The following is a 143,144-nucleotide window of genomic DNA, read 5'->3' as shown; positions in this document are numbered from 1 at the left end:
TTTATAAGAGGTTTATCTTGCAATGCAAAAAAGACTATTTGTCCCCAGATCGGTGTTATAACTATTACTAATGACGACTTAGCTCTATTGCGGGGCAGAAGTGCAGAGACGCAGATTACCACCGGCAGGCTCTTTCACAATCCGTTTCTAAGGTTGCAGCTGGCACTGCCTGCAGCCCTATAACAGACGTTACACTCTCTTTCCTAACTAGTAATCATGTGTCTCATCCATTTGTGGTGAATGGTCAGTGGCAAAAAGAAAAGAGGGAGAGTAAGGGGCGACAAAGACAGAAATGGTACCAGGAGGATGCCACTGACACTAACAGCATGGGTAATAGGAGTAGTATAAGTGACACAGGTGCGGGTCAGCGGCGGGCGCTGCCGTGCTGCGGGGCGCTCTGCCTGCTGCTCGCCCTCGCCAGCCTGTGCACTGCTGCCGACGGTGCTAGAGCAAAATGTGAAGACTGCTTAGATGGCAGTGATGAGAGTGCTTGTGTGAAGAAGACGTGTGCTGAATCTGACTTTGTGTGCAACAGTGGTCAGTGTGTGCCAAACAGATGGCAGTGTGATGGGGATCCGGACTGTGAAAATGGGTCTGATGAGAGTGCTGAGCTGTGTCATATGAGAACATGCCGGGTAAATGAAATCAGCTGTGGTCCTCAGTCAACCCAGTGTATCCCAGTGTCCTGGAAATGTGATGGTGAAAAAGACTGTGACAGTGGAGAAGATGAAGAGAATTGTGGCAATGTGACTTGTAGTGCAGCAGAGTTCACATGCAGTAGTGGGCAATGTATTTCCAAAAGCTTTGTCTGCAATGGTCAAGGTGACTGCTCCGACCACTTGGATGAATCTTTGGAGCAGTGTGGCCGCCAGCCTGCACCTCTGGTGAAGTGTTCTGTGAGTGAGGTGCAGTGCGGCTCAGGTGAATGTATCTACAAGAAGTGGCGATGTGACAGAGATCCTTATTGCAAGGATGGAAGAGATGAAATTAACTGCCCTTCTCGGACCTGCAGGCCAGACCAGTTCAGATGTGAAGATGGGAACTGTGTCCATGGGAGTAGGCAGTGCAGTGGTGTGAGAGACTGTCTGGATGGCACTGATGAAGCAAACCGTAACAATGTTATTCAGTGCTCTGGACCTGGCAAATTCAAGTGCAGAAGTGGAGAATGCATAGATATCAATAAAGTGTGTAACCAGCAGAGAGACTGCAAGGACTGGGGTGATGAGCCCCTGAAGGAATGCATCGTAAATGAATGTGACTGTCCAGCTGGGTTTGAGTTTGTAGACAAGAGAAACTGTGGAGATATTGATGAATGCCAAAACCCTGGTATCTGTAGTCAAATCTGTATCAACCTGAAAGGTGGCTGCAAATGTGAATGTAGCTGTGGCTATCAGATGAATCCTGCTACAGGAACCTGGAAAGGGCCATATGGCAAAGCAAATTACATAACCGTTGCTTAACTTGTCAGAAGATAAAAAAGAAAGTGTTTCAACAAGCAGCCACGGGAGGGAAGAATCTCTGAACCCCCGATGTGAGGGACTGTACCTTGTTTCACTGACTACTGAAACAAAATTATTTAATCCTATTTTGAAGACTGAGCCATTTCTAACAGGGTCCGTCCCTCAGGAGCTACCTGCTCCAACCTGGGTCCCCTACGGGCAGCAGCTCCTGCCAGGGCACCTGCTCCTGCGTGGGCTCCTCTCCAAGGGCTACAGGTCCGGCCAGGAATCTGCTCCGGCTGGGGTCTTCCACAGGCAGCAGCCTCTGTCGGTGCAGGGCCACCTGCTCCACCGTGGTCTCCTCCACGGGCTGCAGCGTGGAACCCTGCTCCACCGTGGTACTCCATGGGCTGCAGGGGGACATCCTGCTTCACCATGGTCCTCACCACAGGCCACAGGGGACTTCTGCTCCGGCACCTGGAGCACCTCTCCCCCTCCTTCTCCACTGACCTTGGCGCCTGCAAGGCTGTTCCTCACTCCTCTCACTCTCCCAGCTGCTGTGTGGCGCAGCGTTTTTTTTTTCCCTGTCTTAAATATGCTCTCACAGAGGCGCAAAACAACATCACTTATTGGCTTGGCTCTGGTCAGCAGCGGGGCCCTTCCCAAACATGGGGCAGCTTCTAGATCCTTCTCACAGAAACCACCCCTATGGCCCCCTGCTACCAAAACCTTGCCACGTAAACCCACAACATTCCACCCCTCACCTCTGTGAAAAGCATATTTAAGAATAATCACAATATACTCTTACTTTACAATCATCACAATCTTCACAAACTTCACTTACATCAAAAAGAAAAAGGATTCCCCACACCGAAATAAACGTAACATCATCACAACACTGACGAGGTGGACAGCTCCCCATGGGGCGTTTCAGCATCCGTCCACACCGTCAGACAATGTCCTTTCATTGCACCTCCTCCCCAGCTCCTGGCACTGGTCCCCATCAGCTTTTCCCCTTTATCACAGTAATGAAAGTGGCTCAGAGCAAATAAACATCAAGTCATAGCCATGAGGCATGCAGCCAGCATCCACGGCTTTTTAACCTAGTTCGGGTTCATCACCACCTGGCTGCTTACAAGGGACAAAGGAGGTGACGTGTCCCTACTGGGCACTGTCCAGAAGCTTCTGCTTGGGGCTCCCTGGCCACCAAGGGCAGAGGGAGAGTCAGCACCTGCTGTCCCCATCCCTGTCCCCATCTCCAGGACCACAACAGGGTGAATGTTGGGGGCAGAAGCTGCAGAGCAATTTGTAATGGTAGCTTGGAGGGGGGGGGGTATCAGCTCTGCAGCCCCACACACACTTAGGGGGCAGTAACTGGTGGGAACACCAGCAGATAGATGCACCTATGGCTACAGGTGCGACTCGTGGTGTCAACAAGGCCACCTCCATGGTGGGAACACGACAGACAACCATCAGCACGATGAGAGAGCAAGGTGGTTGGGGGTGTGATGGACAGCTGTCAGCGGAGGATGGACAGGTGGATGTGATGGACAGACAGCTGCAGCCCTGATGGACAGCTCTCAGTGGACACAAAGGATGGCCATCAGCAGGTGGCCTTGGGAGGTGTCCGGAGATGTCACATCTAGGTGCCGGTGGAGGATGGGATCAGGTCTGAAGCTGGGATCAGTTCTGTGGTAGGGGATTGTGTCCACGGGGGCGATTGTGTCTGGGATCCAGGGCCCCGTCCCCTGCGAGGAGCCCACGCACACGGAGGGAGCCAGACACCACGCACAGATGCTCTGCCTCCCTCCCCAGCTCATTTCTGCTCTGCCTGTATGCAGTGATGGGTGATGCTCTGCCCTTCCCTGCTGCAGCCTTGCACAGCAGTTGCTTTTTATCCCATTTCATGCTGATTTTGGCATCACCCTCACCTCCTGCACCAGTGCTGAAGCAAACCCTCCACGTGGCGCCTCAATGCTATTATCTCCATCAGCCAAACTTGCAATCTCCTGAAAAAAAGATCTCTCACTATTTTGACAAGTTCCCTTTTCCATCACCTCCTGCCGACTGGCAGGAACGCCAGCTCATGCAGATGTCTTCTCTGCAGCAGGCTCATCCTCCAAAAGCTCATCTCCCCCTATTCCACAAGCGAAGCCTTCGCCCTGCGACCCTGCTGGGTGCTGCTGGCTGTGGGATCAGGTGCTGGGAGGAGCAGCGGCTGCACAGGGTGGCGTTCCCAGGCTGTGGGCTCCAGAAGCAGTCGCAGATGGTGAGCCCACGTGTTGCATCACTGTGGGAGCCAGTGACCTACACGCAGGTGTCATGTGAGATTTGGGGAGGGGTAAGGGGGGGGAGATGATGAAAATGCACATTCCCATGGCAGCTCAGCTCTCACCTCCACCCCTGCAGCCCTCCCCCAGCAGCCTGATGCTGCCTGCAATGCCAAGAGTTTTCCCAGCCTGTTGCCATTGTACCTGCTCTGATGCACTGTGGGTTTTCAGAGAGGGACAGGGGACCCTGGGGATGCAAGAGCATCCTGCATCCTGCATCCCATATCCTTCATCCCACATCCTGAACCTCGCACGCGGTGGAGCCTGCTGGGTGCCCCAAGCAGGCTCTGAACCTTGCTGCAAGTGGGCATCTGTCTGTGCTACAGAAGGGACCAAATCCACCAGGCCACGCTGGCACTGAGGCAGGGGGTGGTAGGACCTCGCTGGCAGCTTGAGCAGGGCTCCTCCTCGCCTTTGCTTTTTTGGGAATCATTGCTGTCATCCAAGGGCCTGATCCAATCATTGCTCTCATCCAGGGCTCTCCCCGAAGAGGCACTTAATGCTCTTGCAACCTCCCAGCAGTCTTCCACTACCTCCCCTTTCCCCAGTCCTCTGGGGCCAGGGCTTGGCTGCAGAGATGTTTTCCTCTGGCCCCATTTATGGTTTGCCTACACTTTATCTGTCCCTCTCCACACCATGTGCATCCCAGCACCCTTCCACTCTGCTCACCAAGTAATGCAAGGTCACCCTAAAGGCAAGCATCCTCGGGAGGGATTCATCAAAGGGAGGCACCCAGGGCCAGGGCAGGACCACAGGACTCTTCACGAAGCTCTGCAGCTGATGGAGCGAGGCACAACAGGACCTGACAGCACAAGCAGCAGGCAGGATGAATCCCGTCTGGGGCACGACTCCATGCATCTGCAGCTGCTGCGGAAGGCAGCCATGATGCAGCTCAGGTGCCGGTGCAGCAGCCAGGTGCTGCCATGGATGCCACGAGCTGCAGCCTGTCTCAGCTCACTCCTGGTCAGGTGTGGGAGGATGCAAAAGGTCTTTATGGAGGCGCTGTGGAAAACTGCAGCTGGTGCAGCAGAAGTGGGAACACTGTCAGCTCCCACAGGGCTGGTGCATGGCGAGGAGCTGCAGGGCCACCAGCTCCAGGGCTGCTGGAAGTCAGCCCAGCCCAGGCGGTGGCCCAGACAGGACCAGAATGGAAGGAGTGTGTGTGGGGGGGGGTCTCCAGAGCCCCTCCCCCCCCCAGATTCACCAACTCAGAGTGGTTGAGGTGGGAAGACACCCCTGGAGGTCAGCTGGTCCAACCCCCAGCTCAAGCAGGGACACCCAGAGCACTGCTGGAAGCTGCTCCCCAGAAGGCTCCATGTGGTGTAATTGCCTGAGGTAACTAGGGAAATAAAACTAACATTCTCATTTTAAAGAAAATGTACAGCATTGAAGAGGCTTTCAGGGTAGGGCATAGCTGCATTACCTGAGCGTTCCCTGGGCTTCCAACCTTAGATGCTATTGTGCTGGGGAAACTTGGTGTGCTAGCCCTAAGGAACAGTAGGGAGCGTAGAGTGGAGTGGAGACACCACGGCTAGGCTCTGTGACCAGGTGGGGACTCGATTGTTCTTGTGCACACTGAGACCGATAAGCTGCACTTTTGCCACCCTGAGCCAAGGACCTGTCATGTTTTGACAAATGCTGTACCCTAGTGTACTTTTTGCTCATTATAATATCATTATAATACCAAAACACACCTCCATCCCAAAAGCTATGCGCCTCCAAGGTGTGACCACCCCTCACCGAGCATGCGCTCTGAATTTCTCGGAGCCTACTACTTTAAATGGAGACGGGAGAACTTTTCACCAATCATAAGTAAGATATGCTTGACTAGAGTCACTCAAGCTCCACCTAAAAGATAGAAAATAATATAAATTGGCCCAAGAGAGAGGGGATGTGAGGGAAGATACCACCATCAGGGGAGATACCATCCCAAGGGAATACAACATCCTCAGGACCTCCTGACTCCTGGGATCAGTCGACAGGCTAAGCCTCTCTTTCCCCCCCCATTGGGATGCCTTTGGGTGAGATCTGAATACTTGCTTATAAATCTCTCTAGAGTCTTTGATCCTTTTAACGCGTTTATTTCTAAGCTGCACACCTGTAACACCTGTGTATTTCATGCATGCTAGCTTGCTTTTGCAGACAGTCGCTATCACCGGCAATCCAAAGAACCTGGTTATCTGTTGCTGTAATAAACCATACTTGATTGCATTGTTATAGCTCTCATTAAGTGCAACTAGGGTAAGGGTGGTTATTTGTGACTGTGATAGTTCAGTGTTCTGAATCCAACCAGACCCCCAGACAGTTAATGCGTTGTTGGTGAATGTCTGAACGGACCCCCAGACGGTTAACGCGTTGTTGGTGAATGTCCGACTGGTTCAGTACCCTGAATCCGACTGGGCCCATAACCGTTAATCAGCTACACCCCTTAATGCGACACTCCGAGACCCTGGCACTCTAAATCACCCCCAGGTACAGCGGGCACCTCTAGAACAGGACAGCAGACCCCCAGGCAGCAGCACCCGTCCCAGGAGGGCACTGGGGGCTGAGTGACCATGGGGGGTGCACATGGAGCAAATATCCCACCCTCAGAAGTGGTGCTTTGGGGCTGCACCTTCCTTACCAGCCCAGCGTCCTCGCTCCTTCCCCACAATCTCCATGAGCCCCCAGCCCTGCTGCAGCCCTGGAGCATGCACCCACCCAGCCCTGGGGACCAGGAGAGCCAAAACCCCTCACACTGCATTGCACCAGGCACATGGGGCTGGATGGAGCTGGGAGCCAGCACATCCCCTCTCCACAGGGTGAGGAGCAGGCAATGGGTTAAAGTGGCCACAGGCAGATTGTGGCTGGGGCTTGGTGCAGGGAAGACCCCAACTGCGGGCAGGGGAGCCCTCTGATCCTCCACACCCATGCAACCCCAGCTCCAGAGCCAGAGGAGATGCAGGGAAAGCTTTTATTGGTATCTCCCAGCCAACATCAGCCCAGTTAAAAAAATGCTTCATCTCTCAGAGAGCTGTTTAACACAGCTCAGGCAGCAATTGGTACAGGGACAGCAAACCAGGCTGCATCTGCTCAGCCCCAGTCACAAGCTTCCTGCTTCCTCCATGTGTGTGAGTGAGCGTTAGTGTGTGTGCGCGCTAGACACAGACATCCGCTCCCAGCATCTCACTGTCTCCTGCATCCTCCAGCAGTGAGCGCGCGGCTCTGGCTCCCTGCATCCCAGCTTCACTGTTGTATCCCCCAGCAGGGATTTGCACATGGGGCGCAGGATGTGGTGAGCACCCATGGATGGAGAGGAGGTGGTGGCTGGGAGCAGCTGCCATTGGCATCATGTGGGAAGCTCTCTAGGGCTCCCGCTCCCAAGCAGGACTCTGACCCTGGGTAAGTGGCTTTTTTTTGCTGCCGCTGGCACTTCACCTGGTGCATGGAGCGGGCTGGCTGTGCATCACAACACCCATGGGTGGGTCACCCTGGGGTCCTGGTGCCGGGGAGGTTGACGGTCCTGGGATGGGGTGCCTGGGAGCAGGGGTGCAGATGGTGTGGGAGGGTCCTGCACAGGCATCAGGGTCCTGATGTGGGTGCTGAGGAGGGAGACGAGAAGGAAAAGTGGGGAGCTAGGCGGGAGCTGTGTCTGCTGCAGGGGAAGGGACTCTGCTGTCATGGCATTTTCATCCCCCTCTGGGAGATGGAAACGTGTGACACACCTATAAAATCAGCCATGGTGTGGCAGGATGGGCAGCTGGATCCCACAGGGAGCGCAGCTGCTAGCTGGGTGTCCCCTGGAGGGGGGCACAGCACAGATGGGGCTTTGCCCACCGCCCCCAGACTGCTCCACCAGGCTCCTGCACCCCTGCAGAGTGTGGGGAGGGTGCCACCAACTTTGGATGTCACCAACCCCTCTGTTCTGCTGCAACAGGGTCACCTCCCAGCAGCAGCCCCAGCAGCACCCTGGTCCCAGCATGTGCCATCTAACAAGGAGAGGGGACAAGGGAGTTCTTCTGGAACCCTCTGGGGACCCCCCTGTCTGCCCCAGTCGGGGGGGTGGGATGCAGGGTGCCCTGGCAGGCAGCAGCAGGCAGGGCTGTGCCAGAACTGTGTTAGCTCCTCGGAGCTCTGCTCGGTGCCCTTCAGACCAAGCTGCTGATTCAAAGATCGAAGCCGAAATTCCTTTAAGTGGTATATTCTTTATTGCAGCGCTGGATGCACGGGGGATCTCTCCACCTATCGTGCATACCCAAAGCGGAAAGCAGTCTTGAATTTATACAATCAATCTATCAATATTTTACAAGCACCTATACACATGCATTACCCATCCCCGCCTTCCCTCGCTTCTCATGCTAATTAGCCTTTTGGCACCTTGCGCCTGCGCAGAGCCTTCCAAGAATTGTGGGCAGGGGTCTTTGGGACGTGGGCAGGGGTCTCTGGGAGGAAGACCCCGAGTCTTCCTCACAGTGTACTTTTCACCTTTGGTCAGGAATCTGCTGAATTGGCAGGTTTCTTAATTGCAAGAGCTGGCTGTTGCTAATTCTTCCGTTTGTTGTATCTTTATACTGAATTCCAATGTCCAGTTTTGAGATTTATAGTCCTTACATTTGTTTCTCCATCCGTCTGCCGCTTCCTTATCATGAGTTCCAGTGTCTTGTTTCGAGATATACAGTCCATGTCTGGGGATTGCCCTTGCCTCCCCAATACCTCCCCAGTACCTCCTTAATCACTGCCATGGGTCTTGGGGTCCCCAGGGTGTCACCACCCCATTGACACCCCATCCCTAATTCTGCCCCCCCACAGGGCAGCGGCCCCAGCACTCTCACAGGCACAGTGCTGGGGGTAAAATCACAAAGAGCCTTATGAGGGCAAGGAGCTGGCCTGGCCCAAGGGAGCCAGCATGGGGTAGGGGGGGCAGGTGCATCTTTCCTCAACAACCGGGAGCTGGGGGGAGGAGGGGTGTCCTGCTCCTGATAAACCCCTGCTGCATCCCCTTGAGGATGGGTACAAGGTGTACCAAGGACCCTGCTTGTGGCTGTACCAAGCACCCACTGGCCCTTGTTTTGCCCAGAGATTTGCTGCAACATCCCACCCCCCACCCAAAGCCTGCACCCATGCCATACCCACAGCCCCTGCAGCAGTCCTGTGAGAAAAATCTCAATAATTTTCTTCAGACAGGACTTTCTGTGAAGCTATTTTATTTGTTATTGCAGTGGTGGGCGTCCTGCAAGCAGGAGCACACAGTAAAAGTTTATCATAACCCTATATTCCCTATTACCTGACACCTGATTTCTCCCCTGTTAACTCATTGGCTGAGTACTACAGGTTCACAAGCTACTCGACACACTTCTATACCATATGTACAATTTGATTTGACCAACCATTAATTTCTCCTTTTCCTTTCTTTTTCCTTCTTTTTTTTACTGATTTTATACTGCTCATCCTGTTTTTCTTAGCTATCCTCCTTATTTCGGGACAGTGGGACCTTCCCCTTATCTGCTTAACATACTCCCCACTGCTATGCTGCACAATCACTTTTCAATATGCAAGGTTAGTGGAATTTTTCACTGCAAAAACACCTTCTATTGCAAAAACACAGCTTTGTTTCTCACAGCCCCCCAGCACCCACAACCACCACTGTTCCCCCCACCAGGCCTTAACACCTGCCCCATGCTCCCAGCCGGGCCATAACACATCTGTTGCGAATCACGGCCGAAAGCACAACAGACACCAGCAGAGTCAGATCATGCTTCTCCATTTTATTGCCCGAATAGCCTAACTTTTATAGTGAACTTTACAGGGGCGGACAGTGTCTCACACAAGATCATTGGTCAAAAGCACTCAGACAAACAGTTACAAGAAAACAACCCCACCTGCAAGAAAAGAACCCCTTGTGATTAGCAGTCACGTAAACCTTGTCCTTGAGGCCAGCTGCTGGTAACAATATATTTCTGAGTTCCTTAATTGGGCAATGTGGGAGTCATAGCCGTGGGAGCTTCTCACAGTTAATCTGGCAGCTTGTTTTGCTCAGCTACAGCAGGCCCTGAGATTTTCTAAGGCCTACCCCTGGTTGCTTAAAGCAAGCTCAAATTGAACAATTGTTCCACGGGCACATGTCCACGTCCTGTATGCCAATTCCCAACACACATCCACCTGCAGTCATTCCCTGGAGCTCCTGTGCTCCCAGCCACCACAACACCCACAATGCACTGTGCCACACCCACCTGTGCTGTCACCCACCCACTGCCACCCTTACCTCTGCATATAGCTGATGCTGGCACCCCCAGCACAAGGCACGGGTGCCTTCATGCTGGCCAGCAGCTCCATCACAACTGTGCCTCAGTTTCCCCACTCAGAGAGCCCTGTGGGGCTGGGAAGAATGAGTCATTGATTCTAGGAGGATGAAGTGCTTCCTAGCTGTGTTTTGATACAGGGATGAAGCAGCAAGGAGCATTTCCCATCAGAAGAACACGGAGAAGCGGTGCAGCCCAGGGGAATGAGGCAGGATGTAGATGACCAGGGTAAGGCAAGGGAAGAGGGGAAGATGCCCACAACCACTGTGATAGCCCCCGGTAGACCTTGATGAAGCCAAGTGTTTGCAGCCAGCTCTGTCCCAGATTTATCTCGTTGATGAGGGTGACCTAAAAATAGTCCCCATATTTGTGCCAAGGCGAGCAGGATGGTGACACTGGATCCCAGACCACTGGGCACCTTGAAGGGCAGCTGTTAATAGCAAATGGAGCTGGATTCCCTCGGGGACACATGGGGACACAGGATGTGGTGGGCAGGATGCAGCCATTGTGGGGGCAGCAGGAAGCTGGGCTGCTATGGGCAGGGGTGCCTCTAATCCCCCTGCATCCAGAGGGCACCGGGAGAGGAGGGGACACCCAGAGCCTCACAGCCAGACCAGCAGCTAGACCATGGAGCCCCAAGCTGGGGCGAGGCTCCGTGTGGGGGTGATGTCCCCCCCGGCACATCCTGGGGGGTTCTGGGGAGAGCAATGCAGCACTGAGGTATCTGGGGAGCTTTGGGCCTGGGTCTAGCTGGATGATGGAGATAGGGGTAAAGCCGTTCAACCCCTCGATGTGCAGACAGCCTGTGCCAGGATGAGGGAGAGGGGCAAAAACCCCAGAGAGGGGCAAAAGCAGGTTGCAAGGGGTCCAGCCTCTAGACTCAATGCGAGCCACACAGCAGCTGGTGACAGGGGCACGCAAGGTGGCCTTGGGAGAGGGCTATCACCAGGGGCTGAAGGCAGGGAGGTGGGCTGGGACTCTCCATGTCTACTGCCATGCTGTGAGCCCATGCTGGGGATCAGGAGCACCAGTGCAGCTACTGAGGACACTGGTGCACGGTGAGCTGAGGCTCTCCTCTCTTTTGTCTCTTCTCCATGAGCCCAGCCCCTCTGCAGCCTCTCCTCCCCGCTTCCTTGGGCAGGGTGAGGCCAGGATCAGGCCAAGATCTGGGGACACTCAGAGACCTGCAAAGGCAGCTCTTGAGGTTGGGGGGTTCTACCTGCTGTGCCCCCCACCTCAGCAGCTTACAGGCAGAGCTGCAATGCTGCCCAGAAAAATGCTGAACCTACCCATGGCTAATGGGCTCCTGAGCCACCCAGGCGGGGGGTGGCCATGCTGCAAGGAGGCAGAAACACCCAGTTCCCTCCCGATGGCACAGCCGCAGCAATGCTGCTGCGGTGGCCTGGACACATGCCTCCAGCTCATCCCCGCTCCCACCTTTGCAAAGCGTGGGCAGCTGCGCCAGGTGCCAGCCCACTCCAAGCTGGGTGCGGGGACCCGGAGTGCAAAAAAAAAAACCTGCGTACTGCCAAAATGAGTGTCAAACCCGCAGCATGGCTCCCAGGGGGGCATATACATGTACCCCCGCACATTTGATGGGGCCCACGTGTTGGGCACCCAGCGCCACGTGTGGGCATGTGCGCGCAGATGGTCCCACAGGTTGGGGGGCCGGGAAGCCGCATGCGTGCAAGTGTACACAGTGGTGTTTGGGTTTGCACGCCCATGTATGTGTGCATGCACATGAACAGGGCTGGTGCGGCAGGGGCTGGCTAGGTATGAGCGTGGGGTTGTGCATCTACTGCATGGCTGCTCTGGCACAGAGCAGCCACCACCCACAGCTGCCGCCTGCCCACACACCCTGCTCCGATGTGGGGCAGCTGTAATTACTGTGCCAAGGCTCCCTGCTGCAGCAGTGCCCACAGCACTGGGGCCTCCTGCAGCTACAAAATCCCTGTGAGCTCATTTGTGGTGCTAATTAATCCCACTCCCCCCAGGGACTTCCCTGCCTCCTGTCACACCATGAGGCTAGAGGGGCTGGGAGATGGCTGCATCGATGCCCCCCCACCTCGCAGTCACCAAGTGCCACCAGCTTGTCCCTGGGTGCAAGCTGGGAGCTCCTCTTTGCTGCAGCATCTTCCACAATGCAACTCCAGCCAGGCATGGAGCAGTGTTGGGACCCACGTTGGGTGATGCTGTGCCCCACGCTGCTGGAGAGGAAATCCTCCTTCTCCCTGGTCTCAGCCCACCCCATCTTCAGCCCTTCTGCAGACTGGGATCATGTCTACCCGCACTGAGACAGAGCCCAACCTGTTTGCTGTTGCTCTCCCCATTTTACCCCAAGCCCATCTTCCCTTGGCCCTGTACCCAAAGTCCCTTCTTGGCTTCTGTGCATCCCAAGTCCATGCACTGCTCCCCTTCCCTCCTGCACCCTCACAGCTCTCCCACAGCCCAGCCATGTTGAGGGATTTCTTGAAACAGCAAAAATCCTATGGCTTGCTGTAGCTGAGCAAACCAAGCTACCAGGGCAACTATGAGAAGTTCCCATGACAGTGTTCCCACATCGCCCAATTGAGGAATTCAGAAAAATATTGTTACCAGTAGCTGGCTTCAAGGACAAGGTCTACGTGACTGCTAATCACAAGGGGGTTGTTTTCTTGCAGGTGGGGCTGTTTTCTTGTAGTTGTTTGTCTGAGTGCTTTTGACCAATAATCTTGTGTGAAATACTGTCCACCCCTGTTAAGTTCACTATAAAAGTTAGGCTATTCTGGCAATAAGATGGAGCATGATCTGACTCTACTGGTGTCTGTCGTGCTTTCGGCCGTGCTTCCTGCAACACAGCCACAGCAGCACACACATACACGAGCTTGTGAGCTAGACAGACCTGGGTGTGAAGAGAAATTGAGGGAAGGTAGGAGAACCAGCACCAGCTCTGCCATGCCCTAGCCCTGAGCATAACTGCTGGGAGGACACATCTCACCCTTGGCTGATCAAAGAGGTTTTCTCATGTGGGTGCAAGAAAGGAGCAGGGTCACAGCTGGTCCCAGCCCTCTGGGGTCCACTGACCTGGTGTGGGAAGGGCCTGGAAGCATTTCTTGTTAATCTGGAGCCTGCAGAGTGGGGATGGGTGAGGCAACATGCCTTCAACACTTAGACCCTCCATAGCCAGGTCTCCACATGGGTTTGGGTCCATCTCTCCACAGCCACCACTGCACCACTGCTCTCTGCATGGCTGGCACACAGCCATCAGGACACATTTTTGGAGCCAGGGACTTGGCTCGATGGTGCAGCAGTTGCATGCAGCTCCCCCCCCCTTGCAGAGCCATGGGGTTGCTGATGTCAAAGCGGCAGACAGTGGAGAAGGTGCAGAAAGTCAGCTTGGCCGTATCAGCCTTCAAAGATGGGCTGCAGGAGCAGCCGGCGGCGCAGTGGCGGACAGAGGCTGGGGGCACGTGCCGAGGGACACTGGAGCAGACGGTTCAAGAGGGAGAGGAGGAAGTACCCACAGGGCCCTCGCAGCCGGAGGAGGGCAGTGCCATCAAGGCCGCATGGGAGCGGCTGTGGGATGGCCGGGCTGTGGCGCCAAAGGAGTTTGACCGAGCCAACAGGTTCACACCACCCGCCTTCATCCGGCCGCAGCAAGAGCTGCATGATGATGAGCCACTGGACATCAGCTTGGAGCAGCGGGAGCAGGAGAGCAGCTGAGCATGGAGCAGGGGTAGGAGGGAGGAGGCCAGGGCTGGAGACACGCAGGGGGTCTGCAAGCATCCATGGTGCCCACCGGGCAGTGACAGCCTCCTCAGTGTTGGCTGTGTGCCTCCAGAGGCTGGAGGCAGAAGCACTGCTCTGCGTGTTTGCCCATGCAAGCCCTATGGACCAGCCTGACCACCCACACCTACAACACTCACAGTCCAGCTATCTGCAACCCCGTAGCTTATCCATGCACACCTGTCATCCTACAGCCCAACCACACCTGCAACCCTACCCAACCATCCACCCACAACTACAAGCGCACATCCCAGCCAACCTACAACTTTACAGCTTTTCTGTCCATGCCTACAATCAGCCAACCCACAGATCAAAACTTCCATCCACCCACACCCACAGCCCTATAGTCCAGCCAGCAGTGGATGGACTATATGCATGGACACAGTCCATCCATACATATGGCTCTACAGCCATATACTTTCTTCCTATGGACCCATACCCACTCCTCTAACCCTACCTGGCCAGCAAGCCAGCCATGACCCCACCACACACCTGTTGACTGTGCCACCACCTCAAAAACCTGCCCTCCCATCCCCTTGACACCCCTACACCCATCCCCACCTGTGATGTGGTACCCCCATGTTGGGGAGCACCCACACTGCCTCTCTGAGCAGGGTGCTGAGCCGCAGCCAACCATCGCTCCGCAGATACTCAACGATGAGATATGTGAGATCTGCGAGGTGTGGACAGCCAAGAGCCTCTTCCCCTGCCGCATCTGCAGCCGGGTGTACCACAATGGCTGCCTGCACCACATGGGCTACCTGCAGAATGACAATACCATGGAGGTGATGGAGACTGCACACACCGAGACTGGATGGAGCTGCTACTACTGCGTGAGTGCCCATAATGGACACCAGCAGAGTCCCATGTCATGGCCTGCTTCAGGGTGCTGGGGCTCTTGCTGCTCCTCGGCTCCTGCCATCCACCCTGACAGGGAGCCACCAGGGGACTAGAATGTCTTCCAGTACCTAAAGGGGGCCACAGGAAAGCTGGGGAGGGAGTCTTTGTCAGGGGTTGGAGTGATAGGACAAGGGGGAATGGCTTTAAACTAAAAGAGGGGAGATTTAGATTAGATATAAGGAAGAAATTCTTTATTCTGAGGGTGGTGAGGCACTGGCACAAGCTGCCCAGAGAAGCTGTGGATGCCCCATCCCTGGCAGTGCTCAAGGCCAGGCTGGATGGGGCTTTGGGCAACCTGGGCTGGTGGGAGGTGTCCCTGCCCATGGCAGGGGGGTTGGAGCTAGATGATCTTTAAGGTCCCTTCCAACCCAAACTGTTCTGTGATTCTATGACACCAACCCCTCCCACCGTGGTCATATGCTAACGCCCACGCCCGTCTTCACCCTCTAGGACAACCTCAATCTCCTGTTGACGAAGGAGGCGCTGTACAACCTGATGGAGACTTTGCGGCAGTGCAAGATCATTCCAGGTGCGGACGCTCCCCATGGCAGGATGGGCTGAGCCCTCACTCACCCATCATGCAGCCCTTGGGCTGAGGGTGTCACCACTACCCTGACCAGCAGAAGGTAAAAGTTCTGCTAAGGCTGGCAGCCTTGGGTCCCCCATAGCAGTCAAGGAAGCAGGGGAGGTGGGAGGGATGCATGGCACTCCCAGATGCCCGGGGAAAGGCTGGTGGAAGGGATGCCCCAAATCTGCCTCCACAGAGACCTGCCTGACGCTGGACGACTTCCTGCACTATAAGCACCTGGTGCATAAGCAGCAGTTTGAGCAGCCCATGGGGGAGGCACAGGAAGAGTGGGCCACCCTGCAGTTCTCTGCCCTGGACCCCAACAAGAAGGGGCAAATCGAGTGGCCAGATTTCCTCTCCCACGAGTCTATCCAGCTGCTGCAGAAAGTCCGGCCGCAGGTATGGCCACGGTGCCAGGGCTGGGGCGTCCATTGCAACTCGCTCATGACCCCACAGCTTTTCCCAGATCTTCCCCGGCCAGTGAAGGGGGTCCCCAAACCTGGCATGAGTGCTCCTTGTTTCACTCTCCGACCCCAGAACTCCCTGCTGCAGCTGCTGACGGCCAAGGAGCATGAGTGAGCATGTGTGGCCTTCCTGGCGCTGGACCAGGACAGCAATGGCTTCATTGGGGAGAATGAGTGCCACAAGGCCCAGCATGCCTGGTTCCGCAAACACCAGAAGGAGACGCTATCCTGCAGCATCAGGTACAGAGATGCCCACGGAGGGGCAACCTTGGTGTGGAAAGAGGCTGCAGCCCTTCCCTCATACCGTACACCCGCTCCCTGCTGGCCATGGGGATGAACAGTGCCCTGCTTTCCTGCAGTATCAGCCATGTTGGGCCCATGTCAGAGAGCAGCCCCACCAGGAGCAGCAGCGGCAAAAGCCAGGAGAAGATCCTGCTGGCCGTGGAGCAGGAGGAGGCCAGGTGAGGGGGCCGCTCTGGAGGGTGGCGTGCACCCCGTCTTGGAGGAAGGAGAGGAGGGGCAGTGGGGTGGGTGTCCCAAAGCCCTCCCCATTGGGGGCTCCAGGGGATGACGGTGTGACAGCATCATCCCTGCAGGTGCGTCGACTGGCCCAGCTTCCTGCGGGAGAACGTTGCCTACATCCTGGCTGCCCGCCCCAACAGCACTGCCATTCACCTGTAGCCGCCAGCCTAGCCCCCTCTTGCCCGCCCGCCCGTCCCGGCACCATCTTGGTTGGCGATGCCTTCCCCATGGGGGGAGCCCTGTTGTCATGGCGACCTGCCCCACATATCCCATTGGCTGAGAGAAGCCCTGCCCCCTTCGCCCTGCCTGCCACTCCCGCGTGGCTCCCCACTGCCTGCTGGTGGGGAGCCAGATGCTGATTGGCTGGCAGGGAAAATGCCGCTCTGCTTTTCCCCCTGCCTCCATGTCAGATTGGCTGGGAGGTGCCCGAAAAGGATGGGTGGTGGGCTGTGACTGGCTGAGGGAGGCCTGAGCAGGTGCAGCCCTGGAGAGCTCTGATTGGCTGAGGGAGAAGCAGGATGGTACCTTGGTGCCCCAGAGGCCCCCTCAGCAGGAGGCCTCTGTCCCTGGAGGCCCTGGGGTGCAGAGGCTCCCCACTGCGGGGAGGCCATCCCCACCCCACCATGCTCATATCCCTGGGGCCCCCAGGGCAGCCACCAGCAGCCTGGGAGCTGCCGTCCACCTCCTGCAACCACAACTTGGGAGTGCACAAGGGGATGGGTTGCTCCATCCTCCATCCGCAAGGAGGAGGCTTCGTAGGGCAGGGGCAAAGAAAGAGGCCAGGAAGCAGGAGGGAAGGCACAGAGGAGCAGGATTCCCTGCAAACTTCACCCCATGGGCACCAGGGATGGAGGCCAGGCCCCTCCAACCCACACCCACAGCCGTGTGGTGGCTCCCACCTGGCGAGGATGTGCCGCCACCATGGCCTCACCGCCACCTCCACAGCTCAGGCAATGAAGGCACCATCCCACTCAGCTCCCCCTGCCCAAGCCAGTGCACTGCTCCCCACTTCAGGGACTCCCTCCCTTTCAAGCTGTGAGACAATCTGAGTTTCAGGCTATATGTGAGGCCAGGAGATGCGCCAGTGCCATGGGGGCATTTCAGGTGCCAGGTCTGAGGTGGGGCGCGGGCGGGCTGGAGCCATGGCTGGAATGAGCAAGCAGCCAGGGATGGGACAGCCTCCATGCTGTACTGGGAAGTGTCCATTAAACATCTGTGTCCAACCACCCTCTGGCTGCCGATCATATGAGGCACACACCACAGCCACAGATGCCAAGTGGTGCCCACCTGCCTTCTCCCTGGGAGTTTTTTGGGGACCCCACTGCTGCCCAATGTGTTGAACATCCTGCCTTGGGCTCAGGTCCCTGTCCCATCAGGCAGACTGGGCCTCGTGTCCCCAAGAATCCCACAGTAGTGATGGATGGAGGAGCTTGTGCCTGGAGAGAGACATCAGCCCTGGCCCCACTCTTCCATCTCTCATGAGTGCATTCCCAGCCCTGCCACGGGAGGAAAGCCTGTGAATTGGGATGAGGATGCTCTTTGTCCACAGAGGTGCTGGATGCTGTGCGCAGGCAAAGGGAGAGCCCTGAGCAGCGGTGAAGGTTGGGTGCTGAGAACAGGCTGTTTGCAGCAATGCTGGGAAACCCAAAATAACCCCACAGAGACACAAAGGGCACCCCAGAGGTGTTTTAAGAATGGTGCCAATGACTGGAGGCTCTTCTAGTGCTAGCCATATCCCTGGAGCACCCAGGGAAAGCTGCTGGTGGCACTTGGTCTGCAAGAACCAGGCTGCTAGCAAAGGAGGCTTGCCTGCCCATGTGGACTTTCCTGCAGCCTGTCCCCATGGCTGAAGTTCCCCAGCTGAAGGAGCTGCTGTTGAGTCCAGACCACGGCAGTGCTGTCCAGTCGATCCCATGGAGAAAATCCAGGCACCCATCGCCTGGAGGAAGAGGATGGTGGAAGGAGGAGCTAGTGGGTGGTTTGGGCACCTGAAGTCAGGATGCTGCGGGAGGGTGATTCTGCACTCACCTGAGGAGATGCTGGCAACTGCTGTTGGAGCTGCAGAGAGCTGGGGCAGAGAACAGATCCTGGGGGTCCTCAGGGTGCAGCTCCTGCTGCCAGCACCCTAAATCCACACTGAGCACTCCGCAGGATCCAAGCAGGGGAGCAGATCATGAGCCAGGTTTGGTCTCTGAAACAACCTGTGAAATGTGCATGGGGGGGTCCCTTTCCTGCTTGCCCCCCCCCCCCCCCTTGCTCTCCAACCCCTGGGACACCCCAGGACATGTGGGTCTGTCCCCAAACCACCCTGCCACTGCAGCTGTGCAGTGCCACAACAGAGCCAGCCCCACTCTGCTCCCAGCCCTTCCCCATGCCTGAGGACAGGGCACAGAGGCATTCCCAGTCCTATCGTCCCCTGCCATCCCACTGCTGTAGCCTGGCACCCCTGCCAGGCCACATGGCCTGCTCCTGTCCCCAGGGAGCTTGCTAGTGAGGGATGCCCGCTGGCCGGCTAATGAGGCTGGCCCGCATCCTGCAGGGCTGTGCTGTCACCACTGTGCCAGCTGCCCAGTGTGCACGTGGTGCCACAGCTTCAGGTCCCCAGCCAGCACCAGCCAGGGAGCTGAGCACATCCCCAGCCAGCCAGCACAGGGTGGGCAGTGCACAGGGTGCTGCCATGGCATCTGTCACCTTCTTCTCAGCTGAGACTGGTGACCTCATCCTGGCCATGGTGGGGAATGTGCTCCTGTCCACAGAAAGCCTCAGTAGTGGGCAGCCTGCCTCCAAAATGAGGCTGCAAACCTCTCCCAGACGCTGGTGTGAAGCATCACAGGTCCCAAACCCCAGATCAAATCTCTGCTTGTGGGGAAGCTTGTGCTTGGCTTTGCACCCCGGGGTGCAGGAGAGCACCCTCATCCAAGCTTGGGCACCTGCAGACTTGGCATGGCCCCAGGGCTCCCCTGGTTATGGCCAGGTGCCATCAGGTCTGATGCAATGGGAAGGTGACCACAGTGTGCCCCACACCAGAGCCAGCCACACACTGGGGACATGTGTGGCAAGTTGTCCAGACATGGGCAGACAGAGGTGACCCAGCAGGCTGAGACTGCCAAAGGGATGGTCAGCAGCCACCAGGAGGAAAAATGGGGTGTCTCTGGGCGTGTGCCAGAGACAGCAGTGGTGACAGCTCCTGGAGGCACTGCCACCCTGGCAGCCCCACCATCCATCCCTCCAAGTCCAGAGCAGGAGTGACAAAGCCAAGCGAGGACAAGTTTCTCAGCTCCACTGTCCCCCCAGCAGCACCCTGAGAAGGGACCAGGACCCTCCGGGGACAGAAGGAGCTGGGGTGGGATGCGAAGGGCCATAGGAAGCCCTCCCAACCCCAAGCAGAGAGCTGGCCACACGGTGTCGCCCCTGCTCCACGCCGCGAGCACACGGTGGCACTCGTGGACCTGCGCGCATCCCTGCCTGTCCCACCGGGGACGGGGACACGGCCTGGCGTGGCGGCGGGGGACGAGAGGTTCCTGCTGTGCCTTGTGCCAGGGCTAGGGCCCGGGGACAGCAGGGACAGCCCAGCCCTGAGCCCCCCCACTGATGCCATGGCTGTCAGAGCACGCAGGGATGAGGGATGCGGGGGCTCCTTTCCATCCTCATCTTGTAGGGGTGTTTGCAACCCCCCTTCTCCTCCTGCCCCAAACATGGCTCAGACCCCTGTCTACTCTGCCCCATTGCATCCTCCTGCAGGTCTCCTAGTGGGGCCCATGCTCCTTCTCCCCATACACACCGTGCCCGGGTCCCATCCTGTACCCATGCAGGGCCAATCCTGCAGCATCCCGCTGGTCAGGAGCAGCACCCGGTGAGGACGCTGCCCTCTGCTCCCAGAGGTCGGGGAGCCACCCTTTGGGTGGGGAGGAAGGGGGCTGCTGGAGTGATGGAGTCAGTGGGCAGGAGAAGGAGAAGGAAAGAGGGAGATGGGTTGGGAACCACCACGGCCACCAAACATGGGCACTGCAAGAGTTGTGCCCATGGTGGGTGACTGCCAGGTCATGCACTTTGCATCAGGAGCAAGGACTCAACCCAGACAGCCCCAGCCTCCCGCAGCCTGCGGCAGGCTCCCCCTTCCCCACAAGATGCATGGGGAGTGAAGCCACCTTCTCTCCTGTCAGCCCTGAGAACCCCTCCTCAGATGGCTCTGACATGGCAGGAGGCTGCCAGCCGCCTCCTTCTGTCCACAGCATGCTCACTCTCATGGCACAGTCACACATGAGGACACAGGGGGGCTGCATGGTGCAAGGATAAGGGGAGCACTGTGCGTCAGTGGGCTCGGCCAGCATCCTGTGCTCTGCTGGAGGCTGTGACTCATGCTGGCAGCCCACACAGAACCCCGACATGGTGTCCAGGTCCTTTCCTGCGTCACTGTAGGGAGCAGCATGGGAACAACAAAAGTGCTGGGTACCTCTCTCCGTGCCTGCTGTGCCTTCCTGCCCCCATCACCCTGGCCCTGCAGGGGGACCAGGAGGTGGCACAGGGGATGACGGCCAAAACAGAGGGGAGGGAAATGGTTTGGGGTACAGAAAATGGCAGGTCCTACCTTCCCATTTCAGCTGCGCAGATCCAAGCCCTGCTGCTGGTGTCAGAGCAGATGTTGATGGTCCCTCTGGAGAGCAAAGGCAGGCAGTTGTATGATGCCATGACTGTCCCCCCACATCCCTAACATCCATACTGCATCTGGGATGCACCCTTGGGCCTGACAGCCAGTACATGTGGTCCCTTCTGTTCCTCAAGCCCCCACACTGGGGCAGCTCAGCAGGGACACCGGTGACAAGACATCATTACACAATTAATCTGGGAGCCCTATGGGGCTGAAGAAAACCCTGTCTGGCCAGGGAGGGAAGAAGGCAGACAGGGTACCTGGAATGCACAGATCTGGCTCAGACTCACCCCAGCAAGCCAGCCCAGCGCTTGGCACTGGGCTGGAAATCAGCCAGCCAGGGATTCAGAGCCTGGTTTGGGTTACATGCACCACACACAGGAGGCAGGGCAGCAGAGTGGCCCCCAGCCTGCCCCAGTGTCCTGGTTTCAGTTAGAACAGTTAATTTTCTTCCTAGTAGCTGGTAGAATGCTATGTTTTGGCTTAGGATGAGAATAGTGCTGATAACACCCCGACGTTTTAATTGTTGCAGAGCAGTGCTTACACAAAAACAAGGACGTCTCAGCTTCTTGCTCTGTCCTGCCAACGGGCAGGCTGGGGGTGCAGCAGGCGCTGGGAGGGGACAGACCCAGGACAGCTGACCCAAACTGCCCAAAGGGGTATTCCATACCATCTGACGTCATGCTGAACAATATATAGGGGTGGCTAGCTGGGGGAGGAGGGACGGACTGCTCAGGGTTAGGCTGGGCATCGGTCAGCAGGTGGTGAGCATTTGCATTGTGCATCACTTGTTTGTACACATTATTATTAGTAGCACTATTATCATCATTATTGCTATTATTATTATTGTTATTTTTATTTTCCTGTCTTAATAAACTGTCTTTATCTCAACTCACGGGCTTCACTTTCCTGTTTCTCTCCCCCATCCCAGAGAGGGAGGGGGGAGGGTGAGCGAACGGCTGTGTGGTGTTTAGCTGACGGCTGGTTAAACCACAACACCCAGCGCACCATGGCATCCTGCTATATAGGGCTGCCACAGCCCCTCTCTGCCAGCAAAGCAATGACAAGGGCAGCAAACGGGGGTCACCTCCTGTTCAGCACAGGGCACCCCGATACCCAGAAGACAGCCAGGGACCAGCAGCGAAGTGATCTGGGGGCTGGAGCGAGCAATCTGCAAGGAGCCGCACCCAACTATATCTGTCTTGCTTGGCTGAATGATGACTAAGGAAGGGACATGAGAGCAGACTGCAAACCGCCAGGCAGAGGAGGAATTATTTAGGTTGGAGTGTGGGGGTGAAGCGCGGGGGGACTGGAAGGAGCTGGGTGGAGGGAGGAGGCTGGTGGGATGCTTTGGCAGCATCCCCCTCCCCGGTCCTGGGTACTAGGCCGGAGAGAAGCTGCACAAGGCTTGGGGGATGGCATCCTGAAAGCTTCCCACATTTGGGGAGAAAACCCCTCCAGCCAAAATGGGGGTCCTGCCCTTCCCCAGCCGCACAGCCACCACCTCCCATGTGCTGGTGCGGAGACTTGGCATACTGCAGAGCCAGCAACGCTGTGCAAATTCCCTGCCAAAGGGACTTGTATGTGGTGAAACACCTGACAGCTGCCTGCACAGGGCAGCAGCGAGCATGCACAGCCCCATCCTTGCCCAGCCGAGGCATGCAGGCTGTTTGCAGGAGCTATTTCTGCTCACCTCTGTTATAAATGAAGTCTCAACTCAATCTGAATTTAGTAATATTTATACTTTTAAAAGCTATAAAAGGTATAAAAGGCAAGTAAACAGCGCTGGGTGTGCGGGGAGTCTACGCTCCACCAACAAGCACACACGAAAATCAAACATTCTAAATATACAGAACATTGCTTTACATAGTAAACCTGAGTATGCCTATACAATCAGAAAAGGTAACAAACAATCCTTTAAGTTCCATGACTTAACAGTCTCCATTTTCCATTCCTTTTCTTGATTACTAACAAGTATCCATTTTCCATTCATTTTGAACAGTATGTTTTGAACAATATTGATTAAGGAGGCATTGGGGAGGCAAGGACAATCCCCAGACATGGACTGTATTTCTCGAAACAAGACACTGGAACTCATGATAAGGAAGTGGCAGACGGACAGAGAAACAAATGTAAGGACTATAAATCTCAAAACTGGACATTGGAATTCATTATAAAGATACAACAAACGAAAGAATTAGCAACAGCCAGCTCTTGCAATTAAGAAACATGCCAATTCAGCTGATTCCTGACCAAAGGTGAAAAGTACACTGTGAGGAAGACTCGGGGTCTTCCTCCCAAAGACCCCTGCCCACAGTTCTTGGGAGGCTCTACACAGGCGCAAGGTGCCAAAAGGCTAATTAGCATGAGAAGCGAGGGAAGGCGGGGATAGGTAATGCATATGTATAGGCGCTTGTAGAATATTGATAGATTGATTGTATAAATTCAAGACTGCTTTCCGCTTTGGGTATGCACGATAGGTGGAGAGATCCCCCATGCATCCAGCGCTGCAATAAAGAATATACCACTTAAAGGAATTTCGGCTTCGATCTTTGAATCAGTCTTGCTTTAAGCTGTCAAGCAACTCGGCCTTCAGGCCTTATGTATCCCGTTCTTCCCAGATCGAAGAAAAGCATATCCATCTCCTTTTCAAGGCCAATAGGGCCTGGGTCAAAAGGCACGTCCAGGTCACCAGGGGGCGTAACAGCAAAAGCCTTCGATGGCTGTAGCAACAGAGGGGCCCATGGCGTAGCAGTCAGATCAGTAAAGCTCCCTCACTCCCTCAGTCAGCCCGCAGCTCCCTCACTGTCTGGCAAACCACACGTTTGTGATTGTGGTCCCACGTGGCTCTTTAAAGCCTCAAAAATTGCTCTCCAGGTGCTGAGCAATCCCACTGCTACCTTGTCATTTTTAGTTGCAGAGTCCCGCACCTTGACATCAGTTTGGTCCCATGTTTCAGGCTCATAAACTGTCTGATTGTTAAAAAGGAGAATAAGCTGTAAGGTTACCAGGACAGTCTTTGTTCCTAAGGACGTATGATTCCCCATAATGCGCAACTGCTTACCAGCGAGGGGCAGCTGTGTGCGCGGGTCCGCTTCTCTCAGCTTGAGCTTCTCTCCAGCTCCAGTGCGCCTATTTCCAGCGACTTTCTGTACGAGCTTCTCTGAGCAGTTTGCTGAGTTTGGCCGAACCTATCTTCATGAGGCGATCAAAATGCCTGTTCCCGTCCTGGTCTCCGTTCTGCCAGCCTGTTCCTTTCCATTCCTTCTTTCTGCTTCTTTATTGATGACATAACTTCATCACATCGTGTTGCTTTTTTTTTTTTTTTTTTTTTTTTTTGAGGGCAGGCTCCCCTCTTATACCCTTCTCCCCACAGCAGTTCTTTTCAAAACAACTTTTCATTGGTCAAACAACTTTGCATATAACAACAACGGCAAACACCCAGCAACTTCCATGCCTTAATGGCTGGAGAACAAGAAACCGGAGACTGCATGGAGTCTCCTGAATCACCCTTCTTTGTTCCCTCTAAACTCTTTTATATTCCTGATGGCCTCATCGTTAAGTCTAATGTTATCTCAACCATGGGGCTTGCCAACCCCCATGGCCACATTCCCAAACCTCCCCCTTCTTTATTACTATCAACCATTTTCTCGACACGAATTACCACTCCATATGTAACACCTCCTATGCTGTCTGTGGGCACCGCACTGTCGCAGACCAGCAGTGGGGACAGCTGCTGGGAGACAGCTGGGTGCTGGCCTTGCAAGAATTCACCCTGGTACATATTGTTATAAGTTAGACCACACAATTTACTGGTCTATTGAAATTATTTTATTAATCAAGTAAGCAGACACAAGCAAAACAGCGCTGGGCGGCTGGGGAGTCTCCGCTCCACCACGGCACGCAACTTCCCCTTTCCAGTGTTGCTGTTTTATAGCATTGAAGTTCCAGCTTGTCGAGACTTATCGAGACCTGTCAAGACCTGTCGACTTGTCGAGACCTGTCCACTTGTCGACTTGTCGAGACCTGTCCTGAGACTGCGCAGTCTGCTGTTGGGGGTCGTTATTCTTCCTCCGGTGATCATGCGTTGTGCTTGTGTTCAGGTGGGGGCAAAACAGGATAGAATCATAGAATCATAGAATATCCTGAGTTGGAAGGGACCCTTAAGGGATCATCAAGGGACCCTTAAGGATCATCAAGTCCAACTCTTGACACCGCACAGGTCTACCCAAAAGTTCAGACCATGTGACTAAGTGCACGTGATTAAGGAGGTATTGGGGAGGCATTGGGGAGGCAAGGACAATCCCCAGACATGGACTGTATATCTCGAAACAAGACACTGAAACTCATGATAAGGAAGCGGCAGACGGACAGAGAAACAAACGTAAGGACTATAAATCTCAAAACTGGACATTGGAATTCATTATAAAGATACAACAAACGGAAGAATTGGCAACAACCAGCTCTCGCAATTAAGAAACATGCCAATTCAGCAGATTCCTGACCAAAGGTGAAAAGTACACTGTGAGGAAGACTCGGGGTCTTCCTCCCAAAGACCCCTGCCCACGTCTCAAAGACCCCTGCCCACAATTCTTGGAAGGCTCTACGCAGGCGCAAGGTGCCAAAAGGCTAATTAGCATAAGAAGCGAGGGAAGGCGGGGATAGGTAATGCATATGTATAGGTGCTTGTAGAATATTGATAGATTGATTGTATAAATTCAAGACTGCTTTCCGCTTTAGGTATGCACGATAGGTGGAGAGATCCCCCGTGCATCCAGCGCTGCAATAAAGAATATACCACTTAAAGGAATTTCGGCTTCGATCTTTGAATCAATCTGGCACCCCAGATGGGACAACCTCTCTGCCGGACCGCAGGACCCGCTGGGAACAGGACTCCCTAGGGTACCCCCGGGATTTCCCGGAGGGACTCCTCGACTCACCGGATCACTGCGGAGGCAGACAAGGACCCCATCATTGTAAGTGAGTATATTCTTTATTCTGGTTTGGTTTTCTGGTAGACCGGTCATCTGGGACTGTCCAGTAAGTCGGAAGGTGACTTCTGCAGGACAGTATTTGGTATATACTTTGTGGTTAGTACCACAAGTATATCTGGGGACCTTGGGGTCCATCTGTATCTGGAACTGTCTGTAAGTCAGAAGGTGATCTTCTGCGAGGCAGTGTTTGGTATATACTTTGTGGTAAGCACCATAAGTATATTTGGGGACCTTAAGGAAAGAGCTCGCTTTAAGGTCCATCTGGAATTGTGTTGTCTATATCGGTTTTCTGACTCATGGAGTATGGTATTTAACTCTGGTTATTGTTACTGCGATTTTGGCTATTTTCCTGGTGGTAATAGTAGGTTCGTGGCATTGTTATAAGAGAGATATCGTTACGGTGTTACACAGTTCGGTTTTCTGACTTATCGCATGTGGAATTTGACTCTGACTATTGTTATTGTGATTTTGGCAATATTGCTGGTAATAGTAGTTTTGTGACATCGCTACTTAAAGATAATGCGTGCCCGTATTTTTGTGAGTGATACGTTTTGTGATACGCTTTTGTAAGTAACATGTGTATTCTGGAAGTGTAAACTGGAAACTGGGGGGGCAAACAAGCAGTGAAATTTTAAAGAAAAGTGTGTTAGGATGTGTTTTAAGTCACTGGAAGGATATTGGAGGATCTGCCGGTGGAAGTGTGAACAGGAAAACATTGATAAAATATCGTAATCAGTGGTGGCCGCTTTATAAGCTGGAATGTGGAGAAAAGTGGCCCCTAAATGGAACTTTAAACTATAATATTTTGCTACAGTTAATGTTGTTTTTTTAGAAGGAGAACAGGATGAAATGTTGTATACTGATGTTGTTTCAGCATCTTGGTGGGAAAAGGTAGGGAATTAAGTTGGCCCCTGACTGAGCCTTTGATGATGGCATTAGAGAAGTACAGGCTGGAGAAAGATAAAGGAAGTGTTAAAAGGGTTGTTGAAAGTGTTAAAGGTGTTTGAAGTTGAATGAGCAGGGAAAGAGGATGTAGGAATGTTAATAGTTCTGCCTCTGCCCGAGGCAGAGATCTTAAAATCACGGGTGTTAGCCCTTTAGGGCAAAGGGACCACGATGGGTCCGAGAGTGTTGTCACAGTAACAGAAAAGCAGTTAACTCTTAAAACAACCTGAGTTCATGTGCGAGCTCAGATTGCCGATGGGACCGTTCAGGGAACTGTGGACAATTGCATTCCCCTGACCGACCCCCACTAAGACCCGAATCATCCTGAAAATTATGAACGGTTAAGTAAATACTAAAACCTGGATGAATTGGGAATTGAGAATATGCTTCCAACAAGGTCTAAAAGAAACCCCTATGGAATTTTTGGACCAACTCTGAAATGTAATGAAAATAAATAAATAAATAAATAAAACAAAACGGTTTGGACCTGGCTTCGGAGGACAAATTGACTAGCCTTTTCCTAGGGTAATCGACCCCTGATTTCAACAGGAATAACGGGGACCTGGGGAATCTACCCTAGCGGATCCTCCACTGGTTATAATGAAGCTAGCGGAGGAATGGAAGTGAAATTTTTTATTGATATGGGGCAACGTATTCAGTTCTAAATCAAGCATTAATGCCTTCACAGAATTATTATGTTAGGGTAAAAGGTGTGTTGTGGTTTTACCCGGCCGGCAGCTAAACACCACGCAGCTGTTCGCTCACCCTCCCCCTCCCTCTCTGGGACGGGGGAGAGAAATGGAAACTGAAGCCCGTGAGTTGAGATAAAGACAGTTTAATAAGACAAAATAATAATAATAATAATAATAATAATACAATGATGATAATAGTACCACTACTAATAATGTGTACAAACAAGTGATGCACAATGCAATTGCTCACCACCCGCTGACCGATGCCCAGCCTAACCCTGAGCAGTCCGGCCCCCTCCCCCTGGCTAGCCACCCCTATGTATTGTTTAGCCTGACATCAGATGGTATTAGCCTGACATCAGATGGTATGGAATACCCCTTTGACTAGTTTGGGTCACCTGTCCTGGGTCTGTCCCCTCCCAGCTCTTACTGCACCCCAGCCTGCCTGTTGGCAGGACAGAGCAAGAAGCTGAGATGTCCTTGGCTTGGTATAAGCACTGCTCTGCAGCAATTAAAACATCGGGGTGTTATCAGCACTCTTCTCATCCTAAGCCAAAACATAGCATTCTACCAGCTACTAGGAAGAAAATTAACTCTGTTCTAACTGAAACCAGGACAAGGTGTAACCGAAAAGGCTTATTTTTGTGAACCTTTGAAGTACAAGTTAGGGAAACAATGGGGCATACACAGATTTTTATATATGCCTAGCTCCTCATGGGCACTCTTAGGTAGAGATTTATTAGAGCAAGTAGGAGCAGAAATTGTCTTTGAAAAAGGGAAAATGGAATTAAGAATAGGAGAAGAACAACTAACAAATGTGTTAAGCTTGGCACTAATACAAACTGACCCTAAAAGTGAAATACCTTTAGAGATCACAGATCAAGTATGTCCAGGAGTTTGGGCTACTGAAACCCCTGAAAGAGCTAAAAATGTGACCTTAATAATTATTAAATTAAAGCCAGGACAGAAACCCGTTAAGGTTAAGTAATATCCTTTGAGGATAGAAGATAGGAAAGGAATTAAAGAGATAATTAATAATTTTTTACAGTATGGATTATTGATTGAATGCGAATCAGAATACAATACACCCATATTGCCAATTAAAAAGGCAGATGAAAAAGCTATAGGCTAGTTCAGGATTTGAGGGCCATAAATAAAATCACTGAGGATATACATCCAGTAGTGGCAAACCCTTATACTTTGCTGACTAAATTAAAGAATAGTCAAGTCTGGTTTACCGTGCTGGATTTAAAAGACGCCTTCTTCTGCCTAGGCTTAGCCACAGAAAGCCAAAACCTATTCGCCTTTGAATGGGAAAATCCCGATTCAGGCAGAAAGACGCAGCTTACGTAGACATTACTACCTCAAGGATTCAAGAATAGCCCCACTATTTTTGGAAACCAATTAGCAAGGAAACTCGAAACATGGATGCCTCCGGACACTGAAGGTGCTTTGTTACAATATGTACATGATCTCTTAATAGCTACTGAGACTAAAGGGAGTTGTATTCAATGGACTATAAGTCGTCTTAATTTTCTGGGTTTAAATGGATATCAAGTCTCTTGACAGAAAGTCCAGCTGGCTCAACAAAGTGTGACCTATCTGGGATTTGAAATTTCGGAAGGACAAGGAGAACTAGGAACTGAACATAAGGAAGTCATTTGCCGGACTCCAGAACCTCAAATGGTAAAGGAGCTACAAACCTTTTTAGGAATGACAGGTTGGTGTCGCCTTTGGATTTATAATTATGGACTATTGGTAAAGCCTCTATGTGAATTGATAAAGATTAACCAGTCAAAGTTAGTCTGGACTGGAGAAGCACAAAAAGTCTTTAAACAACTCAAACAAGAATTGATGATTTTGAAATATCAAGCAATATTGGTAGAACAGGACGACGTGGAAATTGTGATAACTAATATTGTGAATCTAGCCTCTTTTCTTAGTGATGCTCCGGCACAACCTGTGATTCACGATTGTTTAGAAACTATAGAGACTGTGTATTCCAGCCGACCAGACCTTAAGGAGGAGCCCATGGAAGATGCGGAAGAAACTTGGTTCACGGATGGGAGCAGTTTTGTTACGCAAAGACAACGTAAAGCTGGATATGCTATAACAACTACTCAGCAGGTAATCGAGTCTAAGCCTTTACCCCCTGGAACATCAGCTCAAAAGGCGGAGATAGTTGCTCTCACGAGAGCATTGGAACTAGCAGCAGGAAAAAGGGTAAATATTTGGACAGATTCTAAATATACATTCAGCATGGTACATGCTCATGGAGCAATTTGGAAAGAACATGGATTGCTGACCGCTCAGTGAAAACACATAAAGTATGCTGAAGAAATTTTAAAATTGTTAGAGGCTGTAAAACAACCAGAAAAAGTAGCTATCATGCATTGTCAGGGACACCAAAAGGGGAACACCGATTTTGAAATTGGAAAATCGATTGGCAGAGGCTAAGCAGGCAGCTGAAATAACTGAGGTGAAGGCATTGTCTTTGATACCAGACGGTAAAATCCAAACTATATCCAAATTATACAAAAGAAGACTTAAAATTAATTGAAGATTTGAAAGGTAAAATGAAACCAGATGGATGAGTATATTTAAAAGATAACCACATAGTAATACCCTCTAGTTTGACATGGCCCATAGTTCTTACAGAACACAATAAAACGCATTGGGGAGCTGGCACACTGCATAAGAGCCTGAGTCAGACATTAGTGGGACGATATGATAAAACAAGTAACTCAACAATTTAGCATTTGCTTACACAATAACCCCAATACCAAGAATAGAATAAAATTTGGAATAATCGGTAAAGGAAATTATTCGGGGCAACAGTGGCAAATTGATTTTTCAGAACTCCCTAGAAAAGGGGGGTATCATTATTTACTGGTTCTGACTGACACGTTTTCAGATGCTTTGGGATTCTAGTAGCAATGTCTTCTGATAGAGTTTTCACATTTTGTGCACAAGTGGTAGAACAGATAAGTAAGATTCTAAAGATAGATTGGCAACTGCATACTCCTTATAGACCACAGGCAAGTGGACAGGTAGAAAAATGAACCATTTAATTGAACAATAAATAGCTAAAATTGGATAAGAAGCTAATTTGTCATGGCCTCAATCCCTCCCTTTAGCATTACTTGGAATTAGAGTTAAACCTAGAATAAAAGGGAATTTGAGTCCCTTCAAAATCTTATATGGAAGGCCATAGCAATTTCTATTTAGTGGAGAGGACCTAACGCAGTTAGGATCAGAATATTTATATGCTTATATAACTGAACTTCAGAAACAATTAAATAAAGTACATAAATTTGTTTTAGGGACCAGGGCTAGAGGGTTGGATCAACCAATCCACCCCTTTAAGCTCGGGAATTATATATATATATATAAAGACTTTTTCAGGACAACCCCTACAGGAAAAATGGAAGGAAAGTGGATGGCACCATACCAAGTATTACTGACAACACACACCGCCATTAAGATTAAGAAGCAAGCAGCTTGGATCCACAATTCAAGGGTGAAGAAGGTCCCGGCGAGGATATAGACCACCACTCCAATTGGACCAACAAAATTACAGTTTTCCAGATCCTAATGATTGCAGGGGTGCGGTTCTCGGATTCGGGGTGGGCAACTTGGGATGAGAATTTACACCTGACCTTAATACAAACAATTTCTCAAGTAACTAATAAGACGAACTGTTGGGTATGCACCCATCTGCCACAGCACGGGAATAAGGGTGTATCGTTAATCGGGATTCCCTTGCCTGCAAACTTATCTTGGACTAATTTGTGGGAAAACACATCTTGGGGTCGAAAATATTAAGACGTTTTGGAACTAGAAGTGAGTAGCTTCATGCCGTTAGAATCCTATTATGTATGTGTACAAAGGTGTAACCCGCCTAAGGGTATAGGAAAACAGCATTGTATAAATACGGATACTACTTCTGTGGGAAATCAGACATCTTGTAATTGAACAATTGATATTAGTACGACTAGCGACTGGGCAAATTCAACCAGCTGGACGGTTCCAGAAGGAAAAGGGTGGTATTGGCTATGCAATGATACAGCCCGTAAGGTCTTGCCTGAGAATTGGAAGGGAACTTGCACTCTTGGAGCGGTAGTCCCCAATATGACAGTACATGATGTAGTGCCTCGAGGTTACTTGAGAAATCATATCCGGAGAATCAGATGAAAAATTAACAATACATTGGTAGAGAGACACACCCCTTTTCATAGTTTTGTGTGATGGTTTATCACATGGTTAGGAGTGAGTGAATTGGAAAAAGGCAATAGTTAATATTTCTGCAATTATAGAGAAGTTAGAAAACAAAATTCTGTATGCTATAAAGGCTCAACAAGAAGAGATATCTAGTTTATCACAGGTAGTATTACAAAATCGGATGACCCTAGACTTGTTACTGGCCACTCAAGGGAGAGTCTGTACAGTAATAAACACAAGTTGTTGTATGTATGTAGATCAGAGTGGAAGGATCTCTACCGACCTGGAAGAAATATGGAAGCAGACAAGGATCCTACATGAGATCAGTAAAGATGATCTTTCATGGAGTTTTAGTGAAATATGGAATAAGTTAACCTCCTGGTTGCCCAATTTCCAATGGTTGAAACAAGTATTCATTGCTCTAATCGTATTAGTAGTATTAGGAATATTTGTGTGCATGTTGTTTAGATGCCTGCTTTGTTGTGTTACTGTAAATAATGAAAGTATCTGATGCAAAAGAATTTGCATGGGAAAAGAAAAGGGGGGATTGATTAAGGAGGTATTGGGGAGGCATTGGGGAGGCAAGGACAATCCCCAGACATGGACTGTATATCTCGAAACAAGACACTGAAACTCATGATAAGGAAGCGGCAGACGGACAGAGAAACAAACGTAAGGACTATAAATCTCAAAACTGGACATTGGAATTCATTATAAAGATACAACAAACGGAAGAATTGGCAACAACCAGCTCTCGCAATTAAGAAACATGCCAATTCAGCAGATTCCTGACCAAAGGTGAAAAGTACACTGTGAGGAAGACTCGGGGTCTTCCTCCCAAAGACCCCTGCCCACGTCTCAAAGACCCCTGCCCACAATTCTTGGAAGGCTCTACGCAGGCGCAAGGTGCCAAAAGGCTAATTAGCATAAGAAGCGAGGGAAGGCGGGGATAGGTAATGCATATGTATAGGTGCTTGTAGAATATTGATAGATTGATTGTATAAATTCAAGACTGCTTTCCGCTTTAGGTATGCACGATAGGTGGAGAGATCCCCCGTGCATCCAGCGCTGCAATAAAGAATATACCACTTAAAGGAATTTCGGCTTCGATCTTTGAATCACACGGTCCAATCTATTCTTAAATTCAGACAGGCTCGATGCAGTGACCACTTCCCTGGGGAGCCTGTTCCAGTGTGCAACCACCCTCTCTGTGAAGAACCCCCTCCTGACGTCAAGCCTAAATGCCTGACGTCAAGCCTAGGATGTCTTGCTTTGTCCCCATGTTACAATGCTGTGAGTTATGAAACCTTATCTCCTCAGTAGATTCTTTAAATTCTCAAGGACAATGAACAAACCCCTACTAATTTATCACAATCCCTCCTTTTTCTTTTTCTAACATATTTTGTTCATTGAATTTTTGCAATATCTGCTTGCTGAGCATCAAAGTTTCTGCGTTGTCCTCCTCTTGCTCAAGAGATTCATACTTAGCACGCACAAGCATAAGATGAGCAGCTTCTAATCAACTTTTCACAATTGCGATTACTTGATTGAATATACATGGTCCAAAAGTCAGTGTTAATATAAGTAACAACAAGGGGGCCCTGCTATGGTTGATAGCAGGGTAGTAAGCCAAGGTGAGTAAATTAAACCAGGATTCATACCAATTCTGACGAGCCTCATGTTCCCTTTTGCATTTTTCTAATCCTTCCCGCAATTTAGTCATTGTATCCCATACCACCCCAGTATGATCTGCATATACACAACATTCTTCACGTAGGGCTGCACACAGTCCTCCTTGTTGTAAGAAAATCAAATCCAACCCTCTACGGTTTTGGAGTACCACTTCGGATAATGACCTAACCGATTTTTCCAGAGCTGTTATTGACTGCTCTATACGGGCCAGATCCTCATCTACGGCAATGTGTAGAGAAGTAAATTCCTGGCTTTGTTTTATCAGGGAAGCAATTCCAGTTCCTGCACCTGCAGCCCCGAGAGCCATTAAAGTGGCTAAGGTGACGGCCGTAATAGGCTCCCTCTTTACCAGATGGTATTCAGCCACTGTGTGATGGGTATACATATACTCTTCAGTGTGGTATAGAATCCTTGGTATAATGACCACCTGTACACAAAAATCATGAGATGTGCTAAACAATTTTAAAGATAGGCAAGGAGTGACTCCTAACGATGAACATACCCACCTAGTGTTATTTGCAGGAATTAACCATTTGTGTGTTTGGTCCATTTTTTCAGTGACATGGCACAGATCATTTTTATCTCTTGGAACTGTGCCGATACATCTACCTTTTCCCGTAACTTGAGTCAAAGTTATCCCGATTTCCTGACCCCAACTGCACTTGGAAGGATTTGACTCATTTGAATATTCAGACCTCCCCATATCTCCTATAGCTTCATAATATGGGGGCTTAACACTTACACATAGCCAGCACCCTTCAGTTATCTCAGGATTAGTTTGATTTAGTACCTGGAAACTAGCATTTATAACTTTCCACATACTACTCTCGGGTACAACCCCTTTCTTTTTTCACAATGCTTAGAAGCAGTGTGGGAAAGGATAACTCTGTCGACTTATTAGTAAACACTGTAGTAGGTTGGGCAGTCCCAGGTATATTTACAGTCTGGACAACCAAACCTTCCCCTATTAACTCCTTATTAGGCCCGACTACCTTGGAAGTCTCGGGTATTTCCTTCTTTATTAGTATGAGTCCTCCCCTATCTGTTCCGTGTTTGTAAAATCTGACATTTTTCCTAGTACCCAGCTAGTATCGTCCGAGTTTGTTATATTTATATATAGAACCTTGCAAATTTCTTTATTTCCATGGAAGGTTCCTGTATACCCTATACCATGCCCTCGCCACCTGTAACGGGGATCCAATTGTCAGTTACAACCTTGCAACCCATATTCCACTTGTAAGAATTTATCCCGACCAGCCCCGAGTGTCCAGTCTGTAGCAATGGTTTCACACCCCCGGTATGCACAATAATACACGTTCAGGCATTTACAGTACCCCCTTCCCAGGTTAGAACTTGGGCAGAAATAAAATCCCATATATTCCCAGCATTGGGGCCTCGAGATCAGCTGACATAGTGTAGAAGTAAAGCTTGGCCCCCCCGATGTTATCTGGGTTGCAATAACCTGTTGATCTTCAAATCGACTTAAAGTCCATTTAAAAGGTTGGTGGGGGTGGTGTTGAGTCGCTATGCAGGATGAAATTACTGCGAGAACCCCCAAATACCGATAGGAATGGCTGAGGCCCATTTCTTTCCCCACTTATTCACTCCTCTGCCTCACTCGTCAGTTGGGTTGCAGCCAAATACGAGGTTTTAGTTCTTCTCGGCAGCAGTAGTGTTCTTCAGGGGAGAGCCTCTACCTTAACCCACGGTACCTATCGAGTTCGTCGCAATGTGAGCTTCAGGTCTTTGTTTCCTGGAGCAATCTCCCACATCTTGTCACAGGTGGGTCCTTTAACATGGCTGGCATGTGTCCATCCTTTCTCCGCAGTCCGGACGGCTGTTTCTGTAGTAAGCAAAACAACATAGGGGCCTTCCCCATCGTGGTGTTAAAAAAAAGTCTCTTTCCAAGTCTTAATTAGAATTGAGGGTGATCAAGTGGCAATTCCAAGTCATAGGGCACACCATATAGCATTTCAAAAGGAGAAATTCCTATATCAGTTCTGGGCTGCGTCCATATGTTTAACAGTGCAAGGGGTAAGCATTTTACCCAAGAAGCCTTTGTTTCCAGCATAAGTTTTGTTAGTTGTTTCTTAATTTCACCATTCATTCGCTCTACCTTTCCAGAAGAGGAGGGGTGCCAGGGGCTGTGAAAATCCCACTCAATCTCTAAGGCCTGCTTTAATCCTTGCAGTAAAGCTTTACACCCATTCAGTCACGTGGTCAATTCGGACAAACAAGTAACTCAGTAAAGTCTACCTGTATACTTTGGAAAGGTCAAAGCCCTGGCTCCCATCCCCCTCTAGATAGGTTACAGAAGACCTTTTTATTTACCCTTTGACATATAGTACATCCTCTGCATGTGTGCTTCCCTAAAGTATATATTCCTACGCAGACATGCTTTCTTAGAACAACATCACACATTGCTTGCACCTCCCAACGACTCTTCTGATGTAAAACAGTTAATATTTGCCTCATTATCACTTTATTCAGCATTTCTCTCCCATTGGGGAGTATCCATTTTCCTTAAAATGATCCACATATTTGTAACATTAATACCTCCTTGGGAGGTTGTAATTGCTCCAAAACCTTTTTAGAATTTACCCAAATAGATAGGTGGCCCCTGTAAACCCCTGAGGTAAAATTGTCCACCTATATTGTTGCTTCCACCCCCATTTCAGAGTCTTTCCAGTCAGAGGTGAATATACGTTTGCTCTCAGGGCCAGAGAGCACTCCATTAATAACACTGTTATTCCAGTCTAACAATTTACTATTTGAATGCCCAATTTAATCATCAAATCCCTTCCCAACAAGTTAGTTTCCGCCTTGGATACATACAATAATTGCCCAGTGATCATTTTATCCCCTGGTCTCAGCTTAGTATTCCCCAAAAGTGGCACTGTTATCCCAGTACCTTCTACCCCCATCACATTTAGGGTTTCATTAGTTAATTTAATCCCTGAAGCTTTACAAGTCAGTAATGCCTTAGCTGCCCCAGTGTATTGGGTTTGCTGGCAAGGTTTGGGGGGGGGTGTGAGGGGTGTGAGAGTGGGAAACTGCAGTGGCAGCCCCCGTGAGAAAAACCCAGAAACCTCCCCGTGGTAGATAAGGGACAATTTCATCTGGCCCCAAAGAGGCCCACTGCTGCCCAGAGCCAAGCCATGAGCAACACAGTCCGTGCCTCTGTGAGAGCACATCCACGAAAACAAACAGACAAAGAAACGAACAGAACCCTGCGGCTCAACAGCAGTTGGGAGAGCGAGAAACCCCCCCGCAGACACCAAAGTCAGTGCAGAAGGAGGGGGAGGAGGCGCTCCAGGCGCTGGAGCTGAAGCCCCCCTGCGGCTGCTGGAGAGGCCCCTGGTGGAGCAGGCTGTTCCCCCCCTCCCCGATGCTTGGGAAACTGAACAAACATCACAGCAAATATGCAAATATACCAAAACTTCTAGACTGTTACTTAGATAATGCCTACATCACCTTTCCCTGCTCATTCAATTTCAAACAGCTCTGTTAAATACTACATACCACACCTTTTAACACCTTCAGCAACCCTTTTAACACTTCCTTTATCTTTCTCCAGCACATACTTTTCTAATACCAGCACCAAAGGCTCAGTCAGAGTCCAACTTAATTCCATACCTTTTCCCTCCAAGATACTGAAACAACATATCAATCAATATACCATATTTCATCCCATTTTTCTTCTTTCCACAAAAACAACATTGACTGTAATATGGTGTTATAATTAATAGTTCCATTTAGGGGCCACTCTGCTCCATCCTCTAGTTTATAAAGTGGCCACCATTGATTACAATATTTGATAAGAGTTCTTTACTTTCTGTACCCTCTCACCCCACTATATCCCTCCAATGTGTTAGTATACATCCTAGGGGGCTTTTCCTCGGGATTTCTTTGCTTTGAACTTTTCCTATTGTAATCTACAGTGGTTAATATTCCACTGTTTTCCTAGAAGCTCTTTACTAGTCAATCCCAATCCCTCCAAAATTCACAACATATAGATACACAAGTAAAATCAGACCACTGTAAATTAACTACCTGTTGACAGTTACACTGAGGACATTTAAACCTGATGAGCCGATGATATGCCTGGGCAAATTTTGTTCCCTTAGACATACACCTCAATGGCAGTTCTTATATTTACATATTTACATATTAACATATGTATAAAAGAATACTTTAACAAAAAATGCCCGGGCTTTTATATATACAATATACAATGTACAGTTATTATTCCAGTTAGAATTATTCTTCAGCAGCTGCAAACATTATGCCAGAAACCATTAAAGCTCGCTTACCCTCCTCCTGTCCTTTTCTTAAAATCTCGGACATCCCCGGAGTTAATGGGGATGGCCACATATTCCATTCCTGGCTGGGGTCCCCCCATCTCTATTTCTCGTAGGGGATATAATCCCTCCCTTAAAGCAGATTTCTGATTTCTTGCCCTGCTTCTGGTTACCGGCCCCTGTGTTTCATGATCCGATTCCGATTCTCCTGGATTAGCTGATTCGGGGAGTCCATTAAGGACGGGAGCCGTTGGTGCAGGCGGTGGAATATAGGGCGGGGGCGGTGTCGGGACTTCTAAGTCCTTTCTCTTTTTATCCCGCCCTCCTTTTTCTTTTAGAGGATATAGATGCGTCCTCGTATCTGAATTTATCCAGAGGTGCGCATACTCACTTTCTTCCAGGCTAAAGGGTTCCTTTGAGTTTACATAAATATTTAGACCTGACAAACCCAATCTTCAAAAGACCCAAATACAGGTCAGTAAAGGTGGTCTCCTCGAATCTGTTTACCACCCCAAACTTCAACACAATAATGTATCATTTTTACTTTATTCCTTCCCCGCCTAAAAGGGGAATCCTCCCAATTTTTAATCATTAATCCCGGGGTAACCTAACATCAGATGTTACCCCACCCATGGGACCAGAAGGCTTACTCTTCTTCTGTCCCATCTTCCGGAACACCTTCACACACACACGCATGGATCGCTTCCCCCTTTTCGTGGCCCAGTCCCTCACGGGATGTGGGAACCGCACTACCGAGGGGTCCACACTCGCTTCGTCCGCAATTGGACGTCTCGTTTGTTGTGTTCCGGGATACCCAACCCCAACCGAACAGAACACCAGCCTATACTTACCCACCCCGTGGGTCTTCGTTCAGGCTTCGTGCACAAAGGTTGCCTGGGGTTTACCGGTTTTATTTGCTTGTGTCTAATTTTGGGTTCGTCGGTGAAGGATTTGAATGAAAATAGTCCTAGCGAAGGCCGCTGAAATCAGCGGGGCGCCCCCTCCGAAGGTCTTTCAATCAGATTGCCTTCATCCGAGTCACGGCACCAAATTGTTATAAGTTAGACCACACAATTTACTGGTCTGTTGCAGGAAGCACAGCCGAAAGCACGACAGACACCAGTAGAGTCAGATCATGCTCCATCTTATTGCCCGAATAGCCTAACTTTTATAGAGAACTTAACAGGGGTGGACAGTGTTTCACACAAGATTATTGGTCAAAAGCACTCAGACAAACAACTATAAGAAAACAACCCCACCTGCAAGAAAACAACCCCTTGTGATTAGCAGTCACATAGACCTTGTCCTTGAAGCCAGCTACTGGTAACAATATTTTTCTGAATTCCTCAATTGGGCGATGTGGGAACACTGTCATGGGAACTTCTCATAGTTGCCCTGGTAGCTTGGTTTGCTCAGCTACAGCAAGCCATGGGATGTTTGCTGTTTCAAGAAATCCCTCAACAATTCCCCCTTCTTCTTTTGAGCAAACCAAGCCCAACACAGCAGTTTTACAAGTAACTCTTTAGCTATACTTTCAACACACAAGGATGATTACCACCACCATAAACCAAATCCTTAATCCCCTTGTGACTAAACCCAGCAATCATCTATACCTTGTTTCAAACAAGTCAGTGAACCATTGATTGAAAGGATTGATACCATATTGAATCTTTCTCATGTGCTCTTTCAGGAAAGTAATGGATTTGTGAATTGACTCATTATGATCAGAAAGGTTTAAACAGTACATTCCCTTAAAGTCCTCACACCCATTCCTTTGGGCCAAAAGCAAGATGTCAATAGCAGCTTGATCCTGTAAAAGCAGATGTCGCAGACTATTTTGATCTGGTAACATCTCCTCAAGTATCTCTGTCGTGGCATAGGCTTGCCTCTCTGCCCAGCATACCAATTTTTCTAAGTTGTTACGTGCGGCCGCAGATGCCACTCCAGGCACTGAAATTGCCAATGCCGCTCTAGCTGCAACCCCACACAATTCAACATTATCATTGCAATTCAATGCAAGCAATGCCCATTTATGTCTGGTGATCTCACGCAACTGTAACAAGCTAGGAGCAAATACAATGAGTTTATCTAAGTAACATGGACATCTGATAGCATTTGCAGGGATACCTTGCTAGGCCCTATCCCCACAAATCAGAAGCACTTCAGGAGGTAAGGCCAAAGCTGTACAATTGTTCCAAACACTGTAGTTGTTACCCCTTGTCTCCGTGCCATAAACCCCTAAACCCTGCTTAGCAGCGTCATTGTAATCACAGGTGTTATTTGTGTTTTTGTACCGGTATGGCCTTTTCCAGGTTCCTGTAGCAGGAATCATCTGATATCCACGGCTACATTCACATTCGTAGCCACCTTTCAGGTTGATACAGATTTGACTACAGATACCAGGGTTTTGACATTCATCAATGTCTCCACAGTTTCTCTTGTCTATAAACTCAAACCCAGCTGGACAGTCACATTCATTTATGATGAATTCCTCCAGGGGCTCATCACCCCAATCCTTGCAGTCTCTCTGCTGGTTACACACTTTATTGATATCTATGCATTCTCCACTTCTGCGCTTGAATTTGCCAGGTCCAGAGCACTGAATAACATTGTTACAGTTTGCTTCATCAGTGCTATCCAGACAGTCTCTCACACCACTGCACTGCCTACTCCCATGGACACAGATCCCATCTTCACATCTGAACTGGTCTGGCCTGCAGGTCCGAGAAGGGCAGTTAATTTCATCACTTCCATCCTTGCAATAAGGATCTCCATCACATCGCCACTTCGTGTGGATACATTCACCTGAGCCGCACTGCACCTCACTCACAGAACACTTCACTGGAGGTGCAGGCTGGCGGCCACACTGCTCCAAAGATTCATCCAAGTGGTCGGAGCAGTCAGCATCATCATCACACACCCAGCTGATAGGGATGCAGGTAGAACTCTTGCACTGAAACTCATGAACACCACAGGTAGGAGGTGCACACTCCAGCTCATCGCTACCATCACTGCAGTCATCTTGAACATTGCAGACAAAGCTTTTGGAAATACATTGCCCACTACTGCATGTGAATTCTGCTGCACTACAAGTCACAATGCCACAATTCTCTTCATCTTCTCCACTGTCGCAGTCCTTTTCACCATCACATTTCCAGGACACTGGGATACGCTGGGTTGACTGAGGACCACAGCTGATTTCATTTACCTGGCATGTTCTCATATGACACAGCTCAGCACTCTCATCAGACCCATTTTCACAGTCCGGATCCCCATCACACTGCCATCTGTTTGGCACACACTGACCACTGTTGCACACAAAGTCAGATTCAGCACACGTCTTCTTCACACAAGCACTCTCATCACTGCCATCTGAGCAGTCTTCACATTTTGCTCTAGCACCGTCGGCAGCAGTGCACAGGCCGGCGAGGGCGAGCAGCAGGCAGAGTGCCCCTCAGCGTGGCAGCACTCACCGCCGCCCTGCACCTGTGTCACTTATACTACTCCTATTACCCGTGCTGTTAGTGTCAGTGGCATCCTCCTGGTACCGTTTCTGTCTTTGTCGCCCCTTACTCTCCCCCTTTTCTTTTTGCCACTGACCATTCACCACAAATGGATGAGACACATGATTACTAGTTAGGAAAGAGAGTGTAACGTCTGTTATAGGGCTGCAGGCCGTGCCAGCTGCAACCTAGAAGCTGTTTGTGAACGAGCCTGCCGGTGGTCATTTGGCAGTGTAATCAGCGTCTCTGCACTCCTGCCCCGCAATAGAGCTAAATTGTCACTAGTAATCTGTAGAATGTGGCAACCCCACGGAATCTTATCCAGAAACATAGTTATAACACCGATCTGGGGACGAATAGTCTTTTTTGCATTGCAAGATAAACTTCTTATAAAAAGAATGCCAGAGAGAAGCAGCACAGCCGCTGCTGCCGCTGCCGCCGCTGCCTCCATGGTCACGTCAGACAGGCTGCAGGGTCCTGATGTCCGTCCCTCTGCTCTGTGCCGACTCGCCACACGGTGAGGGTCGGCTGCCGTTGTCCACTGACGCCTCTGGTCTCCCGTAGCAACTCGATCTCGGATGTCCCATATCGCACCGCGATTACTTCAATTTCATGCGATTACTTCAAATTTCCCGCGTCCCCCCACGATTCCGCGTCTCTCCGCAATTCCTTTTTCCGCGTCTCTCCGCGATTCCGCGTCTCTCCGCGATTCCCTTTTCCGCGTCTCTCCGCGATTCCGTGTCTCACCGCGATTCCTTTTTCCGTGTCTCTCCGCGATTCCGCGTCCCACCGCGATTCCTTTTTCCGCGTCCCACCGCGATTCCGCGTCCCACTGCGATTCCGTTTCCCGCGTCCCCCCTCGATTCCGTGTCCCGTTTCTCACCCCGAGGCCGTTGCCCAGGTCGGTTAGTAGGGTGTTTCAATGCTTCTCTCTGTGCGGTGGTCGGCTTGCCGTGTGCCTCGGATCTCACGGCGCCGCTCCGATGTCCTGGCGCCGCTCCGGTGTCTCGGCACTGCTCCGGTGTCCCGGCGCCGCTCCGATGTCCCGGCCTCAGCCTGTTCGGGTCTCAGCCTGTTCGGGCGCCATATGTTGAAGGAAGCACAGCCGAAAGCACGACAGACACCAGTAGAGTCAGATCATGCTCCATCTTATTGCCCGAATAGCCTAACTTTTATAGAGAACTTAACAGGGGTGGACAGTGTTTCACACAAGATTATTGGTCAAAAGCACTCAGACAAACAACTATAAGAAAACAACCCCACCTGCAAGAAAACAACCCCTTGTGATTAGCAGTCACGTAGACCTTGTCCTTGAAGCCAGCTACTGGTAACAATATTTTTCTGAATTCCTCAATTGGGCGATGTGGGAACACTGTCATGGGAACTTCTCATAGTTGCCCTGGTAGCTTGGTTTGCTTAGCTACAGCAAGCCATGGGATTTTTGCTGTTTCAAGAAATCCCTCAACACTGGTCTATTGAAATTATTTTATTAATCAAGTAAGCAGACACAAGCAAAACAGCGCTGGGCGGCTGGGGAGTCTCCGCTCCACCACGGCACGCAACTTCCCCTTTCCAGTGTCGCTGTTTTATAGCATTGAAGTTCCAGCTTGTCGAGACTTATCGAGACCTGTCGAGACCTGTCCACTTGTCGAGACCTGTCCACTTGTCGACTTGTCGAGACCTGTCCTGAGACTGTGCAGTCTGCTGTTGGGGGTCGTTATTCTTCCTCTGGTGATCATGCGTTGTGCTTGTGTTCAGGTGGGGGCAAAACAGGATGTCTTGCTTTGTCCCCATGTTACAATGCTGTGAGTTATGAAACCTTATCTCCTCAGTAGATTCTTTAAATTCTCAAGGACAATGAACAAACCCCTACTAATTTATCACACATATGAGGTGAATTTTTATCAGTGGGGAGAGGAAAGAGGAAAAACAACCCAGCTTTGTGGCATCTCTCTTGTGCACAGGGAATGTAGCCGAGGCACACACATGCCCTTCAGCCCAGGAGGATGCTTACAAGGGGAGAATCATTTCTAACCCCAAAACCCCAATGACTTGCAGCCAGAAGTACCTCAAGGAGTTAACAAGATCTCCGGCTCCTTTTAATGGTGCAGATGAGTGGCAGAGTTAAAAAGAGCATAAGATGGTCAGGGAGGGCAGATGAGGTTGGGTATGGGCTCCGTTGGTTGATAATCTACAGGCTACAAGAACAGGACCATGGTCCAGGAAAGGAAATTAAGGAAGGGGATATAACTCAGTGCCTGCCAGCATGATTTCATGCCTGTGTGTTCAACAACAATGTCAAATAATCTTGGCTTCTTTATCTGATGACTTTATAATTCCAGTTAATAAAACACTGCTGCAAATGAACCAGGCTGCTGTCAGGCCATCCATCTCTTCAGCACCCTAACCCTGCTATGGAGAAGAATTGAGCAATGCTGGGGAAGTGCCACAAGGCCAGCGGCTGGCCAGAACCCAGCCTGGGGACTGCCAAGCATCACCCCAGCTCCCAGGACCAGCGACACCTCCATCACCTCTGGGTCCCCTCTGGCCCAGCGCGGGTGGTGTGCCATGTCTGGCAGGTCCCTGGGCTGGCAGCAAGGGGGGACTCAGAGACCAGGGCATCACCTTGGCTTCATCTCCAGTCTCCTCATTCTCAAAGCATCTTGACATCCTCTTCTGACAGCCTCGGCGTAGCCTGGAAACAGCAGTACCGGCATGGCAACAGCGGTACCGGCATGGCAACGTGGGTGCTGGAGGAGAGACAAAATGCCAGAGGATCCCTCTCACCTTGGTTGGCTTCTGCTTCCAGGCCGCTCTGTGCACCCAGGGACCTCCAACGGGGGACAGCTGCTGTAGGCGCCACCTCCTTTGCTCCCTATTGCCTGGCATTGCATGAGATCAGTTGTGGGGTCTCAGCACGGATCTGGCAAGTCCTGGCATCTTGGCAGGGAGCTGCGGCGGCACATGATGTCGGGGGATCATGGGGACTGATAGCAGGTGGGGGGCTCTGGAAATGCAGTGCTGAGGGGGCTCTGGGGCATGCACCCCCTGTTTAGCAGCTGGGCAGGATCAAGCCTGGAAATGCAAACCCAGTTGATGGGGTGCAGTGAGACAGCGCAGCACAGCCCCCACATAGTGCTCCCCCATCACCCAGTTCTGTCCTTCCTCCAGCACCCCCAAGAGGTTTCAGAAGTCAGGTGGTGTCAGGGCCCCAAATTCATCCCCTACACCTCCCTGAGCAAACACTTTGAGGATTGTACATGAGAGAACAAGGAAAGCAGACAAATGTTTTTAATTAGTATTTTTGGGCTGCCAAAGGCTTTTTCTGGCTGCAAACCCCTCCATCCACCAGAGCAAGGGAGACACCAGAAGGATATCATTGGGCTGCAGGTAGGGTCTGCAGCCAGACCATCCCCTCCACATGGCTGGAGACTCGGCATGGGGAGCAGCACGGTTATACAATGTGGTGCCAGGCAGGAGAGGCAGCAGGGCCAGCAGGGGTACGCCAGCCCCCGGCATGAATTCCCTGACGTGGCAAAACCTCTCCCAAAGCCCCCTTGCCACCCACCCCTGCACGCAGGCACAAGCCCATGCACATACGCAGGCAGGCGCCCACACACGCCTGCCTCTAAAGGAGAAGCCTCGCTAGAGGCAGCACTGAAATAGCAACTTGCCTCATTCATGCGGCCTCCCCGGAAGCCAAGCCGGTGCAGGCAGCACAGGCACAGGCAGTCATCTGTGCCAGACGCGCTCACCCCCCAGGAAACTTCCCTGCAGCCACTGCCTGGGGCACCCAGCTCCTAAACACAACGGGGTTTGCACACGCACACGCCTGTGCTTGCATGTGGCCCTGCAGACCCATCCCAGGGCAGGGGGATTTGGGGATGGAGCAAATTTCACCCACCACCCCTTTGCGATGTGGCTGAACGCTCACACCTGTGCTTCCCAAGGGATGGAGGTCTCCTGCCGTGTTTTGGTCCCAAATACCCGCAGCAGGGAGATGCCCCCTTAGCACGCATGGCGAGCAAACCCTCACCCTGTGGTCAGAGGAGACCCTCCAAGCATGAGCATATGAGCATGTCCCCAGGAAAGCTGACCCCCATCTCCTGCCACGGTGACACAGGGCTTTCCTTCCCTGAGCAAGGGGCTCACAAAGCACACGGCCATCCTCTTCCTCATGCCATTGGACTCCCCCAGGGTCACCCCCTGCAATGGGGTGACACTCGCTGTTGCCATCCCAAAAAGAGCAGAGGCTGTCTCTCCTGTCACCACTGCAGACAGGTGTCCCAGGGCTCCTGGGGTCTCACACTGTGACATGCATGTGACTTGTGCAATGTGTGCCGGTATGGCATGTAAATGTGACCGGGCACATGTAGCACGTGTGGCATGTTGGCAAGGCACATGCATGGCATGTGGCACATGCATGGCATATGTATGTGCATGATGTGCAATGTGTGAATGCCATGGGGCATGTGATGTGTGCATATACACACATGTGGCACAAGCTGTGCTTTTCCTCCTGGAGGGATCCAGAGCAGAGCATGCTCAGACCCTGTCCTGCCAGGACATCCCCACAAGGTACTGTGACCTAAAACCTGAAAACTCCATGTCTAAGCTGGAAGGTCTGGCCTAAGGTTATCGCATTAGCAAGCACACTCCTGTGAAATGTGTTCATCTGATTTGTGTCAATATGGAACAATGCTAGGGCCGCATGATGAAATGTGACCTTCTGTCTTACATACCCTTATATAATCACAAGTCTAAGAGAAACAGAGTGGTTAATGTATATAGTTCTTGTATCTTGCAAAGGAATGGTCCAGCAATTTGTGTCAATAGAGGGTTTGAAGGGTAAACCTTGAGACTCAGGTCTAGGGGATAAAAGAACAAAGGAGTTTCCAAAAACTGATGACTTTTGCATGTGACGCTGCGCAAGTCTCTGATATCCGGCTAAGAGATGACCAAATAAGGAGAAAGGGGAAGCTGAAGAACGACCAAAGGACAAAGCCTGGGAGGAAGACTACAAGCCTTCAGTACGAGCGACCCCCCAGAGGGACCACTGGAGACCGATATGCATGCGTCCGTGGGATGGTTCAGGTCCCGGGAAACTAATTATAATAACCCTGCCTTTTCTAGAAGTAGTGATGATTATGTATCAGCCTGGGAGCATAAAAAACAGCCGCCTGATGTAACTTGTGTGCATCTTGGTGGAGTGGAGACTCCCAGTGCACCCAGCGCTGTTTGCTTGCCTCTATTCGTTTAATAATTTGTAAACTTTAATTGCAATCCTATTCGGGACTCAGTCATTTATTACACTCCTTTGGGATGTGCTGGCTCATGGCATGCTCTTTCACACAACCCGGGGCAAGTGCAACATGTGCACATATGTGAACACGTGGGGCACAGCCCTGAACTGGGTTCAGCACGCCCAAGGCACACATTTGGGGCAGAGAGATGCCTGCTCCTTGTCTGAACCCTGCCTGCCCCCTGGTGTGACCCCACTCTGCCTGCGTCCTTACGTAACTCCATCTGGGAGCGGGACAAGCCACCGCACTGCATGAGGAGAGGGAGCACGTTCAGCTCATTTCTTTTCCTAGAATAACTTCCCTTTTTTTTTTTTTTTTTTCTTCTTTTTTTTTTTTTTTTTCCTTAAGCCTGGGGAAGTGCCCAAGAAAACATCCCATCTCCACCACCCACCCCTTCACCAGCAGGCTCCCAGCAGCACCCAGCACCACAGTGCAGCGCCAGCATGGCATGCAGCACCTGGCACCATAGGCACTGAGGGGTGCACCTGGAGGGAGCAAAAGTACCCAAAGCCTGCAACCTATACCCTCTGGGTGCATTTCCTTCCAATTTATCACCCTCATTTTTCTTGAGCTTATCTAGAATTTGAGACCAGCCCTGAGGATTTACATTCTTCCAGATCACTTTCCCCCTATGCCAGCGCGGGATGAGCACATGTTGTTCCCTGGTCATGCAGCACTGCCAGGGGTTGCGTGCTGTTTGAAGGACGGCACTTTTCTGAGGAGCAGACCTGCAATTGTCCCAGCATGCAGCAGCTCCCCAGGGCCATGGGCAGTGCAGCCAACCTGCTTTGGGCACACTGAATGAGTTTTTGTTCCCCTTCAGCAGCAACAATTTCTCCTCCCCACCTCCCTCCCACTCTTCCCCCCTGCTTTGGGCTGTGCATTCAGTGCCGCTTCCCTTATTGAAGGCTGAGGCACAGGGGGAATTAGCCTGAGGCTGGTATTGCTCCAGCATTAATTTTCCCAGCCCTTTGTCAGGCAGAGATGCTGCTGTTTGTTTGCTCCCTGACCATACCATGCTGTAACTTTGGATTCTTTGCTTTCTGTCTTTCAACAAATTGAAGAGCGGTGTTTGCCAAGGCCCTCTTTAACCTTAACCCACTGCAGGCTGCTGGGCTTTGCCTTGTCCCCAGCTCAGCACAGGCACTGCACTCAGGAACCCCGCAGCCAGGCAGGCAATGTCCAGCCAGAGACAACCATGGGCAGCTTTATTGGGGTGCCTTTAGCTGCATCCTCCCAGCCCACCACCTTGAGTAACGGACATGGCTTTGGGAATTAACCCCCCCCATGCTCCAGATGTGGCCCCACAGCTGTACGGATCTGTAAAGCCTCCACACAGCAGGTTGTTGGATGCCTTTGAGGCAGCCTAGGCAAGATCCAAGTCCTTTTCCCTGAGGAGCAGGCAACACATCCAGCAAAAACCCATGTGCCAAGCACCCGCTAGAGCTAGAGGCATCTGTCAGGAAGGACAGGGAGAACATGCCCAGATACCATGGTGGTGATCACTCAGGGAGACCAGATTAAGCAGAAAGCTCCAAAGGCACCCTGAAAACTCCAAGGACTGCTGAGTCTCTGTCCCCAGCACATCACCTGCATCCCACAATGATCTCTGAGCAGCCACCTGCCATCGGGCTGGGGCAGTCACAGGGAAGGTGGTTTGGGAAGCAATGAAGACAAGAATAAAATAAAAGCAAGCCAACCTGTTCTTTCAGAAAACTGCCATTGGCAGCCAACCCCCAGGTCATTTTTTTTTTAAGAGGTAACACTTTGGTAACACCACGGAGGTATTAAGCTTCCTACAGCAGTCAACTGGGCACCACTTTGTGCCCTGATGAACTAATAGGATCTTGGCACAATCAGCTCCTTTTGGAAATTACTGATTAGATCCACAGATCCACAAGAGGAAGAGCATGAGAGGGACACACTCCCAATAGATGCAGAGAGTTTGTCTAGCTCTGACACTAACCACCTCCAGCCATAACCCATCCCTGCTGGGAACATCCGTGGTTACAAACTAACTTGGAACCATCCGCAGGAGAAAACACCAGATGCCACAGCACTCTTCTGCTGAGGAAAGCAGAGCAAGCACCAAATCAAAAGCTGGCAGGTGAAATGGAAACAAGCCAAATATCAGCACATGCTTCCCATGTGCAGATGGGTCTTCAGGGGTGTACAATGCCATTCTGGCTCCTCAGTAAGGCTGGCCTCCCTGCTAGGGGTCCCCCAAAAACACTGCAGCATTACCCTTGTTGCCCTCCCGTCCCACTCCCATGTGCTCTGCCCTCTGGTTTTGGCTGCTCCACCAGAGTCTGGGCACAGGTGTGGGCACTAAGTCCTCCCATGCAGAGCCACTTGCATCTTCTCCATGTGTCTGACATGGGAGCCTGAGGGGCTCACCATGGGGGGCTTGCTGCAGTCAGCCTGGGAAGAGAGGTCTGGCAGGGGCCAGATGCCAGCACCAGCTGGGAACCACTCGAGAATAGAGGCAGGAAGGGGGAAAAATGAAATGAAATGAAAAAATAAAATAAAGTAAAATAAAATAAAATAAAATAAAATAAAATAAAATAAAATAAAATAAAATAAAATAACCCATCTGGCAGCACAGACACTGCCGGGAGAGGAAGCAGCAGGTTGAGCCGAGGACACGGCTCATTATGCCACCCCCGTGGGTGCACAGCGTGGAGCAGCCGACTCCACCACCGGCAGTGCTGGCAGGGGGAGGCAGCAGCCGGCATCCTCAGCACCGATGCACGAGGACAGATTAAACATCATCATTAGCACTAATAGCGGCTTTCAGCCCCTTCCTCCTGTGTGCCCTCAGGAGACTGGGGAGGCTCTGATGAGATGCAGTGCCACAAGGACATGGGAGAGGCTGCTGGAACAGGATCTTCTAGCACTGTCGCCATCCTCAGAGGTTTTCAAGACCAGGCTGGATAAAGCCCTGAGCAATCCTCTCTGATCCCAAGGCTTTGAGCAGGGGTTTGGGCTACAGACCTCCTGGGGACCCTTGCTACATGAATTGCCCCAGTGCTCAGAGCCAAGCAGGCACAAGCCTGCCTCATGCTGAGACTCCTGACACAGCTGGGGTTACAGGGGCTGGCAGAGCCACCCCTGCTGGGTGGCTTCCTCTGGGGATAGGCAGGGGGCTGGCTGAGTCCAGAGGAACAAGGTCCCCATGCCCTCAGGACCATGGTCAGTTTGCAGGCAGGAGCTGCCCCCAAGCCCGACCTGGAAGGCTGAGCCCCACCAGCGCCACCTTGGAGATGCAACCACCTCAGACCACAGCAAGGACACCAGAAAGTGAGGAAGGGGGCAGTAATAATGTTAATGTTAATGTTAATGTTAATGTTAATGTTAATAATAATAATAATAATAATAATAATTGTTATTATTATTATTATTCGGGTATGGATTTTTCTTGCAGCCCTTTCTTCATCCTGCAGCACAGGGTGCTAGAAAAGGAGGGCAGCATCTCCAAGGATGGGAGCAGGCAGGAAGAAGAGACAGCACCGAATACGTGGGCGCTGCTCTCGCTGCAGAGAACAGAGTACAAACCCTGATGCTGCTGCCAAGCCCGGTATCCTCAGATGCATCTCTGGAGCTCACCCAGACGGAGACTTCCCTGTGCTGCGTGGAGCGGGGGAGCCCGAGCAGGACTGGGGTCATGGCAATGGCAAGCACCTTGCTCCTGCCCACCTGCTGAACCATGCTGGGATCCCTGTGCCCTGGGCAGGCTGAGCTGTGCCCCACAAACACCTCCAGCTCAAGGGGGCTATGGTGGGGCCAGGGGAGAGGTCTCCTTCACAGCAGTATGACAGCAGCTGGGGACTTGGCAGTCACAATGTGGGTCAGGAGTTAGCAGAGCTCAGTGGCCTCATCTGCTGCTCTGACCTTCAAACACCAAGTAATGATGTAATATGTGTTTTAACAGAAAAGCAGCCCTACACAGTCCCCTGCCTCCCAGTCATGAATACCAAGAGCCAATGCCTTGGGAAGAGCTGAAGACTGAGGTGAGCACAATATCCCTGAAACATGCTCCCCCACTCCAGCTGCCCAGAGTCTGGGGATTTCCTGAGCCAGAAGCATCATCACTGTGCTTGCCAGTCCACAGTGGATTTTCTCTTCAGGAATTTGCTTAATCACTTTTTGATCCCAGACAAGCTTTTCACACCTTCCCAGCATCCACTCCCCCAAGGCCAGCAGCTCCAAAATGTTAATCCCAAATTGCACCAAGAAGCATGTTCATGCCCTGAGGTGCCACTGCCTATTTCAGCACATGACACCTGCAAGCCCTTTAAGGGAAGAAAGCTTAAGCAGCCATTCCCAGCTCACATTCCCCCAGCCACACATGATTTTATTATTCTCTGTCATCCCTCCCTCAGTCATCTCTTCCCCCAGACGGAAGAGAGCTAGTTTATGTAATTGTTCCTTGTATGGAAACTGCTTCATACCTTTAATTATTCCTGTCACCCTTCCCTGCACTTTTCTAGCGTTTCTTTAAAAGGGTGCCGGATGTGCTGGCAGACAGGCTGTGGAGGAAGAGCCGTTTTGCTTAAGACAGCCACTGTCGGGCACAGCACCCAGGGAGGGAAGCAGGAGCTCTGCTGACCCTTCCCTTGCCTAGTTTTTGGTGGCCTACAGGCTGCATCCAGCCCCCACACTGCGGGCTCCTGAGCCAAAGCACTTGCTCTTGCAGCCCTTGTTTCAGCCCACGCAGCTGCATGCCAAACCAGTCATTCATGGACACAGATACGGTCAGTGCCAGCTCTGCCCCAGGGCCTCCAATGCCTTTGCTGATGAAAGGCTAGGAAAGGGAACAGAAAGAGTTTGCAAGCCCGGGACATTGACAGTGCACTGGATGAGTGGCACGAGCCCTTTGTAGCAAGAGCAGCAATCCCTCTGGGTACACAGATAGCAGAACAAATAGACAGCAAGATAGACAGATAACAGATAACAGTAAGTGCTGGTTTAATATCGTGATGACTCAGATGCTGTGCAGAGAGCACAATGAAAACACTGACTCTTCCAGTTCAGAGATGCTCCACAAACACCTCATGGGAGGAAAGGATCCTGTGCAGCCACTGGCATCCTGCCAGGAGACAGCAGAGCATGCCGGAGACCCCAGCCCTAAAACAGGAACGGAGAGACCAATGATGTGACGAACCCCCAAGGGAAGGGCTGGTTGTCACCCCAAAAATTATTCCGGAATGTCCATTTAAATACTTCCTCAGTTAAGGTGCAAAAGCGCAGCACTTTAACCATGACAGATGCCATGCTAACAGCCTCAGTGTCTCACACCAGCTCTCAACTTCAGCATCTGAGGCTTTGTAGATCAAAATTGGGTTCATTGTGCTTGGAGGTGGACGTGGTTTGGTGGGTGATGTTAGTATTGTTGCGATGGTTGGACCAGATGATTTTGGAGATCTTTTCCAACCCTAATGATTCTATGACATGAGCAGCAGCCACCTCTTGGTCCCCACACACAGGCATTCAGCAGCCGAGAAGGGGGGACACAGAGGTACCCTACGCCCCAGCCCCAACGTGGCCCCGCCAGCGCCAACACAGCTGCCGCCCGCTGAGGGGAGAGGGGCGCCGCGGCGCCCCACTGACGTCACGCCTTCCAGAAGCTTCCCGAGGGGATCCCACCGCACCCTACCGCTATAAAAAGCCACCCGGGCCCGGCGGCGAGGGGCGGGGCTTCGCGTCAAGCCCTTCACCCCATGACAGCGCTCCGACAGGGCAGTGCCGGCTTGAACCGCCCAATGAGCGGCGGAAGATGGAAGGCGGGGCGCTCCGCCTCCACCTTCCCTCCACGCCCCTCCTCCTCCCCGGGGGAGAACCAATGAGCGTGGCGTCTCGCCTCGACGGGCATCGTACCGGCCCAACGGGGGGGCGCGGCGGGGCGGGCGCTCCCCCCTCTCCCCATCGCCCCCTCCCTCTCCGCCGGGGCAGCGTGGGCGGGACTCCCCTGACGTCACGAGGGCGGGGGGGCAGGGGGGGCAGTGCGTGCGCGGCGCCGGCGGGAGCGGTGAGTGCGGAGTGGGGGCTGTGGCGGTGACCCCTGGGATGGCGAGGCTGGGACCTCGTATCCACACCGCCGGGACACCGCCCCCCCACCCCCCCCTTTCTGCCCCCACGCCCCGCGGGGGGGGGGCGGGGGGGGTGACAGCCCCGTGGCGGGGGGGGTATTCCCCGGGGTCGTGGGATGTCCCCCGTTTGGAGGGGGGGAAAGGGTCAGCCCGCCTCCCCATTTTGCATCGCATCGCAGTCAGGTGGGCGGGAGGGAAAAGGTAACCCCCCCTCCCCCCCCGGTGGCTGGAGAGGGCAGCGAGGCAAGGGTTAATACGAACTGTTAACCTGCACGGCGAGGAAGGGGTTAATTCGACCCCGTGTGACCCTCACCCCCCGTGGGGCCGGACAGGGTGGTGAGGAAAGGGTTAACTCCCTCCATGTGGTGTCAGAGTGGGGTGGCAAGGAAAGGGTTAACCATTGTCCCCAATGAAGTGACAGCCGGCTGGGCAGGAAGGGGTTAAATCCCCCCCGGTCCCACGAGGTTGACAGCACCCCATAGGGGGTTTGGGGGACAAGGTCCTCACAGGGGTCACAGCACCCCATGGGGAGTTTGGGGGACATGGTCCCCATGCAGGTGACAGCATCCCATAGGGGGCTTGGGGGGCACATGATCCCCACACGGGTCACAGCACCCCATGGGGGGTTTGGGGAATGGTCTGCAGGTGACAGCTCCCCGCAGGGGCTGTAAGCGGGTCACTGTGCGGGGAGGGGGCTGGACCCCGTCCCCGTGTGGGTTGGAGTGGGGCTGGAGGTGGGGACCCCACACAAGGAACCAGCAAAGGGGCTTAACCCCGTCCCTGTACAAGTGCATACACCCCTATGGGGCTAGGAATCAGGGACCCTGTGTGGGGGGGGAGTCAGGGGGGTTAACCCCATTTTCACGTAGGTGATGGTGCCCCAGTGGGGCTGGAAATGGGGGCTCAGTGAGGGGGGCTTACCCCATCCCCATGCAGTCTTGTGCATTCCAATGGGGCTAAAAGTGGGGGACCCTACTCTGGGGGGGTACAGAAGTCTAACCCCATCCTCATGCAGCCCCCGGCGGTGGGGTTGGTGGTGGAGTTTCTGCGGGGCAGCCAAGAGCTACAGGTTAACCCTGTCCCCAAACAGGTGCCGGCACCCAAGTGGGGAGGGTTTCGGGGGGAGGGGCTGGCAGTGGAGAAGGGGGATGCGGGCGGTGCGTGTGGGGGCCCAGGGATGGGATGATTCATTGCGTGTACTCATGACATTGCTGGCTGCTTCCCTGTGGCTGCCAGCCGGCACGGGTAGCACTGCCTGCCCCAACACGCTGCATTCCCCTCAAGCTGCCTGAGCAAAACTTGGGGTTCGCCCACCCTGGCACTGCTATGCCGGCCATCCTGCTCTTCTGGAGCCGCGCGGAGAGGTATGCACCCAGCACAGCTCCAACACGGTACCCCCTTGGCACCTCCATTTACAGACCCTGCATCCCTTGGGGTTTTCTCCCCAAGGGTCATTTTTCGGGTGGGATGCTCTGCGCCGTGCGTCCAGACGGAGGATGCTCAGCCCTGAAGTTTCTCTGTGCTGGGGCTGGTGGTTGAGCTGGGGGACCGGGGGGACATGTAGTGGCTTTGAATTCCCTTGGCACATCCTGGGGTACCACACAGCAGGAGGCATAAAGGAGGCACAGTTGGCATAAAGGTGACTTCTCCAGAAGTAGGTTTTGTGCCGATGGGAGAACTGGGAGGGGAGGTCGGAGCTGCAATGGCTGGACCGTGGCTACCGGACCCCTCCTGCTCCAGCACAGGGAGTAGTGTCAGCACCCAGGGAAGGGGGGGACATGCATGGGGACCCCCAGAGGGCCGGTGCAAAGCAGTCTGTTACTTTTTTCTGCCTCATGGTGCATCAGTGCTGTCCTATTTTTCCCCCTCTCTCATGTGCTATGTGGCCCCACTGTGACTGACATCGGGAGTGAGCGATTAATTGCCGGGGACACTGGGTCCCTTGTTCTCGCCGCTTCTGGGGGGGTGGGAGGCAGCTGTGTTGGGGCTGTTAAGGTAATAGGGGACTGAGGGTGGGTGCCCCACTGCAGCAGTAGTCTGGGGAGTGGGGAGGATGCCTGAGCCAGCTGTGGAAATAAATGCTTTAATTTGGAAGCCGGGAATCTGAGTATGCCACACGGGTCCATGCACCCACCCCGTGCCTCTTAGCTCAGGAAAGCAGCAAGAAACCACCTAGAGGAAAGTTGCTGCCTGTCAAGCAACTTCATGGATGGGCTCCTGTGCTGGCAGGGAGGGAGCCCAAAGCCTCCAAAGGACAGCTCACTGGCACCCACATCCCCTCAGCTGGGGCTGATTTCAGAGCCGCTGCCTTTGTCCCTGCCAGGCTGAGGAGCTGGCACAATGTTTAAAATAAAGGTAGAGCCTTTAAAGATGACCATTTGGACTCGGAATGTCTTTGTAAAGTTTCAGTAAGTGTGTCCCTCCCCATGTCTTGTGCTTGTGTTCTCACGGCCGAGGAATAATTAATGGCCTGAGGTGCCTGGCTCGTCACTGTGCCGCGACCATACAGTGCAGGGTGGAAAATCTTAGTGGGGCTGCTGGCCGTGTGGGTTTGTTCCCTTACATGACTGCAGAGCAGAGGGATTATGTCAAGTGATTGCTATTCAGCCGACTCACCGATCCAGAAGTTGCATGGTCTGATGTCATGTGCAGGGCTGGAAATTTTTTTTTTTTTTAATTATTTATTATTTTTTATGGGGAGAATGGGGGCTGGGCTATTGGCATTGCAGCCACCAGCTGGGAGATGCCCGCACCTTGCTCTGCAGCTGGGCATCTGTGGTTTTTCTGAACCACGGACTCTTTTTCCTAAGGTGTTTGGGGAAGCGAATGCAGGTGCCGATACCACTTACCCATCTTGAAGCCCCCTGCTCAGCAGCACCTTTCCCCTGCTCCCAAGCAGGTTAAATGGGAAGGCAGAGCAGGATGATTGAGCGGCAGGGGGGAGAGGAGCCTGTGGTGAGGTGCAGCTGATCCCGGGGAGGTGGGAGGGAGGCTGTGCAGGGACAGTTGTTTTACCACCGCACATGTGAGTGTTGCCTCCGGAGTGTGGCTTAACCCGACGGGTCACCCACCAGGGCATGGGGACAGTAGTGCCAGGTGATGGGGCTGGGAGATGTAGGTCTTGGGGCAGGAACAGGACACGGCTGGTCCAGTCCGCGGTGCCACGGCATGAGCATCCCCCAGCAGGCATCCCCTGCACTCCCCCAAAGACCTCTCGAGGGTAAAGACCGGAGACCTTGGGTGGGTGTGGTGGGGAGAGTGACGGTTTGGGTACTTTTATAGGAATTGCTTCAGGGTTTCGGGGGGGGTCTCTGGTAGCATCAGTTTGGGGTGAAATCTGTTTGCGACCTCTGTGCTTTGGTCTGTGGTGTGATCGGGGTGTGAAAAGGGGTTGAATTTAGTGCTGTCTTGTTTGACCTTGTTGGAGGAGGCTTTTTTTTTTTTTATTTTTTTTCCCCTGGGATTGTGTAGAAAAGGGGCTGTCGTCTGTGAGGAAGCCAGGTCCTGGACTGGTCTGTGCTGTGGTGCCCATCAGGTTGCCACCTGTCAGCACACACGGAGCAGCTGACCTTGGCTGTGCTGCTCCAAGCGAAGCTGGTTCCCTCACATTGCCTTCCCGTGGGAGGCTGTGGAAATGGCTTGTTTTTACAGTGGTGTAAAAAGACATTTCAGGTCACCTCCCGTGCCGGCTGGGGACCTGCTGCATTTCCCCTTTCCCTCTGTCACGGGCTCCTGCTGGGAGTTATCAGAGCAGATGCAGATGGTGGTGGGCATGGAGTAGAGCATCTTTTAATGGCTGTGTGGGTTCGGCAAAGACGGCTGCTCCTTGCACAGAAGCTGGAGGGCTCCTGCTGGAGGCTGTGTTGGTACAGAAATGTGCTGGCATTTAGAAGCTGGGAGTTGGAGATGCTGTAGGATGCTCTTTATGCCCCCAGAGGCCTTCCTGTGCTTCTAACAAGTGTGGCAGCACTGCCTCTTGCTTCTGCCCCTAAAGCCTGTGGGGTGGATGGTTCCGGCAGCGCCTGGCCCCCTCCTCCAGACCTCCAAGTGACTGTTATGGGGCTGGGGCAGAAAGGGCAAAGCTGGTGGTTGGGAGCAAAGGGTCCCTCCAAGACCTCCACCAGGAGCAAATGGTTATGGACAGGGGGAACACCTGGTATGACTGACGGAAAGGGTCTGATGCAGAAACCCATTTGCTGGAGGGGCTCAAAGGGCTGGAGCTGCCCAGGTTGGTTTGTCCAGGGCAATTCAGGGCTGTCTGGAGCAAGGGGCAAGGGTGGGTTTGGAGCAAGCTCAGGGAAAACAAACAAACAAACACAACAAAAAAACAGGGCTGGAGAGGGGAGTAGGATGTGAGCACAAAGGCTTAGCAGAGAGCACTGAAGATCAGAGGGTCAGCTGGGGGCAAGGTCTGGAGAAGAGCATGGCAAGGAGCAAGCACCGAGCTGTGCTCTGCCAGGTGGGACAGAGCAGGTTAGGCTCAGCAGGGACAGGAGCTCACAGTTGGAAAACTGAAGGGTAAGGAGCAGTGGGAAGTGTGTTTTAAGGAGTGTAAGTCTTGCTCAGCTTTTGCCCCGAGCAGTTGGTCTCATGTCTCCTCAAGCTGCTCTCTGAATTTCCATGACTCTGTTGGGTTTGCTGCTCCAGCAGCATGCCTATGGAGTGAATTAATTACCCACCCTTCCCCTTTGGGTTTTGGCCACTGGGTTTTCAATGCCTTAGTATAGGCATGGCTTTGTCCTAAGCCTCCCACATGATGGGGAAAGTGAATGCACAGAGCTGGTTGCCTGTGCTGACCTCACTGCGTTGTGTCAGGCTGCGATGACATTTTACCACCTCTTAATATTTCTGGCTTACTGCAACATTTAGTTGAAGACTCTAAGGGAGTGCAAGTCAGGCTAGAAAGTGTTCCCCCCCCCCCCCCCCCAAAAAAAAAGAAAACCTCCCACCATCACAAGATGTTTCTGTCTAATGGCTTCATTCTTTCTCTGCTAAATACAAATTACAGCTCTGACATGCTGGAAGCACTTATCTCCAGCTGAATGCCAATTGCTTTCAGGAACAAAATGTTTGAAGTTCCTTTGAGGTGAGCACAGTGGCACAGTCCCTGCTGGTTCTTCATCTGCGCTGCCACTCCCCCAGCCCCTCGAGTCTCTCCTCTCCTTGCTCTGGGCTGGCAAAGCCCCAGGAGGCGGCCAGTAGGAGGTTGTGGGGGGGACGGGACAGCTGAATTTAGACCATCACGCCTCCAAGCGGCCTCACCTGATGTCGGCCTTGCCCCTATAATAACCCAGCGCAATGCCTCGGTGGTCCCCGTCCAGGATGACTCTCCACACCCTGGAGCTCGGGGAGGCAAAGGCAGAGCCCAGGGACATGCAGGTCCTGCCACGCTAATGTGTCCCCCCACTGCCGCTTCATGTCCTCGTGCTTGGCTTGGGCCCCTTGGAGGAAAACATGGACTTGAGCTGGCTGTGTTGCTGCTGGCCGGTGTGATGCAGGGAGAGGCAGCTCTGCGATAAGTGTGTGCTGCTCTGATCTCCGGCTGCCCGAGTGCCATGTTCTCCTTGCAGCCAGCTGTCTTTCTGCTTTCAGGAATAAGTACTCAGCACCAGGCAGCGTCGCCATCATGGGGAAAGACTATTACAAGATTTTGGGCATCCAATCTGGAGCCAATGAGGATGAAATCAAGAAAGCCTACCGGAAAATGGCCCTGAAGTACCACCCTGATAAGAATAAAGACCCCAATGCCGAGGAGAAGTTCAAGGAGATCGCAGAGGCTTATGATGTCCTGAGTGACCCCAAGAAGCGAGCCGTGTATGACCAGTACGGGGAGGAAGGTAAGGGGACCTGTGCTCCTGCTCCGAGGCAGGGCTGGCCAGGGCACAGAGGCATCCTGGTGGCTGTCTGTGTGGGTCCAAGGAGGTTCATATGGGGTGAGGGGGTGTTTTTGCACCCCCAGGGCTCATGCCTGCCTCCGAATCAAGGTTACTAGGAGCAAAAGTGGGGAGAGCAAACACTCCACTGACCCCACTTCGCCTCGCTGCCAGAAATAATGTCCCAACCCATTTCTCCGCCAGCTGTGCCACAGTGGAGCCACTTTTGCTTCTCTTCCCAGCTGGGGAGATGGCACTTGAGAGCTCCACAGTGCTGCCTCCAAAGGGCGAGCACTGAGGTGATGGAAGTGAAAAGAAGCTCGCCTCCTGGGTCGTGCCTGCACACTGCGATAATGCTTTAGCAACCCTTTACTTGGCCTAAATTTCCCAGCCCAGTAACGTCCCTTTTTCCTGGATGTCCCCCCGCAGGATCCCCGGTAGTGTGCTGGTTAGAGTGCTAGTTCCACTTTTCTCCCCGGTACAGGCTGACCTACATGAATCAAAGCTTTTCCCAATTTAAGTAATAGGTTTTTGTTTTGAAACTAAGTGGCTGCTGTTGTCTCCTGGTTGGCATGGAGGAGGAGAGCAGCTCCACCGCACACAGCCTTATTATTTGAATATGGAAGACTGCAACCCTATTTGCTTAAGGTGAGGAGAGCACTGAATAGCATCTGCATTAATCAGCCAGGTACTTGGGTGCTTGAAAGAGCAGCAGGTCAGCTATGGACAGGCTGCTCGGTGGAAGATGCAGCTCCTCCTGTGTGCCCAGCAAGCTGGGTGCTTTCACACCCAGAAGCTGACAGACCCCTCCCGGTTTATCTGAGCAAAACTACAGAGCTGGGCAAAGCTTTGGAAAATCTCTGCCTGGCAGCGCATGCTCTGCCTATATGAGTTCCTTAACCCATTATTTATGTCACCGCCACAAGGGACGCACCGAGTCACAGTGATTTGGTGCTGTTTAAAATTAGAAGCGGCTATCTCAAGTGAGAAACTAGCATTTCCTTGGAGGCATTGCCGAAATTGGACCCTGCCTTTGCGTTGGCCTCTGACTGGCATAATGGGATTAAGGCAACTGTGTAAAGGTGAAACCTCCTGGCTGCAGCCTGTTGGGGATGGGGGCTCTCCAGGGATGACGACAGCTAAAATAAGAGTGAGTTAAGTAGTAAGGAAAAAATAAATGCAGAGGAGCAGCCCCCTCGTTGCAGCGGGATGGGGAGGCTGGGCTTGAAGCAGGCCTTGCCTCTCCATCCCTGGTTCCGGGGCCACAGACAGGACCAGAGTTTGGGTTGAATTACCCAAAACAGGAAAAACATCAAGTTTGGCCCTTCTTAAGGGGCATGGGGTTGTCTGGAGAAATTGCAGCACTTGCCCCATGGGGCTCATGCACCAGCAACACCAAACCCCTTCGATGTTTTTGGCAAGCAGTGCTGGTTGTCTTAGCCTCGGTCCTCTCCCCTTCCACTCCATGCTTTTGGGAGTCTCTGGGCTTTTGCCCCCCAAGCAAGAGCAGGGCCTGGATTTCCTTGTGACTTGTAGCCACTCTTGAGTTATCCTGGAGCTCCCCAGTAAATAGCTCTTTCCCTGCTGGCCCATAATCATGCACCTGGCCTCTTCCTTTTGTGATCCATCCTCTTGTGCAGAGCGTGCCCCATCCCTCAGGCCAGGGGAGGCCACCTTCCCCTGCCCAGGTTTCTCCATAATTCCAGCTGCGTGAGCAGCCAGACACGGTGGCAGAGCCAGTGGTGTCCAGAGAGCTTGTGCAGAAAGTCAGGGTGCTGAGAAATGTGAAAGATGTGGAAAAGTTTCATAGCGGAGAGAGGGTGCTGGACGTGCTGATGAGGTGTCCGGACCCATGGCAGGACAGGGACTGCCACATGTCCTATCTCGAGCAGTGACTTCCACACCAGTCCAGCATTCCTGCAATGGGAAACCTTTCATTTTCCAGCAAATGCTTGGTTTTCTGGAATACGTGGCCTGGGGGTGGAGGGGTCAGTGTTTTGAGGGTCTTTGGGGTCCCATGCACTGGGGTGGGCTCATGGGATTTGTTCCTCCTGCCCTACAGCCCAGTCCCCACATGCAGCACAGACTCTGCAAGGGTACAGACGTTTGTACAGCAGGGCAGGGGCCAAAGGATGAGAGCCATGGACCACATGAGGAGGCTGAGAACATCAGAACAGACCCCCACATTTGTCCACTCTGTTTGTCCCCCTTGTATCTCCCTGCTGCCAGCAGGGAGGATGGTGGCACAAGTGACAGCCCATAAGGACTGTGGTGGTTTTACCGTGCTGGGCAGCTAGACCCCACAACCGCTCTCTCACTCCCCCTTTTAGGTCACTGAGGGTGTTCTGCAGGTGTGACCTCTTCTGGGGGGCTACCTGGGGCATGCCTTGGCTGCTTGGGATTTTGCAGGGCTCACAGTGGTGTGAGGCTTTGCCCAGCACCTGGCAGGGCAGTTCTGCCTGGAAGTGGCTGTTGGAAGGTGCAAGCCTCAAACTCTTCTGTTGGTTTGTGAATTGGGCTGCTAGAACCCTGGCTGCTAGAACAGATAACTCACCCAAAGTGGGTTTTGTGCAGCACAACTGGATACCACAGACCCAGTGCATTGACCGTGGCAGATCAGCACATGCAGCTTGGAGTGGCCGATAAAAGTCTGGCGGGATGCTTGCTCTCCTGTAATGCACAGGGCTTCTCTGAACAGGTGTGAGTCCTCATCAGCAGGCATCTGCAGCAGCAAAGGCCTGCAGAAGGACCTGCTCCAGTTCTTGCACTCGCCTTCCAGCCCCAGCTACTGGTGGCTTTCTCTGCCACGCGCCATCCCATCGCAGGGATGCATTAGGAAATGAGTTAGATGAAAAGGCCATGGCTTGAGAGGAGGTAACCAAACAAAACCTGAACAGCTTTTGAGCTGGAGCTTGCTGGGCATACAGGCAGGGCTGTGTGCTGTGAGTTGAGGTGGTGCCTTCTTGGCCCACAGGTGGGTGACCAGAACCTCTGGTTGCTGCTGAAAGGGCTGCCTGGAGCCAGTAGAGCCCGTGCTGCTGCATGGAAAGCAAGGGTGCTGTGGGTCCCAGCACAGTACCACTGTGCAGAGCCAGCAGCTTTCTTCTGGTAAGGAGTGTTAATGTTTCATCTTCCCCCTTCTCTTCTAGGTCTCAAGACTGGAGGTGGCTCTTCAGGTGGCTCAGGGAACGCTTTCCACTACACCTTCCACGGAGACCCCCATGCCACCTTCGCATCTTTCTTTGGAGGCTCCAACCCTTTTGATATCTTCTTTGCTAGCAGCCGCTCCCGGGTGTTCAATGGCTTTGACCAAGAAGACATGGATATCGATGATGATGATGATCCTTTCAGTGCCTTCGGCCGGTTTGGCTTCAACGGCATTAATGGGGTTCACCGGCGGCACCAGGAGTCCCTGCACACGCGGAGGAAGGTCCAAGACCCGCCCATCATCCACGAGCTGAAGGTGTCCCTGGAAGAGATCTACCATGGCTCCACCAAGAGAATGAAGATCACCCGCAGAAGGCTCAACGCTGATGGCCGGACCATGCGGACTGAGGATAAGATCCTAAACGTTGTCATCAAACGGGGTTGGAAGGAGGGAACCAAAATCACATTCCCCAAAGAAGGGGATGCCACGCCGGACAACATCCCTGCTGACATCGTCTTCATCCTCAAGGACAAACCTCACTCGCACTTCAAGAGAGATGGGACGAACATGGTCTACACTGCAAACATCAGTCTTAAAGAGGTGGGTGTCAGTGGAAATGCCCTGGGTGAGAAGTGGCGCTGGGTTGTGGCCAGGACAGGACTCAGTCCTTGTCCTGTGCCGTAAAGGAAGGACCAGGTAGGGTGTGAGAGACATGAGCAAAGTCCTCTGCAGAGAGGAGCCACAGAGAGCAGCTCGTGCTCAGTTTTGGAGAGTCACTCAGCCTCTATGCTGCAGGTAGGACACGGGTACTACAGTCCTGACTGAACACACCGGGCTGCCTGAGCAAATACAGGTGGTATTTACCCATTTTCTCCCTTCCCCATATGTCTTGCCCTTCTATTGTAGCATAGGGTATTCACGTGTGGAGGAGAGCTCAGATGCACTGTAGGAGCAAGGGAAACCCCAAGTTTGCTGACACAAGTCTGGTCCCTGCTTGTTCATGTTTCTGTCCTGGATGATGCCAGGCACCACCCCACATGAGAGCAGGGTCACACAGAGAAAGGTGATACCTTGACCTTGCTGAGCACTGCTTTAGCCCCGAATGGCTGCTTTCTTTGGTTCTGGCTTCCCTGAACAAAGGGCAAAATCTTCAGGCTGTGAACAAAACCCAGCACATCCAGGCTGTCAGTCCTGGAGGTCATGGTGACACTCGCTGCACCAGAGCAGCAAACCGTGTGAAGGTGGGAGAGGAAGGGGAGCTTACCCAAGAACAAGATGTGCTGTTTGCTGCTGCTGCTGTCTAACTACCTTTTAATAAATCTCAGCTGGCAGCTGCATTTAACATTGATGTTTTTGGCAGCTGCCATTTGCTGTTCCTTTCAGACTGTAGACACTGTCTATCTTATTAATGAGCTGATTTTTTTTTTTTTTTTTTTTGAAGACAGATTTATGTTCTCAAATACATTTAATAGAAATAAGCTCAATGGGCCAGACCTGAGGTAGGGAAATGTGAGCTCCTGAGTGTGCCAGCAAGTCAGAAGAGCTTTGCAAGGGCTCCACATCCCCGCCAGGGCTGTGACCATCTACGGTAGGGGCAAGGGCAACCCCATGGGGCAGGCAGAGCTGGGTGCTCCTGAAACAAACTCATCTCAAGTTAACCTGTAGTCTTGAGAGTTGAATTTCCTTTGTGTTGCAAAGGGGATTCGAGTAAAGAGGTTTATTCCTGCAGAGGCCAGCTCTGCTGGCCTCTCCAGAAATACTTGGGAGAATACTTGGGAGGCTGCATTATTTATGAAGTCCTGCATGCCATATCTCAGATGTTTCCTTCTGTGCATTCCCATATCTGTTAAAATTACCCCCAGGATGTCTGGCCCATGCTGGTCCAGGTTGATGTGCGCCACATGTGGAGCTGCCCCATGAGCAGCAAGCTAAGCAGCTTGCCTGGCCCCATGCACTGGTGCCAGGCCAGGGGAAGCACTGGCTGCGCTGTGCTGAGCCGTACCCAGCTGCTTCCTGCCTGCAGGACACCTGTGATCTCTGTCCAGCTGCCTGTAAACAGGGCATTTGCTTCACATCATGGCAGTCACAAAGAGAGACCAGTAGAAATTGCTGGTGCAGGCAAATTCCTCTGCTCTTTGAGCTGGGCTTCCTGTTATCTGCGCTCCCTCACTGCAAACTGAACATGCTGGGGATGCTCGGAGAGCTGCTGGCCTGGCTGCCAGCCCTAGCCTTCCGCTTGCCAGGGCAGGGCAAGCAGTGCTTTGCTGCTTTTATCTTCCATGAGAAGAAATAGCTTAAGTGCTCTGAAGCAGGAGCAGATGCCAGGAGCTCCCCGATACCATATGCCACCATTTCGGTATGTGGCGGAGTGAATCACAGTACAGCCTCTTCATCACCGAAGCCTACAGCCGTAGCTTTGAATGCTTTCCTTGCACTGTTCATCCTTGCGAGTCTGCCTTTTTTAGCCTGAGCTTTGGTCTCCTTAGCTGCACAGCCAGGTGCCAGCAGGCGTTTGGAGCTGTGATCCCACTCGTGGTCATGCTGGAGACCCCTGGCCAGTGTCCTGCAGCTAAGGGGAGCAAGGCTCCTGGCCACAGCCCTGCAGGGAGCATTTGAGGCACCAGAGCAGGACGGGGTGGCAGGAGGGCTTGGAAATGCAGCATTCGCTTCCTTATGGCCCCTTCTCAAACCTGAGCCTGCTCTCCAGACTACTCTTCCATAGGAACCTGTAGCACCCAGCATCCACAAACCTCTAACCCATATTGTCTCCAGCAGTGCTGGGTGATGCCACCTTGGTGGCCAGGCTGCCAATCTTCCCATCCCCACGTGCTAGTACTTAGGGCACTCGCGTCCTTGTCCCACCGGGCTCCATGTCCCTTGTCAGGGAGGGCTGCTGCTGATGCAGGAGGTGTGAGAAGGCTTCCCCAAGAGACTTGTGGGCTGCAGGGATGTGGCCATTCCTAAAATTACAGGTGCGCACCACAGTGGGAGGCCAAGGGAGGGAGCAGTGATGCTGCTACAGCAGCTGTGCTCCTGAAAGGCAGATCTTCAGACAGTGCTGAAGGGTTTCACGGAGATGGAAGAGGCACCTCATGGCATTCTTTACCTTGTGTCACCTTCCTCGAAGCATCCAGGTGGCAGCATCTGCTGGCCCCCCCATTACTGTCAGCAGAGTGGGACCCGCCACTGACCCAGATAAAGCGCGGCACTCATGGCTCAGCCATCAAACCCACGCTCATTTCATACCCAGGGATAAACCGAGCCTTTTTCTAGGATGCAGGGCAGCTCCTGCAGCTGTGCTCACTGTGCATCGCCCTGCTACAGGCTCTCGCTCGCAGGCACCGGTGTTGCTTCAACAACCAGTTTCTCAAAGTTGGGCGAGAAGGATTAAAAACAGGAACATACGACGAAGGAGCAATCGCCTCTAATTCTTGTGTCTTGGCTCTAAGAAGGAAACACTGAGATCCTGTGTGCGCTCTTACTGCCTGCCTCTGCTTGTGTCCCTCTGCTTTTGCAGGGCAAGCATGGCACTGAGGAGCAGTGCCCATGCTACGAGCCTGGCAGGGGCTCTCTGCTTGGTGTTCCCAATCCTGTCCCTTGGGCTGGGTGCAAGTGTCCCAGCCACGCTTCTGCTGGCCTACTTTGGTCTTAAAAGCTCATTCTGGAATCTGAAATAGTTGCCTGGCTTCCCTCTGGCCACATTATGGTGAGGATGGAGCAGGGGACAATGTGGGAGTGGTCACCCTCTGTACTCTGCAAGTCCATGGGGTTGCAGCAAAACCTCCTCCAGAGCAAAGGTAGCACATCAGTTTTCTCTTTTTTTTTTTTTTTTTTCTGCTACAGGTAAAAAGACAGTTGGATGGTCCTGTTGGCTGGAAACCTGAGGTCTAGCCGCTGTACCTGTTCCCTTTCTGCTTCTTATTTTATGGCCAGAGATGTTTTCCTGGCATGTGTACCTGTGCAGCCCACCATGTCGCATGCTGGTGGGTACCAGCCAGCAGAAGGGCTCCAGCATCCCTGGGATAATCCCTTCCTTCCAACCTTCCCTTCCCTCCAACCTGCCAGAGCCGCAACCATGTACCCCCTGCTCACACGGAGCCAGCGATGAACCTCCTCCTGCTGCCAGAAAAAGCTTGTCTGGGAGGAGACCCAGCACAGATGAGATGTGCAAGGAGACAGCAGGCTCCAGCTTTCCTCTTCTCAGCTCACCTGAGCCCTAGAGCCAAGCCCAGCATGGGTGGCTCTGTGTTCGCTTTGGTGCAAAGCCCTGGCACTGCAGCAGAAGCAGCAGCCATCAGCCTCAAGCCAGGGGTCAGCAGGGAAGAAGGGTTGCTACTGCTGCTGTCTCCTGTTGCTCTGGCACTGGAGGCTTTTCCTGGGGAGGAGGCTGCAGAACATCCTCCCCCACTTCCCTTGCAGGGTATCTTTTGGGGACAGGAGGGCTGGGACCCCCATGCCCCAGGCCAAGGGGACAGGTGCTTTGTGTGCAGGACAGGACCAGCCTGCACCATCCGCAGCAAATCCTCCCCTTCCAGAAGTATTGCTCTGCAGTCCTCCGTCAGCAGCAGCCTCTCTCCTTGCTGAAAGCCTGGAGAAGCTGCTGCCCACATGTACAGCAGAACTGAGTTATTTAAGGACACGAGGCTTTTCTTGCTGCATTCCCGCATCACGTGGCTCGCTAATTCAGGCTGGCTTGCAGCTGCAGCCAGCTTCTGCAGGAGGCAGTGCCTGGCCCTGGGATGGGGATGGCAGCCTGGAAAATCATCTCCTGGCTTTGCAGTGGGGGGATGTGGCTATGTGGAGGTCCCTGCAGCAAGGATGCAGGGCATGCCTGGGCCATTCTCCCCAAGCCTGCAGTTTTGGGGAACCATTGCATTCTTGCTTCCTTCTTAGGACACCAAGGTATAAAAATAGCCAGGGATAGCAGCGCAGTGCAGTAACCCAACCCTTTGCCTGACGAGGGACTGGCAGGGGGGAGCTGCCCCGTGGGGCCCCAGCCTCCAGGAAAGCACAGCGTTGTGTCCTGTGCCAGCATAACCTTCAGGAGGCTTTGGCTGGGGTGGGGGGCACAGGCTGTGCTATAGATAACCCCCGGACTCTGAAGGGTGACAGTTGAACCGCAGAGGCATCCCATGAGCTCAGATGGGTTTTTGGCTGCACACCCTCCCCCCTGCCAGGCTCTCAGATTGAGTAGCAAAGGGCTAAATTTGGGCTGCCCTGTTGCTGCGAGCTGCAGGGTGCTAGCTGGAGGCATCTGGTATCCACTGGGAGGAGCAGGGGATGGGGAGTGGGGATCCTGCCTCCTGTGGGGCTTCTGTCCCACAGCGCTGGGGACTGGGAGCGGGGGTGGAGGTCTCACTAGGTGCACCCCTGGGTGCTATGGGGCTGGCAGCCCAGCTGACAGTGTCTCACTCCTTCACCCCACAGGCCCTGTGCGGCTGCACCGTGAACATTCCCACCATCGACGGGAGGGTGATCCCACTGCCCTGCAATGACATCATCAAGCCGGGCACAGTGAAGAGACTGCGTGGGGAAGGGCTGCCCTTCCCCAAGGCCCCCAACCAGCGAGGAGACTTAATTGTGGAGTTCAAAATCCGCTTCCCAGACAGAATAGCTCCCCAGACGAGACAGATCCTCAAGCAGCACCTCCCGTGCTCCTAGAGCCTCGGAGACTCTTCTCCAAACAGCAATACTCCAAACGCACATGCCACAGCATCTGGCCCACATGGAGCAGAGGTGCCAGAGCACTTTCAAATGCCAAAAAGAAACACTTTCCTTCCCCAAAAGTCCCCTCCTTCCTTCCCACCCCTTCCCCTCTCAGCCTATTTTCTACTCCAGTGGCAGGGGAATGGTGAGCACAGACTCCTGCCCTCGCAGCTCTCCTCACTGCCAGCTTCTTTTTTTTTTTTTTTTTGGTTTTGTTTTTTTAGAGGTCCAGCTTTGCACAAGCGAGCAGCTGTTTGGCCGGGGAGGTGCATCACTGTGTAGTTTTTGTGTCACCTGCTTTTTAAGCCAACTTTCTGACTAGAGGATGGGCTCGTAGGGGTTAAGCGCAGTGTAAATAGGACTTCACAGGATCTCACATTCCCTGTGTTAGTTTTCTCCTTCCCTCTTTGATACTTGCTGCTGTTAGGGGTCCTGTCCATACCAAGGTGCCAAGGAAACTCCTGAGCGCATACGGCTAAAAGGACTACTCCTGTGTGTGGTGGCCACTGTAGCTGGACTGTTTCTGACCAGGGACCACAGTACCTAGTCCTACTTCAATCCACTCGTGTGCCACCACCAAGCATCACCTGTGCCAATCAATGGAGATCAAAGCACTTGGGGACTGTCCCTTCCAGCCTCCTGCCCCCACTGACCCCTATGCCTGCTGCCAGCTGGAGGGATGGGGGAGCTCAGGGCGGGAGCTTTCTTGTTCAGATGTGTTGAGTTTGCATTGTTGTTTTTTTTTTTAAATACATATATTTAGCTTGCTAGGTAAACTCTGTAAGGGTTTGCTCTGCTCACTTTGGGTTTCCTGGAGTGGTTCACCCCGACTTTTGGGGAAAAGCTCAGCCATACCAACATCATGCCTGTGAGAACATAGTGTGTGTGTAGCACAAGTCTGGGTGCAAAAGCAGAGCCAAGCGTCAGCAGAACTGTAGTTTTTGACAAGTGTTTGAGTTCAACCTTAGGGATTTTATTAGGAAGAGAAATTCATATGTATATATTTTTCTACAGGGACATTTAATTCAGGAGGTATTTCTGGGTGTTATGGTGGAACTGGAAGGAGCATGAGGCAATCTGCTTGGTGATTTTCTTTTTAAATGCTGTATTTTTAAAAAATTGGATTTCCATCAGGAGAATTTTTATATTTCTTACCTTTCTTGGTCAACTCTGCCTCTTGCCAGTTTTTCCCAGGAGGGGTCCTGCAGAGCACACAGCACAGTTGACCTAGCTCTGTATGGCTCCTCCACCACCTCAGCTCCGCATCTCCAGCCCAACTGGCACCGAGATAGCCAAAACCAACCCCCCCCCCCCCCCCCCCCCCGGGCATCCTTTTTATAAAGAGAAATCACTGACTTGAAATAGGGGTCCAGAGTGTGTGTGTGTCAGCTTATGGCAAGTAGCCTGCCGAGCTGGCAGGGGCTGTATAGCTGTACAGTGCATCATACGCGGCAGGAGGATGGCCTGTGCCACGGCCAGGGCACAGGGAGAGGCGACCTCTTAAATTAAATTAAAGCACTACTTAATTTTGTGACCAGTTTGAATTCAGGTTAGGGCACAACACCTTTTCCCTCCACTGTTTCCTGTGGCGTTGGATGTATGGAAACCTGGTGGACACTGATGTAGTGAGAAGACAGGTCAGCACATATATGCAAGCTGCTGTATTTTTCTCAGTTTCAATGCGATCTGAATGTTTTATAGTGTTGTTTGTGTTTTTTTTTTTTTGTTTTTGGTAATGTCAGTATTGAGAGAAAAATAAAGTATTTTAAAAAATATTAACTCCTTGGTGTGCACTGTGATGGGGTCTGCATCCCTTTGGGGCTCCAAAAACACAAACGACATGGGCAGGGGGGCAAGTCTAGCCAAGATGCCAAAAGGATGGAGGCCAGAGTGGGTAAGGAGGGGCTGTGGGCAGGGGGGTGCTGTGGCCAGGACTGGGGTGATGAAGGGGGCTTCTTGGTGGGGGCTACCCAGGGACTCGTCCCAATGCCTGACCACTCTTTCTGAGAAGAAATGGCTCCTCATTTCCAACTTAAACCTCCCCTGGCGCAACTTGAGGCCATTCCCTCTAGTCCTACTTTGGGGCCGGGCCCAGGCTCTAAGCTCCAGTGCCTTGGCCCCCATGCTGCACACACCAGTCTGGGCTGCAGCCCTGAGGGTGTTGTATGGACCCTGGTAGGGCCAAGCTGTAGGGCTGAGGCACCACAGACATGGCTGTAGGAGAACAGGGGCAGGACAAGGAGCTGCCACTCATGGCAGCAAAGAAGGGACCCAAGCAAGCTCCCTCTCAGGGGCTACCCTCAGCCTCCATATGCTGCTCCAGGGCAGAGGCAGATGCTCCTGGAGCTCCCATGGGGGCTGTCCCCCCTCCCACTGCGGAGCAGTCCTTTTCCCCTTCCCAGGTGGCTGACAGCAAATGCATTGCAGAGCAGCAGCACAGCCCCATGAGCTGGCATCTTCCCCAAGACGCTGAAGCAAGGTGGTGCGAGAACAGGAGAGGCATGGTGCCAGCCAGCGGTTGGCTCTGAACTAGGACAGACCACCTGAGCAGACGTTGCCCAGCCTCCCCAGGGGCTCCACTCCCATGGCCTCCTAGTGCAGCTTCCAGCAGGTGGTTGTGCTATTTTTAAGCAGCACTCTCAATTTCAGTATGTTTCTCCCCACAAACCCCCTTTCTCCTGGATAGCCCCATCCTTCGGCCATGACGAGACTCCCCTCACCCGTTTTTATCCTCCCTTTAAGCCTAGGTAAGCTGACGGAGCACTTCTACATCTGACAGGCTTCAGGGATAAAACTCCCATTGCTTGGGCCCCACACAGCTCTGGCTGTGGGAGAGGTCACACCAAAAGCCCTGGGGGCACTTTTCTGTTCATTTCATCCACAGTTAAGCATCTTTGCAAAAATTCTCAGTTCCTGCAATGCTCTAGAAGCCAACAGCATGCATCTGTGCTCTGTGCCAAGGCCCGTTGTCCTCTGGTTTGGGGCTGTGCCACATGTGGCCAATAGCATTGCTCCTTTGTTTAAACACGTCTTCCCTTGCCTGGCTGTACTTCCCCAGCACCACTAAATCCAGCCCCAAGCTGGATGATCCAGACAGATGGCGAAGGGTGCCCCACCTACCTGCTGGTGGCCAAAGCTGCATGTTCAAATCAGGCAGGAAAAGGAGAATCAAATTCAGCCGGTGGCAGCAGCAGTTGCTGTGACTGCTCAGGGCAAGAGCACTCAGCTCCTAGCCTTTGGGGTCAAAGGTGAGCACCAAGGCACTGAGCTTGAAGCTGTGTTCACCACACTCAAAACTGGTCCTTGCATGTTACCCTGCAGCTTGGAGACATGCAGGCACCCAGAGCCTCCCTTTTTCCCTGTTTTAAAGCCAGACAGACCCCATGCAGAGCAAAGTGGAAGTGAAAAGTAACCGTGCTGAACAGGAAGCTCTTTGTCTTTTCATGGAGTTCAGGGGTGAGCCCAAACACCATGCAGCACAGGTCTAGGCTCATGGATACAGACTCACAGCTGCTCTTCCTGCTGCAGCCCTGCACTGCAGCTGGCCACGCACCTTCTGCTCTCTGGACCATTTACCTGCTTCAGCAGGTGCAGCCCTGGCTCCAGCTATGGGTGAATGAGCACACACGCCAGGATAGGGCAGGTGCCAGCTGCCAGACCCAGGGCTTCTCTCTCATGAAACACTAAGTACAGCAGTAGCACATCTTTCAGTTCAGAGAAGGGAAAATAAACCTAGGAGCAGGCCAGGAAGCTATAGAAGAAATTGAAGGAAAAGCACAAGAGTATGATCAAAACCTGACTACCGAGTACAAGGCACAATAAAGGCCAAGCTGACAGCAAACAACCAAACCTTTCATCAGAAGCCCACAGGGACACACAAATTGTTTCTGCAGAAAGGGGAATCTTTCTGCAAAACCTGATGAACACAGTTGCTACAGCATCAGAGGAAGCTCCTGTTCCCAAACCACACTCAGGTCACACTGCACCAGGCTCCAGAGATAGCTCAGGAACCCTCTCATGCCTGCCTTCAGGCACAGCAGATGAAAGGGGGATTTCTGGAGGAGTCCTTTGCTGCACAGAAGTCAAAGCAGCAGGAGACCCAATGGCTCATGGCCAGCATCAGAGAAGCAACGCCAGATGCCTGCTGCTGGCAGCAGGGCTCTCTTGGTGCTTACTGCCAAGTTATGACACAGGAGAGAGATTGCCCGACCAGTTTCTTCTGTTAACATGAGCTAAGAGACATACGGACAAAGAGCAACCTCACACACGCCAGTGAAATGTACAAAACAGACAAGAGAGGCAGCTGAGGAGTGCTCACATAGCAAGCGAGACACGGCAGATGCAGCGCTGCTGATGCTGTGGCAGTACCACAAAAAGGAATTGCCAGGGGCCTGGCTAGAGTTTTGTGGGATTTTTTTTATTATTATTATTATTTTTTAATACAGGCCAGCGTTGTACCCTTTGCTAAAGCTGCTGATTCTGCCATATAAACTAGAACAGAAATTTCTCAGAAATTAAGTCAGTTCCCCTCCTTGTTAATAATTCACTGTCTGCCTCCCAACTGAACATCGGTCTGTATTTGTGTTTGCAGAAAACATTCCCTGTACAAAGTCTGACGTGCAGCTACACTGTTCTGACTGAGGAATGAAGAAGCTGAGAGTCCACTGAACATTGGATTTTCCCTGTACAACATAGCCTGATTTGGAGTTTGGTCCAATGAGGACAGCGAGTTAACCGTAGAGATCATCATCATTGTCTTCACTGTACACATTGCCCCCGCTGCCACCTCCTGTGCCTTGGCTTGGACCAGCGCCTCCCTGGTTTCCTGATGGGAACCTGCAGGCAGCAGTGCAGAAGGGGAGAGAAGAGATGCTCTTCAGAAGCTTCCTCACAGCTCAGCACAATCCCCTCCCCTCCACATCAACTCCCGGGTGCCAAGTAGGAAAGAGGGGAGAAATGTGCTGAAGCCTTAAGGCAGGTGATGCAAAGGCTTACACTGCTGCCAGATGTTGCTTGCATTAAAGGAAAAAGGGCTGATGGGCTTCAGGAGCACTAACACAGCAGCTACAAATGACCTGCAGCACAGCCTGTACCACCATGTGCTCAGCTGGCTGCCGTACACACTGGGGGGAACCAGAAAACGTGGTGGAAGAGGGAATTGTTACCCAGAGAACAGCAAAGCTGCCCTCAGTGCTCTGCTCCAGGGCTAGCTGAGCCACGCTGCCTTCCCTACCTCCCTCATGGTTACCTGAAACTGCCAAAGCCACGGCTCTGCTGTAGAGTCTGTGCAAACATCTCGTATTTCCTGATGTCATTGTCACTGACAGAGCGGCGGGCAAAGCGCATGGCCTCCTCAAAGTGATCCCTGCGTATCTCAGGAACCGGGTCATCCTCCTCCACCTCCTGCAGTGGGACAGAGGGCCCAGGTGAGCTGTGGGCAGCCCGACACCTGCCCACAGCCCCCCTCTGGGTCAGGATACAACAATACCCACCAAGGCAGGGGCTAGAGAGGGATTCTGCAGCAGACTGAGTCACAGCTGCAGCAGGGGCCCTCTGAGCAATGCCAGTGATGAGGTACAACAGGAGGCCCTCACCCTCCCACAAGAAGAAAATAAAGTGCTCCAGCTCAGCGCTCTGTGCCGAGCCTACTCGTTCTCATCTGAGGATTACAGAGAGGAACACATCATCCCTCACCCACGGGCAGAGGTGGGCTGCCTCTCTCATGAGCAGTGAAAGCTGAGTGCCCCACTCACCATGGCAGAAGGGTTGGTCTGTCGCTCACGCTCTCGCCTGATCTCACTCTCGATGGACTCGCGGATGGCCAGTTTGCAGGCACGCTGGCAAATTTCTGTCAGGTCAGCCCCCGAAAAGCCATTGGTCATCTTAGCTAGGAAATCCAGGTCAACATCCTAGGGAAAAACAAGAGGCCTGTCCTTTACACCTTGCATTCTCAGGTGACAAAGAAGTGCCTTTAGATCCCACGGTACCAAGGTGCTGTCTTAATTTTGGCCAATTTTAGAATGGCAGGCTGTTAAGGCTCTTGTTTCTGGTAAAAGTTAACCACACACAAAGGCAGGCCACACTCCCCCCACTCACAGCAAGAACTTGCTACACAACTACAAATGCCTCTGCACTGTTCACCTTCAAGAAGAAACAGGCTGACTTTCAGATGTGATTTCCTCAGGTCTCAGCATTAGGAGTCAAATGAAATGACTGGAAATGGAGATGGGGAGGACAAACAACCTCCTCTCCTCCTTCCTGTCAACTGACAGAGTAGTACTATAAGCTTCTTTAAAGCTTTCCTTCACAGTAGTACTTTAAAAAGTAAAAATGGCCTAAAAAAGTTTGCACACTCACTTGACATCTGCTTTTCTCTGATTAACCCTATGAGTTTCATTATTGCCTACTTCCCAGGCAAGGCATAGAACTCTTGCCTACGAAAGAGCCAGCAACAATTAACTGCAATGGTTCCTCTTCGATTTCCATTTCCCACCCCCATTTTCTGCATTTATTTTTCTTTCAGAGTACAAGAATCTCCTCCATCATTCCATAACAGGCGTTCCTGTACTGTAGGCAGAACTCTACTATATGACAAAGACCTGCTGCGCTGACACACTGATATCTAGTTGCGTTGGTACCTTGTTTTAGAACTCGAGCCTCCCCCTATCTCTCTTCCATCTATTTCCACTCTTCAGGGATGGAAGGTTTCACAGTTCTGCAGTGCATGGAGCAGTCCCCAGCCCTCCTCTCTGTCCCCAGCTCGTGAGGAGCATGTGCAGCGCACTGCAAAGCCAACTCAGGTGCAGTCATGGCACGGATCCTACCTTAGCAACTGGTGATTTCCTCAGGTTGGCCTTAAGAATAGCAACCCGGGACTTTTCGTCAGGCAGGGGGATGTAGATGAGTTGATCCAGGCGGCCAGGGCGCAAGATGGCTGGGTCAATGATATCCGGCCTGTTGGTGGCACCGATGATGAAGACATTCTTCTTGGTGGACATGCCGTCCATCTCTGTCAGGATCTGGTTGATGACGCGGTCTGCAGCACCGCCACCATCTCCGATATTGCCACCTCGAGCCTTTGCAATGGAGTCCAGCTCATCAAAGAAGAGCACACAAGGGGCTGCTTGGCGGGCCTTCAAAAGGCAAAGAGAAACAATTAGTCCCTGTTAAATAACACCAGGAGAGGAGCACACTGATTTCACCCTAAGCATACCCTAAAATTATAGCAGCTCAGAGGAGTACCAGAGCACTACTGCCTTGAGAGCTTGGAGTAGCTGCTCTAGAAACCCTCAATTAAATTCTGAGTAACAAGGTGAATTTCCCTAAAGCTGAGAGCATCATAGACCAAGCAGAAGTATGGTAATTCTAATGCAAAGAGGAAAAGCTACAACCAGTCTGCCAGGACCAAACTCTCCCAGCAAGATCTGGAGATGTCAGTTGGTTATTTAGGCACTGGGGCATCCATAGTCACAATGTATCACATAGAAGGGGCAAATCCAGTCCCTGTCTTCAGCTACCTAATGGGTAATTACAGGCAAAAGGAGTCAGATCCTTCTTTGAGGTGCGCAGTGAAAATGGGTGCAAACTGCTGCAAAGAAAATTCCAGTTAGAAATAAGGAAAAAATTCTTTACAATCAGAGAATTCAAACATTAGCACGCAGGCCCACAGAGGTCTGTGATTCTCCATCCTTGGTTGCTAATGTACAAATCAACTAATACACACGAGACATACACAAACCAGACTTCCAAGTTATCTTCCTGCTCTGGACAAACAGTTGGAGCATATGGCCTCTGAGGTTCCTTCCTTCCCGACCTACATTTTCCTCTCTCATTCTCCTTCCTGCTTTGCTCTTTCAGCAGCTTCCCTGACTACAACAGTGAGGATTCCCATGGCAATCCCTACGTGGGACAGGAGGTGACACTATCTACAGGGAACTGGGCAGCAGGAGGGGAACTCCTTTCTGTGCCATGCATATTGCAGGACAAGACCCTGTAGGATGTTTTGAAAATCTATAGAAGGTAATAGCTAATGAGGCATCAAAGTAAGTTTTCAAGGTATATTGAGGGTATTTATGTCACTCTAATGTCAGCCTCATGGCTAAGGCATTAGCACATGTATCATTCTGTAACAAAAGATGCAAACTGTAATGGGAGAAAGAACATGTAAATAGCTATGTTCCCAAACAGGATTAATTCCCTAACATCAAGAAAGCAGCCCCTGCTCACAGTGCAAGTGAAGAAAACACAAAAAAAATACACAAATAAGAACTGGGCCAGTAAGACAGACACAGTGGAGACGATGTTCTGGGAGCATCTCAGCACAAACGTAGCACAGGGAGCAGAAGAAACACTTACCTTGTCAAAGATCTCACGCACGTTGGCTTCAGACTCTCCAAACCACATGGTGAGCAATTCTGGGCCCTTGATGGAAATGAAGTTTGCCTGGCATTCATTGGCAATGGCTTTGGCCAGAAGTGTCTTACCACAACCAGGTGGCCCATAGAACAGAACCCCCTTTGATGGAGTCATGCCAAATTTGAGGAACTTGTCCGGGTGCTCCACAGGATACTACAGGAGAACAACAAAAAATTCTTGTGATGAGCAGGCCTGTGCCTTGCCCCACCACAAACAGCATCTTAGATTTCTAGTGAGTTAAACGCAAGTTTCTGCCTGCTCAAGGCCACTAGAGTTTTTAGCTGGGGACTGGTTTGAAAATCACCACAGCTCAATTGCAAAGCTGCCCTAAAAAGCCTATTTATCCCTAAGAACTAAGCACCAGTTTGGGTAGTTTTCCAGCACACTTAACCCCAGCTTCGTTCTGCCCTGCAGAAGCAAAAGGGAACAGCTCATTATCCAACCTAGTCAGCTCTGCCCTCCAGAGACACACAAGGTGTCTGATGTGAGCATTTATCCTCAGCAGCAAGGTCAGAGCTAGGTGATGGTTTAACACCAGAAAATTAGACTTCTATTTATTTATTATTAACTCACAGACACATTGCCTCTATAGTGACAACTGAGAGCAGGGATGTATCAGAAAGAAACCATCTTGATGCAGACACCAGAAGTTTCCAGACATTCATGACTTTTTGTCTCCCTTCACAGAATGCTTCTCAATCTTTTTTCACCTGTCCTGATGGTAACATCAATAAAAAGCCCTTTGGAAGCTCACTGCATGAGAATCTTTGTTCACCTTCTGGCAGATAAAGCCACCATGTAACAGAATTCTCAGCATTGGTCCCATTGCTTTGCTGACTTCCACTTATGAGAGGCAGAACTACTGCATTTCTGCATTAAGCACAAGACACATGAAAGATATCATCATACACTCACTCAACTAAGGAAAGTCTGATGCTGCTTCCTAGCACCTTCCTCTCCCTAAGTTCACTAAGATGGAACACCATGGTATTTTCAGTCCATTACAAACAGTTATCATAAAAACTGCATTTATCCTGTTCACAGTCCAAACAGGAATATGAAGAGGTTCTGGATTTTACCACCATAATTATTACTTAAGCTGACTAGGCAAAAAATCAGCTGGAAATGCTTACCTGTACAAGCTCCTGGAGTTCTCTCTTTACATCTTCTAGACCACCAATATCTTCCCAGGTAACTTGTGGCACCTCCACCACAGTCTCCCGAAGAGCAGAAGGGTTGCTCTGGCTCAGAGCCCACTATCATTAGAAGAAACGTCATTAAATAATGCTATCATGTCGTGCTCACATGCTTCAGATAAACAATTAGACATTGCACCTAAAAGAGGGGCACTCTTGCATTACCCTGAAGTCATCCATGGTCACAGCCAGTGAGTTCATCACTTCAGCATCGATGGTTTCATCTTCTAGGTCTATGAGATCCATCTTCTTTCTGATAGCCTGAAGAGCAGCTTCTGAGCAAAGAGCAGCCAAGTCAGCACCAACATGTCCATGGGTCTCATTTGCCACCTGAAAGCAAAGCACTGACTATGACTCACAGGGACACAAGCAAGCACTCTGCATGCTCTGGTGACTCACTCAGAGGTGCAATGAAACTTTGGAGGACATAAACATCAGTGTTCCACTGTGGGTTCAAGAGACGAGTGCCACCACATATTTAACAGGCAGAGACACTGCTGTTCCACCTCCCACTTGAGATCAAAGTTGCAACTGGAATTCAGATGGCACAACACAGAAAGATAACCCAAGATTGGAGTTCTTCATTCAGGACAGAAATAACAGGAAACAACTGAGTTTACATGCGGTATCCCATGTCACCACAACACTCACACCTCCCTGAGAGCTGTTTTAGGTTTACTAGTAGAATACCACAGCAAACAAACCCAGGACAGTGGCAAGGCATGTGCAGACTGGACTGATACACACTTGTATCATAATCTTAACCATGCCACTTTTAGCTAGTGAGCAAGGATTTTTGGTCATTGGTAAACTAGTTGGAAGGAAGCCCAGAGATCACGTTCACCCACTTTCACACTGTCCTAAATGAGCAACTACATTTACATGATCAAAGCCGTAACAACTCTGCCACTACAAAACACAGCATCAGCTAATGTTAGCCTGCAGAGAGAAGCTTTCCCAACAGCATTTTGCTCACCTGTTCCAGATCCACATCATCAGCAAGTTTCATATTTTTTGTGTGGATCTGCAGGATCTCCAGGCGCCCAGTTGCATCTGGGATACCGATATCTACCTCTCTGTCAAAACGACCTGGGAAGTACAAAACATATGTTGAGCTGCTGATTCTGCAAACCAAAGGAGCTGCAGTTGCTGTCTTCCTCTGACTGAACGACATAATGACAAGCCACACAGACATAATTTCAGAAAATGCCACGAGTTTTGGGTTTCTCTACAGCATGTATCAGCATAGTTGCAGAGTCAGAAAGGAAGAAAGGCCTTAGCCATTTAGGAAAAGTGGAACTACTGTATTAACTAGACTTCAAGACTACAAAAAGCAGAGTACTACTGGTTTAGCAACGTTTTCCAAGCTTCATTTATAGGAAGGGATACTTCCCCTAACCAACATACCATGAGGCATTTTTGTTTACTTCCACCTTTGTGTCCTCAGCATAAGAGTATGCGAATTCTGAGAGACAGATTTAGTTTTTTAGAACTTCCTACAGTAATCATCATAGCAAAAGCCAGGTGGTGAAAGAAAAAAAATGCCCCATTATCTGGGGAGGCAGGATACCTATATATTACTGTGATATTAACTAAGGTACATACACCTATCATTTGCCTCTAGTCATGCCTCTATACACTAAAGATGCTCTTTTCTCCTGCAAGCTTGACAGGTTTGCCGTTACACACTTTACCAACTGCTCATACACCAGACATTCGTTCACACTGTAGAGTTTTGAAAACATAGAGCTTGGAAACTACCAGACTCCTCATTAATAAAAGGGAAGTCAGACAATTCTTCTACAACCTGAGGCACACACATCCCCTCAAGCAGCCATTTACTCCTTCAGTGTGTCCTGAGCTAGCCTCACCTAATAGAGACTACCACGTGATTTCAAAGTATTTTGTTCTTTCTACAAGTTCTAACCTAATAAGACAGAAAATTATTTCAAAGGCCAGAAGCCTAGAAATTAATTACAAAGCAGCAGCTAGACACAAATCAATAGTCTATGAAATACACAGAAGACGTGTATTTACACGTCTTACATGTGTAAGACATGTGACTCAATCTTTACAAGGCCCCCAAAGCATAGTCTGTAACAAAGCATCTGATTGTATCGGGTTTACATGGCATGGGCTTGGTAGCAGGGGGGCTGCAGAGGTGGCCTCTGTGAGCAGAGCCCAGCAGCTGCCCCATGGAAGAGAGGAGCCAGCTCCAGATACTCAGAAAGGGACCCACTGCTGGCCAGAACTGAACCAAGTTCAATAAGTGACGCTATTTGTGCCTCTGGGAGAGCATATTTTAAAATGAGAAAAAAAATGTTCAGGGGAGGACACAGAAGAGGGTGGATATGGGGGGACGGTGTTTCTAGTTTGCTTCTAGTTTCCCACTTTTTAGTTTCCCACAGTGTTTGTCTGCTAATGATAGGCAATAAATTACATTAATCTCCCTATGCTGAGTCTGTTTTGCCCATAATGATAATTGGTGAGTGATCTCCCTGTCCTTATCTCAACCCTTGAGCCCTTTCCATCATATTTTCTCTCCCTTTTCCTTTGAGGAGGGGTGAGAGAGCGGTTGTGGAGGAACTCAGCTGCATAGCAGGGTAAAACCACCACAGTGATACAGAAAACAGATGACAGTCCTGGTTACCAAATCGCCTGAGTGCTGGGTCAATGCTGTTAGGTCTGTTGGTAGCTGCCATAACGATCACATGTGCTCTCTGTTTCAGTCCATCCATAAGAGTCAACAGCTGAGACACTATGCGACGTTCCACCTCTCCATGCGTCTACAAAGAGACAAAACAATTATTAGACTAAAAGCTCTACAGCACAGGAGCTGGACATTAGAGACACAAGCTGCTAACAAACATTGTGAACTGTCTATGATTCTTCTCATGCCTGAGTTCAAGCATAAACTGCTGCTTTACCCTGTACTCAGACAGATTCATGCCAGCTGACACCAAAAAGGGTGTACAGACACTTCATTACCTCCTACAGGCTATATTTACCTTCTCTCTCTTAGGAGCAATGGCATCCAGTTCATCAATGAAGATGATGGCAGGAGCATTCTTTTCAGCTTCTTCAAATGCTTTCCTCAGGTTGCTCTCAGACTCACCAGCCAGCTTGCTCATGATCTCAGGACCTGAAAAACAGCAGCACTGTGGCACCCCAAAGAGACACAGCTAGCCTCAAGGCATGCAGGTGATTTTTTTAAGTACAACATTTAGCTGAGAGTATCTGTATTTCAAGCCAAAGCAAACACTTTCAACCAAGTTCACCAAATTTGCAGCTGAACAGGCAAGAACAGAATGCAGAATTACTTCCTATCATTATTCTGGTGTGTTCAGTTTAACAGAATGCAATACTAGTCAGTGAGCCACCTTTAGCTGCCTCTTTTCTTACCCTATTTCACACTTGGTGAGCTTCTCCGTAATGTGCCACTACACACTGCTAATGCCAGTCTTAGCTTGCAAAAGAAGCAATCAAATTATATGGTGATAAATTATCAGGGTAGGGAAGGAAAAAGTTGTAAGATACTGAAGCTGTCTTTAGCTTGCATTACATGGGTACACATTTACCTCTGTAAGATCCTATAAATGAGTTCCAAAACAAAACAAAGCAAAAAAAAAAAAAAAAGCAGCCTGACCAAAAAAACAAAACAAAACAAAACTCAATCCCAGAAGGAACACAGCAGTCACAGCAGTCCCCTGAGATTTCCTACAACTGCTGACCCTAATGCTTACAGATATATTCTCTTTAGAATTTTCCATCATGATGATAGGAGTGGTCACAAAGAGAAAGCAAGCTCTTTCTGAAAAATACGAGGAAAAGAAACCTGACCCTCAGGATGCAAAGTTGCTGTAGCCAACTGAAGTGAACCAGCTGCAGAGCCACTGGCACAGGCAGATACCAGACTTTCACTTCAAGTAACTCACAAATTCACACCAGTTCTGCTTAAAGCACTGCCTGCAGCTGCAGGCTTGGGACAGGCAAACAGAGAAAGCATCACTAATTCTGACAATGAATGTTACTTTTATTATGCACCAGAAGTACAAGTCTCTAAAGGCTAGCTTAGTAGCATACAGTGACACCTTCCACAGACTTAGGAAGCAGATGACAAGGGTGACATATGGTTAGGAACAGCCCATTTACTTCTGACATCTTGAGATAAAAAGCAAGGCAGTTCCCTACTGCTGGTCTCTGCTATGCTGTGCTGTACAATCCACTTCTTCCACCTTCATGGATCTGATTGAAATCAGGGAAGAAAAGCAGCGCTCCTCAAGTACAAACATTTGGTTATTCCAGCACTGATTGTAAAATGGAACAGAAAAGCAGCGAGGAAAATTCAGAATCTGGTCTTCAATGGCCATAAACCAGTATCTACCTCAACTGCTACAGGTAAGAGTGAACAATATGAGGTTTTGTCACTTGTAGGTAAGTTCCAAGGTACTCATTATAGCTTTCAGGAATGTTTTAAATGTGTTAACATTTTATTTAATGTTATGTGAAACAAAACAGGTCTTGTGCTGTACTTGAAGGAAAAAGAACTGCAGTGCAGACCAGATTCTTTTCTGAATAAAACATGCTGGCAGCAACAGAAATGAGTAAATGAGTGTTCTATGCCCATATACATAGAATAATCTTACTGCTTCCCTCCTAGCTCTGCCCCTACCAATATAAACACTCAGCTAGACAGACTCCAAATTCCTTTTTTTTTTTTTTTTTTTTTTTTAACGAAGACCTCATACAGATTGGCTGCAGCGAGGGCTCCTGGCAGGGAGACGAATGGAGCCAACCCTTAAACCACCCCAGTAACACAGCACAGAGCCGCTTGGTCAGAACCACAGCACAAGAGGAAAGGGGTTGGACCCTTGTCTCAGCTCGAAGCAGAAAGAGACATTTGCCCCCAACACCGACAGTGCCACCAACCCCCACAGTGTCCCTGGGTAATAGATTTGAGGCTCTCAGGCAGGAAAAGGAAGAGGTTGAGGGTCTGGACAGTAGTCCAAACCCAGGAAGCAACCCTGAGAACTGTGTTTAAGCGACTGGGGGAAGTACCAAGAATAGGGATCGGGGCCAGATGGGGCACTGCATCACAACGAGTGCCACAAAAAAAGAGCAGAGAGTCTTAGTGATCAGAGACTTCTTGCTGAGGGGCACTGAGGCTCCCATTTGTCACCCAGATAACCTATCCAGAGAGGTGTGCTGTCTTCCTGGGGCACATGTCCAGAGACATTAGGAAGGCTCTGCCACAGCTCATTAAACCAGAGGATTACTATCCTCCTGCTGTCATTCAGGTTGGATCCTGGGAAGCTGCAACTAGAAAAATGAGGGATATTAAAAAGGACTTTGCATCCCTGGGAAGGTCGTTGAAGGCATATGGGGTGCAGGTAGTGTTCTCCTCTGGGTGACTGGGACCCAGAAAGGAGGAGGAGAATGGGACAGGTGAACGACTGGCTGAGGGGCTGGTGTCTGGACCAAGGATTTGGGTATTTTGATCTTGGGCAGTCCTTTGAGAAGCCAGGTATGTGGGCTGCTGACCGACTCCAACTCAGCAAGCGGGGCACAAGTGTGTTGGGGAGCAAGCTCTCCGGGCTGATTACCAGGGCTTTAAACTAGGTTTGACGGGGGAAGGGAGGGGAGCTAAAAGTGACAGAGAAGGGCTGGGGGAAGTTGTCACTGCTGTCACTGTTAACGATAGTAGGGAAAAACCTCTGAGTTGTCCCATAGGATTGTCTGAGGGCTCCTCAGAGAAGGTAATGATCCTGATACCCCATCCAGAATCTTCTTCTTGCATCCCTCCAGGGGTAACTGTGCCTGCTGCTTCCCTAAAGTGCCTGTATATCAATGCATGGAGCATGGGAAATAAACAGGATGAGCTCAAGACCTGTGTTCGGTCAGAGGGCCACGATCTCATGGCAATCACAGAGACATGGTGGGACAGCCCACATGACTGGAACGCTGTCATGGAGGTCTGTGTCCTTCTTAGGAAAGACAGGCTGGGGAAGCAAGGGGGTGGGGTTGCCCTTTATGTGAGGGAGCAATTAGAGTGTACCCAGCTCCACCTGGGGGAGGGTGATGGACAAGTGGAGAGCTTGTGGGTAAGAATTAAGGGGTGGGCTGGTATGGGGGACACTGTTGTGGGGGTGTACTACCCCCACACCAGATCACCAGATCAAGAGGAGGAGGTCGATGAGGCCTTCTACAGGCATCTGGTAGTAGCCTCACAATCCCGGGCACTGGTTCTCATGGGGGACTTCAATTATCCAGGCATCTGTTGGGTAAGCAACTTGGCCAGGTACGCGCAGTCCAAATGGTTCCTACAATGAGCTGAAGACAATATTCTGATGCAGGTGGTGGAGGAGCTGATGAGGCGGGGGATGCTCCTGGACCTTGTCCTTACCAACAGGGATGGGCTTGTTAGGGATGTGAAGGTTGGAGGCAGCTTGGGATGCAGTGACCATGAGATGGTGGAGTTCAAGATGGAACTTGGTGGAAGAAGTAAGGCTAAAAGCAGGATTGCTACCCTGGACTTTCGGAGAGCCAACTTCGACCTCTTCCGGGACCTGCTTGGGAGTATCTCATGGGCTAGGTTGCTAGAAGGCAAGGGTGCATGTGAGAGCTGGGCTACATTTAAGCAGCACTTCTTCCAAGCTCAGGATCGGTGCATCCCGAAGAGTAGGAAATCGGGGAAGGGGGCAGGAAACCTGCGTGGATGAGCAAGGAGCTCATCGATAAGATCAAAAGGAAGAGGAAGGACTATGAAATGTGGAAAAAGGGCCTGTCCTCTTGGGAGGAGTATAGATGTGTTGTCAGGGCCTGCAGGGGTGTGGCAAGGAAGGCTAAAGCCCACCTAGAGATGAGGCTTGCAAAAGAGATAAAAGATAATAAGAAGTTTTTTTTTTTTTTTTTTTTAAGTATGTAAACAGTAAAAGGAAGACTAGGGATAATGTGGGTCCCTTGCTGAACGAGGGGGGTGTCCTGGTAACGGAATACTCCGAGAAGGTGGAGATAGTGAATGCTTTCTTTGCTTCAAGGACTCCCCCTCCTGGGACTCCTCGACCCTGAAGGAAGGAGAAAGAGTCTGGGAAGTGGAGATCTCCCCCCTTGTTGACAAGGGAGTGGTTCGGGAGTGTCTGAGTGGGCTCAACGCACACAAATCCATGGGTCCCGATGGGATGCATCCACGTGTGCTAAGGGTGTTGGCAGAGGTGATTGCCGAACCGCTCCCTATCATCTTTGAAAGGTCCTGGAGAACAGGACAGGTGCCTGAAGGCTGGAGGACAGCCAGTGTCACTCCAGTCGTCCAGAAGGGCAAGAAGGAGGATCCGGGAAACTACAGGCCAGTCAGTCTCACCTCTGTCCCTGGAAAGGTGTTGGAACAGCTTGTTCTGGATGCCATCTCCAAGCAATTGGAAGAGAAGAAGGTTATGAGGAGTAGTCAGCATGGATTCACCAAGGGGAAGTCGTGCTCGACTGACCTCGTTGCCTTCTATGATGGCATCACCAGCTGGGTAGACGTGGGGAGAACAGTGGATGTCATCTACCTTGACTTTAGCAAGGCTTTCAATACTGTCTCCCACGACATCCTGATAGCAAAGCTGAGAAAGTGTGGGATAGAGGAGTGGACAGTGAGGTGGGTTGAGAACTGGCTGACTGGCCGAGCTCAGAGGGTGGTGATCGACAGCGTGGAGTCTGGCTGGAGGCCTGTGACTAGCGGTGTTCCCCAGGGGTCGGTGCTCGGTCCGGTCTTGTTCAACATCTTCATTGACGACCTTGATGAGGGAATAGTGTCCACCCTCAGCAAGTATGCCAATGACACAAAGCTGGGAGGAGTGGCTGACACCACAGAAGGCTGTGCTGCCATTCAGCGAGACCTGGACAGGCTGGAGAGCTGGGCAGGAAGAAACCAAATGAGGATTAACAAGAGCAAGTGTAGAGTCCTGCACCTGGGAAGGAACAACCACATCTATCAGTACAGGCTGGGGGACGACCTGCTGGAGAGGAGCTCTGAGAAGGACCTGAGGGTCCTGGTGGACGACAGGTTGACCATGAGCCAGCAGTGTGCCCTGGTGGCCAAGAGGGCTAATGGGATCCTGGTATGCATTAAAAGGAGCGTGGCCAGCAGGTCAAGGGAGGTGATCCTCCCCCTCTACTCTGCCCTGGTCAGGCCTCACCTGGAGTACTGTGTCCAGTTCTGGGCTCCCCGGTACAAAAAAGACAGGGATCTCCTGGAAAGAGTCCAGGGGAGGGCCACAAAGATGATACGGGGCCTGGAGCATCTTCCCTATGAGGAAAGGCTGAGAGACCTGGGTCTGTTCAGCCTGGAGAAGAGAAGACTGAGAGGGGATCTCATCAATGTGTACAAATACCTGAGGTGTGGGAGACAGAGGGATTTGGCCAACCTCTTTTCAGTGGTTTGTGGGGACAGGACAAGGGGCAATGTCCACAAGATGGAGCACAGGAAGTTCTGTACCAACATGCGAAAGAACTTCTTCACAGTGAGGGTGACTGGAACAGGCTGCTCAGGGAGGTTGTGGAGTCTCCTTCTGTCACGTTAAGGGGTGTAGCTGATTAACTGTTATGGGCCCAGTCGGATTCAGGGTACTGAACTATTACAATCACAGATTGCACCAATAATGCATTAACCATCTGGGGTCCAGTCGGATATTCACCAATAACGCATTAACCGTCTGGGGGTCTGGTTGGATTCAGAACACTGAACTACCACGGTCATGGATTCACCAATAACGTATAGCCACCCTTACCCTAGTTGCACTTAATGAGAGCTATAACAATGCAATCAAGTATGGTTTATTACAGCAACAGATAACCAGGTTCTTTTGGATTGCTGGCGACAGTGACTGTCTGCAAAAGCAAGCTAGCATGCATGAAATACACAGGTGTTACAGGTGTGCAGCCTAGAAATAAACACGTTAAAAGGATCAAAGACTCTAGAGAGATTTATAAGCAAGTATTCAGATCTCACCCAAAGGCGTCCCAATGGGGGGGGGGAAGAGAGGCTCAGCCCGTCGACTGATCCCAGGAGTCAGGAGGTCCTGAGGATGTTGTATTCCCTTGGGATGGTATCTCCCCTGATGGTGGTATCTTCCCTCACATCCCCTCTCTCTTGGGCCAATTTATATTATTTTCTATCTTTTAGGTGGAGCTTGAGTGACTCTAGTCAAGCATATCTTACTTATGATTGGTGAAAAGTTCTCCCGTCTCCATTTAAAGTAGTAGGCTCCGAGAAATTCAGAGCGCATGCTCGGTGAGGGGTGGTCACACCTTGGAGGCGCATAGCTTTTGGGATGGAGGTGTGTTTTGGTATTATAATGATATTATAATGAGCAAAAAGTACACTAGGGTACAGCATTTGTCAAAACATGACAGGTCCTTGGCTCAGGGTGGCAAAAGTGCAGCTTATCGGTCTCAGTGTGCACAAGAACAATCGAGTCCCCACCTGGTCACAGAGCCTAGCCGTGGTGTCTCCACTCCACTCTACGCTCCCTACTGTTCCTTAGGGCTAGCACACCAAGTTTCCCCAGCACAATAGCATCTAAGGTTGGAAGCCCAGGGAACGCTCAGGTAATGCAGCTATGCCCTACCCTGAAAGCTTCTTCAATGCTGTACATTTTCTTTAAAATGAGAATGTTAGTTTTATTTCCCTAGTTACTTCAGGCAATTATACCACACCTTCTCTGGAGATATTCAAGGCCTACCTGGGCAGCCTGCTCTAAGAAACCTGCTTTGGCAGGGGGGTTGGACCCAATGATCTTTCACTGATATTTCATTGAGGTCCCTTCAATTCTGTCATTCCTGCATCACAAAACTGTTTTTCAACCACTGCTACAAAACAATCAAGTTGAAGGACAGTGCCACTATGACAGATGCTTCCACACAAATGGCCTCTAAGTGTCCTCAGTGGGGCACTTGAAAGAGGTAAGAAAGGATGTCAAGGACACAAAGGTGGTTATAAGGTGACCTTATCTAAACCATTCGCTACCATTATGTGGAAGAATGACCACACAATTCTGGGTCCAAAGCAGACACCAAGCTTACCATTGATCAGGAAGAAGAAGGCCCCAGTTTCGTTGGCCACCGCTCGGGCAATCAGCGTTTTACCAGTGCCAGGAGGACCATACAGCAGGATGCCACGCGGCGGCTGAGGACAGAGGCAAGGGAGATTTAGGTGGTAAGCTAGTATCTGAGCGCCTGAGTAGCTTCACAGTGAATTACAAGCATTGGATAAATCCAGTCAAAAACTGTGATGCACGCTCATGCAACAGCTGCCATCCAACCATCAACACCCTGACTACTTTACATGACACACAAACAAAAACCTTGCCAGTAACTGACAGTGATGATCAAAGCATCACTCTGCTTTACAAGTACCAGCATTTTAATCTGTGCCTAAAACATAAGGAAATAGTCTCCTAATACCAGCATTAAAAAAAAAAAAAAGTTACTTATTCGCCTCCAATAAGTCATAAACCTCCTACATCAAAGTCAACAGCAAAGGCAAGTGCTTACCTTCACCCCTATGGCCTTGAAGAGTGCAGGGTGTCGGAGGGGAAGTTCCACCATCTCTTTGATCTGAGCCAGCTGCTTCCGGCAGCCACCAATGTCATCATAGCCCACTTCATTCAGTGACTCTTCTTCATCCTACCAGGAAGTGAATTTATTAGACATTTGAGTGAAGACAATTACTTTCTATCATTATTCTGGTGTGTTCAGTTTAACAGAATGCAGCACTAATCAGTGAGCCATCTTTAGCTGCCTCTTTTCTTACCCTATTTCACAATTGGTGAGCTTCTCCTTAATGTGCCACCACACACTGCTAATGCCACTCCTAGCTGTTCAACAATCCCACCCAGTTTACAGAACCAGGAATCTGGGCTATTGCTCGATGTTGTTTCTTTACTGTGTTGAGATTCTCACTTTCAAGTCTTCCTGGTGTCTTCAACAACTGTTTCTTAGCTCTGACTTCCCAGATATACAATGGAAATTACCTGCTGTAGTAGGTTTACGTGGCAAGGTTTTGGTAGCAGAGGGCTGTGGGAATAGAAATGTTGTTTTTGCAGAGTTACATTGTTTGGAGAGAAGGAATGTGGTATTCAGATATGCTTACAGTGATAAGAAAGCTTAGCAGGCGACCTTGTAAAAATGCAGACAACCAGACTCCTTAGGACAATTAGGTGAAAATCACGGTGTTAAGTCAAGTCAGATAAGTGAAGAAACATTACCACTACAAGCAGTAAAAATGTCAAAAGAAATTCAAAATTTAACAGGCCAGCAACTGAAGGCCATGCATTGTCTGTGAAGCATCAGACAGATTGTGAACCTGGATTACCCAGTCAATGGGGAAACAGGGGAGTGTCCTGCCATCAAAAAGTATATAAACTGTGTTTTGGAACCAGTCGGTGCACTCTCCTGCTTGTGGGGCGCCCGCCATTGCAATCGCGAATAAATTACTACTTCACTGAGATCCTCGCCTGAGCCTAAGTTATTGGCTATGGAGTGTTTCTCACGATTTGGGGTTCGTCCGGGATCCAGTCACCTACTGGGGAGCCCCACTGCCGCAGCAGCAGGAAGGCATGCCCCGCTGATTTCAGCGGTCCTGTGCATCGACGGTGGCGGTTCTGCAGAGAGCTGACAGAGGGCCCGAGACTGGTTAAAGAGGCAGGATCCGTGAAGTAGTGGGGAAAGGAAGAAGGTAGGCACTCCGGGTTTTTAAGAATCGATCCGGTAACTCTGTGCACAGACCAAGGTAATATTATATATGGAGTGGTAATTCGTGTCGAGAAAATGGTTGATGTTAATAAAGAAGGGGGAGATTTGCAGTGTGGCCATGGGGGCCCCATGGTTGGTGATAACATCAGACTCTTAACGATGAGGCCATCAGGAATATAAAAGAGTTTAGAGGGAACAAAGAAGGGTGATTCAGGAGACTCCATGCAGTCTCAGGTTTCTTGTTCTCCAGCCATTAAGGCATGGAAGTTGCTGGGTGTTTGCCGTTGTTGTTATATGCAAAGTTGTTTGACCAATGAAAAGTTGTTTTGAAAAGAACTGCTGTGGGGAGAAGGGTATAAGAGGGGAGCCTGCCCTCAAAAAAAAAAAAAAAAAAAAAAAAGCAACACGATGTGATGAAGTTATGTCATCAATAAAGAAGCAGAAAGAAGGAATGGAAAGGAACAGGCTGGCAGAACGGAGACCAGGACGGGAACAGGCACTTTGATCGCCTCATGAAGATAGGTTCGGCCAAACTCAGCAAACTGCTCAGAGAAGCTCGTACAGAAAGTTGCTGGAAATAGGCACACCGGAGCTGGGAAGAAGCTCAAGTTGAGAGAAGTGGACCCACGCACACAACTGCCCCTTGCACACAACTTAAAGCAAGACATATTGTTCCCACCACCAGCCCTGGAATTCTCCGGTGTTTGTAATCAAGAAAAGGAATGGAAAATGGAGACTGTTATATGATCTGAGAGAAATTAATGATTTTGTGGAAGATATGGGAGCACTTCAACCAGGATTACCAACTCCAACTATGCTCCCCCAGTCATGGACATTATTAGTAATAGACTTAAAGGACTGTTTGTTAAACACTAGCCTGAATTCGGAAATCTTTGCCATGTTTATGTTTCAATTAATACCTTTTCTGATCATACATATGTATAGGCGTACTAGGGTTTCTTATGAATATGTAAAAGCAACATTCTATATGTATTTAGAAAGTTCGACGGTTATGCGTGCGTGTTGGTAGAGCGTAGACTCCCCGTGCACCCAGCGCTGTTTACTTGACTTTTTGAGTGGGATTTTCACAGCCCCTGGCACCTGTCCTCTTCTGGGAAGGTGGAGGGAATGAACCAGACATTAAAGAAGCAATTAACTAAATTAGTGTTAGAAACCCAACTTCCTTGGGTAAAATGCTTACCCTTAGCACAATTGCAGGTTCAAACAGCACCAAGAAAGGATATAGGAATTTCACCATATGAGATGCTGTTCGGATTGCCCTATCTGGGCAGAAGGGATGAGATACCACAATTCAAAACAAGAGAGTTTTCTTAAGAACTGTATTCTGGGGTTGTCCTCTTCTTTGTCATCTCTCAGGACCTGTGGGTTGTCGGCTCAAACCCCACACCTTTGGAATTCCCCATTCACCACCATCACCCAGGAAACCGGGTCCTGATTCGGACCTGGAAAGAGTCAACTCCGGCCTGAATGGGAAGGACAATTACTGACCACTGAAACAGCCGTAAGAACTGCGGAAAAAGGTTGGACTCACTATACTCGAGTGAAGGCATCCATCGACCCTAGTACCTGGGAAGCTGTTCCTACAGAAGACTTGTTGGAAGTTGAAATTGAAGAGAAAAGTCTCATAGTGGACTCTGAGCAGGATAAAAGCTTACAATTGTAAACTAACCTTTTATTTTCACAGGTAACTAATGAGTGTGGCTTGCGAGTGAGAGAAAGGACTGACCTTTAGCAAATCGAAGTGCTCCCAAGGGGTTTTTGTTCTAGTAATACATATATCTTATTCTTTGCACTGATATTTGGAAACCTAAAGGTATTTGTATTGATTCTTTGTACTGATTATTTGGAAACCTAATGGTTAAAAATAATGACAGGGAAAATTCAACTATTAATTTTGTTTCTAGTAATTGTAGGCCTCAGAAAAGGCCTTGGTTAATTGGCAACTTGGAAAAGGCATGACCAGATAATAGCAAAAACGGGATACCCCATCAAAATATGGGTGACTGTGACAGAGGGTTATGTACCACAAGCCGTCACGTTTGATGCTTGTGAGGCGTTAGCTTGTGCAGATTTGCAAATAACTGGGAGAGACCCAACAGTCAGATTGAGAATAGCTGTATGGAAACAATCCTCTATTGCCATCAGAGAAAGGGAGAAACTCAAGGAGAAAACAGGAGAGTAAACAGGAGGCCCTCTGAAATGTGGCAGTTCAAACATTTGAGATTCAAACAGGGTATGGGGATGTGAATGCCTGGATAGAATGGGTCAAATATACTGTCCAGAGTCTCAACCGTAGCTACTGCTATGCTTGTGCCTCGGGATGACCGATTGCCCAGATAGTGCCCTTCCCATGGGGGTGGACCACAGACTCCCAAGGGATGCGATGTATGATTGCATTGTACCAAGAGAAGACTGCCTGGGGAAGTGAGGCCTGTAAGTCTCTCTCTTTGCTATTCCCTTCCTTGCATGATAGCAATATCACAGTTCCCCCTGCATTCTCTACAGCTATAGGTAACCATACAGCCTGCCTCTCACGGCAGGGTGTGAGTGCTACCCAGCATCTGGGAGAATTTGCCTTGTGCTTCCAAGGATTTGATGGGAAACTGCTCAAGACTTGAGATCCCCAGGGCAGATCTCTGGTGGTACGGTGGAGGGAAGACCTTACGGTCCACCCTACCATCTAATTGGGGAGGCACTTGTGCACTTGTTCAATTAGCTATACCCTTCACCCTGGCATTTGAAAGAGAAACATCACAAATACCCAGAAGAAGTAAAAGAGGCTTAGGAATATCATTTGATGACAGAGTATACATAGATTCTATTGGGGTACCTAGAGGAGTTCCGGATGAACATAAAGCCAGAAATCAAATTGCTGCAGGGTTTGAGTCACTGTTCTACTGGGTAACAATCAATAAGACTGTGGATTGGATTAATTATGTCTATTATAATCAGCAGAGATTCATCAGTTATACCAGGGATGCGATAAGAGGAATCGCTGAACAACTAGATGCCACCAGCAAAATGGCTTGGGAAAACAGGATAGCATTAGATATGATGCTCGTGGAGAAAGGAAGTGTGTGTGATACTGAGCAACCATTGTTGTACTTTCATCCCTAACAATACTGCTGCGGATGGCACGGTAACTAGAGCATTGCAAGGCTTACCACCCTTGCCAGTGAATTGGCAGAAAACTTAGGAACAGACACTTCCACCACCAGACGGTTGGAATCTTGGTTTGGTAAATGGAAAGGGATGGTAGTGTCTGTATTTATATCCTTGATCATAATAGCAGGAGTTTTACAGCCACTGGTTGTTGCACTATGCCCTGTGTAAGAGGACTAGTACAGTGGCTAATTGAAACTGCACTATTGAAACAAATGACCATGGAGCCACCACCTTACTCAGATAAGGTGATAATGAGATGGAAAGCAAAGAAAGTGAAGAAGAGGAAGATATCTACCAAATTACACCTTAGAGAAAAGTTTTGCAAAAATCAACAATTTTTAAAGAAGAAAAGGGGGGAATTGTGGGAATAAAAATGTTGTTTTTGCAGAGTTACATTGTTTGGAGGGAAGGAATGTGGTACTGAGATATGCTTACAGTGATAAGAAAGCTCAACAGACAACCTTGTAAAATGCAGACAACCAGACTCCTTGAACAATCAGGCAGAAATCACTGTGTAAGAAACATTACCACCTCAAAGAGTCTGTGAAGCACCGGATAGATTGTGAACCTGGATTACCCACTCAGTGGGGAAACAGGGGAGGGTCCTGTCATCAAAAAGTATATAAACTGTGTTTTGGAACTAGTAGATGCGCTCTCCTGCTTGTGGGGTGCCCGCCATTGCAATCGCGAATAAATTACTACTTCACTGAGATCCTTGCCTGAGCCTAAGTTATTGGCTACGGAGTGTTTCTCACACCATGGAGAACCCAGGTTGGAGCAGTTTGCTCCTGAGGGATGGACCCCGTGGTACAGACCCATATCTGGAGCAGTTCTTGAAGAGCTGCTGCCTGTGGGAAGCCCACGCTGGATCAGTTCAGCGAGGACTGCATCCTGTGGGAGGGACCCCACGCTGGAGCAGGGAAAGAGAGTGACTGATAAGGAGCGGCGGAGATGAAGTACTATAGACTGACTGCAACCCCCATTCCCCCACGCTGCTCAGGGGGAGGAGGTGGAAGAGGGCGGATGGGGGGAAGGTGTTTTGGGTTTCTTTACTTTGTTCCTCACTTCTCTAGCTTGTTAGTAAGATTTATTGCCTATTACTATCTCCCTACTCTTGAGTCTGTTTTGCCCGTCATGATAATTGTTGAGCGATCTACCTGTCCTTATCTCAACCCTTGAGCTCTTTGTGTCGTATTTTCTCCCCCTTTTCCTTTGAGGAGGGGGAGGGAGAAAGCAACCATGGTAGAACTCGGCTGCCCACCTGAGTAAAACCACCACACCTGCATGTACCTAGACCTCCCACTGAAACCCATCCTCTTGAATGACAGCCTCTGCTAGCAGGCTCCCTACAAACTCGAGCACAAAAACAAGTTGTGTGATCTTCTGATGTGGCTAACCGATAAAAACAGACGACAAAGCCCAGTATAAAATATACTTATTCCTTAAACTGCAAATGGCATTTCTAAGCACTTGAAATACCCTAGTTACCATACAGTTCTCAGATGCAGTGCTTTCTTTTTGGGACTAGCTCAAACTAACCGAGAATGTTGAAATTCAGACGTGCAGATAAGACCAGCTGTAGCTAATTCTCCCAGTACATCCCTAAAGCAATCATTCTGCTCATGGCTGTGCAAAGCTCTACTGGCCTTAGTTATCTGTAACGTAAGGCCACAATAAAATCATAAAATAGCATAGCCTGGAATCTCAGAGAGGATCAAGCCAGAGCCCCACAGAGCCAAGACTACTACGTCAAGCAGGTTGCTCAGAGCCTGGCCCTATCAAGCACTGAAGGTGGTCTCCAGAGCTGGACATTCCTGCTCACTCTGGGCCCTGCTCTAGGCTTTGCAGAAACCTTTTCCCTAACATCTACTGGGAATTTCTCTTGACTCAGCTTCTGCAGTTGTCTCTAGTCCTGTTCCTAGGCACAACCCTCAGAAGAACCCATTCATCTACACCTTTCCATCAGTCAGTTGCCAGAAAGCCTGCCCCTTCACCTTCCCTTCTCTAGCAAAAGGCCACTCTCCCAGCCCCTCTTCATTTATTTTGACCTCCAGCTATTCATCATTTTGCTGGCCTTGGCAGCAAACACTCTGCTGTGACCTGAAGAGCCCAAACAGGATTCATTTGGTGCCTCACAATCATCAAATAGAGGTGAATTTTTCACAAGGCAACTAACTTTATGAGGCATACAGCCACCTTACCTCATATCCCCGAGATTTCCTACTCTACAGAAGTAATGTGGCCAACTCCTGACAGACAAGTAACTCAAGCTGCCTTAGACTTGGGATACTCAAGGCTAGATACTGTAAAGGATTTAATTAAATAAATAAAACTGCTTAAAGATTTCAAGTTTCTCATTCAAAAAGCATTAATCACTTTCTCTTCATGTGGCATGAAATTTAGTGACACATTAAGTCCTCCCTGCTATGGATCAACAGCATTTTGGAATGAAAAGATACATCTAAGTCCAGCATAAGGTATCTAGAAGCAGATGGAAAACTAGCTGCTATCACATTGTACCATTTTCTCAGCAAACCTAAGCATTAGTGTTATCTCAGTGTCTGAGGAAGAATACTGGAAGCACATTTCTTCCACTACCTTCAGCAACAGCTCATCTCCTGAAACCAGAGTTCCTAACCCTTACATTCAATATACAAAATACCAAACCAGGAACTGCAACTCTGCTGCTCTCCAGGACTGTCACAGAAACAGATTTCAGTAGACAGAGTTGATTCAGGACAAGAACTGCGTGGCAGGATTCAGCTCACCTCTCGTTTGATGGGCTCTCCTTCACAATGGATCACTGTGTCCGGAGCCACTATGCAGTAGGGACTTGGATCTGTCTCCACCACTTTGAATTCCACTGCACGCATTCCTCCACGCACCAAGAAGATGTCACCTGTAAAATCCTACATTTCAGTAGTCTGCTGAGGTGATGTCTTCAAAATGTCGACTCTTGTACTACCAGCAGCCATAGAGGATAAGAAAGTAGGTTACACAAGCATATGCCACTGGCATTTTTAACACTGCTCTACATTTTAGACTCAAGAGTTGCATGTACTGTGACTACCAGAGCACTGTTTAGATCTGCAGCAGTTAAACTTTTCAAATTTCATCCAGAAACCAACAGCAAACGAGAAAAGAATACCTAAATACCAAACAAAGGCAATGAATCACATTTATTTTCCATTCAGTTCCAATTCAACTGTTCTAGAACGATTTTTTAATTTAAAAAAAAAATTAAAAATAATTCAAATGTAGTTTAGGAAAAAAAAAAGTTCAAACTGGTTTACAATTTGTGTTTGATCAGCTACCTAGTCACAAACTGAGGTCAAGCAACCACAGTCTTTTCAAATAGGGTCCAGGGGTAAGATGCTCAAGTTTTTCCTGTCTCCTTTAGAAACTAGCTATCGCTTTACAAAAGAGCTGCCTCCAGTGTAAAGCCCAGAGACAGTAAATAGTGCAACCACAAGTTAAAAGCTGACTGTTTCACTAGGGAAATTCTCTCTAGACACCATCTGCATATTGGTTTTGCTACTATTGCTCCAAAGAAGTGACTTTCGGAGTGGCTGTTCCAGTCTGCACATAGACATGCAAAGTGCAGCCTTGAATGTTCTACGTCTGTCTACTTTCTCAAAAAGGGGAAAAATTCTAGCACTAGAAGCAACCATGGAAGAGGCAAAAAGCCCTAACATAATAAAAACTTATTTGGAAGTGGTTATAATAAGTTGCTATTAGTCGTCTCCAGAAGCACAATAATATATATAATATTAACTATGACTCCTGGCTAAACTGGGCTACAGAAGCTGGAAAATTTCATTCAACTTGTGTTCATACTGTATTAGGAGCTATTTGTTCCAGCAGAAGTGCTAAAAGCTCAGCTCCAAAAGTGCATTTTGTTTTCTAAGCACTCTCCTAGTTATTAATTGAATTACTCTGAAGAAGTGAATTTAGTCAGGGTGCCAGCTGCTCTATCCAACCAATTGATGAACACACAGGCAAACACCCAATCCTGTCGAGTGGTAGCAAGTTAGGAGAAAATTTTGTTAAACTAAGTTCTACCTGAGACTTTTCTAACACACTCCCATCCAAGGTAGCAGGGAAAAAAAAAAAAAAAAAAAAAAAAAAAAGCAGAATGTTCATGCCGCTGTGCAAGCCAGTAGCAGATATTACCCTTTCTTCTGAAGATTAGGGAAAACTGAATCAGCACCAGCAAGATCTCACTTTGCAGATGCCAGTCTGATGCTTTGTAGTGATCTGTGCAAGTCCCCAGAAATTCTCTTTACTCAGTCTCAGGAGTAGACCACAATCAGCAGCATCAGGACTTCAATAACATGCACTATTACCTTTCCTGATGGGTCTGTATGCTTCCAGGAAGTATGGCTTGAGATAGACCTCAAACAGATTCCCCGTGATCCCTTCTACTGTGTCATCAATTGGCAGCACATGGATACGTTTGCCATATTTCACATCTGGGCAGGGCTGGATGCTGCAACAGAAGAAAACTCGTTAGCCACATCATCCTTGACTTATACCTGAGTCTGGAAATGCCAGTGATGTCTTCTCCCAGGCCAGTACAACCACCAGAAAGGACTCTCCAAATCCGTGCTCAGACTTCCCACCTGCCTAAGAACATTTCAATGCTGACAAGGTAAATACCATGCCCAGGGGAGAGCTAGTCTTCACAACACATGCCTTCCTTCACTGCTCTCAGCCCTATCCAGGCTGCTGGGGAGTTTCAGACTTTCTTCCTACCTCTGCTCTTCTTCCAGGATGCCCCTCACTATCCCCAGCAAATTCAGAAATTACTAGTGTAGCCAAAAGACCTAGAGAGTCAGAAGCTAATGTTATAAATGAAGTCTCAACTCAATCTGAATTTAGTAATAATTATAAAAGAAATATTTAAAAGTTATAAAAGGCAAGTAAACAGCGCTGGGTGTGCGGGGAGTCTACGCTCCACCAACATGCACACACAAACATCAAACATTCTAAATATACAGAACATTGCTTTACGTACTAAACCCGAGTATGCCTATACATACGTACAATCAGGAAAGGTAACAAACAATCCTTTAAGTTCCATGACTTAACCGTCTCCATTTTCCATTCCCTTTGAACAATATGTCTTGCTTTAAGTTGTCAAGCAACTCGGTCTTCAGGCCTTATGTATCCCGTTCTTCCCAGATCGAAGAAAAGCATATCCATCTCCTTTTCAAGGCCAATAGGGCCTGGGTCAAAAGGCACGTCCAGGTCACCAGGGGGCGTAACAGCAAAAGCCTTCGATGGCTGTAGCAGCAGAGGGGCCCATGGCGTAGCAGTCGGATCAGTAAAGGAGCCCACAGCTCCCTCACTGTCTGGCAAGCCACACGTGTCTGACTGTGGTCCCACAGGGCTCTTTAAGGCCTCAGAGACTGCTTGCCAGGTGCCGAGCAATCCCACCGCTACCTTGTCATTTTTAGTTGCAGAGTCTCACACCTTGACCTCAGTTTGGTTCCATGTTTCAGGCTCATAAACTGTCTGATTGTTAATAAGGAGAATAAGCTGTAAGGTTACCAGGACAGTCTTTGTTCCTAAGGACGTATGATTCCCCATAATGCACAACTGCTTACCAGTGAGGGGCAGTTGTGAACACCAGTAAATATCGACACCCCCCTTTTCTTGGAAGTTCAGAAAGGTCAATTTGCCACTGTTGCCCAGGCCCATGGCCTTTTCCACTTTGACACAGTTTTGGTTTGGGGGCATTTTGGGGGGTTAGTCTGGAGACAAAAATCACATTGTTAAGTTGTTTGAGTGATGGTAGCATATAAGTTCCTGGCAATATTTTTTCCAATTAGGTAGTTATACAAAGCGTCTATTCCCCAATGTGTTTTCCGGTGTTCTTTCTTTACCAGTGACCACAATAAATTGGAGGGGATGACTCGCTTCCCTTCCCTTCTTCGGTAATAGCCCATCCCTCTTGGTTATATTTTCCCTTCTGACTTTCAATTAATTTTCTATCCTTTTTGTTATATACAAGCTTACCTTCAAGAGAAATTTGCCTGTCTGGAATCAGGGCTCCCTCAGTTGCTACCTCACTTTCTGCTGCTTCTTTTGCCTCTCTGTTCGCCAGATCATTTCCTTCCTCCAATTCTGAGCTCACCTTCTGGTGTGCCTTAATGTGCATGATTGCTACCTTTTCAGGCAGCTGAACTGCTTCCAATAATCTCATTATTTAGTCCAGGTTCTATTATGTCTTTGCAAGTGGTAACTGCATACCCAGCATGTTGTTTTCCGCTGATGACATAGCTGCTCCCATATTTCCACATCATCACAAGGAGTGTCCTTCAGATCTGGATGGCTGGGGTAGGTCTCCAGGCAGTCATGGTGTACTGGCTCCCCTTGGTTTCTGCTGAACCTTTGTGGGGAAAGCCAGTGACTGCCTTTCACTTCCAGCACTGTGGACACTGTGTGAGACACTAGCACAGTTATTTTCTGGCCCAAGGTGAACTTGTGTGCTTCCTGGATATTTAGCACCACTGCTGCAACGGCTCTGAGGCATCCTGGCCATCAATACTGGGTCAAAGCACTGTTCTGTTCCAACTCTGTTTAAAACTTGCATTTTCTAGTGATAGGGAGATGGGTGGTACAGCCTCACCCCTCTCCTCTACAAAGTTTGTATGAAACATATTTTACATTTACAGATTATTCCAGGTATCATTCCAAGAAGAAAAATGCCAGAAACTAGGTTCCAATTTTCCCAGAACATGTAGGAGATTCCAGATTAGGAAGATGCTCAGGAGGAGGAGCTGTCAGTCTTCCCATACCCAAGCCTGCAAATTAGCATTTTTGTATTTCAGAAGCGCTAAGGCAGTTTCCCTCTACTGCTATCATAGAATGGAAACTGTTTTCTGTAACCCATGATGTATTCTACACAACAAAATTCCTGCAACACTTTTAAAACATTCCTAATTCTAAAATTACTTTTATAACAAAAACTAAAATATACATAACCTGACTATAAACTTCCTTTGGGGATTTTTAATCTTGGTATTTGACTGATTCATGTTTTTGTCGTTCATTCCTAGCAAGTTTCAAATTCTGTATGCCACAGGACAGCTTGTTGCTTGAGCTAGATACTGTGAGATCAATTATAATTGATCTCTTGCCAAGGTGATTGGCTCCGGGGCAGACACGTTCTGCAGCAGAGCGGAGGATCGGGACAGGCAGGGCTTTTATTCAGCATCGAAGCCACTCGAAGCAGCCGAGGGAGCCGCCAGGACCTGACAGCCCTCGCGAGGGAGGCTGATGAGGCATAGGTGCAGCCAGCAGTGCCCCCTCCCCGGCCGTTCAAAAGCTGCCTCTAGAGAGTGCGAGTGACCAGGGCAGGCAAACAGGGCATGCGCGCGGCACAGTGAGGGCCCCTCACCGCTCTCTTGCAGCGGTCTTTCCCATCCGTACTTGTAACCTGCTTGCAAGGAACCTGGCCATGGTATCAACTAGGCAGAAAGCCATGACCTCCACATCTCTTGCGGCCTCTCCAGCCAGTCACCGATGTGACTACTCAAATGGAGGGCTCAGGGAAACACACCGCCGTCCAGGTCTTGGGCTGCAGGGTGTGCCTGAGTCTCCTGTTGGTATATGACAGCAGCAGCGAGGGGTATGCCTGTGGGAGGTGTGCCCGAGTTGAAGAGCTGCTCAGCCAGGTAGTGGAGCTTCGGGAGGAGGTGAGCAGGCTCAGGAGCCTCAGGGATTCAGAGCAGGAAATTGACTGGTGGAGGTGTACTCTACCCTCTCTGAGACAGACTCAGGAGCCTGCCGCAGCACAGGTGCCTCCTGCTACGCAGAAGTCAAAAGTTCCCTCATCCCGCCAGGCAGTAAGAGGGGACCTAGGCCACGGGGGGAATGGAGGCAGGTTCCTGTTCAGGGTGGTAGGCGAGCCCTGTCCCTGCCCACCTCACCTTCCCATCTACCCTTATGTAACAGGTATGAGGCTCTAGAACACCATAGTCAGAACAATGATGTAGACAAAAGCCCATCCCAGTTGGAGAGGGTGCCTAAGGCAAGGCAACCTACCCCCTGCATTGCTACATCATCTATCAAGAAAGACAGAAGGGTTATTTCCATGGGGGACTTACTTTTGAAAGGGACAGAGGGCCCAATATGCCGACCGGACCCAATCCACAGGGAAGTCTGTTGTCTCCCCTGGGCTCGGGTGAGAGACTTCAATAAGAAAGTCAAGCACCTGGTACAGCCCACTGACTACTACCCGCTACTGGTCTTTCAGGCTGGTAATGACAAGGTAGGAATGAGAAGTCCGAGAGTGATCAAAAGTGACTTTAGGGCTTTGGGGCGACTACTTAAAGGATCAGGGGCACAGGTTGTGTTTGCCTCTGTCCTTCCGATAGGGGGGATTGATGCTGACAAGCAGGCTCACCACAATAACACGTGCTTTGGGACTGGTGCAACCGGCAGAACTTCGGGTTTTTTGATCATGGGAAGGTCTACGTGACGCCAGGCCTGCTGTCACCAGATGGGATGCGCCTCTCTCAGAGAGGGGTAAGGATTTTGACTCAGGAGTTGGCAGGGCTGCTGTATAGGGCTTTAAACTAGAGTCGAAGGGGGAAGGGGATAAAACCAGGCATGCCAGTAATGAGCTAAGGGATGGTGCGCTAGAATCAGAGGGACTGTGTGCCAGAGGAGTCCTTCGGTTGGCTCCACAAGGTGCTGTGCGTAGAGAAGTGCATTTGAAGTGCTTCTACACAAATGCTCACAGTATGAGGAATAAAATGGACAAGCTAGAAGTCTTGGCCCAGTTCCACATCATCGGCATAAGCAAAACTTGGCAGGATGAGTCCTGTGGCTGGTGTGCTGCAATAGATGGTTACAGGCTCTTCAGGAGGGACAGGCAGGGTAGGCAAGGTGGCAATGAATGCGAAGCATGGGCTGGACTGCATGGAACTTCAAGTTGGGGATGGCAAAGTTGAGAGCCTCTGGGTAAGGATTAAGGGATGAACAAATAAAGGGGATGTCATTGTGGGAGTCTATTACAGACCACATGGCCAGGACAACACCAATTAATTATTCTTTGCAGAACTAAGAGATGCCTCAAGATCAACTCCCCTTGTCCTTATGGGGAACTTCAACTTGCCAGACGTTAACTGGGATCACCACACGGCCGACATAAGCAAGTCCAGGAGGTTCATGAAGCACCTAGATGATAACTTCTTGGTGCAGGTGCTAATAGAGTGCCAACTAGGAAAGGTGCCCTCCTAGGTCTGCTGCTGGAAAACAGAGAGGGTCTTGTGGGAGACATGGCAATTGGTGGCCGTCTCAGTCATAGTGACCATGAAATGGTTGAGTTTAGGATTTATGGCGACAGAAGGAAAACTGCTACCAAAACTTCAGCCCTGGATATGAGGAAAGTAGACTTCAGGCTGCTCAGGGAACTAGTCAGCAAGGTCCCCTGGGAAACTGCTTTTGAAGGCATTGGTGTCCATCAAGGCTCATCAGTCTTTAAGCACTGCCTCCTAAAAGCACAGGATCAGGCAACTCCAAAATATCAGAAGTCAGACAGGCGGGGCAGAAGGCTGGCCTGGCTGACCAGGGATCTTCTACTGGAGCTTAGGCAAAAAAAGAAAGTGTACGGCTGCTGGAAGCAGGGTCAGGCGATGAGGAAGGAATACAGGGATGCTGTTTGTGTTTGTAGGGAGAAAATTCGTGGGGCCAAAGCCCAACTAGAGTTGAAGCTGGCCATGTCTGTGGGAGACAATAAAAAAGTTTTTTTTTTTAGAGATATTAACAGAAAAAGGAGGACCAAAGAAAACATAGGTCCGATACTTGATGGGGAAGGTCTCCTCACAGACAATGACATAGGCAAAGCAGAGACATTTAATGCCTTCTTCGCCTCTGTCTTCAACACTGATGATGGGCTTGGGGACCCTGGGTGCCCTGAGCTGGAGGACTATGACGGTGGGAATGACAAACTCCCAACCAATCCTGAACATGTGCGAGATTTGCTGCTCCACCTGGATCCATACAAGTCCATGGGTCCGGATGGGATTCATCCCAGGGTGCTTAAAGAGCTGGCTGATGTCATCGCGGGACCTCTCTCAATTATTTTTCAACGACCTTGGGAATCTGGAGAGGTCCCAGTAGACTGGAAGGTGGCAAATGTTGTGCCAATTTTCAAGAAGGGTAAGAAAGAAGATCCTAGCAATTACAGGCCTGTCAGTCTCATGTCAGTGCCTGGTAAAATTATGGAGAAGATGATTCTTGAAGTTATTGAAGCACACCTGGGGGACAATGCTGTCATTGGTCCCAGCCAACATGGGTTCATGAGGGGTAGGTCCTGCCTAACTAATTTGATTTCCTTTTATGATAAGATCACCCATCTAGTTGACCAAGGGAAACCAGCTGATGTGATCTTTTTGGACTTCAGCAAAGCTTTTGACATGGTTTCCCATAGGATCCTACTGGACAAAATGTCCAGTGTACAACTTAACAAAAACATCATACGATGGGTGAGCAATTGGCTGACGGGCAGGGCTCAAAGGGTTGTGGTAAATGGGGCCACATCTGGCTGGCAGATGGTCACTAGTGGGGTCCCTCAAGGCTCCATTTTAGGGCCAGTCCTCTTCAATGTCTTTATAAATGATTTGGATGTAGGACTAGAAGGTGTTCTGAGCAAATTTGCTGACTACACCAAACTTGGAGGAGTTGTGGACTCAGATGAGGGTGGAAAGGCCTTGCAGAGAGATCTGGACAGATTGGAGAGCTGGGCGATCACCAACTGCATGAAGTTTAATAAGAGCAAGTGCTGGGTCCTGCACCTGGGACGGGGCAACCCTGGCTATACATACAGACTGGGCGATGAGACGCTGGAGAGCAGCCCTGCAGAGAGGGATCTGGGGGTTGTGGTTGACAGCAAGTTGAATATGAGCCAGCAGTGTGCCCTGGCAGCCAGGAGGGCCAACCGTACCCTGGGATGCATCAAGCACGGCATGGCTAGTCGGTCGAGGGAGGTGATTGTCCTGCTCTACTCTGCGCTGGTGCAGCCTCACCTCGAGTACTGTGTGCAGTTCTGGGCATCACAGTACAAAAAGGACATTAAACTGTTGGAGAGTGTCCAGAGGAGGGCGACGAAGATGGTGAAGGGCCTAGAGGGGAAGACATATGAGGAGCGGCTGAGGTCACTGGGTCTGTTCAGCCTGGAGAAGAGGAGGCTGAGGGGGGACCTCATCGCGGTCTACAACTTCCTCGCGAGGGGGAGTGGAGAGGCAGGTGACCTATTCTCCATAAATACCAGTGATAGGACCCTCGGAAATGATGTTAAGCTGAGGTAGGGGAAATTTAGGCTGAACATCAGGAAGAGGTCCTTCACCACGAGGGTGGTTGCACACTGGAACAGGCTCCCCAGGGACATAGTCACTGCACCAAGCCTGTCTGAATTTAAGAAGTGATTGGACTGTGCACTTAGCCACATGGTCTGAACTTTTGGGTAGACCTGTGTGGTGCCAGGAGTTGGACTTGATGATCCTTATGAGTCCCTTCCAACTTGGGATATTCTTTGATTCTATAATATTGCTTAATGCTTTCCCCTGTTAATGGCATAGAAAATAGAAATTTAGACAAGAAAAACTTGTGAATTCATCTGACAATGTAAAGTTGGGAAGAAAACTGACAGCAGTGGAATATTTAAACTATTCAATTTGATGACAGGACCTGGGCCCATGAAAGTGCTGAAGAGACTTCAAGACTTTTTAGCATCATTCTTTAGTATTAACCCCAATATGTACACAGCCAGAAACACACCTAGAAGTTAACTGGAAGATCCCTGATGTAAGCTGTGCACTTGAAAATGTTTCTGAGGTTGCCTCTGGAAGATACTTCCTGCAGATCCTGTCTCTGCTACTGACTGAATGAATTCAGGGCCAGCGCACAAGTTATTTGGACAACTCAGGGACACGCAACAGTCAGCAAAGCAGTCCCCACCTGATCACATCACCCAGGCGCACTCTCAGGTTGTTGCGAACAACCCTGTTCATGCGAATCTTCTCATCTGAGCAGGTATCATCTGACAGAACAATGCAGACTGCTTCTCTCCTCTTCTTTCCTTTTAGCAGAACAGTATCTCCTCTGAACAGTTGCAATTCATCCATTTTTGCCTGCAAACAGGAACAACATTAGAGCAAGCTTTTGAAAAACAAGAATTCAAGCTTGTGAAGGAGAGTTACTCGACTTTGGAGAATTACACGTTGGAAGACATGAACTAAATCCACAAAGACACAGGATCCCACTACCCTGGTCATGAGCTAATCCTGAAGCCAGACTAAGGGCTTAAGCTTCACAGAACCTTAAAAGTTCAGCATATTTAAAACAATCAAAATATGTTTTAGCATAGAAGAGCGCTCAAAAACAAGACAACCCGCCTCCCTCACCTGTAACAGCTGCAGCTTCTTATACAAATAGATTCATATAGCAAAGTTAAATTTCAAATTAATATACAGCAACAGCTTGCATATTACCCAGATTAAATGCTTTGATTTTCACTGATGACGCACCTGGGACAGCGACACAACACTGTTGTCTTCATTGATGGCTTCATCAACAATTAACCGATTGGGCCTGTTCTTCTGCTTCAGAATAGCAGTTGATAAGTCTTCCCCAGTTCTAAAGCAGATGAAAACAGAAGTTATGAGTCTAAGCAATACCACTCCTCCCTCTCCAGCTACCCCCCTGCTTTGGTCTCCATTAACTATAGGTTTTTGATGTCACATCTTTTAAAAACCATACTTGTTTGTAAGACAAACAAGAATATTCTTTCTAGGTACCCACTCCAGGTGTTCAAACCAGAATGCTTTCTGTGAGTAAATATTAACTACCTTACCAGCCTCAAATGAAAATAGCTGTGAAGTCATCTGTGAAAAGAAGTGGTCAGTGAGATGTTGCTGACTGTAAGATGTTTTGCCTAAAAGAATTAGTCAGACTCATCTGCAATCATATGTAACCACTGCAACTGAAACGAAAGTTTAAGTCTATTTGGTGACAAATCCCAGATAAATAGGGGAATTAAAGCACAATGTTGCAGCTCCCCTGACAGGAAGAGCTCTAAGAGTTTAACCTGTCAAGGGCTATTAGTTAAACCCAGCAGAAATATCCAAGTGCTCATTAAAAATGTGATTTTAATTATATTTAGTTTATATATATATATATATATATATATATATATATATATATATATACAGAGAGAGAGAGAGAGAGAGAGAGATTTTATTATTATTTTTTTAAGGATATAAGCATCTTTCTGCAACATCTTCATAGGAGTCACTGCAGCTCTAGCCCACTATACCACAAGAATTATGACAGATAATTCGTTTGTCTTGACAAAAGTCAAGCAAAACAAACAGCAAGGAAAGGGAAGAAAGGCAGATTAAATCACTTCCTTCAAAATCTAATACAGCAAATTATTCACTTCATAAAGAAAAATAAAACATGAATTTGAACCAAGAAGATCTTGGAAGTTGTACATTAGCCAATCAAAACAGCAAGAGACCATTGGAACTTCCCTTGATAGGCATCTGACTACTTTTTCAAAGTAGTCCAGAAATGCCATAGGTCATAACAGAAAGTGATGCAGACTTGTGCTTGACCTAAACAAGACAAAACGAACAAACAAAGAATACCTGTCTCTGTCCTAAGCAAGTGTGGTGGTTCTGCTCGAGTGGGCAGCCGAGCTCCACCACAGCCGCTCTCTCACTCCCCCTCCTCAAAGAGGAACGGGGAGAAAATACGATGAAAAGGGCTCAAGGGTTGAGATAAGGACGAGAAGGACGAGAAGATCACGCAGTAATTATTGTAACGGGCAAAACAGACTCGGCATAGGGAGACAGTAAGATTTATTGCTTATTACTAACAAGCGAGAGAAGTGAGAAACAAAGGAAAGAAACCAAAAGCACCTTCCCCCCCCCATCCACCCTCTTCCACCTCCTCCCCCTGAGCGGCGCAGGGGAACGGGGGAATGGGGGTTATGGTCAGTCTACAGCACTTCTTCTCTGCCGCTCCTTCTCGGTCACTCTCGTCCCCTGTGCTGTGGGGTCCCACCCACGGGATGCAGTCCTTGATGAACTGATCCGGCGTGGGCTTCCCACAGGCAGCAGCTCTTCCAGAACTGCTCCAGATATGGGTCCGTACCACGGGGTCCATCCCTCAGGAGCAAACTGCTCCAACCTGGATCCCCTACGGGCAGCAGCTCCTGCCAGATCACCTGCTCCTGCGTGGGCTCCTCTCCACGGGCTACAGGTCCGGCCCGGAATCTGCTCTGGCAGGGGTCTTCCACAGGCGGCAGCCTCTGTCGGTGCAGGGCCACCGTGGTCTCCTCCACGGAACCCTGCTCCACCGTGGTACTCCATGGGCTGCAGGGGGACATCCTGCTTCACCATGGTCCTCACCACAGGCCGCAGGGGACTTCTGCTCCGGCGCCTGGAGCACCTCTCCCCCTCCTTCTCCACTGACCTTGGCGCCTGCAAGGCTGTTCCTCACTCCTCTCACTCTCCCAGCTGCTGTGTGGCACAGCGTTTTTTTTTTTTCCCTGTCTTAAATATGCTCTCACAGAGGCGCAAAACAACATCGCTTATTGGCTCGGCTCTGGTCAGCAGTGGGGCCCTTACCAAACATGGGGCAGCTTCTAGATCTTTCTCACAGAAACCACCCCTATGGCTCCCTGCTACCAAAACCTTGCCACGTAAACCCACTACAGCAAGCACCAGCAGATAGCAGGAAGCTCTGAGGACAGCCGTGTTGGCTGCACGCTTTGTTTAGCTCTTTGAGAGACAAAATGACCAGAAGAAATCAAACCCTGAATGGAAGTGGCAGAGCAAGCAGCTACACAGCATGAACACAGCATGTTGCAGCAGAGCTTTGCTTAGCGTGTTCACTGCATCTTTAGAGGTATATCATAGGTGTGACATACCTCCAGCATGACGTTACCTGAGGTACTTCTAACACCCTTGAGACAGACTGTGCAGTATTGATTCCTCTCTCTGAAGCTTCAAAAAAAAATGGGGGAACAATACAAGCCTATGAGAGCAGCCAGCTTGTTTCCAAAAGGTTTTAAAGCCTTGCATAAGCTCTAGTAGCATAAGAAACATATTGCAAATGAGGGCAGCATTATTTTAAGCAAACGAAACAAGGAGTTGTAAAACATGTCTTTCCAGGACTGCCAACACTGGCCAAGTTGCCTTTTTTCACTGTCTTCATTAAGAGTGCAATAGCTAAGAAATTAACATCTTCAATGAGCATGAAGTGTTACAGATCCACTCGCAAGATCTAAAGAGAGAGAAGGAAGTCTGCTGTACACATCCAGGAAGAAGCTCACAAATTCTATCTTCAAGCTAAAACATGGTCCTAGGAGAGTCCTAAAAGGGCTTGGATTTCCAGGAAAAACTAACAGAGCACTAAGAAAACTAAAACAAATAAACTGTCAGGTCAGATAGCATCTTGTAGTTAAAACAGCAGGCAGAAATAACAAACTACTTGTAAGGACCTTGCATCAGCTCCTGGACGCTGGAAATTAATTTAGCAGGTGCATTTAAAAACTTGAACAAGGGGACACTAGCAAGCAACAATACTTGTGTTTAGTTCAAAGGCTAAATTAAATTCATACCCCTCCACACACGAGATGTGGATCCAAAGAGCTTCTGATAAGAAACCATTGCCAAGAGTTTGGCTGCATAAACTGACACTGAAAGTGAGTAGCTCTCCCTCAGGACACAGAATTGGAGGGGGGGAAAAAAAAGTTCAGCAATCTTCCAGTACACAGCAAGAGGTACATTTAGTTCTGCTGAACATGAAAACAAAATTTTAGTACTGAAGAACTGAATCTGCAGTTCCCTAAGTAAGAAGGGCTGGATTAATGCTATCTGTACATTACTGCACTTAAAGCCATCGAAAAACTTGGAGGCATTAAGAAATGAATAAAGGTATCCAGGAAACAGCACACATATCTAAATGCTTGGGATCAGCTTCAGTTTTCTGACCCAAGAATCGTGCAGACAAAGAACCAAAGGTGTTAAGAAATTACATGGCAGCTACACAGGCAAGTGATGTTGTTTCTCCTACAGACAAGTGTAAGGACTTTGACAGAGTCTTCCTGGAGCAGCTGAGAACATTACCATCACCATTTGCCCTTGTTGCATCTCTCCTGGGCATTCCTCATGTGATAACTGAAATGAAAGAGCAAAATATGTGCCCCTCAACCACACTCAGACAACATCTATACAGCAGGGAAGAAGAGTCTGAATTAAAAATACTAACCTAGAAAGCCTAAAGCACAGGTTGTGATCCTCTGGTAAACTTCAGCGAGGGGCCAAGACAGTGTGAGAAACTAAGTTGTATTTTTGCAATAGAGAACTAATTTTCTGTATTCCAAGGTAGTTGCATAGTCATAACAAGGAGAAATGCTAAGTAGATAAGTGGACAGTAGCTCCAAATAATATGGAGGAAGCTTGAGAAAAACAGGATGAGCAGTATGTGAACAGTAAAACAAAGATTACAGGTTCTCAAAGCATAAGAAAGGAGAAATTAAAGGGTTGAAGAAAAAAATTGTACACATATAGTATAGAGGAGCATCGAGTAGCTTGTGAACCTGTAGTACTCAGCCAATGAGGAAACAGGAGGAGAGGTGTTGGGTAATAGGGAATAAAAGGTTATGATTTGTTTACTAAAATGCACTCCTAATTGGCAGGACACCCGCCATTGCAATTGCGAATAAAATAGCTTCACAGAAGGTCCTGTCTGAAGAAAGTTATTGAGATTTTTTCCTCACAGCAGACAGCTAACCAAAGTAATTTTTAAAGCTCCCCAATGAGTTTTCTGTCAGAGAAACTTCAGCTTCTTTAGATCACCCTCCCCAACTCCTCCCTTGTGTCAGCTCCCTCACACACTTTTCTTCTCCCTCGCTTCTTTCATTGACTCAACAAAGAGACAAGCTGAACACAAAACATAGCTTTAGAATTGCTTGGGGATTAAAAGGAAATTCAAAACTTGTCCCTAGACAGAGGGCTGGAGTGAGGACATAATCCCCTTCACAGCAAATGGGCAAACTTGTACATAAAGCACAAGACATGAGTAAAATTGAAGCAAACATGTACTAGCCCTAAAGCTCCCCAAAAAGGGGTTCCCAGGTCTCATCCTTAGTCCCCTTTTCTTTCAGGGAAGCAGCCCAACAGACCCATTTAATACTGGGAAAGGGAGGGGGCCACTTTAACAGCTTTTAACATCTCAATGTCTTTTTGCGTCAGAGCACCCCTTGTTCAGCACACGGTAATGCCCAAAGGCTACATGTTACAGCAGACTATATGAAGAGAGAGCAAAAGATAATTACTGATGAGCAATTATTCTGAAAACAAGCACTAATCTCCAAAAATCCACACAAACTAGGAAACTACAATGTTCCTGCAAGTCTGTGGTAAATATATAGTGGAAAAGTCACTGACTCAAATCGATTTATGGTGGATAGTCGGCTGAATATGAGCCAGCAGTGTGCTCAGGTGGCCAAGAAGGCCAACAGCATCCTGGCTTGTATCAGGAACAGTGTGGCCAGCAGGGCTAGGGAGGTGATTGTCCCCCTGTACTCAGCTCTGGTGAGGCCGCACCTCGAGTACTGTGTTCAGTTTTGGGCCCCTCGCTACAAGAAGGACATGGAGATGCTTGAGCGGGTGCAGAGAAGGACGACGAAGCTGGTGAGGGGCCTGGAGAACAAGTCCTACGAGGAGCGGCTGAGGGAGCTGGGCTTGTTCAGCCTGGAGAAGAGGAGGCTCAGGGGTGACCTTATCGCTCTCTATAGGTACCTCAAGGGAGGCTGTAGCGAGGTGGGGGTTGGCCTGTTCTCCCACGTGCCTGGTGACAGGACAAGGGAGAATGGGCTTAAGTTGAGCCAGGGGAGTTTTAGGTTAGATGTTAGGAAGAACTTCTTCACTGAAAGGGTTGTGAGGCATTGGAACAGGCTGCCCAGGGAAGTGGTGGAGTCACCATCCCTGGAGGTCTTCAAAAGACGTTTAGATGTAGAGCTTAGGGATATGGTTTAGTGGGGACTGTTAGCGTTAGGTCAGAGGTTGGACTCGATGATCTTGAGGTCTCTTCCAACCTAGAAATTCTGTGATTCTGTGATTCCAGCTTCAGCAATAAAAGTGAAAACAATCACACCTTCTGGAGGCTGGTGGGCCTTTTAAATCAATGTCCTCATGAACCTTCTTTTGAGACAAACCCATCAGTAATTTCTTACAATCCTGACCCTGGAGCATCCATGTTACAGACTGAACTGCCTTCCCCAAGTAGGTATTATAAATCCATAATGCATTTTATCCGTTAAAGCAAATGGCTGACATTTCTGATGACTGAGGCCACATACTGGAACAGCACAGAGAAACCAAGCAGTGAGTTCATCCCCAAGCCTGAGATGCCAAGTTCCTAAATGCTGTGCCAGGCAGTTACGCACATAATAACAAGAATCTCTTCAGAAACAACGCTCTGGTGGCTCTTGCAATGAGACAGGGAACAAGATAAAGGATGGTGATTCCTAGGTCTTAGACAGCACAATTGTACGTTAACGACCCAAAGATAAGGGAACAGAAGACTGTAGGAGTAGACAATGGAACCAGCAAGAACTGGCTTGACTGCTGAAGTCTGTCAAAGACGGGAAGGGTCAGGAATTTAGAAGGCTTCTGGCCTTCATCAAAAGACCACCAGAGTACGCCAGAGGACCACCCAAGTACTCCATGGGAATAGGGGCGGGAACCTACATTGATGATTCTTCGGAGACCTGATGAATATGCAAGAGACTTACAGGAAATGAAATGAATATGCATTTGTCCCACTAATATAAGCACACTGCTAGTAACCCTTGGTGGGTGGGTGGGTGTATGCATGTGTGTGTGTTCGGCACAATCCCACACACACACCTGGCGCCGTAATAAAGAATATCTGATTAATAACTTTGGTTATTGAGTTTTCACTGCATCAGCAGTGCTAAAGCTCAGCTCAGCAAGATGGTTGCCAACAACACCACACCCAAAATTGCAGCTAAGATACAACTCTTGTCCAGTTGCAGAGTAACTTCTGTTGATTCCTACGTGGTGGTGACAGCTTTGCAGAAGTGGACCTTCTTTTAAAGGCACAATTCAGCTCAGCCAGCTGCAAAATGGGAATTTTAGCCTATCACTTCCATCAGAAGCTCTACCACGGTCACTGAATTCTTAGCATGTCTTGGTAGGACCAAGCAGGTCTGAACTTCAGGAGTTGCAAATGAAAAGGACAAGGTAAACAACAGGCACTAAAGGGATGAGGGGTGCCTCTGGGAGGGTAAGCAGGTCATTGAGGCATTGCCAGATTTGTGAAATTCTCTTCAGGTGCTATTTTTAACACTTCTCTGAGCCCAACGCACGTGGGACAGGAGTGGGGTGACTGCTGTCACTCAGCTCAGTGCTGAGGAGCGTGAAAGCCGATCTCGGGCCTGGAAGCAAAGCCAGGCCAAGGGGAAGGAGCCGCCAGCATGGGGCACCCCGCCTCGGCGCGGCCACAATATGTCTGCCTCCCCAACGCCTGATCCCTCACCGGCCAGGGGGCCAGTGGGCCAAGGCTGCGCCGGGCCAAGTGGCCCCGGGCCTGGGGGAAGGCCCCAGCCTCAGCACCCCGCCGAATGACTCGACACTTCCCGGCTGGGGGGGGGGGGAGGAAGGCGCGCGCGGGAGCCCCCTGCGGGCACACGCCCGGCCGGGAGCACGCGGGGAGCGGCCCCCCCCTCTCCCACCCAGTCCCACCTCCTCGGGGCCTGCATGACACAGCGGGATCGGGCAGCGGGGGCCCCGCCGCCGGGCCCCTCCGGCCGGGCACGGCGACATCACCGAGCCCCGGAGGGGAAGGCAGGGGAGGGGGAGGCTGAGCCCGTCACCTCAGGCCTAGGCCGCGGCCCGCACTTACTCGGATCCCGAGGCCATGACGCTGAGGGGGAGGGGGCGAGGGGGTCCTCGAAGCGGGGCAGCGGCGGGCGGAGACTACCGCGGCGGCGGCGAGTGGCGGTGGCTCTCAGAGCGCTCGGCGCTGCCTTAGCCTCAGAGCCGACTCATCGGAAGGGGGAGCTCCGCCCCGCGCCGCCTTGCCCGCCTAGCAACAGCGCGCGTTGGCCAATCGGAAATTCCGCCCGGGGGAGGCTCAGCCAATGGGAAAGGGGAAAAAAAAAGGGCGCTCGCCTCCTCTGCCCCGCCCCTCTCCTTTTTCCCCTCCCAATCGACACGAGCCAAGCGCGACGGCCGTCAGCCAATCGTAGTGCTTCCACTTTCATGGCTGATCTACCTGGCAACGCGAGCCGGGCGGCCAATGGTAAAAATCCACCAATAGGAAAATAGAGGTGGAAGACCCGTCCCGTCAACGACCAATAGAAGGCGCGGGAGGCAGCTGACTAACAGCTCGGGCAGCGGCACTGGCGTGCAGAGTGCGCCCGGGCTCCCCAACAGGGAGGGGCTAAGTCAGGTCCAGCCCTTCGCTTGGCCCCACAGGCAGCTTTAGAGTAGGTTTTCCCCCATTTTAAGGTTTTTTGGGGGGGGGTTCTGTGGAGGGTGAGCTCCCTCCAGTTGCCTCAGAGAATACCAGGCACTGCTGACACTTGTTGCTGGCCAGCCCCCCACCAGCCACACCCTTGGTTTCCTGCAGGTGCTTATGAATAAGTTAATTACCTGGTGCTCTAGGTGCAGAGGAGTTGGACCCCACTGAATTTAAGGTCTTCCAAGAGCACAGTTTCACCCTGCGGTGTAGTCTGCATCAAGGCCATATTCTTGCTTCATCAGCACTGACCTAGTTATTGAGGCAATACGTTTGGGGCTTCTTCGTGTTGGACACCAAAGAGTTGTTTTCAACCCTTTATTTGGGCTTGTGGGAGACAAGACTCACCCAAGACTTAGCACGGACAGGGGACCTTTCTGAGCTCAAAACGAGCTGCATGAAGGACATGGTGAGAGCTTCTTCCCCCCTGCTTGCAGATGTAAAAAAGTGCAGCATTTGGGGCCAGGACCCCCAGGGACACACAGGTCTCAGCCCTGCTGCTTTCCCTGGTCAGTGCACCACCGTGTAATTCAGACCTCGGAGCCCAAACTTCTTTTCTAGGCTCCAAGCCACAGTGACTGAAAAAAGACAACATACACAGCACAGATGAGACCAGTGATCTGACAACCCTTTGCTTTTTGAGGCTGTCTGGCTCCACCACCAGCTCCCTGGAGCAGGGAGTGATGGTGATGAGCTGATACCAGTTTCAAAGGAACAAGGGTATCTCCACACCGGGGCATAGCCCATGGCAGTATCGAGGCCATGGTCTTCATTGCAAATGTTCACTCTGAATTGCTGGAGGAAAGGAGGCACAAAAAACTTGCATAAAAGCTTCAGATCTATTCGGTTTATTAGAAAAGGGAATCTGTTCTGTTTCCATCATTTGGGAAATCCAGCTTTACCCAAGAGCAGTTTTGAGTCCTTAAAGGCCTGATGTCATCCTGGTGCAGGGGGAGTCCAGCAGGTGGTGATGAGGACACTGGCTGGGTTAGCTGAAGGGATCTTGGCTCATGCTCCTGAGGTAATCCTGTATGCTTCTAGCAAGAGATTCCCTCTGCATGAAGGCTGCCTGCTTCACACATGAAACCAGGTACAAAGGGAAGGGCATGAAAAAGAAGGGTGTTGAAGTAATAAGGTCTGTGGCATTCCCTTGGTCCTACTACTAGGAAGTTCACCCCTCCTGATGGAAGACAAGGGGAGAAGCTCCTCTGACACATTCAAGCTGCAGGTAAAAGCCAGCAGGAGCTGAGCTAAACCGTCCCCAGTTTAAAGCACAGGCTGCACTGCTGAAGTTCTCGTCTGTGGCCATTTGACATCCCAAATGCCCTTTCCTGTCCTTCCTGCTGCCCATCTTCCCCCATGGGCCTCTCCAAGTGCTTCCACCAGTGAGCAGCAGCCTCCTGCTTTTGGTTCAGCTTCCACAGGGCTTGCATCAGGTAAGAGCCAGCAGCTGGGTCACCTACAAGACATGTTGGAGGAGGAGAGGTGGTGTGACAGGGGAGGACTTTCCCAGCTGTATCACAGGCTCTAATCAGCCCCAGGGCTGGCAGCCAGGACAGAAGCCAAGGCAGATGACATCAGCCCTGCAGTACAGGCAGCCACTCCTCTGCTTGGGCTGGGGTTTTCCTTGCAAGAAGGTCTGCAGTCCCAGTGCAAGGCTCCGGGAGGGAACCCTGGTCAAGACTGGAACCAGCAGGTTTGGCAGACCCTGCCAAAACTCACATCCCTACTCCCTACAGCGTTGCAGTGCCACTGGAGCACTGAGCAGAAGGGGCTGGTCCGGGTGCCCACAGGTCACCCCTGTAGCAGCACATTCCATGCCTTAGCTGTGCCCAAGATTTTCGACTTTCAAACTGTCTCAGGGTACTGGTTGTGGGCAGGGTTCTGATGCATTCATCCAGCAATAGTTTTGGTCTGTTTCTCTACCAGTAAGCTGATCAGGCTCCAGAGAAGCACCTCAAGTACCTAACACTGCTAGTAGCTCTACAGTAGTCCTTGGTATTTAAATAAACATGACATAAATCATGAGACCTTCCTGCTAGAGATAGCAAAGCAGTCCGGGGGAAAAAAAAGTGAGAATCCCTTCTGTTCCTCCCCCCAAAAAAGCCTCTCACCTGGTGAGACCTGCAAGCTGCACTGGAAATCCAGCAAGGCCTCCTTGTGCTTCCTCAGCTCCAGGAACTGCGTATCTCGCCCAGTGATAAAAAGCAACCTGATCTTCTGGAGAACCTCCGCTTCTGGCAGGAGGTTCCCTGTCATGGAAAAAAAAATGCACACACCTGTGGACAGCACCCTCCAGACATTGCCCCCACATCTTATGTTAGTGGTAAAACAGGCCACACATTTACTTGGGCTGTTCATCTGCCAGCTCCCTGGCTCCACAAACATCCCGTGACAGACCTCAGCTTCAGGCTGCCAGGATCGAAGAGGCAAGGAGGCAGCAGAGGGAACTAGCAAAGAACACCAAGAGCTCAGTACATTATATGCTTACAGCTTAACAACAACCTCAGCAGGCAGCAACCTGGCCTTTAGCTGCTTATTTGCAAAAACTGGTGCAAATCTATCCCCTACAATCCCATATTGAGAAGCTTTCCAGTTCAAAACCACTTAATTGTCACCTAGCAGGGAAGGAGGCATGTTGAGGGATTTCTTGAAACAGCAAAAATCCCATGGCTTGCTGTAGCTGAGCAAACCAAGCTACCAGGGCAACTATGAGAAGTTCCCATGACAGTGTTCCCACATCGCCCAATTGAGGAATTCAGAAAAATATTGTTACCAGTAGCTGGCTTCAAGGACAAGGTCTATGTGACTGCTAATCACAAGGGGGTTGTTTTCTTGTAGTTGTTTGTCTGAGTGCTTTTGACCAATAATCTTGTGTGAAACACTGTCCGCCCCTGTTAAGTTCACTATAAAAGTTAGGCTATTCGGGCAATAAGATGGAGCATGATCTGACTCTACTGGTGTCTGTTGTGCTTTCGGCCGTGCTTCCAGCAACATATGGCGCCCGAACAGGGACAGACCCGAACAGGCTGAGACCCACACAGGCAGAGGGATCGCAGTGGCGCCGGGACATCGGAGCGGCGCGGGAGACCCGAGGCACACGGCAAGCCTACCACCGCACGGAGAGAGCACTGACTGACGCTGCAGGGCTACGGCCAACTACGAGAGACAAGGACAGACCTGGCGGACGCCGGAACACCTGAGAGACGCTGAAAAACTCTACACACCGACCTGAACAACAGAGCCGCGCAGGGACGCGGGAAAAGGAACCGCGGGGGGACGCGGGAAAAGGAATCGCGGAGGGACGCGGGAAATGGAGCCGTGGAAAACGCGGGAAATTGAAGTAATCGCGGTGCGATGCAGGACATCCGAGATCGAGTTGCTACGGGAGACCAGAGGCGTCAGTGGACAACGGCAGTCGACCCTCACCGTGTGGCAAGTTGGCACAGAGCAGAGGGGCGGACATCAGGACCCTGCAGCCTGTCTGACGTAACCATGGAGGCAGCAGCAGCTGTGCTGCTTCTCTCTGGCATTCTTTTTATAAGAGGTTTATCTTGCAATGCAAAAAAGACTATTCGTCCCCAGATCGGTGTTATAACCATTACTAATGACGACTTAGCTCTATTGCGGGGCAGAAGTGCAGAGACGCAGATTACACTGCCAAATGACCACCGGCAGACTCTTTCACAATCCGTTTCTAAGGTTGCAGCTGGCACTGCCTGCAGCCCTATAACAGACGTTACACTCTCTTTCCTAACTAGTAATCATGTGTCTCATCCATTTGTGGTGAATGGTCAGTGGCAAAAAGAAAAGAGGGAGAGTAAGGGGCGACAAAGACAGAAACGGTACCAGGAGGATGCCACTGACACTAACAGCACGGGTAATAGGAGTAGTATAAGTGACACAGGTGCGGGTCAGCGGCGGGCGCTGCCGCGCTGCGGGGCGCTCTGCCTGCTGCTCGCCCTCGCCAGCCTGTGCACTGCTGCTGACGGTGCTAGAGCAAAATGTGAAGACTGCTTAGATGGCAGTGATGAGAGTGCTTGTGTGAAGAAGACGTGTGCTGAATCTGACTTTGTGTGCAACAGTGGTCAGTGTGTGCCAAACAGATGGCAGTGTGATGGGAATCCGGACTGTGAAGATGGGTCTGATGAGAGTGCTGAGCTGTGTCATATGAGAACAGTGTCCTGGAAATGTGATGGTGAAAAAGACTGTGACAGTGGAGAAGATGAAGAGAATTGTGGCAATGTGACTTGTAGTGCAGCAGAGTTCACATGCAGTAGTGGGCAATGTATTTCCAAAAGCTTTGTCTGCAATGGTCAAGGTGACTGCTCCGACCACTTGGATGAATCTTTGGAGCAGTGTGGCCGCCAGCCTGCACCTCTGGTGAAGTGTTCTGTGAGTGAGGTGCAGTGCGGCTCAGGTGAATGTATCTACAAGAAGTGGCGATGTGACAGAGATCCTGATTGCAAGGATGGAAGAGATGAAATTAACTGCCCTTCTCGGACCTGCAGGCCAGACCAGTTCAGATGTGAAGATGGGAACTGTGTCCATGGGAGTAGGCAGTGCAGTGGTGTGAGAAACTGTCTGGATGGCACTGATGAAGCAAACCGTAACAATGTTATTCAGTGCTCTGGACCTGGCAAATTCAAGTGCAGAAGTGGAGAATGCATAGATATCAATAAAGTGTGTAACCAGCAGAGAGACTGCAAGGACTGGGGTGATGAGCCCCTGAAGGAATGCAACAAAAATGAATGTGACTGTCCAGCTGGGTTTGAGTTTGTAGACAAGAGAAACTGTGGAGATATTGATGAATGCCAAAACCCTGGTATCTGTAGTCAAATCTGTATCAACCTGAAAGGTGGCTGCAAATGTGAATGTAGCTGTGGCTATCAGATGAATCCTGCTACAGGAACCTGGAAAGGGCCATACAGGTACAGAAATACAAATAACACCCGTGTTTACAGTGACGCTGCTAAGCAGGGTTTAGGGGCTTATAGCATGGAGACAAGGGGTAACAACTACAGTGTTTGGAACAATTGTACAGCTTTGGCCTTACCTCCTGATGTTTTTCTGATTTGTGGGGATAGGGCCTGGCAAGGTATCCCTGCAAATGCTATCAGATGTCCATGTTACTTAGATAAACTCACTGTATTTGCTCCTAGCTTGTTACAGTTGTGTGAGATCACCAGACATAAATGGGCATTGCTTGCACCGGATTGCAATGATAATGTTGAATTGTGTGGGGTTGCAGCTAGAGCGGCATTGGCAATTTTAGTGCCTGGAGTGGCATCTGCGGCCGCACGTAACAACTTAGAAAAATTGGTATGCTGGGCCGAGAGGCAAGCCTATGCCACGACAGAGATACTTGAGGAGATGTTACCAGATCAAAATAGTCTGCGACATCTGCTTTTACAGGATCAAGCTGCTATTGACTACTTGCTTTTGGCTCAAAGGAATGGGTGTAAGGACTTTAAGGGAATGTACTGTTTAAACCTTTTTGATCATAATGAGTCAATTCACAAATCCATTACTTTCCTGAAAGAGCACATGAGAAAGATTCAATATGGTATCAATCCTTTCAATCAATGGTTCACTGATTTGTTAGAAACAATGCATAGATGGTTACTGGGATTAGTCAAAGAGGGATTAAGGATTCTGTTTGCTGTGGTGTCAATCATCATTGCATGTGGTATTGTGATAAATGTGGTTAAAGGGTTACTTGCAAAAATGTTATATTGGGCGTGGTTTGCTCAAAAAAAAGAAAAAAAAACAAAGGGGGAATTGTTGAGGGATTTTTTGAAACAGCAAAAATCCCATGGCTTGCTGTAGCTGAGCAAACCAAGCTACCAGGGCAACTATGAGAAGTTCCCATGACAGTGTTCCCACATCGCCCAATTGAGGAATTCAGAAAAATATTGTTACCAGTAGCTGGCTTCAAAAACAAGGTCTATGTGACTGCTAATCACAAGGGGGTTGTTTTCTTGCAGGTGGGGTTGTTTTCTTGAAGTTGTTTGTCTGAGTGCTTTTGACCAATAATCTTGTGTGAAACACTGTCCGCCCCTGTTAAGTTCACTATAAAAGTTAGGCTATTCGGGCAATAAGATGGAGCATGATCTGACTCTACTGGTGTCTGTCGTTCTTTCGGCCATGCTTCCAGCAACAGAGGCAGAGCTGAGGGCAAACCCTGCCCCAACCCAACCAGCCCATCCCTTCAGAGGCCCAACATGGCAGAGCTCAGCACACTAGGACAAGTGCCTCCTGCCAGAGGTGACAGTGGGACCGCAGCCCCACTCCTTTCCCCACCACTGCCAAGCACACAGCTGTGGACAGCCTCAGCTGTCAGTTTAGCACCAGGCCCACAAAGTGGGAATCACAAGAGCTCACTGAGACATCTGCAGGTAGGAGGACAGATGAACTTCAGTGCCATGCCTGGGCTGGGAAGTCAGCTGTGTTGTAAATGAAGTCTCAACTCAATCTGAATTTACTAATATTTATAAAAGGAAAATTTATAAAAGGCATAAAAGGCAAGTAAACAGCGCTGGGTGTGCGGGGAGTCTACACTGCACGAACACACACACACGAACATCAAACATTCAAATTATATAGAACATTGCTTTTACATACTAAACCCGAGTATGCCTATACACATCTACAATCAGGAAAGGTAACAAACAATCCTTTAAGTTCCATGACTTAACAGTCTCCATTTTCCATTCCTTTTGAACAATATGTCTTGCTTTAAGTTGTCAAGCAACTCGGTCTTCAGGCCTTATGTATCCCGTTCTTCCCGGATTGAAGAAAAGCATATCCATCTCCTTTTCAAGGCCAATAGGGCCTGGGTCAAAAGGCACGTCCAGGTCACCAGGGGGCGTAACAGCAAAAGCCTTCGATGGCTGTAGCAGCAGAGGGGCCCATGGCGTAGCAGTCGGATCAGTAAAGGAGCCCACAGCTCCCTCACTGTCTGGCAAACCACACGTTTCTGACTGTGGCCCCACAGGGCTCTTTAAGGCCTCAGAGACTGCTCGCCAGGTGCCGAGCAATCCCACTGCAACCTTGTCGTTTTTAGTTGCAGAGTCCCACACCTTGACATCAATTTGGTCCCATATTTCAGGCTCATAAACTGTCTGATTGTTAATAAGGGGAATAAGCTGTAAGGTTACCAGAACAGTCTGTTCCTAAGGACGTATGATTCCCCATAATGCACAACTGCTTACCAGCAAGGGGCAGTTGTGTGCGTAGGTCCGCTTCTCTCAGCTTGAGCTTCTCTCCAGTTCCAGTGCGCCTATTTCCAGCAACTTTCTGTGCGAGCTTCTTTGAGCGGTTTGCTGAGTTTGGCCAAATTCTTTTGATTCCTACGTGGTGGTGACAACTTTGCAGAAGTGGACCTTCTTTTAAAGGCACAATTCAGCTCAGCCAGCTGCAAAATGGGAATTTTAGCCTATCACTTCCATCAGAAGCTCTACCACGGTCACTGAATTCTTAGCATGTCTTGGTAGGACCAAGCAGGTCTGAACTTCAGGAGTTGCAAATGAAAAGGACAAGGTAAACAACAGGCACTAAAGGGATGAGGGGTGCCTCTGGGAGGGTAAGCAGGTCATTGAGGCATTGCCAGATTTGTGAAATTCTCTTCAGGTGCTATTTTTAACACTTCTCTGAGCCCAACGCACGTGGGACAGGAGTGGGGTGACTGCTGTCACTCAGCTCAGTGCTGAGGAGCGTGAAAGCCGATCTCGGGCCTGGAAGCAAAGCCAGGCCAAGGGAAAGGAGCCGCCAGCATGGGGCACCCCGCCTCGGCGCGGCCACAATATGTCTGCCTCCCCAACGCCTGATCCCTCACCGGCCAGGGGGCCAGTGGGCCAAGGCTGCGCCGGGCCAAGTGGCCCCGGGCCTGGGGGAAGGCCCCAGCCTCAGCACCCCGCCGAATGACTCGACACTTCCCGGCTGGGGGGGGGGGAGGAAGGCGCGCGCGGGAGCCCCCTGCGGGCACACGCCCGGCCGGGAGCACGCGGGGAGCGGCCCCCCCCTCTCCCACCCAGTCCCACCTCCTCGGGGCCTGCATGACACAGCGGGATCGGGCAGCGGGGGCCCCGCCGCCGGGCCCCTCCGGCCGGGCACGGCGACATCACCGAGCCCCGGAGGGGAAGGCAGGGGAGGGGGAGGCTGAGCCCGTCACCTCAGGCCTAGGCCGCGGCCCGCACTTACTCGGATCCCGAGGCCATGACGCTGAGGGGGAGGGGGCGAGGGGGTCCTCGAAGCGGGGCAGCGGCGGGCGGAGACTACCGCGGCGGCGGCGAGTGGCGGTGGCTGAGATTGGCCAAACCTATCTTCTTGAGGCAATCAATGTGCCTGTTCCCGTCCTGGTCCCTGTTCTGCTAGCCTGTCCCTATTCATTCCTTCTTTCTACTTTTTTTCTTGATGACATAACTTCATTATATTGATATTGTATAAACTCACTTTAGGATAGAATAAATCTTGTAGTTAAAAATGTAATGAGAACAAAATATATGACATCTTATCTGTCGACCTTCTGTTGAAGCATCTTGTTAAGTGAAACATCCCGTTATCTGTCAACCGTCAGTTAGGCTGAAACTTGAGCTAACTTGAGCCAATTCGGCATTCCTGCGGCCTGGGAAACAACTGATTCAGCCAACTTGGCATTCTTTAGCAAAAGGTGAAAAGTACACCATGAGGAAGACCTATGGTCTTCCTCCCAAAGACCACCGCCCACGTCCCAAAGACCCCTGCCCACAATTCTTGGGAGGCTTTGCACAAGCGCAAGGACTGATAAGCTAATTAGCATACGAAGCGAGAGTAGGCGGGTTTAGGTATCGAATATGTATAGGCGTTAATAGAATATTCATTGTTTTGCTGTATAAATATGAGATAGTTTGTCACTTTGAACATGCACGTTATGCGGAAGGATCCCTCGTGCATCCAGCGCTGACAATAAAGGATACTTCGTCACTTAGAAATTTCGGCTTCGATCTTTGAATCAATCTGGTGACCCAGATGGGACACCCCCTCTCTGCCAGACTGCAGGACCCGCTGGGAATAGGACTCCCTAGGGTACCCCCGGGATTTCTCGGGGGGACTCCTTGACTCAACGGATCACTGCGGAGGCAGACAAGGATCCCATCTCTGTAAGTGACAGTATTCTTTATTTTGGTTTTGGTTTGTTTGTTTGGTAGACCGGTCATTTGAAACTGCCCATAAGTCGGAAGATAAAAGTTCTGCAGGGTGGTGTATACTTTTGTGGCTAGCACCTTAAGTATATGTTTGATTTTGTTGGCATTTAATTGCCGTTTGGAACCTGGCAAGTTTGCTAATAAGGTTCATTTGTTAGTGTTACTTATTTCGGTTTTCTGACTTATCGCATGTGGAATTTGACTCTGATTATTGCTATTGTGATTTTGGCTATATTCTTGGTAATAATAGTAGGTTCTTGGCGTTGCTATAGAAAGATACCTGCGTGCTGCATTTTGTAAGTGATAAGTGTATTCTGAAAGTGTGAACTGGGAAAATGGGAGGAAGGCAAACTGGTGGGATTTTAAAGAAAAGCCCTTTAGGATGTGTTTTGAGTCATTGGAAGGATATTGGAGGATCTGCTGGTGGAAGTGTGAACAGGAAAACATTGATAAAATATTGTAATCAATGGTGGCCGCTTTATAAGCTGGACTGTGGAGAAAAGTGGCCTTTTAATGGAATTTTAAACTATAATACTTTGCTACAGTTAATGTTGTTCCTACGGAGAGAAGGAAAATGGGATGAGGTAATGTACGCTGATATGTTTTTCACTCTGAGGAATCACCCAGAGTGGCAAAAAGAGCGCGGAATTAACCTAGCACCACAAGATCCCTTAATATTGGCAATGGAAAAAGGCATGAGGAAGGATGGTGCTGGGAAAATGAAGAGGTGTTCTTCGGCATGTAGTATTGGACAGAGATGTTTAAAATTAAACGAACCAGAGGAAAGAATGGAGGATTTTGTTTCGCCTCTACCTCCTGTAGATGGCGGTGTAGGTAAGGAAACAGGAGCTGGAGGAACGAGAGATGATTTAGATCAAAAGGAATTTACTCAGATAACTGCTCGTACAAGGAGCAAAGTGGGGCCAGTAATTCAAGCCCCTTTGCGGCAAGCCATGGGAACTAACGGGCCTGCCAGAATAAAGGTGCCCTTTACAACAAATGATTTAGATTCCTGGAAGGAAGCAGTAAAAGGGTACCGAGATGATCCAGAGGCAGTGGCTAAAAGATTTGAGCTAATTGTGAAGAACTTAGATCCAGATTGGAAGGATATAGATATAATGCTGGCTGTGTTATCCAAGACAGAAAAACAACTAGGAATTAAAACTGCTCGGACACAAGTACAGATTCAAATAGTAACGGGAGCTCTACCAGGCACGGTGGAAGTTCACGTGTCCAGAACGGACCCTGATTGGGACTATAATGATGACAATGATTATCGATTGTTAAAAAGATACCAGGAATGTGTAAGAATTGCTTTGGAAAATGCGATACCAAAATCAGTTAATTGGTCAAGATTATCTACAATAAAACAGGGACAATCTGAGACACCCACAGAATTTCTTGACCGTTTAAGGACAGCCATGCAAAAATACACCACCTTAGATCCCTCATCTGAGGAGGGTAAACTACAGCTGGTCTCATTATTCCTAGGACAGTCTGCCGAGGATATAAGGTGGAAACTTCAGAAAATGAAGGGACCAGATATAAGAGATTTGGAAAGGTTGGTGGAAGAGGCTTGGAGAGTATTTAGAAACCGGGAAGGGGACGAAAGGCAGAAATTAGGACAAACTATTGCCGCACCAACCGTAGCTGCATTGAGGAAACAAGAAGAACCCTTTCGAGTTAGGGGTAGGGGAGCTGGAAGACGGGGAGGACCTCAACAGCCCTTAAGATCAGATCAGTGTGCCTATTGTAAGGAAATGGGTCATTGGAAAGGGCAATGTCCGAAGCTGAGAGGGGCTCGACCTGTAATAGCTAACATTTCTCCTGACAAATGAAGTAGACCAGGGGAATTCACCCTAGCGGATCCACTGGTTAAAATTCAGCTAGGGAAATTAGAACAGGAGATGGAATTTTTAATAAATACGAGAGCTTCTTATTCAGTGCTGAAACAGAAACTAATACCAGAAGATAAAGACTTTGTGACTGTGATAGGAGCCACTGGCCAACAAGAAAAAGCCTTTTTCTTAAAACCATTGAAATATAAATTGGGAAAAAAACATGCACGTTAGGCGGAAGGATCCCCTGTGCATCCAGCGCTGACAATAAAGGATACTTCGTCACTAAGAAATTTCGGCTTCGTTCTTCAAATCAATATCATGTTGCCTTTTTCATCTCGAGGACAGGCTCCCCTCTTCTACCCTTCTCCCCACAGCAGTCCTTTTCAAAACAACTTTTCATTGGTCAAACAACTTTGCATATAACAACAACAGCAAACACCCAGCAACTTCCATGCCTTAATGGCTGGAGAACAAGAAACTGGAGACTGCATGGAGTCTCCTGAATCACCCTTCTTTGTTCCCTCTAAACTCTTTTATATTCCTGATGGCTTCATCGTTAAGAGTCTAATGTTATCTCAACCATGGGTTTTGCCGACCCCCATGGCCACATTCCCAAATCTCCCCCTTCTTTATTAATATCAACCATTTTCTCGACACAAATTACCACTCCATATATAACAATCCCTCCTCTTCTTCTGAATATCATTAATTCGTGTCTTGGCTTCAAATTTGGCCAAGGCCAATTGAACCACAAGAGAATGCCTTCGCAATATTCTCTGAATGGTTTATAAACAAGTTTTCAGCAATTGTTGGAATCCCATATCTAGAATATTTCACCCAACTTATTGTTCCACAGGATGTATAATAATTGTCACTAGCAGCATCACATACATCAAATTCGATTGATAAGGGCTTACTGTGTGAATCCCTGGCTGTGCCTGTGTCTAGAGGTGTCTTGCAAGTGGTTAACCCACCCACGAATTCTTAGCTTCAGAACTTATTGCAAGAAGAACGGCCGAAAACATGACAGACGCTAGTATGGTCAGATCATGCTCCATTTTATTACCCGAATAGCCTAACTTTTATAGTGAACTAAACAGTGGCAGATAGTGTCTCACACAAGATTATTGGTCAAAAGCACTCAGACAAACAGCTACAAGAAAACAACCCCACCTGCAAGAGAACAACCCCCTTGTGATTAGCAGTCACATAGACCTTGTTTTTGAAGCCAGCTGCTGGCAACAATATTTTTCTAAATTCCTCAATTGGGTGATGTGGGAACACTGTCATGGGAACTTCTCATAGTCATCCTGGTAGCTTGGTTTGCTCAGCTTGATTTTGTATAAACTCACTTTAGGATAGAATAAAACTTGTGGTTAAAAGTTAGCGAGAACAAAGTAAACGACATCTTGTTATCTGTTGACCTTCTGTTATGTTGAAGCATTTTGTTATTTGAAAACATCCCGTTATCTGTTAACCCTCAGTCAGGCTGAGACTTGAGATAACTTGAGTCAACTGTCCGTTAGGTCTTGTTAACTGAGACATCCTGTTATCTGCCGACCCTCAGTTAAACCGAAAGCCAACTCAGCATTTTTACAGCTTGGAAAACAACTGATTAGGCAAAAGGTGAAAAGTGCATCACGAAGAAGACCTACGGCCTTCCTCCCAAAGACCACTGCCCACATCCCGAAGACCTCGGCCCACAATTCTTGGAAGGCTTTGCACAAGCGCAAGGACTGATAAGCTAATTAGCATATGAAGTGAGAGTAGGCGGGGTTAGGTAATGAATATGTATAGGCGCTAATAGAATATTCATTGTTTCGCTGAACATAAATACGAGATAGTTTGTCACTTCGAACATGCACGATAGGCGGAAAGATCCCCCGTGCATCCAGCGCTGCAATAAAGAATATACCACTTAAGGAAATTTCGGCTTTGATCTTTAAATCAAGCTGCAGCAAGCCATGGGATCTTTGCTGTTTCAAAAATCCCTCAACAAGAACTAAATTCCTTCTCAGTTACACCCCTACACATAGTCACACAACTGAATCCACCCAACCAAACGGTATCTTCGTTCAGGTCTTCGCGTGCAGAATTACAGGTCACAAAATAAGAGCTCTTGGTTCTTTACTTGCCTGTTATGTTCGAAATCTTGTTGGACTCTAGCACCGCTATCGGCAAGGGCCACTATGTGGGGCGCCTCCCTTTACCGGTCACAGATCCAAAGTCCAAGACGATCACGTCGGGATCACCAATTTGTTATAAATGAAGTCTCAACGCAATCTGAATTTAGTAATATTTATACTTATAAAAGGTCTAAAAAATATAAACGGTATAAAAGGCAAGTAAACAGCGCTGGGTGTGTGGGGAGTCTACACTGCACGAACACACACACACGAACATCAAACATTCTAAATATATAGAACATTGCTTTTACATACTAAACCCGAGTATGCCTATACAATCAGAAAAAGTAACAAACAATCCTTTAAGTTCTATGACTTAAGAGAATCAATTTTCCATTCCTTTTCTTGATTACAAACAAGTCTCCATTTTCCATTCCTTTTGAACAATATGTCTCGCTTTAAGTTGTCAAGCAACACGGTGTAGTGGGTTTACGTGGCAAGGTTTTGGTAGCAGGGGGCTATAGGGGTGGTTTCTGTGAGAAAGATCTAGAAGCTGCCCCTTGTTTGGTAAGGGCCCCATTGTTTTCCAGATCTGAGCCAATTAGCGATGTTGTTTTGCGCCTCTGTTAGAGCATATTTAAGACAGGGAAAAAAAATGCTGCACCACACAGCAGCCAAGAGTGAGAGAACAGCCTTGCAGGTGCCAAGGTCAGTGTAGAGGGAGGAGGAGAGGTGCTCCAGGCGCCGGAGCAGAAGTCCCCTGCGGCCTGTGGTGAGGACCATGGTGAAGCAGGATGTCCCCCTGCAGCCCATGGAGTACCACGGTGGAGCAGGGTTCCATGCTGCAGCCCGTGGAGGAGACCACGGTGGAGCAGGTGGCCCTGCACCAACGGAGGCTGCCGCCTGTGGAAGACCCCTGCCAGAGCAGATTCCGGGCCGGACCTGTAGCCCTTGGAGAGGAGCCCACGCAGGAGCAGGTGACCTGGCAGGAGCTGCTGCCCGTAGGGGAGCCAGGTTGGAGCAGTTTTCTCCTGAGGGATGGACCCCGTGGTACTGACCCATATCTGGAGCAGTTCTGGAAGAGCTGCTGCCTGTGGGAAGCCCACGCTGGATCAGTTCATCAAGGACTGCATCCCGTGGGTGGGACCCCACAGCACAGGGGACGAGAGTGACCGAGAAGGAGCGGCAGAGAAGAAGTGCTGTAGACTGACCATAACCCCCATTCCCCCGTTCCCCTGCGCCGCTCGGGGGGAGGAGGTGGAAGAGGGTGGATGGGGGGGAAGGTGCTTTTGGTTTGCTTTTTCCTTTGTTTTCTCACTTCTCTCGCTTGTTAGTAATAGGCAATAAATCTTACTATCTCCTTATGCCGAGTCTGTTTTGCCCGTTACAATAATTATTGTGTGATTTTCTCGTCCTTATCTCAACCCTTGAGCCCCTTTTCACATATTTTCTCCCCATTCCTCTTTGAGGAGGGGGAGTGAGAGAGCGGCTGTGGTGGAGCTCAGCTGCCCACTCGAGCGGAACCACAACACACGGTCTTCAGGCCTTATGTATCCCGTTCTTCCCAGATCGAAGAAAAGCATATCCATCTCCTTTTCAAGGCCTGTGGTGAGCAGCTGAGAGTGGAGTCCCCTCCGAGCAAAATACTCAGGGTACACCTAGGGGGGGCCGCTCTGCAGCTGATCCTACAGCCGAAGAGAGTGTCTCCTGCCTGGCACACCAAAATGACTCACAGAAAGCTGACTCCACAATCAGTAAGATTGTGTTATATATGGAGTGGTAATTCTTGTCGAGAAAATGGTTGATATTAATAAAGAAGGGGGAGATTTGGGAATGTGGCCATGGGGGTTGGAAAACCCCATGGTTGAGATAACATTAGACTGACAAGGCCATCAGGAATATAAAAGAGTTTAGAGGGAACAAAGAAGGGTGATTCAGGAGACTCCATGCAGTCTCCAGTTTCTTGTTCTCCAGCCATTAAGGCATGGATGTTTCTGGGTGTTTGCTGTTGTTGTTACATTCAAAGTTGTTTGACCAATGAAAAGTTGTTTTGAAAAGGACTGCTGTGGAGAGAAGGGTATAAGAGGGGAGCCTGCCCTCAAGATAAAAAAAAAAAAAAAGGCAGCATGATGAAGTTACATCAGTAAAGAAGCAGGAAAAAGAAGTGAAGAGGAACAGGCTGGCAGAACGGAGACCAGGACGGGAACAGGCACTTTGATTGCCTCATGAAAATAGGTTCGGCCAAACTCAGCAAACTGCTCAGAGAAGCTCGTACAGAAAGTCGCTGGAAATGGGCGCACTGGAGCTGGAGAGAAGCTCAAGCTGAGAGAAGCGGACCCGCGCACACAACTGCCCCTCGCTGGTAAGCAGTTGCGCATTATGGGGAATCATACGTCCTTAGGAACAAAGACTGTCCTGGTAACCTTACAGCTTATTCTCCTTCTTAACAATCAGACAGTTTATGATCCTGAAATATGGAACCAAACTGATGTCAAGGTGCGGGACTCTGCAACTAAAAACGACAAGGTTGCAGTGGGATTGCTCGGCACCTGGCAAGCAGTCTCTGAGGCCTTAAAGAGCCCTGTGGGGCCACAGTCAGAAACGTGTGGCTTGCCAGACAGTGAGGGAGCTGTGGGCTCATTTACTGATCTGACTGCTACACCATCGGCCCCCCCGCCACTGCTGCCATTGAAGGCTTTTGCAAGAAAAGGAACGGAAAATTGAGACTGTTAAGTTATGGAACTTAAAGGATTATTTGTTACCTATCCTGATTGTATGTATGTATAGGCATACTCGGATTATTATGTAAAGCAATGTTCTGTATACATGTATTTCGAATGTTTGATGTGTGTGTGTGGGTGTTGGTAGAGCGTAGACTCCCCACACACCCAGCGCTGTTTACTTGCCTTTTATACCTTTTATTGCTTTTATACCTTTTAGAAATATTTGGTTTATAAATATTACAAAATTCACATTTTGTTGAGACCTCATTTATAACAATATTAATAAAGAAGGGGGAGAATTGGGAGTGTGGCCATGGGGGGTTGGAAAGCCCTCTGGTTGATGGTAACATAAGACCCTTAATGATGAGGCCATCGGGAATGTAAAAGAGTTTAGAGGGAACAAAGAAGGGTGATTCAGGAGACTCCATGCAGTCTGGGGTTGCTTGTTATCCAGGCATTAAGGCATGGAAGTTGCTGGGTGTTTGCTGTTGTTGTTATATGCAAAGTTTTTTTGAACAATGAAAAGTTGCTTTTGAAAAGGACTGCTGTGGGGAGAAGGGTATAAGAGGGGAGCCTGCCCTAGAGATAAAAAAGGCAACATGATATGATGAAGTTATGTCATCAATAAAGAAGCAGGAAAAAGGAGTGAAGAGGAACAGGTTGGCAGAACGGAGACCAGGACGGGAACAGGCACATTGATCGCCTCATGAAGATAGGTTCGGCCAAACTCAGCAAACTGCTCAGAGAAGCTCGTACAGAAAGTTGATGGAAACAGGCGCACTGGAGCTGGAGAGAAGCTCAAGCTGAGAGAAGCGGACCTACGCACACAACTGCCCCTCGCTGGTAAGCAGTTGCACATTATGGGGAATCATACGTCCTTAGGAACAAAGACTGTCCTGGTAACCTTACAGCTTATTCTCCTTCTTAACAATCAGACAGTTTATGATCCTGAAATATGGGACCAAACTGATGTCAAGGTGCGGGACTCTGCAACTAAAAATGACAAGGTAGCGGTGGGATTGCTCGGCACCTGGCAAGCAGTCTCTGAGGCCTTAAAGAGCAATGTGGGACCACAGTCAGAAACGTGTGGCTTGCCAGACAGTGAGGGAGCTGCAGGCTCCTTTACTGATCCGACTGCTACGCCATCGGCCCCCCCACCGCTGCTGCCATCGAAGGCTTTTGCTTTTATGACGCCTGGTGACCTGGACGTGCCTTTTGACCCAGGCCCTATTGGCCTTGAAAAGGAGATGGTGATATGCTTTTCTTCGATCCGGGAAGAACGGGATACATAAGGCCTGAAGACCGAGTTGCTTGACAACTTAAAGCAAGACATATTGTTCAAAAGGAATGGAAAATGGAGACGGTTAAGTCATAGAACTTAAAGGATTGTTTGTTACCTTTCCTGATTGTACGTATGTATAGGCATACTCGGGTTTACTATGTAAAGCAATGTTCTGTATATTTAGAATGTTTGATGTTTGTGTGTGCATGTTGGTGGAGCGTAGACTCCCCATGTGATAAATTAGTAGGGGTTTGTTCATTGTCCTTGAGAATTTAAAGAATCTGCTGAGGAGATAAGGTTGTACAATTTAATGGCCTTGATAAAGGGGGAGGATTAAGCAGATACCAGGAGGGGGTGTTGGGTAAACATCCTTGAGTGAAACCAGACTCTGTGAAATTCCTTACCACAAGACATCCTTTTTGCCGCTTCACTTCCCCCACCTGAACACGAAGCAGAGGAACAACGACCCCCCTCTCAACAATAGACTGCGCAGCCTCAGCCAGTTCAACAAGTCCTGATAAGCCGGAATTCAACTGCTATAAAACAGCAACACTGGAAAGGGAAGTTGCGTGCTGTTGCGGAGCGGAGACTCCCCAGCCGCCCAGCGCTGTTTTGCTTGTGTCTGCTTACTTGATTAATAAAATAATTTCAATAGACCAGTAAATTGTGTGGTCTAATTTATAACAATTTGGTGCCGTGACTCGGATGAAGGCAAATCTGATTGAAAGACCTTCGGAGGGGGCGCCCCGCTGATTTCAGTGGCCTTCGCTAGGACTACTTTCATTCAAACCCTTCACCGACGAACCCAAAATTAGACACAAGCAAATAAAACCGGTAAACCCCAGGCAACCTTTGTGCACGAAGCCCGAACGAAGACCCACGGGGTGGGTAAGTATAGGCCGGTGTTCCGTTCGGTTGGGGTTGGGTTTCCCAGAGTGTGACAACTGAGACGTCCAATTGCGGACGAAGCGAGAGCGGACCCCTCGGTAGTGCAGTTCCCACATCCCGCGAGGGACTGGGCCACGAAAAGGGGGAGCGTGTGTGTGTGCGTGTGAGGGCACTCTGGAAGATGGGACAGAAGAAGAGTAAGCCTTCTGGTCCCATGGGTGGGGTAACGTCTGATGTTAGGTTACCCCGGGATTAATGATTAAAAATTGGCAGGATTCCCCTTTTAGGCGGGGAAGGAATAAAGTAAAAATGATACATTATTGTGTTGAAGTTTGGGGTGGTAAACAGATTCGAGAAGACCACCTTTACTGGCCTGTATTTGGGTCTTTTGAAGATTGGGTTTGTCAGGCCTAAATATTTATGTAAACTCAAAGGAACCCTTTAGTCTAGAAGAAAGTGAGTATGTGCACCTCTGGATAAATTCAGATACGAGGATGCATCTATATCCTCTAAAAGAAAAAGGAGGGCGGGATAAAAAGAGAAAGGACTTAGAAGTCCCGACACCACCCCCGCCCTATATTCCACCACCCGCACCAACGGCTCCCATCCTTAATGGACTCCCCGAATTAGCTAATCCAGGAGAATCGGAATCGGATCATGAAACACAGGGGCCGGTAACCAGAAGCAGGGCAAGAAATCAGAAATCTGCTTTAAGGGAGGGATTATATCCTCTACGAGAAATAGCGATGGGGGGACCCCAGCCAGGAATGGAATATGTGGCCATCCCCATTAACTCTGGGGATGTCCGAGATTTTAAGAAAAGGACAGGAGGACGGTAAGCAAGCTTTAATGGCAACTGGCATAGTGTTTGCAGCTGCTGAGGAATAATTCTAACTGGAATAATAACTGTACATTGTATATTGTATATATAAAAGCCCGGGCATTTTTGTTAAAGTATTCTTTTATTCATATGTTAATATGTAAATATGTAAATATAAGAACTGCCATTGAGGTGTATGTCTAAGGGAACAAAATTTGCCCAGGCATATCATCGGCTCATCAGGTTTAAATGTCCTCAGTGTAATTGTCAACAGGCAGTTAATTTACAGTGGTTTGATTTTATTTGTGTATCTATATATTGTGAGTTTTGGAGGGATTGGGATTGACTAGTAAAGAGCTTCTAGGAAAACAGTGGAATATTAACCACTGTAGATTACAATAGGAAAAGTTCAAAGCAAAGAAATCCCGAGGAAAAGCCCCCTAGGGTGTATACTAACACATTGGAGGGATATAGTGGGGTGAGAGGGTACAGAAAGTAAAAGAACTCTTATCAAATATTGTAATCAATGGTGGCCACTTTATAAACTAGAGGATGGAGCGGAGTGGCCCCTAAATGGAACTATTAATTATAACACCATATTACAGTTAATGTTGTTTTTGTGGAAAGAAGGAAAATGGGATGAAATATGGTATATTGATTGATATGTTGTTTCAGTATCTTGGAGGGAAAAGGTATGGAATTAAGTTGGACTCTGACTGAGCCTTTGGTGTTGGTATTAGAAAAGTACGGGCTGGAGAAAGATAAAGGAAGTGTTAAAAGGGTTGCTGAAGGTGTTAAAGGTGTGGCATGTAGTATTTAACAGAGCTGTTTGAAATTGAATGAGCAGGGAAAGGTGATGTAGGCATTATCTAAGTAACAGTCTAGAAGTTTTGGGATATTTGCATATTTGCTGTGATGTTTGTTCAGTTTCCCAAGCATCGGGGAGGGGGGGAACAGCCTGCTCCACCAGGGGCCTCTCCAGCAGCCGCAGGGGGGCTTCAGCTCCAGCGCCTGGAGCGCCTCCTCCCCCTCCTTCTGCACTGACTTTGGTGTCTGCGGGGGGGTTTCTCGCTCTCCCAACTGCTGTTGAGCCGCAGGGTTCTGTTCGTTTCTTTGTCTGTTTGTTTTCGTGGATGTGCTCTCACAGAGGCACGGACTGTGTTGCTCATGGCTTGGCTCTGGGCAGCAGTGGGCCTCTTTGGGGCCAGATGAAATTGTCCCTTATCTACCACGGGGAGGTTTCTGGGTTTTTCTCACGGGGGCTGCCACTGCAGTTTCCCACTCTCACACCCCTCACACCCCCCCCGAACCTTGCCAGCAAACCCAATACACTGGGGCAGCTAAGGCATTACTGACTTGTAAAGCTTCAGGGATTAAATTAACTAATGAAACCCTAAATGTGATGGGGGTAGAAGGTACTGGGATAACAGTGCCACTTTTGGGGAATACTAAGCTGAGACCAGGGGATAAAATGATCACTGGGCAATTATTGTATGTATCCAAGGCGGAAACTAACTTGTTGGGAAGGGATTTGATGATGAAATTGGGCATTCAAATAGTAAATTGTTAGACTGGAATAACAGTGTTATTAATGGAGTGCTCTCAGGCCCTGAGAGCAAACGTATATTCACCTCTGACTGGAAAGACTCTGAAATGGGGGTGGAAGCAACAATATAGGTGGACAATTTTACCTCAGGGGTTTACAGGGGCCACCTATCTATTTGGGTAAATTCTAAAAAGGTTTTGGAGCAATTACAACCTCCCAAGGAGGTATTAATGTTACAAATATGTGGATCATTTTAAGGAAAATGGATACTCCCCAATGGGAGAGAAATGCTGAATAAAGTGATAATGAGGCAAATATTAACTGTTTTACATCAGAAGAGTCGTTGGGAGGTGCAAGCAATGTGTGATGTTGTTCTAAGAAAGCATGTCTGCGTAGGAATATATACTTTAGGGAAGCACACATGCAGAGGATGTACTATATGTCAAAGGGTAAATAAAAAGGTCTTCTGTAACCTATCTAGAGGGGGATGGGAGCCAGGGCTTTGACCTTTCCAAAGTATACAGGTAGACTTTACTGAGTTACTTGTTTGTCCTAATTGACCACGTGACTGAATGAGTGTAAAGCTTTACTGCAAGGATTAAAGCAGGCCTTAGAGATTGAGTGGGATTTTCACAGCCCCTGGCACCCCTCCCCTTATGGAAAGGTAGAGCGAATGAATGGTGAAATTAAGAAACAACTAACAAAACTTATGCTGGAAATTAAGGCTTCTTGGGTAAAATGCTTACCCCTTGCACTGTTAAACATATGGATGCAGCCCAGAACTGATGTAGGAATTTCTCCTTTTGAAATGCTATATGGTATGCCCTATGACTTGGAATTGCCACTTGATCACCCTCAATTCTAATGAAGACTTTGAAAGAGACTCTTTTTAACACCACGATGGGGAAGGCCCCCATGTTGTTTTGCTTACTACAGAAACAGCCATTTGGACTGCGGAGAAAGGATGGACACATGCCAGCCGTGTTAAAGGACCCACCTGTGACAAGATGTGGGAGATCGCTCCAGGAAACAAAGACCTGAAGCTCACATTGCGACGAACTCGATAGGTACCGTGGGTTAAGGTAGAGGCTCTCCCCTGAAGAACATTACTGCTGCCGAGAAGAACTAAAACCTCGTAGTTGGCTGCAACCCAACTGACGAGTGAGGCAGAGGAGTGAATAAGTGGGGAAAGACATGGGCCTCAGCCATTCCTATCGGTATTTGGGGGTTCTCGCAGTGATTTCATCCTGCATAGCGACTCAACACCACCCCCACCAACCTTTTTAAATGGACTTTAAGTCGATTCGAAGATCAACAGGTTATTGCAACCCAGATAACATCGGGGGGGGGGGGCAAGCTTTACTTCTACACTATGTCAGCTGATCTCGAGGCCCCGATGCTGGGAATATGTGGGATTTTATTTCTGCCCAAGTTCTAACCTGGGAAGGGGGTACTGTAAATGCCTGAACGTGTATTATTTTACATACCGGGGGTGTGAAACCATTGCTACAGACTGGACACTCGGGGCTGGTCGGGATAAATTCTTACAAGTGGGATATGGGCTGCAAAGTTGTAACCGACAATTGGATCCCCGTTACAGGTGGTGAGGGCATGGTATAGGGTATACAGGAACCTTCCACGGAAATAAAGAAATTTGCAAGGTTCTATATATAAATATAACAAACTCGGACGATACTAGCTGGGTACTAGGAAAAATGTCAGATTTTATGAACACGGAACAGATAGGGGAGGACTCATCCTAATAAAGAAGGGAAAACCCGAGACTTCCAAGGTAGTCGGGCCTAATAAAGAGTTACTAGGGGAAGGTTTGGTTGTCCAGACTGTAAATATACCTGGGACTGCCCAACCTACTACAGTGTTTTCTAATAAGTTGACAGAGTTATCCTTTCCCACACTGCTTCCAAGCATTGTGAAAAAAAGAAAGGGGTTGTACCCGAGGAGATAACTGAAGGGTACTGGCTATGTGTAAGTGTTAAGCCCCCATATTCAAATTCTTCCAAGTGCAATTGGGGTCAGGAAATCGGGATAACTTTGACCCAAGTTACGGGAAAAGGTAGATGTATCGGCACAGTTCCAAGAGATAAAATGATCTGTGCCATGCCACTGGAAAAAAAAAAAAAAAATGTGTACCAAACACACAAATGGTTAATTCCTGCAAATAACATTAGGTGGGTATGTTCGTTGTTGGGAGACACTCCTTGCCTATCTTTAAAATTGTTTAACACATCTCATGATTTTTGTGTACAGGCGGTCATTATACCAAGGATTCTATACCACACTGAAGAGTATATGTATACCCATCACACAGTGGCTGAATACCATCTGGTAAAGATCATACTGGGGTGGTAAGGGATACAATGACTAAATTGCGGGAAGGATTAGAAAAATGCAAAAGGGAAAATGAGGCTCATCAGAATTGGCATGAATCCTGGTTTAATTATTCACCTTGGCTTACCACACTATTGTCAACTATAGCGGGACCTTTATTACTAATAACAATAGCACTGACTTTTGGACCATGTATATTCAATCAAGTAATCGCAATTGTGAAAAGTCGATTAGAAGCTGCTCATCTTATGCTTGTGCGTGCTAAGTATGAATCTCTTGAGCAGGAGGAGGACAACGCAGAAACTTTGATGCTCAGTAAGCAGATATTGCAAAAATTCAATGAACAAAATATGTTAGAAAAAGAAAAAGGAGGGATTGTGATAAATTAGTAGGGGTTTGTTCATTGTCCTTGAGAATTTAAAGAATCTGCTGAGGAGATAAGGTTGTACAATTTAATGGCCTTGATAAAGGGGGAGGATTAAGCAGATACCAGGAGGGGGTGTTGGGTAAACATCCTTGAGTGAAACCAGACTCTGTGAAATTCCTTACCACAAGACATCCTTTTTGCCGCTTCACTTCCCCCACCTGAACACGAAGCAGAGGAACAACGACCCCCCTCTCAACAATAGACTGCGCAGCCTCAGCCAGTTCAACAAGTCCTGATAAGCCGGAATTCAACTGCTATAAAACAGCAACACTGGAAAGGGAAGTTGCGTGCTGTTGCGGAGCGGAGACTCCCCAGCCGCCCAGCGCTGTTTTGCTTGTGTCTGCTTACTTGATTAATAAAATAATTTCAATAGACCAGTAAATTGTGTGGTCTAATTTATAACACCCCACATACCCAGCGCTGTTTACTTGCCTTTTATACCTTTTATAAGTATAAATATTACTAAATTCACATTGAGTTGAGACTTTATTTAAAACAGCGGTCAAGGGGGATTTGCTGACCGATAGAGCAGCCGCTAGTGATCTTGGGAGCAGATCGAGCAAATCCAAGGTTACTGCTGCATCCCAGTTTTGGGAGATAGGACAGACCTACTAATGACTGTATAAGAAGCAGGAGAAGGGCAAGCGGGCCTCTCACATTTGTGACAAGGTTACCTGGGTAATATTTTCATCTGCTCGAGGGACACTAATTGGAGTGTTAATAATTGTATGTCTTATTCTTAAATGTCCAGGTATTTTGTGTCGAAAGTATTTGTGTAAGTGTTTGAAAACAAAGTGGAATAAGTCACTCCACAAAGAACACAGTCAGAGACAATACTTGTTTGGTTGGTTATCGTTCTAAATTATATTCTTGTGGTATGAATGAGATGTGCTAGAGGCCTCTTTGTGTGATGGCGTGATTGTGCTGTGTGAGTGAGACACAGCGTCGCTGCAAAGCGAGTGCAGAGTTCTGATCCACGGTTCCATATTCTCCGCGAGGGGAGTGGGTGGAGACGAACGAAGTGCGTGACAGACCAAAAAGAAGTGCTGTTTTATCCAAGGTTTAATTGCTGGTGCCCAATATATGGGCCTGGCAGTGTATCTTGTGATCCTATTTTTGCTCTTAAATGCTTTGAGTGTGCTATAAATGGCTCAGGATTCAAATTAGGATTAAATAAAAAAATAGGATTTATTAAAAGAATATAAAGGAATAGAGGTAAGCAAACAGCGCTGGGTGCACCGGGAGTCTCCGCTCCACCAGGACGCACACCAGTTACATCAAGCAGCTGATTTTTATGCTCCTAGACTAATACATATTCATTACTACTTCTAAAAAAATTACACATGACAAGAAAAAGGCAGGAGCATTATCTAAGTAACACAGTTGAGAAGTGTTGGTGTATTTGCTGTGGTGTTTGGTCAGTTTCCCAAGTACTGGCGGGGGGAGGGGGCTGACTGATTGTCAAAGCAGAACGGAGAGAGTCATTTCTTTGGTGGTTCAGGCTTGAGCCCTGGGAATTTGGTAAGAAGGGGGAGAGCAAATTTATTTAGGCATCAATACCCTTTTAAACCCCCCTACTGACAGATGCAAAGGAGTGATTCCTTGTTTTGTATGGGCTTCCTAACAAAGTGCATGAGAAAAATTGGCATTCGGCTTGAAATTCGGTCCTGTTGAAATGTAAATTTTTATGGAAAAGGTGGTAATGTTTGTCTAGAAGACTGAAGGCTGCGTGCTTCATCTGTTTTCCTGAAGTCCCAAGGATTTATGATTGGAACGGGGCTCATTAATAATCTGAAATAGTAAAGTTTGTATGTGGGAAGAAGAGTTTAATCCCAGAGAATTGGGACACTGGGGAAGAAGATTAGGAAAAGATAGTAAAAACCTGCAGTAAAAAGGTTTGAGTGGAAATTGAAAGAAGGGACAGTAACTAGTAAGGAATAGTAATAAATAAATAAATAAAAGGGAATGGGAAATCAAGGAAATGTGTAATATCCAAAACAAAGACGTTTTAAAGAAAGCCTCCTTGGGTGCATGTTAGCACATTCGAAGGATATTGTTAGAACTGAGGGCACAGAAAGCAAGAGGACTTTCACTAAGTATTGCAATCAGTAGTGGCCACTATATAAACTAAATGGCCACTTTATGGATCAATCGACTATAACACTATCTTGCAATTAATGTTGTTTTTGAGGAGAGAAGGAAAATAGGATGAAATGTATTATACTGATATGTTGTTTCAGCATCTTAGAGGGAAAAGGAGTGGAATTAAGTTGGCCCCTGACTGAGCCTTTGGTGTTGGCATGGGAAAAGTACAGGCTGGAGAAAGATAAAGGAAGGGTTAAAAGAGTTGTTGAAGGTGTTAAAGGTGTGGCATGTAGTATTTAACAGAGCTGTTTGAAGTTGAATGAGCAGGGAAAGAGGATGTAGGAATGTTTAATAGTTCCGCCTCAACAGGAGGCTGTGATCCCAAAATCACCAGTGTGATTTGGGGCAGAGGGACCATGATGGGTCCGAGAGAGTTGTCATGGAAACAGAAAAGCAGCTAACTCTTAAAACAATCTGAGTTCATGTGTGAGCTCAGATTGCCAATGGGACCGCTCAGGGAACTTTCAAAGAAAAAATAAAATAAAATAAATAAATAAAAATTTGGACCTGGCTTCAGAAAACAAACAGAGGCAATTGGTTAGCCTCTTTCTAGGGCAATCAGCCCCTGATATCGGAAAGAAATTGTATTAGGTTGCAGGATAAACTTACAACAGTGAGGAATGATGGGAACCTGCCTAGCAGGTCCGCTGGTTGAAATAAAGCTAGGGAATGAAGAAGTGAAGCTTGAATTTTTTGTTGGTTATGGGAGCTTCTTTCTCTGCATTAATTAGTCTGTAAATGTAATAGGAGCAACTGGCCAACAGGAAAAGGCGTTTTTTTGCAATACTTGAAATTTAAATTGGGAAAAATGATTGGAATTACAAACTGAGAAAAACAGTCAAGTTTGGTTCATGGTACTAGATTTAAAGGATGCCTTTTTCTGCCTACCCATGGCAACTGAAAACCAGAAACTCTTTGCCTTTGAATGGGAAAATAATAATAGAGGACGGAGAACTCAGCTTACTTGGACAGTGTTACCACAGGGGTTCAAGAATAGCCCCACCATATTCGGGAACTGTGATCTTGAAGCTTGAAAGACCCCTTCGGGAAAAGGGGACACTGTTGCAATATGCAAATGATAGCTACTGAAGAAGAAAAGGAATGTGTATAATGGACTGTTAGTTCACTACATTTTTTCGGCACTAATAATGTGAACCCAGGCTCTTTCCTCAGTAACAGAGCTTCCAGATCACCCATTCATGATTGCATCAAGACCACGGACACGGTATACTCCAGCCGACCAGACTTAAAGGAAACACCCCTAGAAGATGCGGAGGATTGGTATATAGATGGCAGCAGCTTCATCTGCTAGGGATTTCGCCTCACAGGATATGCGGTAACAAACATCAGCCCAAAAGGTGGAAATCATCGCCTTGATAAGAGCTTTTGAGCTGGCAAACATTTGGACAAATTTGAAATATGCTTTTGGTGTGGTGCATGCACACAGGGCAATTTGGAAGGATAGAGGACTTTTATCTTCCTCAATTAAACATGCAGAAGAGGCTGATAGCAGTTATTAGAGAAGAATGAAAAAGGAGGCCCAGACAAGAACAGCCCCAACTAGGCAAGGAGCAATTTGCCCTGTGTAAGAAATTTGGGCATTGGAAAAAGGAATGCCCAGAACAGAATAGAAATGGAAAAGGGAACCGGAGAAGGGAGGTGGTGGTCACACATGCAAAAGACAACTAAAGAGGACTGGGGGAATCTACCCCAGCAGATCAGTTGGTTATAAAAATGAAGCTGGGGAAAGAGGGAAAAGAGGTGGGACTTATGGTGGATGCAGGGGCAACATATTCAGTTTTAAATAAAACATTAGTATCAGTGGGGAATGATTACATTGTATTGAAGGGGGCAACTGGCCAATCTGAAATATCATATTTCTGCAAACCATTGAGATATAAATATGTGGGGCATTCACAAGTTCCTATACATGCCCAACTCCCCGGAGTCACTCCTAGGGAGAGATTTATTGTAAAGATTACAAGCAACCATTTCATTTAAAAATGGGGAGATTATTCTGGAGGTAAATAATCAAAGATATGTGGAAGTGTTGAGTTTGATATTGACAGCTATTGAGACCAAAGAGGAAATTAGTGAGGAAATCCTAAGTCAAGTGTTTTCCGGACTATGATCTTCTAATGCACCAGGGAAGGTGAAAAATGCACTTAAACAGTACCCCTTGAAAAAGGAAGATTAAAAAAAAAGAAAAAAAGAGAAGGAATTAGCCCAATAATTGATAAACATGCTTAACACCAGAGCTAACTTGGTTTACTGTTTTAGACCTGAAGGATGCCTTCTTTTGCCTCCCTCTCCATGAAGCCAGCCAGAAAATCTTTGCATTTGATTGGAAAAGCCCTAAGAGTGGGCACAAAACACAGCTCACATGGACAAGGTTGCCGCAGGGCTTTAAGAACTCACCCGCCTTATTCAGAGAACAACTCGCAAAGGGCTTGGAGACCTGGGAAGCCCCATCAGGAGAAGGAAGGCTGTTGCAGTACATAAATGAGGGAACTTTTGTCTTCTGCGTAGCAGGAGGCACCTGTGCTGCGGCAGGCTCCTGAGTCTGTCTCAGAGAGGGTAGAGTACACCTCCACCAGTCAATTTCCTGCTCTGAATCCCTGAGGCTCCTGAGCCTGCTCACCTCCTCCCGAAGCTCCACTACCTGGCTGAGCAGCTCTTCAACTCGGGCACACCTCCCACAGGCATACCCCTCGCTGCTGCTGTCATATACCAACAGGAGACTCAGGCACACCCTGCAGCCCAAGACCTGGACGGCGGTGTGTTTCCCTGAGCCCTCCATTTGAGTAGTCACATCGGTGACTGGCTGGAGAGGCCGCAAGAGATGTGGAGGTCATGGCTTTCTGCCTAGTTGATACCATGGCCAGGTTCCTTGCAAGCAGGTTACAAGTACGGATGGGAAAGACCGCTGCAAGAGAGCGGTGAGGGGCCCTCACTGTGCCGCGCGCATGCCCTGTTTGCCTGCCCTGGTCACTCGCACTCTCTAGAGGCAGCTTTTGAACGGCCGGGGAGGGGGCACTGCTGGCTGCACCTATGCCTCATCAGCCTCCCTCGCGAGGGCTGTCAGGTCCTGGCAGCTCCCTCGGCTGCTTCGAGTGGCTTCGATGCTGAATAAAAGCCCTGCCTGTCCCGATCCTCCGCTCTGCTGCAGAACGTGTCTGCCCCGGAGCCAATCACCTTGGCAAGAGATCAATTATAATTGATCTCACAGTATCTAGCTCAAGCAACAAGCTGTCCTGTGGCATACAGAATTTGAAACTTGCTAGGAATGAACGACAAAAACATGAATCAGTCAAATACCAAGATTAAAAATCCCCAAAGGAAGTTTATAGTCAGGTTATGTATATTTTAGTTTTTGTTATAAAAGTAATTTTAGAATTAGGAATGTTTTAAAAGTGTTGCAGGAATTTTGTTGTGTAGAATACATCATGGGTTACAGAAAACAGTTTCCATTCTATGATAGCAGTAGAGGGAAACTGCCTTAGCGCTTCTGAAATACAAAAATGCTAATTTGCAGGCTTGGGTATGGGAAGACTGACAGCTCCTCCTCCTGAGCATCTTCCTAATCTGGAATCTCCTACATGTTCTGGGAAAATTGGAACCTAGTTTCTGGCATTTTTCTTCTTGGAATGATACCTGGAATAATCTGTAAATGTAAAATATGTTTCATACAAACTTTGTAGAGGAGAGGGGTGAGGCTGTACCACCCATCTCCCTATCACTAGAAAATGCAAGTTTTAAACAGAGTTGGAACAGAACAGTGCTTTGACCCAGTATTGATGGCCAGGATGCCTCAGAGCCGTTGCAGCAGTGGTGCTAAATATCCAGGAAGCACACAAGTTCACCTTGGGCCAGAAAATAACTGTGCTAGTGTCTCACACAGTGTCCACAGTGCTGGAAGTGAAAGGCAGTCACTGGCTTTCCCCACAAAGGTTCAGCAGAAACCAAGGGGAGCCAGTACACCATGACTGCCTGGAGACCTACCCCAGCCATCCAGATCTGAAGGACACTCCTTGTGATGATGTGGAAATATGGGAGCAGCTATGTCATCAGCGGAAAACAACATGCTGGGTATGCAGTTACCACTTGCAAAGACATAATAGAACCTGGACTAAATAATGAGATTATTGGAAGCAGTTCAGCTGCCTGAAAAGGTAGCAATCATGCACATTAAGGCACACCAGAAGGTGAGCTCAGAATTGGAGGAAGGAAATGATCTGGCGAACAGAGAGGCAAAAGAAGCAGCAGAAAGTGAGGTAGCAACTGAGGGAGCCCTGATTCCAGACAGGCAAATTTCTCTTGAAGGTAAGCTTGTATATAACAAAAAGGATAGAAAATTAATTGAAAGTCAGAAGGGAAAATATAACCAAGAGGGATGGGCTATTACCGAAGAAGGGAAGGGAAGCGAGTCATCCCCTCCAATTTATTGTGGTCACTGGTAAAGAAAGAACACCGGAAAACACATTGGGGAATAGACGCTTTGTATAACTACCTAATTGGAAAAAATATTGCCAGGAACTTATATGCTACCATGTTGGGAATTGGCATAATTGTTCGATCTAAGCTTGCTTTAAGCAACCAGGGGTAGGCCTCAGAAATCTCAGGGCCTGCTGTAGCTGAGCAAACCAAGCTGCCAGAGTAACTGTGAGAAGCTCCCACTGCAATGACTCCCACATCACCCAATTAAGGAACTCAGAAAATATTGTTACCAGCAGCTGGCCTCAAGGACTAGGTCTACGTGACCGCTAATCACAAAGGGGGTTGTTTTCCTAACTTCTAATCAAAAGGGGGGTTCTTTTCTTGCAGGTGGTGTTATTTTCTTAACGGTTTGTCTGAGTGCTTTTGACCAATAATCTTCTGTGAAACACTGTCCACCCCTGTAAAATTCACTATAAAAGTTGGGCTATTCGGGCAATAAAATGGAAGCATGATCTGACTCGGCTGGTGTCTGTCGTGCTTTCGTCCGTGCTTCGCAACAAATGGCACCCGAACAGGCTGAGACCTGAAATGGACCTGAACAGGACATCGCAGCGGGAGACCTGAACAGGGCCTGAACAGGTGATTAAGGAGGTATTGGGGAGGCATTGGGGAGGCAAGGACAATCCCCAGACATGGACTGTATATCTCGAAACAAGACACTGGAACTCATGATAAGGAAGCGGCAGACGGATAGAGAAACAAACGTAAGGACTATAAATCTCAAAACTGGACATTGGAATTCAGTATAAAGATACAACAAACGGAAGAATTGGCAACAACCAGCTCTCGCAATTAAGAAACATGCCAATTCAGCAGATTCCTGACCAAAGGTG

The 143,144-nt window shown here is 49.3% G+C and overlaps 3 protein-coding genes and 1 pseudogene across 4 annotated transcripts; 2 read left to right on the top strand and 2 right to left on the bottom strand.

Moving 5' to 3' along the window:
* The first annotated feature begins 13,368 nt into the window (after positions 1 to 13,368).
* On the top strand, positions 13,369 to 16,425 carry LOC311220769 (PHD finger protein 24-like; annotated as a pseudogene). The gene is made up of 7 exons: positions 13,369 to 13,737; positions 14,460 to 14,645; positions 15,163 to 15,241; positions 15,477 to 15,679; positions 15,818 to 15,984; positions 16,104 to 16,205; positions 16,341 to 16,425. The product of its transcript is annotated as a PHD finger protein 24-like (transcript).
* Positions 16,426 to 37,725: 21,300 nt separating this feature from the next.
* Positions 37,726 to 52,437, bottom strand: LOC311220841 (very low-density lipoprotein receptor-like; the record flags this gene model as incomplete). Its single annotated transcript, XM_084304485.1, has 3 exons — positions 37,726 to 37,732; positions 40,054 to 41,154; positions 52,283 to 52,437. The coding sequence occupies 3 exons, from the start codon at positions 52,435 to 52,437 to the stop codon at positions 37,726 to 37,728; spliced, it is 1,263 nt and encodes a 420-aa protein (XP_084160611.1).
* Positions 52,438 to 58,250: 5,813 nt separating this feature from the next.
* Positions 58,251 to 67,637, top strand: LOC311220887 (dnaJ homolog subfamily B member 5-like). Its single transcript, XM_084304518.1, has 3 exons — positions 58,251 to 58,491; positions 61,677 to 62,275; positions 67,103 to 67,637. Exons 1-3 carry the CDS (start codon positions 58,281 to 58,283, stop codon positions 67,334 to 67,336), a joined length of 1,044 nt encoding a protein of 347 aa, XP_084160644.1. The 5' UTR covers positions 58,251 to 58,280; the 3' UTR covers positions 67,337 to 67,637.
* A 4,140-nt stretch (positions 67,638 to 71,777) lies between these two features.
* Positions 71,778 to 112,014, bottom strand: LOC311220884 (transitional endoplasmic reticulum ATPase-like). The gene is made up of 17 exons (XM_084304515.1): positions 111,865 to 112,014; positions 104,451 to 104,559; positions 103,882 to 104,054; positions 96,258 to 96,400; positions 94,680 to 94,810; positions 87,526 to 87,657; positions 87,055 to 87,157; positions 80,001 to 80,134; positions 79,643 to 79,778; positions 77,969 to 78,081; positions 77,158 to 77,322; positions 76,930 to 77,052; positions 75,737 to 75,949; positions 74,206 to 74,514; positions 73,135 to 73,290; positions 72,630 to 72,784; positions 71,778 to 72,217 (listed from the first exon to the last, which is right to left on the bottom strand). Exons 1-17 carry the CDS (start codon positions 111,879 to 111,881, stop codon positions 72,112 to 72,114), a joined length of 2,418 nt encoding a protein of 805 aa, XP_084160641.1. The 5' UTR covers positions 111,882 to 112,014; the 3' UTR covers positions 71,778 to 72,111.
* Positions 112,015 to 143,144: the final 31,130 nt, after the last annotated feature.

This window comes from Netta rufina (assembly GCF_964035555.1).
Source record: "Netta rufina genome assembly, chromosome: W".
In the NCBI taxonomy this organism is placed as follows: domain Eukaryota; kingdom Metazoa; phylum Chordata; class Aves; order Anseriformes; family Anatidae; genus Netta; species Netta rufina.
The sequence above is the reverse complement of the archived record's forward strand: the minus strand, read 5'-3'. Positions and strand labels throughout refer to the sequence as shown.

What these genes read in the sequence shown, in the direction of transcription:
- LOC311220887 (XM_084304518.1), top strand. Translation starts at nt 58,281, where the DNA reads ATGGGGAAAGACTATTACAAGATTTTGGGCATCCAATCTGGAGCCAAT. An exon ending in TGACCAGTACGGGGAGGAAG is followed by an intron (nt 58,492 to 61,676) that starts GTAAGGGGACCT and finishes CTTCTCTTCTAG; the next exon opens with GTCTCAAGACTGGAGGTGGC. An exon ending in CAAACATCAGTCTTAAAGAG is followed by an intron (nt 62,276 to 67,102) that starts GTGGGTGTCAGT and finishes TTCACCCCACAG; the next exon opens with GCCCTGTGCGGCTGCACCGT.
- LOC311220884 (XM_084304515.1), bottom strand. An exon ending in TTGCTCCTAAGAGAGAGAAG is followed by an intron (nt 79,779 to 80,000) that starts GTAAATATAGCC and finishes GTCTCTTTGTAG; the next exon opens with ACGCATGGAGAGGTGGAACG. An exon ending in TGACCATGGATGACTTCAGG is followed by an intron (nt 77,053 to 77,157) that starts GTAATGCAAGAG and finishes TTCTAATGATAG; the next exon opens with TGGGCTCTGAGCCAGAGCAA.